We start from the raw sequence: 117,956 nt of genomic DNA on the forward strand, positions 1-117,956 counted from the left end.
CTTTTCTTTCTATGTCCCCATATGCAAGCCTTCCACCCCCATTTCTTCATTAAATCATGGCAGTAGGCTTAGAAGAAAGTAGGCCATTTAGTGTTCTATATTTACATCCAGCATATAAACTTATTTCAGCATGTGTGCAAGTCTGGGTAACAGACTGTATGTGATGAATACTAATCACATGCTTTTCATGGGTTATTTGAAAACTACACATTGAGCCTGACCCTACTACTTACTTAGAGTAGAGATTGATGTGGTACAACTAAGAGGTTATTTTACTTGGCATCAGACTCCAGCACACTAAGTCAGTGGCCCATTCCACTACCTATCCTCTGTGACGCCTTTGTGAAAATTAGAAAAAAGTACATCTTCTGGGCAGATACAGTCCTACACCAGGTTTCAGTGGCTCAGAAAGTAGAGTAAGGTCTGAATTTTAGTTGTCACTTGTTTCCTGGCTTGAGCATCTTTGTGACATGTATAAGATGTGAAACTCTGTGTTCTGGCCTTGCCTGATTATTGGTGTTCCATTGTTAAATTCAGAAGAGAGCCTGTGGACACAGACCCAGAAGCTAGTTCTTATTTCCTTCTCCCCACATCCCTTGATTCTAATGTATCATGTGACTTACTATTCAAACACTAAGCAATCATCCTCCTTCTCAGTGCTTATTATCCTCTCTGAAAGCTCCAAGGACTATTCTTTCCCACTCTGGAATATATAGCTCCATTTGTCAGGAATAAGGGTGGCAAGTATAATATTCTATCCATACTTTCGCCTGCCTCAGGAAAAGAATTTTTAAAGTTTTTTTTTCATAGCACAAACCATTTTGAAACACTAATACTAGGAATAAAGGGAAAGAGAGAGAGGAAACATTGCCTACAACCTTGTCTTCTAGCAGAATATCATTTCCATTTCTCCACATTACCTTGGTGACCATTGTCTCCAAGTTCCTAAATTCCAAACTCTGTCTTGTCATTTTTGTCATTTTTTCATTGTTTTAATGAGAGAAAACATGTCATTTTCTGTATTTTTTACTAAATCGTATTTCCCAAGAACTTTTCATGCTTCATTTATGCATATATTCAAAAAATATTTACATAGTTCCCATAATTTGCCAGGCTCTATTTTAGATGCTGAGGATTCAGTAGTGAAAATGACAAAGACTTTACCCTATGGTCTTAATTCTAGTGACAGATACATACAATGAACAATACATACATAGTAAAATATCAGGTGCTATAAAGAAAAACAAAGTAAGGCAAGGGACTAGAGAATAATGTTGTAGAGAATGACAATTTTAGAGAATACATCTTAAAGTGAGTATATGATTATTTAGTCATTTTCCTATGATCAAATATTTAGATCATTGTTTCCAAGATTGTCCTTCAGTTAATATATATATATTAGCTCCTGGTTGTTAATGTAAAGATATTGTAATCACCATAATTTATTTTTTAGAGGGCAAAATGTTACCAAGAGAGTATTCTGGAAAGGTGGCAAAGTTAGAAGTGCCAAGATTCTGTCTCCCCACCTAGACAACAACTGCAGAGCAGAATCTGCCTCATATATAACTATGTATTTGGAACTCTAGAGTTTATTGATGCCTTGCTTATAACTTCTAGGGGAAGATTTGGAAGATAAATTGTGGTGAATTTCAGTCAATTTCAACTCAGCACAGTAGCAGCTGTCCGTCCTCCACCCCCAGTGGCAGGCTGCTGTGCACAAGTTTCTGGAGCAGCTTGACCACCAGCAGCTTGTACAAGCCAGGGTGAGCAAAAGGAACTCTGTCCTCCAAATATTGGGGATCTGTGCTCTGCTTTTTGCTGCTTCTGATCACAGAGGTACAGACAAAGAGGTGGGCAGCCATTATTGTTGCACCTTCCAGTTGTTGCAAGCCCCTCCCCCTCAAACTAGTGACTTCCAGGGAATTTAAAGTGTTGGTGCCCCTTTTTTGCTGCTCCTTCATTTTTCTCTTTTCCCCCTGACAGAATTGAAGGGAAAATAGACAATTCTATATGGTTGAAGACTTCAATACCCTACTCATGATAATGACTAGGACTACCATTCCAGAAGATGATAAGGAAGGAAATAACAGACAGAAGATAAGTAAGAAAATAAAAGACTTAATACAATAAACCAACTCCATCTAACAAACATATACAGAACACTCTACTCAACAACAACAGCATACATATTCTTCTTAAGTGCATATGGGACATTTTTTAGGGTAGACCATATATTAGGCCACAAATTAAGTCTCAATAGATTTAAAAATATAAATATTATGCAAAGTATCTTCTATGGGATGAAACTAGAAATAAATAACAGAAGGAAAATTGGAAAGTTCACAAAATTGTGTTTATTAAACAACATACTTTTAAACAAACAATAGTTTAAAGAAGAAATCACAAAGGAAATTAGGAAATACTTTGAGATGAATGACAAATGAAAACACAATATACCAAGACTTATGGAACTCAGCAAAAGCAGTGTTAAGGGGGAAATTTATAGCTATAAACACATTAAAAAACAAGAAAGATCTCAAATCAACAAACTAACCTTGCAATTTAAGGAACTAGAAAAAGAAGAACAAACTAAGCCCAAAGCTAACAGAAAAAAGGAAATAATATAGATCACAGATAAATGAAACAGAGAATACAAAAATAATAGAAAAAAAAGTCAATGAAACCAGAAGTTTCATGAAACTAGATCAACAAATTTGCCAAAACTCTCATTAGATGACTAAGGAAAAAGAGAGAAGACTCAAATTACTAAAATCAGAAATGAAAGTGGCAACATAACTACTGATTCTACAGACATAACAAGGATTATGAGAGTTTTATTAGCAAGTGCATATCAACAAATTGAATAATCTAGATGAAATGGACAAATTACTAGAAAAAAAAAAAAACCTACCAAGACTAAATTGTGAAGAAACAGAAAATCTGAATAGACCTATAACTAGTAAGGAGATTGAACTCACAATAAAAAATCTTCCTAGAAAGAAAGCCCTGGGCCTGCCTGATGGCTTCACTAGTGAATTCTACCAAACATTAAAGAACTAATGCCAATCCTTCTCAAAGTTTTACAAAAAATTGAAGAGGAGATAACAATTCCTAACTCATTTTGTAAGGCCAGCATTACCCTGATACCAAAGCCAGAAAAAGACATTACGAGAAAACTATAGACCAATGCCTTATGAACACTGATGCAAAAATCCTCTACAAAATACCAGCAAACCAAAGTCAGCAGCACATAAAAGGATTATGCACCACAATCAAGTGTAATTTATCCCTAGAATGTAAAGATTTTTCAATATGAAAAAGCAATCAATGTAATATGTCACATTAATGGAATGAAGGAAAAAAACCCACATGATCATCTCAACTGATACAGAAAAAGCATTTGACAAAATTCAACAAACTTTCATGATAAAAACATTCTGAAAACTAGGAATAGTAGGAAATGACCTCAACATAATAAAAGCCATGTATGAAAAACCCACAGTGAATATCATATTCCATGGTAAAAGACTGAAAGCTTTTCCTCGGAAAAGGTAAGGATGCCCACTTTTACCACTTCTATTCAACATAGTACTGGAAGATCTAGCCAGAGCAAGTAGGCAGAAAAAAGAAAGACATCGGGAAATTGGAAAGGATGAAGTAGAATTATTTCTATTTGCAGATGATATAATCTTATACATAGAAAACCCTAAAGAACCCACGCACCAAAGAAAACATATTAGAACTAATTAATAAACTCAGCAAAGTAGCAGGAAACAAAGTCAACACAAAAATCAGTTGCATTTTTTATATACATTTGACCCTTGAACAACATGGGTTTGAACTGAATGGGTCCATTTATACATGGATTTTTTTATAGTACAGTACTATCAGTATTTATTTTTTCTTCCTTATGATTTTCTTAATAATATTTTGCTTTCTCTAGCTTACTTTATTGTAAAAATACAGTATAAAATACATGTAACATACAAAAATATGTGTTGACTGTTTATTTTATTGGTAAGCCTTCTGGTCAGTAGGCTATTAGTAGTTAAATTTGGGGGGAGTCAAAGTTATATATGCATTTTCAACCACATGGGTCAGCAGTCCTAACCCCTGTGCTCTTCAGGGGTCACCTGCATTAACAATGAACAATTTGAAAAGGAAATTACAAAAACAATTTTTTTGTAATAGCATCAAAAAGAATAAAATATTTAGGAATTAACCAGGGAGATGAAAGACTAGTACATGAACCTTACAAAACATTGCTAAGAGAAATTAAAGAAGACATAAATAAATGGAAACATATCATGGAATGGAATGGAAGATTTAGTATCGTTAAATGTCCATATTACCCAAAGCAATCTACAGAGTCAATGCAAACCCTATCAAAATGCCAATTACAGTTTTATATAAAAATAGAAAAAAACATTTTAAAATTCATATGGAATCACAAGGGACCCCAAATAGCCGAAAAAATCTTGAAAAAGAAGAACTGGGGAACTCACACTTCCTGATTTCAAAACTTACAAAACAAAAATTAAAACAGTGTGGTACTGGCGTAAAGACAGACATATAGACCAATGGAGTAGAATAGAGATCCCAGAAATAAAGCCTCACATAATATGATCAAACGATTTTTGAAAAGGGTGCCTAGACCATTCAATGGGGAAGGACAGTCTTTTCAAGAAATGATGTTGGGAAAAATGGTATACATAAGCAAAATAATGAATTTGGACCTTTAGCTAACACCATATTAAAAAAAAAACTAACTCAAAATGGATCAGACCTAAATTTAAAAAATTCTTGAAAGAAAACATGTGGTAAAACTTCACAACATTGGACTCAGCAATGATATCTTAGCTATGACACTAATTACAGGTAACAAAAGAAAAAATAAACAAATTGGACTTCATGAAAATTAAAATTTTTTTGTATCAGAAGACACTATCAACAGCATAAAAGGAAACCTACAGAATGGGAGAAAATATTTGCAAATCGTATAGCTGATAAGGGATTAAGAATCAGAATATATAGAGAACTCCTGAAAGTCAACAACAAAAACAAAACAATATGATTGAAAGTAGGCAAAAGACTTGAGTACATTTCTCCAAAGAAAAGGAATGGCCATTAAGCACATGAAAAGATACTCAGCATCACTTATCATTCAGGAAATGCAAATCAAAGCTATGATGAGATATCACCTAACGGTTATTAGGAAGGCTATTATCAGGAAAACAGAAAACGAGTGTTGGCAATGATGAGGAGAAACTGGAACCCTTGTGCACAGCAATAACTGGGGAGTTACTGTTTAATAGGTATAGAGTTTTGATTTTACAAGATGAAAAGAGTTATGGGGATGGATTGTGGTGATGGCTGCAAAACAATGTGAATGTATTTAATACCACTAAAGTGTACACTTAAAAATGGTTACGATGGTAAACTTTATGTTACATGTATTTTAACATAATTCTAAAAAGAATAGAAGAGTTATGGAGATGAATTGTGGTGATGATTGCACAGCATTATTAATGTATTTAATAACCACCGAACTGTATACTTAAAAATGGTTAAGATGGGGGCGCCTGGATGGCTCAGTTGGTTAAGCGACTGCCTTCGGCTCAGGTCATGATCCTGGAGTCCCTGGATCGAGTCCCGCATCGGGCCCCCTGCTCGGCAGGGAGTCTGCTTCTCCCTCTGACCCTCCCCCCTCTCATGTGCTCTCTCTCATTCTCTCTCAAATAAATAAATAAAATCTTTAAAAAAAATGGTTAAGATGGTAAATTTTATGTGTATTTTACCACAATAAAAAAATTGGAAAAAAAAATTACAAAAATCTAGATATGTTCTATTTGCAGTTTTCCTATTTCTGTCCACTATGCCTTCATCTAAGCTCTCCCTTCTGCTTGAGTCCTTGTCTTCAGTCCTCCCCAGCTGCTCCTAGCCATCCTACAAAGCTCAAGTGTCAAGAAGACCTTTTAACCTTCCTGGGTCAAGTTTTCCTTAAACTTTAATGTGCATATAAATCTGAGGATCGTGGTAAAATGTACATTCATTTACTCAGTCTTAGGTAGGGTCTGAGACTTTGCATTTCTAATAAGCTCCTAGGTAAATCAGGTAATGGTGATCTATGGATCACATTTGAGTGGGAAGGCTTTAGACTAGCAATTCTCAAACTTTTTGTTTTAGGACCCCTATATGCTCTTAAAAATTATTGAGGACTCCAATGAGCTTTGGTTTATATAAATTATATCTATCAGTATACATCATGTTAGGAAATAAAACTGAGGGGCGTCTGGGTGGCTCAGTGAGTAAAGCATCTGCCTTTGGCTCAGGTCATGATCCTGGGGTCCTGGAATGGAGCCCAGTGTCAGACTCCCTGCTCAGCTTCTCCTCTCCCTCTGCCCCTCCCCACTGCTCATGCTCTTTCTCTTGCTCTCTTTCTCTCCAATAAATAAAATCTTTAAAACAAAGAAAAGAAAACTGAGAAATATAAAAAAATATTTAATTCATTTAAAAATAACAATATCAAGCCCCTTATATGTTAGCATAAATAACATTTTATTTTTGCAATATCTCTTTATTTTTTCTTAAAGATTTTACCTATTTATTTGAAAGACAGAGAGAGAGCACGAGAGGGGGGAAGGTCAGAGGGAGAAGCTGAGCAGGGTGCCTGATGTGGGACTCGATCCTGGAACTCAATCTGGGACTTGATACCGGGACTCCAGGATCAACACCTGAGCTGAAGGCAGACCCTTAACTGACTGAGCCACCTAGGCACCCCTGCAATATCTCTTTAATATCTGGTTCCACTCTATCATAAATGGGCAAATCCAACAGGTTTAAAGTCTGTAAGGATATAATTGAACTCAATGGCAACATCAATCAACTGGGCATAATGGATAGCTATAGACTACTTTATCCAAGAACACCAGAATATACATTCTTCTCAGGTCACATGAAACATTTACCAAAATAGACCACATTCTGGGCTATAAAACATGCCTTACAAAATTTAAAAGAATAGAAATCATACAATGTCTGCTCTAGACCATAATAGAAGTAAACTAGAAATCAGTAACAGAAAGATAGCTAGAAAATCCCAAAATACTTAGTGATTAAACAACACACTTCTAACTAACACATGGGTCAAAAAAGAAATCTCAAGAGAAATTAAACAATATTTTGAACTAAATGAAAATGAAAAGAGAACTTAACAAAATTTGTAGGATGGAGCAAAAGCAGTGCTTAGAGGGAAATTTATAGCATTGAATGCCTATATTAGAAAAGAAGAGAAGAAAGATCTAAAATCAGTCACCTAAGCTTCCATTTTAGGAAACTAGAAAAAGAAGAGCAAATTAAATTCAAAGTAAATAGAAGAAAAGGGATAATAAAAATTAGAGCAGAAATTTATGAAATTGAAAACAGGAAATCAATAGAGAAAATCAAACCAAAAGCTGGTTCTTTGAAAAGATCAATAAAATCAACAAGCCTCTAGCCAGGCTAACTAAGTTAAAAAGGGAGAGGACACAAATTCCTAACATCAGAAATGAAAGAAAAGCCATCACTACAGGTCCCATGGACATTAACAGAATAGTAAAGTAATACCACAAATGATTCTATGCCCATGAATTTGATGGCATAGGTGAAATTGACCAATTCCTTGAAATACTCAATCTGCCGAAACTCACACTAGAAGAATTAAAAATATGAATAAACCTAATTAAAGAAATTGAATCAACAATTAATAATGTTCCAAAACAGAAAGCATCAGGCCCAGGTAGGTACACTGGTGAAATCTTTCAAACATTTAAGGAAGAAATTATGCCAATTCTCTACAATTTCTTTCAGAACATAGAGCAGAGAGAATACTTCCTAACCCATTTTATGAGGCAAGCATTACCCTAATACCAAAACCAGACAAAGAGATTATAAGAAAATAAAACTACTGACCAATATTTCTCATGAACATAGATGCAAAAAATCCTCAAAAGTTAGCAAAAAAAAAATTAGCAAATAGAATCTAACAATATGAAAAGAATTATATACCAAGTGAGATTTACCCCAGGTATGCAAGGCTGGTTCAACAACTGAAAATCAATTAATGTAATTCAGCACATCAACAGGCTAATGAAGAAAAATCCCATGATCATATCAATAGGCACAGAAAAAGCATTTGACAAAATCCAACACTCATACATGATACTCTCAGTAAACTAGGAATAGAGGGGAATTTCCTCAGATTGATAAAAACTATCTACAAAAAAACCTACAGCTAGCATCATACTAAATGGTGAGAAATTCAAAGCTTTTCACTAAAATAAGGAATAAGGTAAGTACCCTCTCACCACTGCTTTTTAATATCATACTGGAAGTCCTAGATAATGCAATAAAACAAGAGAAGGAATCAAAGATATACAGACTGAGAAGGAAGAAATAAGTCTGACTTTGTTCATAGATGACATGATCATTTATGTAAAAAAATCCAAAAGAATGAACCAGAGAAGTCTTGAAACTAATAAGTCATTATAGCAAGATGGCAGGATACAAGACTAATATGCAAAAGTCAGTTGCTTTCCTGTATATACCAGCAATAAACAGGGGGAATTTGAAAGTCAAATTGAAATACCATTTACATTAGCCACTCCCCAAAATGAAATACTTATGTATAAAGTTAACAAAATATGTAGAAGACCTATTTGAGGAAAACTACAAAATTCTGATGAATGAAATCAAATAAGAACTAAATAAATGGAAAGGAGTGCCTGGGTGGCTCAATCGTTGAGTGTCTGCCTTTGGTTCGGGTCATGATCACAGGGTCCTGGGATAGAGCCCCACACTGGGCTCCCTATTCCGCGGGAAGCCTACTTCTCCCTCTTCCACTCCCCCTGCTTGTGTTCCCTCTCTCACAGTGTCTCTCTGCGTAATAAATAAATAAAATCTTAAAAAAATTTTTTTTAATAAATGGAGAGATAGTCCATGTACATGAATAGGAAGACTCAATATTGTTAAGATGTCAGTTCTTTCCAACTTGATCTATAGATTCAAGGCAATCTCAAACAAAATCCCAGCAAGTTATTTTATGGATATCAACACCCGATTCTCCATTTTTATGGAGAGGCAAAAGATTCAGAATAACCAACAGATTATTGAAGAAGAACAAAGTTGGAGGACTGATGCTACCCTACTTCAAGGCTTACTATAAGGCTATAGTAATCAAGACAGTATGGTGTTGGTAAAAGAATGGACAAATAGATCAGTAGAACAGCATAGAGAGTCCAGATAGTCCCACACAAATACAGTCAATTGATCTTTAACAAAGGAGCAAAGGCAAGTAATACAATGGAGAAAAGATAGTCTTTTCAACAAATGTACTAGAATGGCTATACACCCATGTGCAAAAAAATGAATCTAGATGCAGACCTTACACCCTTCACAAAAATTAACTCAAAATGGATCACATCTAAATGTAAAATGCAAATACATAAAACCCCTAGAAGACAGCATAGAAGAAAATCTACATGACATTAGGTTTTGCAATGACTTTTTAGATATAAAGCATGGCACAATACATGAAAGAAAATAGATAAGCTGAGTTTAATTAAATTTAAAAATTTCTGCTGTATGAAAGGGTCAAAAGGATGAAAAGACAAGCCATAGACTTGAAGGAAATGTTATAAAAGACATATCTGATAAAGGACAGTTCTGCAAGATATATAAAGAACTCTTAAAACTCAACAACAATATAAACAACCCTCTTTAAAAAAAAAAAAGAAACCTCACCAATTAAAATATACAGATGGCAAATAAGCATGTGAAAGGAAAATTTCAGATAAATGGAAATTAAATGAGTTTACCACTATACACCTGTTAGTATGGCCAAAACCCAGAATACTGACACCAAATTCTGGGGAAGATATGGAGAAACAGGAACTCTCATTGATTGCTGGAGGAGATGCAAAATGGCACGGCCACTTTGGAAGACAACTTGGTAGTTTCTTACAAAACTGAACATATTCTTAACATACAATCCAGCAATTGTGCTCTTTGGTATTTGCCAGAATTAGTTGAAAACTTATGTCTACACAAAAACTTGCAGACACACTTCTGCGGGAATGTAAAATGGTACAGCTTCTGTGGAAAACAGTGTTGCAGTTCCTCAGAAAATTAAACAGAATTACCATGTGATCCAGCAGTTCCACTTCTGGGTATATGACTAAAGAATTGAAATCAGGGTCTCAAAGAGACATTTGTATGCCCATGTTCATAGCAGCATGATTCATAATAACTAAAACATAGAAGAAACCTGTGCCCCTCAATGGATGAATGGATAAGCAAAGTGTGGTATACACATACAATGGAATATTATTCAGCCTTAAAGAGGGAGGAAATCCTGTAATATGATACAACATGGATGAACCTTGAGGCCAGTCACCAAAGGACAAATGCTGTGAGATACTTAGTTAAAAATCATAGAGACAGAATGGTGGTTGCTAGTGGCTGGAGAGAGAGGAGAATGGGAGTTATTGTTTAATGGATAGTTTTGGTTTTACAAGATGAATAAAGATCTGGAGATGGATGGTGGTAATGGTTGCACAATATTATGAATGTATTTAATTCCACTGAACTGTACACGTGGAAATGGTTAAGGTGAAGAATGCCTGCCTGGCTTAGTCAGTTAGGCATCTGATCTTGATCTCAGCTCAGGTCTTGATCTCATGGTTGTGGGTTCAAGCCCACGTTGGGCTCCATGCTGGGTGTGGAGCCTACTTTTAAAAAAAATGGTTAAGGTGGTAAATTTTAGGTTAAGTGTTTTTTACCACAATAAAAAAATTGGAAAAGAAAACGCTGTGCGTGGATGTTTATAGCAGTTTTATTCATAATTGCCAAAACTTGGAAGTAAGTAAAATGTTCTTCAGTGTAAACTGTGGGACATTCAGGGAGTGGAATATTATTCAGTGCAAAAAAGAAATGAGTTATCAAGTCATGGACAGACAAGGAAGAACCTTAATGGTATATTACTAAGTGAAAGAAGACAATCTGAAAAGGCTCCATGCTGTATGGTTCCAACTATATGACATTTTGAAAAAGGTAAAACCATGGCGACAGTAAAGAATCAATGACTTTTAGGGGCAAGAGAGGGATGAAGGTGGAGCACAGATTCTTAGGTCAGTGAAACTATTCTGTATATGCTATAATGGTGGATATACATCATTATAAATTTGTCCAAACCCATAGAATGTACAACAGCAAGAGTGAACCCTAACGTAAGCAAGGATTTTGTGTGTTAGTCATTGGTCATTGTAGGCTCATCAGTTGTAACAAATATACCACTCTGGTGCAGGATGTTGAAATGGGGGAGGCTATGCATGTGTAGGGGCAGGCTGTATATAGTAAATCTTTGTACCTTCTGCTCAATATTGATATGAACCTAAAACTTGTCTACCAAATAAATCTATGGACTCTACTCTGAATACAAAAGGACAAGTGTGGATTTATGGGCAAGGAACAGGGTGGGATCAGTGGATAGAAAATTACTAAGAGGAAACATCAGGGCTAAGAGGAATTCTGGCTAAACCTCCTTGATAGGATTTTTGCTGAAGGCTGGCTAAGGTTGTCAGATACAAGGGTGGGGTTAAACTGACTCAGATTTTTGCTAAAACTGGAATAAGTAGCCCTAGGACAGAACTCAAGTTTGCGGCCTTGAGGACTTTAGAGGAGCCTGACTAGAGTTAGGTCAAGGAGAGTCTTTGTCACTGCAGTAGTCCTGATTATTACTATTTTCGATTTTAAATTATGTTTTGTGATTAGGTCACACTCTGGTCTATAGGGCACTCTCCAAGAGCTCCTTTCTAAAGCTGAGTTAGGAAGAAAGATCATTGAACAGCTACTTCCTTACATGTGGATGCCAAAGGCATTTAAGATGTCTTCCCCATTCCCTTGTTTTTACATACTGAGAAATACCAGGACGAAAAAAGTTGTAGTCCTTTTTCATACCTAACAATGGCAACTGGTACATGATTAAAATCCTGGCTTTAGCCCTGAATCCATGTGAATCCATGTTTCTATTCTTGCAAAACGGGAATACCAATATATACCTTTCTGGGCTCTTACATGTCTGGCTCAGGCTAATAAATGTCAGTTATGATTACATATTTAAAATTGTGTTAAAATATTCATATATTACACAGTTATATATAATACAATAATAGATTCCATTTATTTTCTATTGTTACATATGTTCCAACAAAGTGAAATCAAGGACAGCTACATGAAGAAAGTAGTTTTTAAGGAGGGTCTTAAAAGATGGCTGGAATTCAACAGAAGGAAACAGCATGGCAAAAGGTCAAAGGTGGAAAAGCATAGTGAAAATTGAGTGCATAGCAAGTAGTGTGAAAATGGCTGGAGTGTAGGATGCCTGGTTGGAGTTGGAGTCATATGGGACATGAAGATGGGACCAAATGGTGCAAGGCCTTAATGCCATGCTAAATTTCTGAACCACAAGTCTATGAAAGCTCTCTGATTACATTTTTCATGGCAGTAGTGTGGAGAATGGGTTCATGGTATAGAAGCAAAGGCTTTATTAAGAAGCTGTTGTAAGAGTTCAGAGGAGACAAGGAAAATGGCAACGGCGGGGGGCGGGGAGAGCCAAATGCCTGAAATTTTTCTCCCAGGGAATCCAATGATTTTACTTTTCAAGCTGGAGAATTAAGTAATGATTCTTGAGGATGTATGAAAGATTCTGATACAAACATGGCATAAAGGATCCCATATTTAGGTGGGAGATATTAATGGGAAGGAAGGTAAGTCTTGAGGAAGAGAGAATGCAGCATATCCCATATTTAATATGGGAGGAGAAGAGGAACTCATCTGTTTACTTGTATTCCCAGCTGGACTCTGGGCTCCAACAGAGACAAGCCAGATCTGGTAAACCAGTTTCCCTAGTGCCTAGCATAGGGTCTTGTGAGGGGAGAAAAATAATCAGTAAATGGTGAATAAAAGAAAGGGAGTCAAGACCCACTTCTTGTCTTCTGAGAGCATTCTCATCTTTCTTGTTTCCTTCCTTCCCACACATTGCTTCTTGGGCTCTTTGTTCATTCAACCAAGAGATCCTACTCTACCTTAGGCAATGTGTCAGGCCATGCACAGAGGAGGGACAGATGATTCAGCTTGATTAGGTTGTGACAGAGAAAGGCTCAGGGACTAAGAGCACAGAGGTGACTAACCCAGACTAGAGGGTTAGGGGAAACAAAGATGAATGTAGAAAGGATAAGTGGGAATAATGGTTAGCCTAATGAGAGGTAGAAGGTCTGGAGTGAAGGAGAAGTGAGCTAGGGTCAGAAAAACAATATGCGTGGGTGGCCTGGGTTGCTCAGTTCTTCACCGTCTGCCTTGGGCTCAGGTCATGATCCCAGGGTCCTGGGATCCAGCCGCATCTGTCTCCCTGCTCAGTGGGAAGCCTGCTTCTCCCTCTCCCACTCCCCCTGCTTGTGTTCCCTCTCTCGCTGTGTCTCTGTCAAATAAATAAATAAAATCTTTAAAAAAAAAGAAGAACAATATGCCTAAAGGCCTCAGCCAGTGGGAACAGTCTTCTAAGATAACCAAAAGTACTTTATTTAGACAGCCTGGAGTTTAGAATATTTGAGGAGACAATGTTGCTAATGAAGATTGGGGAAGTAGTCAGATTTGTAAAACACTTAAGAATACTTAGTCATAGCAGTCATAACAGTTTTAGGAAGCCATTGAAGGTTTTAAATGGGGGATCAGATTTACATTTTAAAAAAAGATTATTCAACTGTACAAATAGTGGATTGGTTCGTTAGTGAGCTTGGACTTTATTCTGAAAGGATAAAGGGGAAGAAGCCATTTAACATTTTAACCACGGGAGTGACACATTCAGATAAGGGTTTATAAATAGATCACTTGGCAGAAGGCGGTGAGAAGACTGTCAGAACAGTGCGCAGGTAAGAACAGAGACAGCTGCGATGGAGAAGTGGAAGTGGGGAGGCACGGGAGACTGGAGAGAGGTTTCTGAGTCAGGTACCGTGCCAACTGTCAGGGAGAGAAGCAGAAACTGACGCAGCCCCAGGAACAGCTGCGGGAGGCGGAGAAGGGGGCGCGGCCGCGCAGCCCGAGCCGCCCACGGCTCCCGGCGCCGGGGGCGGGACCAGAGCACGCACGGCGGCGTGACGCAGGACCGCAGCTGGCCCCGTTCTGGCCGCCGCCGCCGCCGCCGCCGCCGCCGCCGCTTTGAGGCGGAGTAGGATGAGGCCCGCGGCCGCGGCTCCGGCGTCGGCAGGGGTAGCAGCAGCTGAGGCAGCAGCTGAGGCAGCCGCGACGGCCGCGCCCCCCCCTCCTGACCTGGATTAGGCCCAACAGCTCCGTGGCCGCCGCCGCCCCGCGGGGGGGCGGGGTGGGGAAGTGCTTCGTCTCCCCGCCCCCCCCCCCATTGCCGCCTCGCAAGAGGCAACCGCCGCGACCCCAGCGGAGCCCGCGGCCCAGCCTTGAGCCCCCAAGTCCGGGGGCTGGCATGAGCGGCCCTTCGGCGGCGCCGGGGGGCGGGGGAGCCGCCGCCGCTTGAGCCCCGGCCTGCTGTCCGACCCCACCTCGCTGACCGAGGCTGACCGCGAGCGTGCGAACGACCCCGTCACTGCTTTCTTCCTCCCCCAGATCACACATCCTAGCCCCGGAAGATGGGGAACTGCCTCAAATCCCCCACTTCGGATGACATCTCCCTGCTTCACGAGTCTCAGTCCGACCGGGCTAGTTTTGGCGAGGGGACGGAGCCGGAACAGGAGCCGCCGCCGCCATATCAGGTAGGGGAGGCTGTGTGTTGGGGAGGAGGGGGTGCGAGGAGTAGTGGCAGCTCCTGGCCGAGGTTGAGGGGGCTTCGGGGCTGTCACTGCCCCTGGTCTCGGCAGGGCCTGGCCGCGGGGGCGTCGACCCCCTTAGGGCAGGGACTGAGGGTGATTGCTCCCCACTCCTAGAATAGGGGGGATCCTTCACCTCCGCTCAAGAACGGTGTGGGGATGGTATTCTGTCCTTGAGTTCTGGGATTCTGTCCCCTTGAGTATGTGATTCTATCCCCTTGGCCAGTGACTGGTGGTTCGCTTGTGGAATTTGGGAGTGACATTTTTCTGCCTTTATGTCTAAATCGTGTAGTCTGAGCTGTGAGGTTTGGGGAATGGATTTCCTCATCGCGCCGCCAGCTGGATTATGGGTTCTGGATAGGTGGTTGGCCCCCACCCCATTTACATTGTCATGTATGATCATCCTCTCCCTGTACCCTGTGTTTATGTTAATTGGATCTGGTAGGTGTTCATTTCTTCTACATGAGAAAAGAGCTTCAAGTGGTGATTTTAGTCCAGCGACATCAAGAGTTAACTTGTTTATATATATCTATGTATTAATTTTAATCCCTCCTTCTTTTGCTCCACCCCTGTGACACACCTTTTAAACGCGCTGATTCAATAAAACTTGAGTATCTTGAACTTTGGAAACCTTTAAACCTGACTTAAATACCTTCTGTTACTCGTGGTTCTCCCTTTGTATCAAAGACTTGCTCCTAAACAGTTTCATTGCTTTTTGTACAGCAGTCATCAGTCCTATATATGTTTACACAATTAATAAAAAGCTAAGACCTCTTGAACTCAAAACAGATATGTAGATGTTATAATCCATAATATATATAAAAACCTTTCCTCTACTTTTCAGTTTTCAATGATATTGGCTAAAAACTTTTTTTCCGCAGGGGCTTGGATAGTTAAGTGGCTTAATTTATTCCTGAATGGGGTTTAGTTTTCTAACTGGGCAGTCTCCTTTGTTGTTTCATGTGGTGACATCATTATCTAGTGTTATTCTTTTCTCATTTCTTTGTAAACCAGTGTCTCATCACACCAGAAAAACCTGATCACATATGCTGGTTTTCTGAATAAAACCCTCAGGGTCCTTTCATATATACCAATAAAGTCCAGTCTTACTTGTGGCATATAGAAGCCTCCATGATTTATGTTCTGTATTCCAGGCCTGCCAGATAACACGAGTGTGTTCATATCTCTCTGCCTTTGCTCTAGTTGCTCCCTCTGCTAGGATTCCTTCCCCCAAGGTCGGCCAGGTGAACATCTAATCCTCTTTAAGGACTCAGCTCTCCTGTCACCTCTCCCAAGTCTCTATATTCTCCTCCCTCCCTTTGTGAATCCATCACTCAGTTGTTTGTGTACCACCCCTGCCCCCCACTTCCATAAGCAGCACATATAACACTTGGATGTTATGTATGTTTTCATCATTAAGGCATTTCCCTCTTCCCCCAGTGTAAGCTATTTAAAATTACAACCTGCCCTAACACCCTGGAATTCTCCCGTACCCTGTTCTGTTTTTTCCCCATAGCATTTATCACTTTCTAACACACTGTCTTTACTTATGTTTATTGCTTATTATCTGTCTTCTCCCACGAGGGCTAAGCTCCTTGAGGAAAGGAGTTTTTTTTAATTGTTGAACAGTACCTGGCACACATTAGACACTCAGTTATTGGTTGAATGAATGGATTTCTTTTAAATGAATTAATATATTTGAGGCCAATGCAATTATAATGTCTTGTAAGAACTGTGCATATTCCTAGTGCCTTCTTTCCTTTATTATGGATCATTTTTAAGGAATCCTAAAAATCAGTTTTCAGTAATATAGGAATTGGTTTAAAATAATTATAAAATTTAGGTTTTTTTTTTTAACTCTGTGTATAGTCTATAACAAAATGTTTACTTTATGAGAAAGTACTTGAATCCTTGTCCTTAAAGAAATGGGAGAGAAGAGGTCAGAGCTTTTCTTGAATTATAAGGTAAAAACAAAGAAATTGGGCATACCCTCTACTCTGTCCTTCCTGAATGTTTAAAAAGAATACAAAGGAAATCTGCCCATCAAGGGCAGTCTTAGAAGGATTGTGAGAGGGAAGATAAACCACGAAAGGCTGGAGGATGAGGGTCCATAAGAGGAAAGGCCAACTGGTAGCCCAGTGCTGAAAGAAATATGTGAACAGGTTGAAGTACCTCAGTGGGGTACTGTCACTCTTAAGATCCCCCTCCCCCATTTGTCATGCTAATTCAATAGTAGCACTTTGTTAAAAAGAGCTTAATATTCATTGAACAACAACAAAAGCCACTTTACAGTATTTCTGTGTGCTGTGTATATATTTATATAAATACAAAGATTGGTATCTCAGTTTTGCAGTCATTATATAGTTTGAGATTTACTGATCTCTTCCTCCTGTCCTGTCCTTTGACTGTGATTAATTCATCTGGGATTTTAAAATCAAGAAAATAAGTTAATACTGCAGTGAGTGCAAGTGTAGCTCTGGTTTTAGAGTCAGATGGATCTGAGTTCAAATCCTGTTTGTCACTTACATGAAAAATATGAAGAGAGTTATTAGATGATGTGTTTTGAGGAACTTCTTTCATGAATAACAAAACATTTTGGATATTTCAAATTGTGACTGAATAAAGTTTCAAGATACTTTAAAAAAAACTCATTTTCCTATAGAACTCATTAAAAAGTAATCCTCCTTTAAGTCTAGAATATAATAAAATACTTATTTTTAACTATTTAAAGCTGTAATAATACCTTGTTTCTCTGATAGCAATATGAAAAATTGAAGATTTTTTTAATGTATTACATTTTATCTACCTTTTTGTTGGAAATTACTTAAATTGTATTTTACATATATTCATCTTTATTAAATTATTTAACTTAAAAGTTTCTTTTGTGTGAAATTTTATCCCTCCCCTCTTAAAGTTCTGTCTTTTCATTAAGGTGCAGATCAGGTCCAACCTTTTTAATAAAGCCTCCCTGACCATTTTAATTTTTGTTTGTAATATTTATCTGGAAATCATGTATTGCATGATTAATTAGCTTTTAGTGCTTTAACAGTGATTTTTCCAGATTACAATTTCTTTAAAAATGAGAATGATGTGGGGGCCCTGGGGTGGCTCAGTCACTTGAGCATCCAACTCTTGTTTTCTGCAGAGGTCATGATCTCGGGATCATGAGATCAAGCCCCACTACAGGCTATGTGCTTGGTGGGGAGTCTACTTGAGATTCTCCCCCACTCTTGTGTGTGTACTTTCTCATAAATAAATGAATCTTTTTAAAAAATGCGAATGATGTGTTAAGATTTTAAAAATATCTCAGTTGAGTGTAATGGCATCCTACACATTGTAGATCCTAGTGCCTAACTTAGAACTGTGCCTTCTCCCTTCTGTACTGTTAGCACCATGATTGAGGTCCTCATTACTTCTCCGGGTAACCTAATTGATGTCACCTCTCTTCCCCATTCATTTCATTCCTCAATGCTAGATAAATCTCTCCAGATCAGACCCCTTGCCTCTTAATGCTTAGTGATTCTTCATGACTTATTACTGAAGATCTCTGTATTAGCAGTCAGTCATGATCTGGCTCCTTATATACTTTTCCAGCTTTTTGTTGTCTTTTTTTTTTTTGTAAGATTTTATTTATTTGACAGAGACACAGCGAGAGAGGGAACACAAGCCGGGGAAGTGGGAGAAGGAGAAGCAGGCTTCCTGCAGAGCGGGGAGCCCGGTGTGGAGCTCGATCCCAGGACCCTGGGATCATGACCTGAGCCGAAGGCAGACGCTTAACGACTGAGCCACCCAGGCGCCCAGCTTTTTGTAGTCTTGTATACAATTTGGACTCTAGTCAAATTGAACAGTGTGCTATATTCTATATATGCCTTCTGCTTTCCAGCCTCTGCCTTTGCTCTTCCGTTCCCATTGCCCAGAATTCTCTTCCCTTAATTGTTCCCGGTATAAGTTCAGAGTTTCAAAGGCCAACTTAATATGCCATGAATCCATTTCTGATTTCCCCCAATTTGAATAACATCTTAATATGAACTCCTTTAGCACTTTGTTTACCATTCTTAGGACACTTTACCCTTCCTTGATTTTAATTATTTATAACGATGCCATATCTCCTCTGCTAGACTCCAACTCTGATGATTCAGCTCAGTAGTTTGCTAGAACTATTCTTTTCACATAACAGGCACTCAAATACTTGAATAAATGTGAAAATCAGTTAATTGCATTTTTCTGTAAGAGTGTGAGATTTTATGGTTCTTGTTTCTATATAAATTGTTCCAGAATCCTGTGCTTTGGCCTGTGTACCATAAAGGATTCTGCTATTTTTCTCTCCCACATTATTTTCTGACTATTCATTTTTGTTCTGTTATTTATAAAGTATGTGAGCTTTTTCATTTGAGTTTGGTTTGTGTACTGTAGTTCAGCTTGCCTTTTTTTTTTTAAAGATATTTGCTTATTTGTCACCATTGTTGCAGGGGTTATTTATACCCGAAACCCATTCTGGATGTCCTTTAATTAAGGCTGATTCTTTGCCATTAAGAATGTATGTACCTTTAAGAGTAGGACAGTCTGTCAGTGTTTAATTCTAGGGCTAATTATAGGGTAACTTGAGAAGATGGGGGTAATGAGTTACTTGGTGCATAAGATCTGAGAAGTTGACTTCCTTAAAATATTTTTTAGTTAGTACTTTCTAGAAATCTCCATATTTTATAAAATTTCGATTAAAATCTTAATACTTTAGGTAGAATGAAATTCTTTTAAAGATCTTAATCTTATTTGTCTTCTAAATAGAAAAACTGTCACAGAATGACTAGGTTCTCCCTGACATTTTTCTTCAACTTGTGCCACTTTTTCTCTTTTGTCTTCTGTCTTTACTGTGCCTTAGCCAAGTTAAATTCTATAAATGAGGAGGGGAATGGAAGGAAGATAATTGTAAATACAATTAAAATTACAGGTTATATTTGTCATCTTGCCTGGAGCCATTTCTGAATATAATTATTTTCTATGTATAACCTTCCTTCAAGCAAAGAGTTAGGGATGATGTACTTCTGTCCTGTATTCAAATAGGTTATTAAAAAATAGGCTGTAACAAATTTATAGAAGTTGGTTCCTTACCAGTAACTTTTAATACTGAATATAATAAATATTTATGGTAGTAATATGCTCAGAATTCAGGATTTTTGCAGTTGTGATATAAATGAAGTGGTGGAGATACCAAGGACTTTAAGAGTGGAAATGTGAGTGAAAGATAGAAGGAAAAGCTGGCTAATAGACAGCCAGAGTGTGTGTTTTTAATGGCAAAAGATTGCTGCATGGAATTGAAAAAGTAAAGTGATTAGGGAGAACTAAATATTTTCGGCTCTTGGATAATCTGCCTGACCTTTTGATATTGATATTCAATTTGACTTTATGGTATGTTTTTGAAGTCTTCGAAGAGTTCCTTATTTTAACTGATCAAGAATACTTTTGAGTTCAATTGAATATGAATGCACATATACCTATCTTTTAATTAAATAGCCAACCTGGAGTGTGTTCCCAAAGGCCAGTTGAGTAATTATCTTGTTACTTAATCCAGAGAGCATACAGTAAATTAACTAAGGGATTTGAAAGTATGGGAATGAAAAAAGCAGTCCTCCAGATATATTTGTTAATTTATTGAAAATTTTCTGAATTCTTATGAAACTGAATGTCTTTAAGAAGAGTGAGACTTTTATAACTGACACAACTAGTTAAAATTACATGTAATTTTGTATAACAGTATAATTCTTATTTGTGGTGAAAAAGCAGTTTATCATAAATTGAGTAAGTAAGACTTTAAGGATAGAAACCAGGATGCTCCATAATCAGTTTCTTCTATCAGTCAGCAAGTTTGTTAGGCGCCAAGGGGAAAGGAAAATGAGCCCTTTACCCCTAAAGAGCTACTATTTTAGCTAAGGGAATGAGATTAATGTATATACATGAAGTGTTTATTAGTTTGGTATGAAATGGTATATAATTATTAAATTGCTGTAGACTTTTGAAATTGGAGGATCAATTTGTGACAGGGCAGTGAATCAGATTTACTCTTTAGTTTCTGAAGACTTTAAGTGAAGTCTTACATGAACATCAGTGTAAGGAAGGAATAGAAGCAAAAGAGCTGCCCTGATTAAACTATGAGTGGGGGAGCTTAGAGCCAAAAGAGTAATCAGTAGGTGAACATGAATTAGAGAGTTGTATAATCCTGTACATTAAAGTGTAATAATGTGTGTGTGTGTGTAAATAAACCTTACTGATTATGTACAATGAAGACTATCTTTTACAGTATGACTAGCAGTATCTTAACTATATAGCCCAGTGAACTTTTACATACTATAATCACCATCAAGATATGGCCTATTTCCAACCCCCAGAGTCTCCCCCATACATCCTCCAGCAGTCAGTATCCCTTCCCCAAAGATAACCACTATTCTGACCTTATCACCATATATTTGTTTTGCCTTGTTTTGAACTTAAATAGAATAGTTTGTTCAACATTGTGAAGTTCATTTATGTTGTATTTATGTAGCAGTAGTTTTTCATTGCTATACAGTATTCAATTGTATAAATACATTTTTACATATTTTTTTCCAATCCATTCTACTATTGATGTATATTTGGGTTCTGTTAGCTTTTGGCCGTATAAATCTGCTGTGACCTTTTTATGTACATAATATACATACTAATTTTGGGTACATAGTTTTTCCTGTAACATTTTATTACAGAAATTTTCAAAAATAGAAATTGACAGAATTGTTTGAACACCCATATTCCTACGAATTAGATTCTATACATTTTGCTGTATTTGTTTTGACACCTTATCAGTCCATCTTATTTGTTGATGCATTCAAAATTGATAAACAGTTTTACAAAGTTGTTCCATCAACTTATACTCCTATCAGCAGTGTATGAGAATTCTATTTGCTCTACATCCATACAACACTTGGTGTTACAAGTCTATTTTATTTTAGACATTTTGGTAAGTGTGTAGAAGTCTTTCATTGTGGTTTTAACTTGCATTTCCCCCATGAGGAATGTATACCAATGTGCATACTACTATGTGGTCTTTTGTGATTGGCCTCTTTCACTTAGCATAATGTTTTCAGGATTCATCTGTGGTATAGCATGTATTAGGACTTCATTCCTTTTTCTTGTGAAATATTCCATTGTATGAATCTACCACATTTTGTTTAGCCATTGTTCAGTTAATGAACTTTTGGGTTTCTGCTTTTTGGCTGTTAGAATGCTGCTATGAACATTTGTGTACAAGTTTTTATATGGATGTATTTTCATTTCTCTTTGTTATACACCTACCAGTGGAATTGCCATGTCATGTAATTCCATGTTTAACCTTTTGAGGAACTACCAAACCATTTCCAAAGCACTTTCACCATTTTACACTCCCACCAGCAGTGCATAAGAGTTGCAATTTCTGCACATTGTTGCCAAAACTTATTGTCTTATTATAGCCATCTTAGTGACTATAACGTGGTATCTCATTATGGTTTTGATTGCATTTCCCTAAAGACTAATAATGTTGAGCATCTTTTCATGTGCTTGTTGGCCATTTGTATATCTTCTTTGGAGAGGTATCTATTCAAATCCTTTACCTATTTTTAATTGGGTTGTCTTCATTATTGAGTTGCAAGAGTTCTTCATATAATCTAGTCCCTTGTAAGATACGACTTGCAAAAGTTTTCGCCCCTTTTGTGGGTTTTTTCCACTGTTTCACGGGTATTATTTGAAGCACAAAAGTTATGAAGTCCAATTTTTTTCTTTTGTCATTTGAGTTTTTGATGTTGTGTCTAAAAGTTTTCCCTGACCCACAGTCACAAAGATTTACTCTTGTGTTTTATTTCTGGTTCTCACATTTTAGGTACACATCCATTTTGAGTTAATTTTTATGTAAGGAAGGCCCAAATTTATTCTTTGGCAAGTGACTATGCTATTGTTACAGAATCATTTGTTGAAAAGAGTATTTTTCCTCCATTGTCTTGGCATTCCTGCCCCAAATCAATCATCCATAAGTGCAAGGATTTATTTCTGGACTCTTCAGTTATGTTCCATTGATTTTTTTTTTTTAAAGGTTTTATTCATTTTATTTGTCAGAGACCGCGAGAGAGGGTACACAAGCAGGGGGAGTGGGAGAGGGAGAAGCAGGCTCCCCGCCGAGCAAGGAGCCCAATGCGGGGCTCTATCCCAGGACCCTGGGATCATGACCTGAGCAGAAGGCAGATGCTTAATGACTGAGCCACCCAGGCACCCCTGTTCCATTGATTTTTATGTCTCTCCTTAATGCTAGTACTACACTAATTCTGTAATAAGTTTTGAAATCAGAAGTGTGAATTTTCCAACTTTGTTCTTACTCAACATTGTTTGGCTATTCATAGTCCCTTTTAATTCCACATGAATTTTAGGATCAGCTGTCAATTTCTGTAAATAAGCCAGCTGGGATTTTGATGTGACCACTTGAACCTTTTTTGTTTAAATGAACCTACATTGAAACATCATTATCATCCAAAGTCCATAGTTTTTATTAGGGTTCACTCTTTGTGTACACTCCGAGTTTGAATAAAGGTATAATGAGATAGATCCACCATTAAGAGCATTCAGAATAGTTTCCCTGGCCTAAAAATCCTCTGTGCTTTACCTGTTCATCCCTCACTCCTCCTAACCCCTGGCAACTACTGATCCTTTTACTGTCACCATAGGTTTGCCTTTTCCAGAATGTCATATGGTTGGGATCCTACAGCATGGGGCCTTTACAGATTGTCTTCTTTCATTTAGTAATATGCAATTAAGGTTCCTCCATGTCTACCCATGGTGTGATAGCTCATTTCTTTTTGGCACTGAATAGTAATCTATTGTCTTGATATACCGCAGTTTATCCTTTCACCTACTAAAGGACATCTTGGTTGCTTCCAAATTTGGGCACTTATGAATAAAGCTGCCCTAAACATCCATGTGTAGGTTTTTGGGTGGACATAAGTTTTCACCTCCTTTAGGTAAATACCATGGAACACTGGATCGTATGTTGTAAGAGTTTGTTTAGTTTTGTAGGAAACTGCCAAACTGTCTTATAGTGGCTGTGCCACATTATATTCCCACCAGCGATAAGATTTCCTGTTGCTCCACATTTGATATAGTCAGTGTTTTGGGTGTTCCCATTTTAATAGGTGTACAGTGGTATGTTTCATTGGTTTTAATTTGTAGTTTGCAGTGCTTCTCAGTGTCAACCCCCTCACCCTTAGTGGGACAGGATGGCAAGAGGGAGATGAGGTTGCATATTTCCCTTCCTCCATGTGGTAGGCTAAAGCCAGTTGGATTTGAGTATTTCCATTTGTTCAGATAGGTTAGGCTCTGATAAAACCTCTGCAGTTTGACTCTGGCAAAGGTTTCTCCTGAGTGCAGGCCTCCTTTTCCCTACCCCTGTTAAAAGCATGAGGGGATTTTTCTCTTGATATTTACTATGAGGACCTGGTAGAGTTCTTGAAGATAGAGGTGGGGGCACTGCCCTAGAGTCTTAACTCAGACTTGTCCAAGCTGAACCTCCAGCAGTCTTATCGGTTACAGTTCAGGTTTTCCTACCCCAACACTGGTTCTGCTCATGGGTTTCTGCTTTGGTAAGTTTTTATTTTCTGTATCCACTTGTCTGTTTCTCCCAATTTTTGGGTCAGCAGTTTCCCCTGTGACATCACTTCTGTGACAGATAAAAAGAGTTGTTCATTTTTGTTCAATTTTTTTTTTCGTTGTTAGTGGAGTGGCAGTTTCTAAGCTCCTTACATGCCAGACCAGAAACTAGAAATTCTTAATTTTCATAATAATTCTATGGAAGTGAATATTATTCCATCTTCTAGATGAAGAAACAGCCTTAACAGCAGAGCCAGGCAGCTGTGAGATTTGAGTTTTAGACAGTAGAGGTAATTTGTACAGCATGGCAAAGGAATGGTGGAAGAATGAAACTGTAATAACACCAGATTTGGCTCAAAGGCAAATCTTGGGAACATGGAGTCCATTTCTAGTAAAGTTAATCTGTCGGAAGAATGGGATATTGGAATGAAGTGGCTTTAACAGTGATAATTGAAGTAATGAGATTCCTTTATAATGAAGTGAGTCTTCTAAAAATATTTCGTAAATCATATAAAGGTAGGTTTCATATAGCACAACAGTGTTCTGCTAAATTGACAAAAATACCTCTGTGCTTAATATCTATTTTGTCATTAGAGGATAAGCAGCCCTGCCAACTCAGTGCAATATTGAAGGTAGCAAAGTGTGTTTGGTATCTACATGTCTTTTCTATCAACTGGTAATTCCCCTTCCTGTCTAACCTTTCTCAACCAAATCAATATAAGAAATGGCATATTCATCATCATTTGGTATTAAGGCACTAGCTCCTGTCTATTAATTGAGGCTAATTGCAGTAAAGTGTGGATGTGTTTTATTTAGTGTTATTTCCACTAGTCATTTGTATTCTGGTTTTTATTGTGGTGTTTTTTAAATGTGGAAGTAATAGAAGTAGATTTGGAGCAAAGTGGGCTCTGAAGCTGTGGGAACTAAATAGTCCATTCAGGGTAATGGAGGAGCAAGGGGGTCCAGAAAACAGGTCTCTAAAATAAAGTAAAAAAAAGAGATGGAGTAGTAAAATCACACAGGGACTGTAATGGATCCAATGTAGAAAGTATAATTGCAGTTAGATTTAAGTAATACTGACCAGTTCAAACAGGGATTTATTTTGGATAAGTTTGGGGTAGAAAACTTTCTAAAATACATTATACATTTTTAGCATTTTTGTCAACATTTTTTTGTTCCAGTATACTTACCAAAGGTAGTAACAGTCTCTTACTGAGAGTAACTTTCAACTGGGTCCTTTTTCATCAAACTTCACAACCCTCCCTTTGGATTGTCACTCCTTCCCCATAAATCACTGAAATATTGACTTCTTCCCCATAAATCACTGAAATATTGACTTCTGAGCAGACTTTCATCTCATTTTATTGATTCAGAATTATTAGATTAGTTTATTATACTCTGGAAATAATAGAGGGGTATCTCCAGAGTCTTGAATTATGTAGGACTATTTGTTATTGGGTGAAGCCTATTCTAATTTTAATTCTTGCACCTGCTTTTTATCATTTTCCCCCCTCATTTTCTTTTCCCACTGTCAGATGGTTCTTCATCTGCTGTTAATGCATCTGCCCTTGCTGTGCCTCTCGTTCTGCGTATTGGAAAGCCAGATAATCAAGCTTGTCATATTTCCTAGCAGCTGCCGGTAGAAAGATCCCAAATGCAGTTCCTCTGACTAAAGCAGCATTTTTATTTGTGAATAAAGTATTTTGGAATTTGTATACATGGTACCTTTTTTTAAAAAAAATTATTAAAATTTCCTTGGCTCAAATTTGCTTAAGTCAGTTAATTTTAGCATGAATTCCACATGCATATGAGAGTAGAAAAACTGAAAAAAAGAAACCTTAAAGATTGAGGTAAGCTTATCAGTGTTTCATTTTTCACATATGCCTCTCCCTCTCCTTCCCAACTGTCTTTCATTCATTATCTGGAATTTTCTCTCCCTGGATTGTATTTCTCAAAATGCTTTTTATTTATCCCTTAAAACATGCTTTAATTAGCTATGACTTTTTATAAGCTCTAAATTCTTAAGCTCAGTGTAATCTTTGATGAATACCCTTTGGTCCCACAGATCCCTATAAGGTCATGGATAGAACTAACTGCATTTTAAGATAACTGATTTCCTTGGTAATCTTACGTATGTATTCAAAAACACCATCTGAGAAGTAGTCCATAACTTTCACCAGATTGCCAAAGGTTTCTGTGCCACAAAGATGGTTAAGAATCCCTGAGAGGCAGTCTCTAGTTGCAGGTCATGAGCTCATATCACTGCTGCCAGAAACCACAAAGCCTTTGGGGTTTGAGCCACAGAGTTCTGATAGGTGTGTGGTACAGGAATTCGGTTAAATTTTCTTGTTGCAACACTATTAGGTAAATTGTCAGACCTCATTTATGAAATGATGCCATTTTAAAATGGCTGAAATTCTGAAATCTATTAAATTAACTTGAAGTATAATTTCTTAAGTCATAGATGAGAAATTTTAATATCACGAGGAAAATGGCAGCATTATAATTTCAAAAAATTGCTAAGAATATAGGCTTTCAAACATTTCTTGGTGCCTCAATAAAAAGTACATTTTATACCATGTTTCTGTTTATAAAACCAGAAACAAATGTCATAAAACAGTGTTGCTCTTGCATGTATTCTGTATATTTTATTTCATTTTCTAAAAAGTCTTTTGATCTTTAAAACTGATTTTATAACTCACAGTAGATTATGTCTGTTTAGAAAACATTCCAAGATGTAAAGCCAAAAAGATAATATTGTGAAATACATTAAAATATTTTGTATGTCCAGCATCTCAAACAAGATCGCTTAGGAATTCAAACATGGTCTGTAAAGCAGCATTTTAGAGAAGTGGGTACACGTTTGCACCCTGGGTGTGGTCATTAAGCTGACTGGTTCCGGGTCCTTTACATTTATTATCTGAAGGATTTTGGACTTTATCCTAAAGCAGTGGAAAGCTAGCCACTAAAGGATTTTAAATGGACTTATGGGTGAGATGATTATGTAAATTAGACTTGCATTTGAAAGATCTCTGAGAGCAAATAGGAAGGGGATAGTAGACAAGGGAAGACTAGTTAGGAAGCCCCTGTATTAGCTGATATTGTTGGGTAGGGTGTTGGCAATAGAGATGAAGAGTTATGAATGAATAGTGTTGATATTGAAGAAAGGCAATTTAGTAGTGGATTATATGAAAAGAATGTATCCGGGATATTAGGATATAAAAAGAGCAAGAACAGGATGTATTGGGAGAAGACTGGTTGGGATATAGAAATAGGGCAATAATGGAATGTGGAATTGAAGGTGGATGAGTTTGTTTTAGTGAGAAGGAATTGATCATATTTATAAGCTGATGGGAAGGATCTAGTGAAAAAAGGTTGAATAGGGAAAGCAGCAAAAACCCACGGTGTAAGTTTTCTGAGAAGATGGAAGCAGATAGAATCCACATAAAGATAGAAGAATTGGCCTACATAAAAGAAAACAATTATGATTTTATGATTAAAATATATGATTATAGGGCGCCTGGGTGACTCAGTCGTTAAGCATCTGCATTCAGCTCAGGTCATGATCCCAGGGTCCTGGGATAGAGCCCCGCATAGGGCTCCCTGCTCTGCGGGAAGCCTGCTTCTCCCTCTCCTCCCCCTGCTTGTGTTCCCTCTCTCGCTGTGTCTCTCTCTGTCAAATAAATAAAATCTTTAAAAATATATATATATATGATTATAACTAAAATTATGTTTAAATAATTAAGTCCATTCATGTAGTCAAATTCTGTTAGAGTACAGATGAAAACATCTTATTTCTGTTTTGTAGCCACTCAGTTCCATATCCCATAGGCAACTATTGTTTTTTGTGGATCCAAGAGATTTTATACACATGCAAGCAAATACAGAAAGGGGTCCTTCCTGACCCCTTTACACAAAAAGCCCACTACACACACAATTCTGCACCTTGCTTTTTTTCATCTGTCAGTATATGAAAAGTTTTATTCTTCCCTAGGGCTGAATTAATTTTATGTAATATATTTAACCAATTCCCTATTTGGTGGACATTTAGGTTGTTCTTTTACTTTTGATAGCACCTCTATTTTAATAAGATGGAAAGATTAACTGGAGATAGGTACACACGTGGACAGGGGTGTAAGTTTGACTCTGGGACATCTAAGGGGCCTGAATTGATTTGAGTGCAGAATGAGGTGCTCTGTTTTGGGACCAGCAAATAGAAATGGAATATTTAGGGTTAAAGAGCTGATGTGTGGAGATTTGTATTTGGTCAAATGAGCAGGAATTCATTTAGGGAAATCTGATCCGGTCATGGAGGTGAAGAGTCACTGGACTAGAGTTGGAGACAACAGCCAGGAAAATTCCTGAAACTACATGTTTTGTCAGTTGAAAAGTCACTTTCAGAAGTTACCTTTTAATAGAGAATTAGGACTACTTTTGATAGCTTCAAATGGGACCTCTCCATTCAACGTTAAATGGATCTAGCCCATCTAGAGGGCAAGAACTGTTTTGGGTTTAGAAACTGTAAGACATGACTGCATAATTTGCAAAGCATTTCAGTTTTCTGTTTTTCAGTTCTAGACTTGTAATTTTAATCTAAAATAGAAACCTTGATTAAGCCTAAGTTATTTGTTTGCAAAGTGACTGAAGACACCTTCAAAGTGGTAATTTTTTCAGCAACTTCAGGGTATCTGTGATGTCACTCACACTGGATACCAAGTATAAGATAAAAACATGAAACAGGAGACACCTGGGTGGCTCAGTTGGTTGGGCGTCTGCCTTTGGCTCAGGTCATGATCTCAGCATCCTGGGATAGAGTCCTGCATTGGGCTCCCTGCTCAGGGAGGAGCCTGCTTTGCCCTCTGCCTGCCGCTCCCCCTGCTTGTGAACTCTCTCTCTCTCTCTCACAAATAAATAAGAGGAGGGTTGAAGTGGGGGAGGGAACTTGGTTAGTTGTTTGAGAGGGCTTCCTGAGTGTTCAGTTCTCAAATCAAGACTTCCCTTAACCCCATTATTTGAATTTTTCCCTCATATTCCTTCAGATGGTTTTTTCTCTTTCTATGGCAACCATCTTAAGTCCGTGTGTTTCTTAATCTTTTCTTTAACTCTTGAGAAACTGTAAGCTACAAATCCTCTGTAGAAAGATGCACAGAATTTTGCATGCACTTTCAAGGAATGTATTTGCTCCCTTAAGCCCTGGACCTCAGATGAACAACCTCTGGTCTGTTATGTCTAACTTCTTTTCTCCCTTCTTTCATTGCCGCCTTCAATATATCTTGTCTACCACTGTCAAAATATAGCCTATAGGTTTTACATCTTGCTCAATTCCTCAGTGTCCGCAATTTAATATAAAGGCCAAATATTTAAGAACATTTGTCCTCTACTTTTGGAGATTTGAATGGATGCGACAAGATCACACAGCTCTTTTCTAACACCAGACTGAACCAAATTTTCCTGACTTATGACACACAGCATATGTATGTACCTATCTCTCAGTTAATCTTTTGTTAAAATAGAGGTGCTATCAAAAGTACAAGTCATTGGGGCGCCTGGGTGGCTCAGTCAGTTAAGCGGCTGCCTTCGGCTCAGGTCATGATCCCAGGGTCCTGGGATCAAGCCCTGCATCAGGCTCCCTGCTCGGTGGGAAGCCTGCTTCTCCCTCTCCCACTCCCCCTGCTTGTGTTCCCTCTCTCACGTGTCTCTCTGTCAAATAAATAAATAAAATCTTTTAAAAAAAAGGTACAAGTCATTGGATATCATTACATAATTCTAAATCAAGAGTGGTTTGTGAACTTTAAAAATATTTTGAAGTTTGTTAACAATCCTTCTTGTTTTGTAGTTTTATACTTTAAGTGTAAAAAAACAAAGTTAATTTCCACTGATTCGTATATCTTTGCATCCCAAGATGCATTGTTGAAACCAACTGTTGTTTAGGTAATATTCATCTTACATGCAGGGAACTCTCAAATATATATATTTGACTCATTCACTATATCTTTTTTTTTTTTTTTTAAGATTTTATTTATTTATTTGAGAGAGAGAGAATGAGAGACAGAGAGCACGAGAGGGAAGAGGGCAGAGGGAGAAGCAGACCCCCTGCTGAGCAGGGAGCCCGATGTGGGACTCAATCCCGGGACTCCAGGATCATGACCTGAGCCGAAGGCAGTCGCTTAACCAACTGAGCCACCCAGGCGCCCCTGATTCACTATATCTTAATATAATGGAGTTAATACATGCTACAACACAGATGAACCTTGAATACATTATGCTAAGTGAAAGAAGCCAGACACAAAAAGGTCATATATTCTGTGATTCCATTTATAAGATATATACAGAATAGTCAAGTCCATAGAAGCAGATGGTGGCCCTATGGTTGGAGAAGGGGGAATGGGTAGTACTACCTAATGGGTACAGAGTTTTATTTGGAGTGATTACAGTATTTTTGAAGTAGTGAGAGGTAGTGGATGCACAAGTGTTAATGTACTAAAGGTCACAGAATTGTTCTTTTTTTTTTTTTTTTTTAAGATTTTATTTATTTATTTGACAGAGACACAGTGAGAGAGGGAACACAAGCAGGGGGAGTGGGACAGGGAAGCAGGCTTCCCACGGAGCAGGGAGCCCGATGCGGGGCTTGATCCCAGGACCCTGGGATCATGACCTGAGCCGAAGGCAGACGCTTAACAACTGAGCCACCCAGGCGCCCCGAATTGTTCTCTTTAAATTGATTTTATGTTACGTGAATTCACCTCCATTTTTAAAAAGTGGAATTAGACTCCACTGTGTACAAGTCATATTCTTAGCAGAATTAAATATACATTGCGAGCTGTCTCTTTTTTTTAGCTTAAAAATTGGATTTTTATAATTTTTTTTAAAAATTTATTTAAATAATCCCTACACCCAGTGCGGGGCTTGAACTCATGACTCTGAGATCGAGTTGCATGCTCCCCTGACTGAACCAGCCAGGCGCCATTGTATTTTTTTTTATTATTTATTTAAATTTAAATTCAGTTAATTAACATATAATGTATTACTGGTTTCAGAGGTACAGGTCCGTGATTCATCAGTCTTATACACAATTCACAGCACTCACCATAGCACATTCCCTCCCTAATGTCCATCACCCAGCCACCCCATCCCTCCCACCCCCCTCCACTCCAGCAACCCTCAGTTTGTTTCCTGAGATTAAGAGTTTCTTATGGTTTGTCTCCCTCTCTGGTTTCGTCTTGTTTCATTTTTCCCTCCCTTCCCCTATGATCCTCTGTCTTGTTTCTCAAATTCCTCATATCAGTGAGATCATGTAATTGTCTTTCTCTGACTTATTTCGCTGAGCATAGTACCGTCTAGATCTATCCACGTCATTGCAAATGGCAAGATTTCATTTTTTGATGGCTGCATAATCCATTGTACATATATACCACATCTTTATCCATTCATCAGTCGATGGACATCTGGGCTCTTTCCATAGTTTGGCTATTGTGGATGTTGCTGCTATAAACATTGGGGTGCACGTGCCCCTTCGGATAACTACATTTGTATCTTTGGGGTAAATACCTAGTAGTGCAATTGCTGGGTCGTAGGGTAGTTCTATTTTCAACTTTTTGAGGAACCTCCATACTGTTTTCCAGAGTGGCTGCACCAGCTTGCATTCCCACCAACAATGTAAGGGGGTTCCCCTTTCTCTGCATTGCCAACATCTGGTTTCCTGACTTGTTAATTTTAGCCATTCTGACTGGTGTGAGGTGGTATCTCATTGTGGTTTCGATTTGTATTTCCCTGATGCCGAGCGATGTTGAGCATTTTTTCATGTGTCTGTTGGCCATTTGGATGTCTTTGGAGAAATGTCTGTTCATATCTTCTACCCATTTCTCGATGGGATTATTTGTTCTTTGGGTGTTGAGTTTGATAAATTCTTCATAGATGTTGGATGCTAGCCCTTTATCTGATAAGTCATTTGCAAATATCTTCTCCCATACTGTCCATTGTCTTTTGGTTTTATCGACTGTTTCCTTTACTGTGCAAAAGCTTTTTATCTTGATGAAGTCCCAATAGTTCATTTTTGCCTTTGTTTCCCTTGCGTTTTGAGAGAGTGTCATGAAAGAAGTTGCTATGGCTGATGTCAAAGAGGTTACTTCCTCTGTTCTCCTCTAGGATTTTGATGGATTACTGTCTCACATGTAGGTCTTTCATCCATTCTGAGTCTATTTTTTTGTGTGGTGGTAAGGAAATGGTCGTTTTATTCTTCTGCATGTGGCTGTCCAATTTTCCCAACAATAAATACACATTGAAATGTTAACTATGGTTGCATTAGAGTACTGAAAATATGAGTTAATTTTTATTTCTATGTAATCATGTGTTGAAGAGACTGTCTTTTTTCCATTGGACATTCTTTCTTGCTTTGTCGAAGATCAGTTGACCATAGGGTTGAGGATCCATTTCTGGGTTCTCTTCTGTTCCCTTGATCTATGTCTGGTTTTGTGCCAGTACCATACTGTCTTGATGATTACAGCTTTGTAATAGAGCTTCAAGTCTGGAATTGTGATGCCACCAGCTTTGGTTTTCGTTTTCAAAATTCTTCTGGCTATTCAGGGTCTTTTCTGGTTCCATACAAATTTTAGGATTACTTGTTCCAGCTCTGAGAAAAAGTTGATGGTATTTTGATAGGGATTGCATTAAATGTGTAGATTGCTCTAGGTAGCATAGACATCGTCACAATATTTGTTCTTCCAATCCATGAGCATGGAACGTTTTTTCATTTCTTTGTGTCTTCCTCAATTTCATGAGTGTTCTGTGGTTTTCTGAGTACAGATCCTTTGCCTCTTTGGTTAGGTTTATTCCTAGGTATGTTATGGTTTTGGGTGCAGTTGTAAATGGGATCGACTCCTTAATTTCTTCTGTTTCATTGTTAGTGTATAGAAATGCAACTGATTTCTGTGCATAGATTTATATCCTGCCAGGCGCCCCTATAAATTAGACTTTGTAGCAGTAACTTTTAAAATTAGCTATTAGTGATACCAACTTTATAAAAGTTTTCTTTTTATAATTGCAAATTAAACATGATAACACAGAAATAAAAATTAACTCATTTTCAGTACTCTGTTGCAACCATGGTTAACATTTCAATGTGTATGATTCTCTCAAACGCAGATTTTTTAATGTATGCATAACACTAATATTTTTGCATCCTTTTACTTTTCAATATCACTTTATAAGCATTTTCTCATGTTGCCGCAGTCTTTAGAGCTCTAGTTTTTAAAAGCCATTAAATATTAAGTTTATATTCACCTGTATATTTGGGTTCTTGATTTTACAAGGTGAATTTCTTGATTCCTGGTGGTGGTAAAGGTAGAGGAGATGGTTGGATGTGTTTCTCATGTAGAAATTATGGGAAAAGTAGTGTGCTGTCAGTTTAAGTTTGAAAATAACGTGTAGGGGCGCCTGGGTAGCTCGGTTGTTAAGCGTCTGCCTTCGGTTCAGGTCATGATCCCGGGGTCCTGGGATCGAGGCCTGCATCAGGCTCCCTGCTCCGCAGGAAGCCTGCTTCTCCCTCTCCCACTCCCCCTGCTTGTGTTCCCTCTCTCTCTGTGTCTCTCTCTGTCAAAAAAAAAAAAATCTTTAATAAAAAAAAAGAAAATACTTGTAAATACCTGGCCATCTCTTTTTACATCACTGGATAACCTTGCTAGAACAATTTCACATTTGGTTTCTAAGATTAGTAATCTCTAGTAATCCTAACCTGTTTTATATTTCTACTCTTGAGGTCAGGTTAGGAATCTTTTTTTGGGGGGGCGGGGTGCATTACCAAGAGGACTTAAGCACTCTGTATTCCATGTTCTGCTAATTTCCATTTCTCTTACTAGTTAAAACAGTTTCCTGATGACCTGATTGTGGAATTGAACTTGAAAAATCCAAAGATTAAACCTGATTTTCCACTTTCAGACTTTTAGGTGCTGACACTTGGTATTTCATATAGTCTCAACATTGAGATCCAGGGCATTCTCTGTATCTGTTTCTAAAGAGGATCATTATAAGACAGCTATAATTTTTCTTGTTTCCTTTGTTAGGATATATTACATGAAACACATATGAACAATTAGAAGGCAAGTGTTAGGGATATGGTATTGAATAATGCATTAGAAAGTAGGAACTACCTATGTAGAAGCTGCAGCAACTGATAGGACTAGAGGATGTAGAAAATCTGGTCAGACTAATTTTAGGCATCCTTAAGACACCCTGGTTCCTTCAGATAAGCAGTCTTGTAAGATTCTTACTCCTTTCACCTGCACCCCAAAATATTTCACTAGGCTTCTAGGAAAAATCTCACATTAAAATGTAGGCCTTTTCAACTTTGAACACATGGTCTTGGGACACCTGCATGTCCACACAGAATGTAGTTGGACCCCTTTCTCACACCGTATACAAATATTGACTCAATTGTTCATGTACCTAAATGTAAGCTAAATCTGCACAGCTTTTAGAAAATATTGGAGTAAGTCTTCATGACCTTGGTTTAAGTAAAGCCTTCTTGGATGTACCAAGAAGCAACGGTGACCCAAAAACATATAAGATGAACATCAGCAGAATTTAAAACTTGTGCTTTAGAGGATACCATCAGGAAAATGAAAAGACAACCCATAAAATGCAAGAAAATATTTGCAAATCATTTATCTGATAAGGGACTGTGTCCAGGATCTATAAAGAACTCCAAAGACAAAACCCAGTTTCAAAAAGGGCAAGGGATCTGAATAGACATTTCTCCTAAGAAGAAATACAAATGGCCAGTCAGCACATGAAAAGATGCTTAATATCATTTGCTATCAGGGAAATACAAATGAAAACTACTAGGGCAGCTATAATAATTAAAAAACAAGATTTGGTAATGATGTGGGAAAATTGGAACTCATACATACACTGCTGGTGGGAATGTAAAATGGTACAAGTACTTTTTTGTTGTTGTTGTTTTTAACTTTTTTAATTTGAATTCCAGTATAAGTACAAGTACTTTGGAAAAGAATTTGGCAGTTCCTCAAAAGATTGAACATAGTTGTCATGTGACCCACAGTACTCCTAGGTGTATACCCAAGAAACATGAAAATACATCCACACAAAGTTGTACACAAATGCTCATAGCAGCGTATTCATAATAGCTAAAAAGTGGAAACAACCAAGATGCCGATAAATGGCTAAACACATACAGCTGGTGGTGTGTAAATGTGTGTAAAAAGGAATGAAGTTCTGATACATGGTACAACATGGGTAAATTTTGAAAACATGCTAAGTTTTAGGCCTCCAAAGACCAAATTAGTATGATTTCATTTATATGAAACGCCCAGAGTAGTCAAATCAGTAGAAACAGAAAGCAGGTTAGTGGTTGCATAGGGCTGGGGAATTTGGGAAAATGATGAATGACAGCTGATAGATAGCGTTCCGTTTGAGGATGATGAAAATGTTCTGAAATTGTGATGGTCACATAACTCTGAACATACTAAAACCAGTGAATTGTATACTTTAAATGAGTTAATTCTGTTGTGTGAATTATAGTTCAGTGAGTGTTATATTAAATGTAGGTCTTTATAAAAGTGGTACTGTATTTCCTTAATGCTGAGATGTACTTTTAAAAACTTCTGTTTTTTGGGGAGCCTGGCTGGTTTAATTAGAGGAGCATGTGGCTCTTGATCTTGGGATTGTAGTTTAAGCCCCATGTTGGGTGTAGAGATTACTTAAATAAACTTAAAAAAAAATTTTAAACTTTTCAATGCTTTTTGAAATCAGAATGTGTATTTTAATGTGTATATTTAATGGACTGGTCTTCCTTATAGCCTCAGAAACTTTGAATCCAAGAAATAGACACTTTAAAGAATTCTGCAACATTCTTACAACTGAAGTTTAGCAATCTTTGGAGGAAATTAATTTTTATTGGTGATGTTACCCCTGGTCCTTCAAAAAATAACCTTAAAAAAAAGAAGGGTGAGGGTATCTGTTAGAGAACTTAGTGCAGTAAATGCAATACCAGACTTCCTGAGCTCCAAAGCCAACTTTGGCTGCTACAGACTTACTCTTTTTGGAATTAATACCATTTTTTTTAAGCTCTCATTTATTAACTCCTTCAAGGCTATACATATTCTGCCTCTGGTTGGTTTTGCAAAGAATTCTTGGGCATATTACTCTTACCTTTCAACTAGGAGTCTTATATTTGCATCTGCCATTTAAGAAAGAAGGAGAGTTATGGAAAAGGTGTATTATTCATTGAACTGATAAGATTCAAAGATAGAATGCTTAAATGAGAAATTCTAGTATTTTTTGTAGCACAGCAGTTGTACAACAATAACTCATGCACTAAGTCAGAGGAATAGCTCTTGGCCCACAACTATGCTGGAGATGTGCCCCACTGGTAAAAAAATTCTTTGTCAGTACTTGGGTGCCATTTCCCCTCTGGAAACCAGTTTGCTTGAGAAAAAAAAAGGTAGCCCTAATTTAGGAAAGAAAATGGTGGTGGTGCTTATGAGACTTATTTTAGACAAAATTGACTTAGAGGAAAGATGCTGTATTTTAATGATACACATGGATTAGAAGCAGAAAGCTGTCAAGGAACCAAAGCAGCCACTCTCCCATTTCTTTTACTCAGGGGTTTCAGTGTTTTTTATTTGTGGGCTCTAGTAATGTCTGCTTCACTCAGCATTTTTTTTTTTTTAATTTTTATTTATTTGAGGGAGAGCGCGCAATCACAAGGGACAGAGGGACAAGCAGACTCCCCGCTGAGCTGGGAGCCTGACGTGGGACTTGATCCCAGGACCCTGGGATCATGACCTGAGCCGAAGGCAGATGCTTAACTACTGAACCACCCAGGTTCCCCTCACTCAACATTTCTAACCTATCTTTAATACCATATGTCTCCTCATAACCCCAGTTTTTACATGCCTCTTATTTGCTGCTCGATGACCTTTCAGGTCAGTTGATTTGAGTTTTCCAATTCTAAGAGAAGAAGGAATCTGATTGGTTCACCCTCTTTTCACCAACCAGGAGGTGTAAGTCATCAAATGTTGGCTAGCCTATGGGGCCTTTGGAATGTATGCCTGTCCCAGAAGTTGCCAGGTCATGGGCAATTGAGAGATAGTATGGAGCTGTGGGTGAGATAGCTATCTTCACTTGTTTACTATCTCTGGATTCCCCTACTATACGGGATTTAGGTTTCAGGACAGACCTTACCTGGTTACTAAATCTCCTTCACCTAAAACAGCATCTGAAATGTGGGTGGTTGGGTGTTCAAGAAATACTTTAATTCATGCTTGGGCTCAAAATGTGGCCTTGATTTCAGTTGTCTTGAGCTTTAGATGAATGAATGAGCTTATCTAATGACTTGCTAATACAGAGTACCTGTGGTGATAATGCCTTACCAGCCCTCCTCCAATTAGGATATTGTAAATAACCCTGTGTAGTAAGTCCTCAGTGAATATTTATGTAGTGAAAAGAAGTCAAACTTTTCATTTAAAAAAAAAAAAAACAAATATGGGGCACCTAGGTGGCTCAGTCAGTTGAATGTCCGATTCTTGATTTCAGCTCAGGTCATGATCCTCAGGGTTGTGGGATTGAGCCCTGCTTCAGGCTCCTGCTCAGCAGGGAGTCTGCTTGAGATTTTCTCGCTCTCTCAAATAAGGGGCGCCTGGGTGGCTCAGTGGGTTAAGCGTCTGACTTCAGCTCAGGTCATGATCTCAGGTCCTGGCATCAAGCCTCGAGTGGGGCTCTGTGCTTAGCGGGGAGTCTGCTTCTCCCTCTCCTTTCCCCTCTCAAAATCGTTTTTTAAAAAGTAAATCTTTAAAAAAATAAGCAAATGCCAAACCACCTCCATGTAATCAGTGTTTTTCTTCCATGCAGATCACTGTAGTTTGTATACTTTCTTAACAAAAATGACATACCATTTGTCAGTATCATAGATGGAATGCCATCTCTTATCCCCTCTATATGTATAATTGTTACCTCTTATGATTTAGGAATTGCATTAATGCTAATCTTTGAGGACTTTGTTTGTTTGGCTGGTTGGTTGTTTAGTTTGGAGTTTTTTTGGGTCATGATTCACTGAATATCAGAGTTAGAATATGCATTGAGACTGTCCATTCCAAATCTTCCATTTTATGGCCTTAAATTTCAGTCTGGCAAATTCAGAGAAAACATTCCCAGTAGGAGACTGCAGCTGGGGAGGGGGTGGTGCCAGCAGCAGCTTGTGAGGCTGTAAGGAGAAAATCAGAAGAGCTGACTCTTACTTCCTACTGGAGGAAAGGATACAGCTTTTGGTGACAAGCTGCATTCTTTAGCAGTGACTTTATTTTTCCTTTACCACAAACCAGACTTGTACTATTTCCAGCCTCAGCACATTATTTAGGCACTTACCCACTGCATTGTTTTAGTTTCTGAAAATTGTATCATATTCCCTAAATTGGGTCCAACTTTTAATGCACTGCCTTTCAAATAGACATGTTTACACTTTGATATGTTTCTGTCTTTCTTGGCTTGTATACTCCCTAAGATTAGGGCCCATTATATTTTTCACAGCATTCATCATTTTATAGATGCTTCGTAACAAACAACATATATTAAATAATTAAACATTATATATTAACAAACAACTGCTTCAGAGAGTTTTCTCATCAGAAGATCAGACGTTGCTTTTTTGTGACTGACCCTGTCTTCTCTTTGCTCTGCCTCAGTGTATTTTGTAATCCTTTGTTCCTTTTCTGTTCTCCTCCCTCCTGTGATGCTGCATTTCTTACCCTAACACACTTTAATTTTAATTCTTTTTCTTTTTTGCAAATGCTTTTTTTTTTGGCTTTTTTTTTTTTTTGCATGAAGATGTGGAGAATTAAAGCATTAAGGAGAAAGATAATGTTTAAATTGATATTTGCTTCTTTTATGAAATCCCCCTTTCACAAAATTTAAATTCACAGGGCAAGTATATGTGTCTCCTATCAACATTGAGGAAATGGTAGTTAAGATAATACATTAAAGTCGATGATGGAGATAAGTGGAAGGAGGGCAAGTCAGAGGAATCAGGAAGGATGGTGGTGCCGTTTTAGGAAGGCCTAAATATTGAGTCCCTGTGTTAGTAGGTACTTCACTTATATTTCCTTAGTTATTCCTTACAACACTCTTAAGATAGGTATTCTATTTTTCTGAAGTGGAACTTTAGGCCTGGAGGTACTGAGTAACTTGCCTAGGGTTGCATACCTGGTAAGTGCCAGAGCTGAGATTACATGAGATGTCTGTGTTCTTTCTACTGTACTTCTCTATCATTAACCTATAGTAGGCATATAAATTCTGAGTTTGAGAAAGACTGTGGAAGTAAAGAGATAGTTTGGTTTTGAATGTATTGAAGTTCCTATGAGATAGGTAGGTAGAAATTTAAGAGGCAAGCAAACTAGGTATTTTCACTTGGAATGTTGGTTATAGTTTACATTGAGTTTTCTTTTTGGTTTTATTTAATCCAAATCATTAGCAGTTTTTTCATAGCATGTTTACAAAATCCTGGTATGAATATATGACATGGATTACAGGAACATGAGTGCTTTGATATAAATCATTCAGTTATCCAGTAATGTTTATCAAATCCCTGTGAGGTACCAGATACTGTGTTTAGTAAATAGTATACATTGGTAAGCAAAATAGACACAGTCCCTGCCCTTATCAGACTTATAGTCCAGTGATGAGGAAATATAATCAAATAATCATGCAGATAATAACACCTTTTTAGCATAAGCACAAAATACCTCATGAATTATATCATAGAGGTGAGGGCAGCCAAGTGAATCACCCTTGAAGGTGCTAGCATTTATGTTAATTAGCAGTTTAGTGATTTAGATTTTCATAAACTGATTCATAGTATTTTTGTAAGCGTCCTTGTACATTGGAAATGAATAATTGGTAAACATTTTCAATAGGTATTCAAAATCTTATTTAGAGTTCACATTTGGGGGAGTGGTGAAAGTAGGTACTATTATCAGTCATTCTTTATAGAATATACCTAGCAAGACAAAAACAACTGTATAATCCCAATATTATGGCATGTACACTAACTTTATTAAGTATTTAACAATTGGCTAGGGGTTCCAGGAAATGTAAAGAAACACGAATGAAAAAAAACCTAGAGTAAATTAATGGGTGATTGTTTTTAGCTGTTAGTAGGTAAGATTTTTAATTGACCTTTTATTCATCTGCTTTATTCAGGCAAAATGAATTCTTATTGTGGATCTCAGTCTGCTGGGGAAGACAAACATGCAAATTATAACTAAATGTAAAATTACAACTATGACAAATGCTGTGAAGAAAAGTTACTTGGTGTATAAAAGCCTGTTATAGAGGAGAATGGTTAGTTAGGAAAGGTTTCTGAGATGGTAGAAGTTGAATTGAGCTCTGAAGGAAGAAAAGGCATTATTTAAGCAGAGTAGTGATTGGAGGAAAGTGTTTCACGTAGAGTACAGCAGGTACTGTGACTTCCTATAGGAGAGATCATGGCTCTAAAAAAGGAGCTGAAGGAAAACCAGTGGGGCTAGAAAGCAGTGAGTTTTTAGATCAGGAAGGAGGGCAGGTAGGTAACCAGACAATTCAGGGCTTTGGAAGTCTTATTAAGGACTTTGGCCTCCATCCTAAGAGCAGTGGGAAGCTATTGAATGAAGGGGTTTTAAGTATGTGTGAGGAGGGCATAGAATATAGAGTTGAGCCTGTTTTGAAAGGACTGCTCTAACTTCTGGATAGAGAACAAATTGAGATTTTGCTGGCTAATATTATACACTAGGGACGAAATGGGAACTTAAGAGTATTGGCAATAAATACGAAAATAAACAGATTCTGTCAGTTTTTCAGTAGAAAATTAACTCACTGGAACTTGGTGATATATTACATATGGAAGAGTAAGAGGGAGGGAAGTGCCAAGGATGTCTCTGTCTTACAGAACTCGAAAGATGGTCCTGTCATTCACTGAGATAGGGACGCCTAAAAGAGGACCAGATTTTGGAGGAGGTTCGTTCATTTTTGGACATGTTGAGTTAGAGGCACTTTAAGGACATCTGAGTTGGAACTGTCAAGTAGAGCCTGGAATTTAAAAAGGAGATTTAGACTGGAATATAAATTTTTGAATCATTTATATCGAAGTGGTAATTTTCGTTGTCAGCATGGACATAGTTATTAGGTGAAGGGTATAGGACAGGAGAAGAGGCCAGGACAAAATCTGTTGCATTAGTGATTCCAAATGCAATCACATTCTGAGAAACTGGGGATTAGGACTTCAACATAGGAATTTTAGGGGACACCATTCAGCCCAAAACAACATCTCTGTCTTAAAAGTATAGAAAAAGTATGCTAAGTCATGTTCAAAATAATAGTTCCTTCAGGGATCTTTTAAATTTTACTTTGAGAAAAGGAATAAATCACAAGTACTGTGTAACCACCATTGTCAAAACATACCTTTTTCACAAAGGAGAATTTTTTCCACTAAGAATTTCTAATGAACATGACCAAATAAACTGAAAGCAAAGAAGTCAGTGTGGGAACTATCCATCACTCTGAACGTCATCTAGATTGTTCTTCGATTTCATAGGAGGAGTCACAGCACTTAGCATATAGTTGTAATCACAGCTCTGATTTATTATGGCAAAAGAATACAAATCAAAATCAGCAAAGGAAAAAGGAGCACGAGTCCATAGGAAACAGACCCAAGCTTCCAAGAATCTTCTCATAGTGGAGTCACACAGGATACACTTAATTTCCCCAGCATTGAATTGTACCAGTATGTGTGAAGGGTTGTCTACTAGGGGAACCCAAAATACTGAGTAGGCACCCACTACCTAGGACATACCAAAATTACGGACTCCCAGGAGGGAAGCAGGTGTTCAGCATAAATCATATTGTTTACACAGTGTTTAGGTACAGTGAGCCATCAAGTAGGAAATGGTGAGAACTGTCCCAGAATCCAAATCTTTTAAAAATTGCTGTTTTTTATCCATGTCTTATCATCCATTCAATGTCTTCTAGCTGGCATTAGAAGTAAGATTCCATTTTGCCACAAACACCATTGGATCTCTAGTCTGTAAACAATAACTCACACAAGAAGCCATTTTAACAAGTATGATGGAAATTCAAATTAGGTGTATGTGTTAAACCGAATGGTGAGGCCATATCCATCTTTAAAATATTAGCAGTTCTTAGTCATTTCCTTCCCTCTATGGCTTTCAGAAAAGTTGTATGTAAATTGAAATTAGAATGTTGAGTCATTTTAAATACCTTGATGGTGCTTAGAGGGTTCCTTTGGTTTAACAAATACCAAAGAAAATACATCCATAATATGTGTAATTAAAAGATAAGGTTTTTATTTTTAATATGTATTAATGTTTCTTAAAGTAGGGCTTTCCTTTTCTGTTCTTTCTTCTCTGTACACATGAGCTGGAAGACCAAAGAAATGTAGCCTCTTATAGTACATGCTTAGAGATTATTACCTTTAAAACAATTTAAAACAATTCTTTGTTTGTAGTAGGTATGTTCAAGGATTTTGGAGACCCTTATTACCAATAGTCTTGTACCCGTTTTTCCAGTGTGACTTCATATGTGTGTCATCCTATGCCATGCTAGTCAGCTGGACTGGGACTGAGAATCAGGAGGGTAGCCTAGCCTGGAAGTGGTAATCCAAGGGTTGAAAAACACTGACCTGGCAGAGGTCATAACAGAGGTCAAAGAAATCATATTCAGGGACAAGCCAGAGATCCAGGGACAATAGCTGTTAGCTTAAAGTCTGCAAACCAGAGTCACTGATGATGGGGAGAAAACAAATGGTTAGAATAACTTGGAAATGTTGACATATTTATAAAGCTCTTTATTATCTTATGATTGCATCATCACCCTCTAAAGTGGTGCTTTTTTTTAATTAATTTATTTTTTTTTTTAATTTGAGAGAGAGAATGAAGAGAAAGAGAGCATGGGGGTGGGGGTGAGAGGGAGAAGCAGACTCCCCGCTGAGCAGCGAGCCTGATGCGGGACTCGATCCTGGGACTCCAGGATCATGACCTGAGCCGAAGGCAGTTGCTTAACCAACTGAGCCACCCAGGAGCCCCTAAAGTGGTGCTTTTATCTTTATTCAGCGATATTAAGAGACTGCTAAAGATATTAACAGTGACCATAGTAAGTAACAGCCTCCAGTCTTATAATTTTTTAGATTAAAAATCCCATGTTCTTGGATAGCAGTGTTTTAAAAACTGTGTTCCATTGATTTCTGTGATTCTGCAAACATGCCCCTGGTAGGGGGGTGGAATGGGGATCCTCATCCCTCCTAGGTCACATTCCATTCCAGCCCCATTCCACTATTGTAGCTCAGTTTTAAATATTGTAATTATAAATGAGATAGTTCTGATGCTCAAAAAACCCATTGGATTAGTAGGCCATGTTACCTTTTTACACCAGGTAAAGAAAGTGATACCAGAGAACAGAAATCCCCAAGTGAGCATAAGGAAAAACTGTCCTCTAGTAGTAGCAGAATTTGACCTCTCAACCTTAGTAAGAACTACCTGATATAACCTTCCTCAGGAGTTTCAATCAGAGGACAGACAGGAAGTTATGATAAGACTTTGGAGTTTATTTTTCTATCAGTTATAGAATCTATTTTACAGGGGCAATTTAGGATGGATTTGATATTCTTTGAAATTCTTAAATTGTAGAAGTTACGGAAATTATAAAACCTTTATCACAGATGATAAACCCTTATAGAACCATTTATGAAATATGCCTTATTTTGTGGTTTTCTTAAAATGTCATTTCAGTGTACTATTCTTCAAAGTAATGTAAATGGACACAAGCCAGATCATTTAACTTGCAGAGTCTCCTTGCTATCTGGCAACCAGGAATGCTATAGTAGAAATTACTGATTTAAAAAAAGGAGACCGGGGCGCCTGGGTGGCTCAGTCGTTAAGCGTCTGCCTTCAGCTCAGGTCATGATCCCAGGATCCTGGGATCGAGCCCCGCATCGGGCTCCCTGCTCCATGGGAAGCCTGCTTCTCCCTTTCCCACTCCTCCTGCTTGTGTTCCTTCTCTCGCTGTGTCTCTCTCTGTCAAATAAAATTTAAAAAAAATAAAATAAAAATAAAAATAAATTAAAAAAGGAGACCAAGGGGCGCCTGGGTGGCTGGGTCATTAAGTGTCTGCCTTGGACTCAGGTCATGATCCCAGGGTCCTGGGATCGAGCCCTGCATTGGGCTCCCTGCTCAGCAGGAAGCCTGCTTCTCACTCTCCCTCTCCCTCTTCCTCTCCTGCTCTCCCTGCTTGTGTTCCCTCTCTCGCTGTCTCTCTCTGTCAAATAAATAAAATCTTTAATAAATAAATAAAAGGGAGACCAAAATTCTGATTGTAATATTGTCAGTAATTACATGACTGTAGGCAGGTTTAGGCCTATAAAATGAGAGAGTTGGTCTTGGATGAATTCTAAGATTCAGTTTTGAAAACTTTCACATACCTCTGCATAGTCCAATCCATTTCTTTTTCAAAACTAAATTTTGTTTCAGTTTCAGCTTTGAGGTATAATTGACATGTAAAATTATAAATCAAATCCATTTCTTAAATATTGGGATGTTCCATAGTCATATAATAGTAGAGCTGCAATAATAGCTAACATTTAATGAACTTTAAGATTTATTTGAGAGAGTATGATGAGGTGTGGGGGAGCAGAGGGAGAGGGACAAGCAGACTTCCACGACTCTGAACCAAAATCAAGAGTCGGACACTTAACTGACTGAGCCACCCAGGCGCCCCTTAATGAGCTTTTTTCATGTGTACTTGTACCAGGGACAACACTTGCACTTCCCATTTTATTCTTACAGTCGTCCTAGTACGTTACACATGAAGAAACTGAGTCTCAGAGAGGTTAAAAAACATGGTGAGGGGGGTCTTTTTTAATATTTTATTTATTTAGAGTAGGTTCAACATGGAGCTCGAACTCACCACCCCAAGATCAAGAGCCATATGCTCTACCAACTGAGCCAGCCAGGTGCCATTTGTACAGGGTCTTAAAGCTAGTAAGTTGCAGAGTTTTTTGACTCAACCATGAAACTTCTACATTGAAAGTTTGCCTATAGTTAAAACCTTAAAGAGGTATTTAAACCAAAGATGGCAACAGTCATATATAATCATGAATGACTAAGGGGTAATATAACTTTTATATGCACTGTAAAGCCTGCTCAACAGTTATTTTTCTAGTGCATAAACTAGGGTTTTAATATACATGTTGCATGTAACAGATTCTGAATTTGAGCTACAAACTGAAAATTTTTGTATGTACAAAGCTCCTTTAAAAGGAAATATGCATTTAAAAAATGTTTATAAAGCAAAAATTGCCTGTGCTCATAGTGCTATAGATACACAGGGCTGAAAGAAGGCTTCCAAGCTGTACTAGAGAAATACAGTCAGTTTGGTACTTAACTTTTCTGGAAAAGCTAGAATTGACAGTCTTTTTTTCATTTGACTGCGCAGGTTAACTGAAGTTTCACTGTATTCTGTATAATATTCCTATTTCTCGTATAGGTAGACAACACCTACGTAGTTAAGCTGAGGCTAGAGACTGTCAGTATTGGGTGGTAGGGAGGAGGATTGGGGAAGGCTTCATTTCATGTCAACAACCTGCTGGACAAGGTATAATTTGGACCGGGGACTGCAGGGAAAGGTAGGAGGAATAGCAAGAGCAAAGGCAGTAAGATGGAAAAGCATGGAACTTAGAGGAAATAGCTAGTTTGCCTGCAACAATAGATAATAGCTCTTTGAATGCAATGTTAATAGTTGTAATACGTATACTCATTTAACTTCTTGCCACTTCAAGGTTGACTCTTCCTCATTTAAGCCTTATAGCAACCCTATAAGGTAGAATCTAATCCAGATGGGTTAAATAGCTTAAACAAGGTTACTCTGTTAAGTGGTAGAGAAGTGACCTGAGCCAAGGTTATCTGGATCCAAGAGCCACGGTGTCATCTTTCTATGTAATGTGCACTAAATGAATATTTATTTAGATACAACATAGAGTTATGATAAGCATTCACATGATGAGGTAGAAGTATGAAAGTACTTAAGTAACCATTAATGATTTGATGTTGGAAATTCAGAAGACATGAGACTTTTAACTACTGGCATTTTATTTGTACCAGAGGATATACTCTTATTTGATAAAGGATTTACTGGGTTTTGAGATTTTTAATTAAACATTTGTTCTAAATCTCAGAAAAGGGGGCGCCTGGGTGGCTCCGTCGGTTAAACGTCTGCCTTCAGCTCAGTGATCCCAGGGCCCTGGGATCGAGCCCCGCATCGGGCTCCCTGCTCAGCGGGAAGCCTGCTTCTCCCTCTCCCACTCCCCCTGCTTGTGTTCCTGCTCTCGCTGTCTCTCTCTCTGTCAAATAAATAAAGAAAATCTTAAAAAAAAAGTCTCAGAAAAGGAATATTTAAAGTACTTTCTTGAGGGTATTTATTTATTGTGTTTAAATTCAGTTAATTAACATAGTGTATTAGTTTCAGAAGTAGAGATCAGTGATTCATCAGTCTTACATAATACCAAGTGCTCATTACATCACATGCCCTCCTTAACGTCCATCACCTAGTTACCCCACCCACTTTCCCCCCTCCCCACCAGCAACATGGTGTTTGTTTCCTATGATTAAGAATCTCTTATGGTTTGGGGGCGCCTGGGTGGCTCAGTTGTTAGGTGTCTGCCTTCGGCTCGGGTCATGATCCCAGGGTCCTGGGATCGAGCCCCGCATCGGGCTCCCTGCTCCGCGGGAAGCCTGCTTCTCCCTCTCCCACTCCCCCTGCTTGTGCTCTCTCTCTCGCTGTGTCTCTCTCTGTCAAATAAATAAATAAAATCTTTAAAAAAAAAAAAAAAAATCTCTTATGGTTTGTCTCCCTCTCTGATTTTGTCTGTTTTTTCCCCTCCCTTCCCCTATGATCCTGTTTTGTTTTTTTTTTAATTTCAGAATTTTTTAATTTATTATTTTCAGTTAGCCAACATAATAGTACCTCATTAGTTTTTGATGTAGTGTTCAGCAATTCATTAGTTGCATATAACACCCAGTGCTCATCACTCTGTTTTCTTAAATTCCACATATGAGTGAGATCATATAATTGTCTTTGTCTTATTTCACTTAGCATAATACCCTCTAGTTTCATCCATGTTGCAAATGGCAAGATTTCGGTTTTTTGATGGCTGAGCAGTATTCCATTGTGTATATATAGGAATCTTTAAAGTCTAATGTTCTGCCTTTAATAAACTCTACTGTCAGAAAAGGAGTGTCTACAAATAAGGCTATTTTAAAGGGACATAGTGGCATGTTAGGAGACATTGTGGAAAAGTCTCATTTTCCTCGAATTAAATATTCAGTATCTGAGCCTAATTTATATGTATCTGAGACTTTCTCCTAAAGCTTCTCTTTGGAAAAGATACTTACCCTTGAGCCCTTATAAAGTTTCTCATTATGGGTGCTCTCAATTTTCGACTACAAAAGCCATTAGTTCAAAGCAGCTTCAGTTGATGTTCTGGATGATTATGGAGGTTATTTACATCCCCTAAAAACTTATGTTTTCCATTTGGGAGAAAGGGTGGCCTCCTCTGGCTCAGTTGTCATATCCAAATATGTATCCAAAAGCTTAAAAGGAATTTTACAAAAAGTTTATTGCAATAATACCCAGCCTTTCTTAAATAAATTTTAAGGTTGTCTGTATGGGGAAAAAAGTTTACAAATAAGAGTCTATAGTGATCAGTTTTAATGTAAATAATGGTATACTGAGACTATAAAGCTCCATTGAATACAGAATACAGCCTACAGAGAATATTGAATACAGTCCATTTTATTAATTATTATGTATTGTTCCTGATATATAAATAGATGAATTACTGTATTTGTATATCAGGAACAATATATTCATGTGGAAATACTTCAAACAACATTCCTTGTGCGTTTTTCAGTGAAGATTGTGTTTTTATCTTTTTTTTTTTTAAGATTTTTATTTATTTGAGAGAGAGAGCAAGCATGAGTTGGGGGGGGCAGAGGGAAAGGGGGAAGCAGTCTCCCCGCTGAGCAGGGACCCTATGCAGGGCTTGATCCCAGGATCCTGGGATCATGACCTGAGCTGAAGGCAGACGCTTAACCCACTGAGCCACCCAGACGCCCCTGTTTTTATATTTTAAAACTTGGTCAGGTATGCTAAAGTTAAGGCAGAGTAAAACAATCTCATACTACTGCACACTAGTCCAGCCTACCTCTCCAAGGTCACCTCTCACCCACTAAGCAAAAAAAAAAAGAAGAGACAAGGAAAACATTACCCCCAGAAAGCAGATGTTTAAAAAATAATCATTTTCTCTTTTTTAAAATTTAGGAACAAGTTCCAGTTCCGGTCTATCATCCAACACCTAGCCAGACTCGCCTAGCAACTCAGCTGACTGAAGAGGAACAAATTAGGATAGCTCAAAGAATAGGCCTTATACAACATCTGCCTAAAGGAGTTTATGACCCTGGAAGGGATGGATCAGAAAAAAAGATCCGGGAGTAAGTTTTAATAAATGTATACATGTTTCAAAGGTCTATCTCCAGAGATTTGCTTTTGAAAAATATTCTCCTGCATTTTAGAAGTTGGATATTTAATATAATCAGTTCATGCAACAGAACATATCTGAGATACAGCAGTTAAGAATTTTCATTGAAAAAAAAAAGTTAAGAAATCATGTGAATTCTGACCATTTTATATGTTGTCTGTGTCCATTTGGATGACAGTTGATGTCAGTTAAAAATATTCACCTGCATGAGTGTGCTGGTGGCCCTGTCAGCTAGGAAAGCAATTTGGCAATAGACCTTCTCAGGTCTATATCCTTTGAGACAGAGATCTATCCTAAAATGTGTATCTCACTCCAACTCCTGACACTTTATACACAAAGATATTCACCTTGGTTTTATTTAGAGGAGAACTATAGTTAAGTAGATTGTGGCATAGGAATACTCTGGTAGATTATGCAGCCATTAAAATTGAGTTTTAGTGATAATGAGGAAAATCTTATACCTATTTTTAATTTGAGGAATAATTTTATTAAGACTGAGTTGAGTATCAAATTTTACTTCTGGGAAGTTTTTGTCCTAAGAGCTCATTGTCTGAGAATCCCTAATGAGGACATTCTCCTTTTAGGTTGAGAATGGTCTTGCCAACAAAGACATAATCTAATTTACTATGTTGATGCTTGGCTATTTGAGCCATAGCACCATTTAGTGCTAGTACTTAAGATAATAACTTGTCCTGAATACTAACTTCTGAAATACTACAGCATTGGGTTGCTTCTTAAACCTGTAGAATTCAGTGAACTTGAAACTAGGGTTAATAAAGAGATCTTTAGCTACAGCAGCCCAGTAAGTAAACTGAAATTAGTGGTGGTTTTTACATAACATTTTCTCTTTTTTAAGAGAAATATATATAGTTATTATATTACTATAAACATATATAGTTATTACATATAGTTATTAAAATGAAAACTATTTTACTCCTGGGCTTACACTAAAAACTGAGTTCACATAGAGTTAATCTGATGGCTTCCTACCTGAAGCATCACATTCTTCGGGTGTCTTCTATAATAGGTAGATGTTTTGTATGCACAGTTCTAGGAATGGACTTGATCCCCATGTGGTCCATTTCTCTTTGTTCTGTTGATAGCTCTCAAACTCACGCAAATTTCCAGGGGATCGAAATAAGAGATTGTCGGTGGATTAATGCTCATTAGGAAAAAAATCAGTTTGCATGCTTTGGTGGTAGGATGACAGGCAAGCCATTTTCATGTTTAGATTAACATAGTCTTTGGAATGGGATTTTAAAGAGTATTCTAGATATATCACTTCTCTAAAACTGCTTTCTGATTTCTCTCCCTCACCCCCAACAGGTGTGTTATCTGTATGATGGACTTTGTTTATGGGGACCCGATTCGATTTCTGCCGTGCATGCACATCTATCACCTGGACTGTATAGATGACTGGTTGATGAGATCCTTCACGTGCCCCTCTTGCATGGAGCCAGTTGATGCAGCACTGCTTTCGTCCTACGAGACTAATTGAGCCAGGGTCTCTGGTCTGACTACAAGTGAACCATCATTTTTGGTGGTTTTGATCTTTTGTCACTGAGCCCAAAGAGCCAGGGATTAGGAATTAAGATCATGCACAAAAGTTTCCTAAAAATTCCTGAATGGCTGCAGATGTTGGGGAAAAAATACGTGATATTTTAGAAACTTAGGGGGAAAAGTAGGATGGTATTTTTATGTAAAGCCTTGACCCAGTGTTTAAAAATATAATTGTATTTAGATCTTGTTATGCTCCAGTACATAGGAATTGTGTAAAGTGTTACAGCAGCTGTATATGTTTAAATTGTGTGTGTTGAAGATTAGGAAAAAGATAGTGGTTGTTTTTCCTAAATGAAATAACTCTTTTACCCCCCACCCAAATTCTTTTCTGAAGTTGCTGGCATTTGGGTCAAGGTTTTATTAAAAGCTACATTTTATAACACTGGCACAAAAAAAGTAGTTTTAAGCTTGTTTGCACAGTTCTTTTTTTCCATTGGAAATGGAATTCATTGCCTTAGGTCTTTTTAAATACTGTATTATCGTTGGGGCTGGCTCTATGCTTGAAAACCAGTTTATTTATAACCTGTTATAAGTGCTATATCTGTTTGCAGTTAGGAAATGCAGAATTCAAAGTGATCTCCTAGCTTGTAAGCAAACTGAGATGCACTATCCCTTTTCTATAAAAACTGAGTTAATGTCAAAAAACAACTCTAGTAAAGTGGGGTTTACTATTACCCTTTCCCATGTGTTTTATCTAATTATTTTGGTTGTTAATATGGTAATAATTAAAAGTCAAGGTAAATTTTAAATACTAAGATTTCTGATTTATTGAGCTTGAATTATGCCACCATGCTTATGTAAAATGAAAGTGGCACCATGGTGAAACTGAGAAAAGTTGCTCAGTTGTAATAGCTTTGATTTATTCTTGTGACCTCCTTCCCTTATTGTCTTGAACCATAGCAAAAGGATACTGCATCTCTTATTATTGTAGTGCTGAGGTTATTGAAGTTATATAAAACACATCTCAGTCTCTGTTTCTTGGAAAGTCCTGCTGGCTGACAAGTCTAAGCAGGGAGAATTAAGATAAATGTATTTCATGTTTTGCACACAAATGCAGAATTTGTATAACCACATGACTTCATAGTTGTGATCTCAAAGAGGGAATTTCTCCTTTATCTTTTTCAGTGTAAGAGCACTCTGAATCTCTAAGCTTCTGAAGTGTTAGAGGTAGAGATGGTCTAGTAAAGATGTAGTTTGTAATGTTTTATCCATTTAGCATGTGTTTATTTTTCCTTATGTACTCAAAGGTGACTTATTTGTTCAACTCAATGATATTACAGCTAAGAATCCTTCATTAGCAAAAGAGAAACAATCTCAATCTAACATCAGAAATGTTTCTTATTTTATATTGAGTTGAATATTTGACTCTAACACTTTTCTACATACAAAACACAAGTATCTTGAGGGTTCTTCATAATTGCATTGTAGAGGAATTCAGTATGTCATAAATACTTCTAAAGATTTGACATTAGACTGTGGTATCCATATGTTGGTTAATTTTCTTATGAGCCCCATGATGGAAAGACTTAAATATGAATTTGAGAAAAATTGAAAATTAGATTATCAGGTTCTGTTAAATTGTTACATGTATCTTGCTTAAGTTTTCATTCATTAATTTATATCCACCCAATTACATAAAGCAAATTTGGAGGAAAACCTGAAGTTGTGCAATATTTTCAGTGATATTACTTTTTTTTATCCTTGTGTTTTCTACTTAATACATGATGTCTGTGTCATCAAGTATTATAGTCAGACTTTCCTTTTTTCTAGATTGTTAAAATAGGTAAGTGAACTTTTTTTAAAAAAATCATCTAATGTTGCTGTTAGTCTTTTTGCAAGGCTATTTCACAGAAGTTTGGTAGTAATATTGAAGGAACTAGTATTGAGCTGAAAAAAATTTTTAAGGTACTTTGTATTCTTTAATTTTGATTTCCATACACCATGTTAAGAACTATCAATTTTGGCTTTTACTACTTTAAATAAAGTTATAATACAGTTGTAAAGGGCTACAGTTAGAGTTGATTACATAAGAATATTCCCCAAATTACCTAATTCTTTAAAGTGGTATATAAATTTAATCTCTAGGTCTATAAACTTTTTGGGAAGGTTTTTTTCTGGTGTGGTATTTAATACCATCTAATCATAAATTTAGAAGCTTGATAGCTTCAAATTTTCTGAAGCCAAATAATAGGTGCAACTTTTAGATTTGGGCAAGATGTGTTCAAAGGTGGCTGTAGGATTTGAAATACTTGAAAAGCCTGACCAGGAAAAAGTAAAAGAATCTTTTAAGTGTAAACCCAACAAGTTGAAATACTTCTCACAAAAACCCTTTCAATTCTGAGTTTTTGGGGTTTTTTTTTTTTTTAAGATTTTTTAGTTATTTGACAGAGAGAGACACAGCGAGAGAGGGAACACAAGCAGGGGGAGTGGGAGAGAGAGAAGCAGGCTTCCCACCGAGCAGGGAGTCCGATGTGGGGCTCGATCCCAGGACCCTGAGATCATGACCTGAGCCAAAGGCAGGCGCTTAACGACTGAGCCACCCAGGCGCCCCCTCTGAGTGTTCTTTATAGGGAATTTCTTAAACCAGGAGAAGATTGCCCCTACTGTTAGTGTCCCCTGCGTAATATAAGCCAATATGATTTTATAGAATACAGTGAGCATTGTGTTAAAACATTCTTTGCATACAAAGCTTCGTCATAAGTAAAGATGCATTTTTAAAAAAGCAGACCTGCGTGTGTACTTCTGAGACTGAAATGGTAAACAGTAATGAAGGTAAGTTTCTTTGGCATGATTCAGAAATGTAGGCAGTTCGGTGGTTACCTCTGCTTAAAGGCATTGCCTAGCAGTTTCTCAGAGCCAACTGACGTTACACTTGCAGCCACTGTAGTAACCTCAAGTAATTTTGTAAGCCTTTAATTTTGAAACTGTGGACATAAAAGTTGGATTGGTTAGTAGTATCTCCTCAAGTACTTTTAAATTTACTCACTGAAAGTAAAGATCAGCTACTCTTTTCCTGGATGGGAGAAAGTCAGAGAAGATAGTTTATAATCCCTCCTTCTGTACCCTCTATGCAGCTCCTCTGCGCTAATCTTACACTCAACGACACTTCCCTAAGACACAGGCCATTCTGGATGTCTCCATCATGGGAAGTATGGGCATAAGAGCCATCAGTGTCCTGAGCTGTCTCTTCCTATGTTATATTAACCCTTTGGGGACTTAGTTGAATTCCTTCTAATTTCTTCCCTCTAAGTCTCAGTTCCTAAATATTTGGCCATTGAGGTCTCGTTTCCGTCAATTTCATGCCTCTTCTATTCATGAAGGCTGTGTTCCTGCTCCCTTCAGAAATGAATCCATAAGTATAGGCTAGTCTGCCCGTTTAAAGATTGGATCTACCCATTCATCTCTTTAAATACATTTTTTTCCTTAAAGGTGTACACAAAACCTAGGTGCTTATTAATAAATGCTTGTTAAAGTATAGAGTAAAAATGTCCAACTATTAAATTTTCATTGTTGCATTGAATGTAATTACTGATTGACCTACTATTAAATGAGATTTTCCTGAGAGCCATTAAAAATGGTCTCTGAAAAAATTTTTTTCTCAGTTCTGTAGGTGAAAACATGTATTTGCCTATGGTTAGTCAGTGGTTTAATGCTCACAATTCAGATTTATGGCTTTCATGTGTGGTAATTCAGGTGAAACAAGGATTTAATGGAGTAACTGTAAATGTTTGATTGTATAATATAAATATCTTAAAATAGTACTTTTTCTAAGTGGTTTGAAAGATATAGTAAGTTAATTTTATGTATTTAGGGAAAGTTAACTGGGCTGTTTATTAGCTCAGCACATTAAGTATTTTTACTAGAGAAAAAGAACCTCTTTTTTTAAGCTCCTGGGAGTTACATTACAACACATTAAGGTTTATATTAAAATGACATACAGATGTTAATAAATGGGCGAGGCACATGTATTTGGCAATATTAACTTAATACATACTTTGTAATTTGTTTTCTGAGAGCCTGTGGGTCTCAAAAAACATCCCACAAAAATGATTAGCCCACTTAATTCTACCCAGTCCTTTTATAAATTATATAGTGGTAGTTTAAAAAATAACAGCACGACTGGGTGCTCATTGATTATTCAGAGGTTGATTTTCCAGATACGAATATCCAGACTTTGCTTTTCCATTTTACCTTTTGCTATTTCCTTGCTTTTTAGCATGGAAACAAAATCCACAAGTCCCTTTACAACCCATTTCCTGATCCATAAAATTTTTGTTAGGGGCTTCAGCAAAACTGTACAAAAGGGATTTGGATTTATCTGCATGTTTTAATTGTCCACATTGTTCTTGTTTGCTTTATCACTCTGAGCAATAGGCATTAGCTCAGGACAACGGCTGGATCCATCTGATAAATGTTGCTGACAGACTAAAACCATTTACTGTTTTCATAAAGTTTTCAAGGCAACTTTAGGAGAGATAACTGTCCTTTACATTTTTTTTAAGTTTCTGTCCACTGGAAGATTTAGTCATCTTTGGATGCCTCCACAGAAAGTTTGTTTTTGTCTGCGTATGAATGAAGCAGCATTATCAATAAGGTATAGACTTTAAGCATCTAAAACTAATAGTGATCAAAGGAGGAGCAACACCTGTATGGTTCGGATCCCTTCTATAACATCAGTGCTTGTAAGCTCCAAATTTCTTGTCCCTGAGAAAAAGAAGTTGAAAAAGGTAACTGAGGGTTTGCCTCAAGAGTCTGGTCCTAGTGGTGAATGCTGAATGCTTATAAGATTTGGTTGGCTTTGCAAAAGTAATGAGCCCAGCTTTTCTCGGGGAGGCCTCATAAGAGTTCACCCTGTCATTTAGGATCTAAAAGCAAGTCTTAAACATTGTGTGAATTGGGAAGCCTGGATTATGCTATCAAAAAGACATTGAGATTCGCCTCCAGCACCCTCTATTCTAGAGGTGTGGAAATAGGCTACATTTTGCCAATTCCAGAACCATGCCACACAGACAGAAATGCTCCATGTGTTCCAAGCCAAGGATTTTTGGTGTTTGAGCTATTAGCCAGTAACTTTTCCATCCTTAATAGTGAGTGGCCCAGAGGTCAATATAAGTCAGATCCAACTTTAACCTGATAATTTTACGGTTTGACCAGCAGTTTAGCAAAGGATGGGCTTTAGAATTCAGCTGCCTGGCTTTAAATCTTTCTGCTGCATAATAGCTGTGTGATCTTAGGCAAGTTATTTAACCTGTGTCTCAGTTTTCTCATCTGTAATAGTCCCTACTTCATAGGATGGTTATGAGAATTACATACATGTAAAATGCTTAGACTAGCAAGAGGTAAATAGTGAGCACTTAACATTAGCTATTTTTCCACCCAAAGCATATGGTATGTGGTGTTCTGAACGATTTGCTAATGATGTGTCGAAAAAATCCAATCCAGTTATTTGTGAGGTGTTAGCTGTGATGTGTCTGATTAAACTTGAATGTCAGCTTTTAGAAGTCCAAAGGAACGTTTAGTAATTGTCTTCCCAAAAGAAGGGCTCTGTTATATTTTGTCACTTAACAGTTGGTTTTATATAGTAGAAACAATTCATACATTCCTCATTTAGAAATGGATTTTTCAAGCCCCGAAATGAGGTTCCTTGTTTATGGACTTAACCTGTTGGGCAGTGATGGACTTTGCACTAGATTTCAAAAGAGCTAATGCTAACCAAAGCAAAAAGGCATTTTCCAGCCTTGGAAAACTGCATCTGAGGTGTGTATGAGAAGTTCCCATTTTGCTTGGTTTTCAGAATCTAAGCACCTCTCGTTTATTAGTGAATTCGTATGATGGTGCTAGAGACATAAGGAAACAGTTGTTGAAAGGCTCACAGTTAGGCTTTAAATTTGAAGCAAAGAAAAAGTCCTCATCATCTTAGAAGAAAAATTTGGGAGTAACTCCAGAGAAAAGTCTCCCTGGATTTGTTTTTCTTCATGATTCTAGCACTCAGCAGGCTGAGGCTTTCTGAAAACCACCTGGTGTCGTTCTTCAGTTGCTGGAACTCTTTCACCTGGGCCTCAGCCAAGTCTTGTGTTGGCATTGGCCTCTTAGGGTCCTGCTTTAGCTGTCAGCTTATGACTTTTTGCTGTCAATGACGAAAGCTGTCTTGGAAATACTCCCATTCTGACTTGAGAGATAAGGAGTAGGGAATCCTGCCAACACATGGGAGAGCTGATAGGGACCAGCACACTGCTGGCAGCCACCCTGTGAGTCCAAGGGCCTGTGACCAGTGAGAGGCAGAGGTAGACTTTCCATTGCTGAGGGCCTGTTTAGATCATGGTACACAGTTGCTACTTCCTAATGGTGGAGTTCCTCTGTGTAACAGGATTTAGACTTTCCCCAAATGAAGATTATTTGCTTTCCAAGTGTGCTGGGCTACTATAGAGGCCTTTGATTGAGAAAGCCTATCATTTCTGGTTGAGTGGATATAAGGCTTTGGCAAAAGGTAGGGAGGTATGTATCTCTTGTCTCACTTTGGATATGAAAATCCAAAAATATACTTGACCAGAGTTAGAACCATTGACAGCAGGAAAGAGCCTTAATCTAGTGCAAATTACTAATTTTTTGAGGGTCCATGGCTTTCCCAAGGTCACTCTGAAAATTAGTAACAAAGCAGGGACTAGATTTCAGGTCTCCTTACTTCTAGGCCAGAATTGTCCACCTGATAGTTCCCTCTCCAGGGCATAAGAGCTGGAAACCTCTGCACTATTAGAGAATTAACAACCAGAAATGGCTGAAAGAAGATAGAACAAGAAGCCCAGGAGAGAATTTTCACCTTCAAAGCTTCCACACAAGGATATGGTGTTAGACACCTGACATTTTCACCCAACTTCACAAACATGTTTTTAATATGACTATCTCATAAGCTGCAGGTGGGATAAAGGAGACAAAACCCCACTGATTTCTCTTACCAGCCAGGCTGTAGCCATGGCAGCAGAGGTAAGGTGACATTGGTTAATTAATGAAGCCCAACAGGAAATCAGTAATAACATTGACAAGGAAACCATCCTAGCATAAATTTTTAAAAATAAAAGTGCCTAAAATGAATGTTTAAAGAAAAGTTTTTTGTTAACTGCAGTTTTGCAAGTTGTGCTTGGTAGCCTATGACCAGTGCCCTGTTTTTTTTATACAGCAGTAGGTATTAGTGTTCCAATATGTGAAGGAACCACAAAAGGCCACCCTCATTCAGCAGCCTGGTTCTAGTCATTCCTCTCACCCTGCCCTGCCCAACAACCTAGAAACAGGCTGGTCTCCGAGAATCCAGGCTTTGGAGAGCAAGCTTGCAGAGGGCTTGCTCTCAGTGGAGAGCATTCTTGTGTCTAGTTCTAACAAAATGAGAAATTTTTTTTTTCATAGCATTTCTGCTCTGACAGTACTAAGTGCAAAAGAGGATCCTGACTGAGGGTTTTCTGCTGTTTTCCTAATGAGAATTTGCTTTACTTAAAACCTATGACTTCATTATTAGTCACAGAAGGCTGGTTGACTATGTTAATAATCTACCCAGCTCCTGGCAAATGTTCAGAAGTGTTTGCTAAAAATCCAGCAATGCTGGAAGATTGGAGAAACTGTCTGTGGTTCTTCCCTTACAGAAATTGCATTCATGTATTTGAGGAGTCACATTTCACTCGTGAATATTTTTACCGTGTACATGATTTTTTTCCACCAGGGAAATGGTTTAAGTTGAAGTATGCTGTCATTAGCTTATGAATGGTAAAGCTTGGTGTCTAGTCACTGAACTTGAGTTCTCGCTGTAACAGTCCCAGAGTTTGCAAATTCAGATGCTTTTCAGGGACAGAAGGTTAATATAAGCGTGGAGAGCAGCCTCTACTCTGCTCCAACTTGATTGTTGCCTTGTTGTCTTACAGGGATGAGCCCAATGTTGCCAGATTGGATTCTCTTTTTTAAATAAGAGGCCAGAAACCAGATTTGTGAAATATCCCCATTTTTAAATGTTATTTTAAAAACATTTAAGGCATTGTGTTGTCTAAATAAAACATACCTGGGCCATATGGCTTCTGGTCCAGACTTTTCTGCCTTGCCCAAGAATTCAGGCAACACATATTTTACTGAAATAGATGTTGCATGATCTTTTAAATGTATAAGTTTTATTAAATATCTCTCTTAACTGAAAAATCTAAAACATACACAACGGGCCAGGAATAACCATTCTAAGACAAATGCTGTCAGTAAATGAATGTACCTCGTAGTGAAGTACAGAAGATTTTTGTTTTGTAAATTATTCCCAGCTGTTTGTTTGGCATACAGTGAGGATGCAGATTGGTGTCTGAGAACCTCCCCCGACCAACTTCTTGGCTTTAGCACAGAAAGGGCCACACAGCTCCCCTTCTGTCAGGCCTCAGCAACTCCCATTCCTTACTGGTAAAGATTTTTTTTTCCCTACAGATGGATTCACATGTCTTTTTAGTGAAATAATTTTCATTTCATTTTTTAAATTGGAAAGTTACTAAGGGAGTGAAAATGAAGTGTAAGAAGTAAGGTAGTGGGTGTCAGTGTGCAACATCTATGCCCAACCTTCAGAAGCCTTAATGGTCCTTCTGGCCCTGGAAGCTGAGACATTGCTGAATTTTGAAAAGCATCATATATAGATTTACCTCCAGATTAGTATGGGTTAAAACAAAGATTTACAGGTAGTGGGTTTTTTTGTTTTTTGTTTTTTTAAAGCCAACTGTGATCCCATTAATATTTCTAAGGAAAATGTAAACTGGTCATACATTCTCTTAAACATCACAGTGAAAAACAAGTACCCGTATGTGTGACAGGGCAGGCAGAGGACTCCACCTGCTCCGTCCTTGGTAAAGGCCCTTGGCCACACTGGTGAAAATGCCGGCTTCCCTTCTGCATGAATACCTATGTCATGCTATCCCACTGGAGCACCGGTGGACCCCAAAGGCAGGGCAGGGGAGGGGATCTTTTTGAAATGTTTCCAGGAGCTCTGTCCAGCTGTTTCTGTCTTCCAGCCTGGAGTGCTGCAGAAAACTACAAGGACACTGGTGAGACCATGGATCTGTTGCCATTCTCTAGGGAAGACTTGGCTTGGAGTATGGCTGCCTGGATTCTAAAATGTGTCCTTGACTCCATGGAGTAATTCTTGTAGTTTTGCCTGGAAAAGACCAGAGAATCAGGCATATGAGGCTGCTCTAAGAAGTGCTTTTCCTTCAGTCTGAACTGTAGGGGACTAGCAGGCCAAGGAAGATTTTCAGACACTTAAATCCCTGTCTCTGTCCAAAGAGTTGGGCCTTGTCCAATAGAGAAAAACCGAAAGGATGTGTAACCCCTCACCCTGTTATTGTACCCTCTGGAACCACTCTTACTCCTGTTGAGTAACTTGAGGGAATGAACTTAAGAAGTAAATCCATGGGGCTAGAAGGCAGGAGACCTGCTAGAAGGCAGGAGACCTGGGTCTTCCTACCAGCCCAGCAGTTGGCTTGTGGTGTGACCCTGGATAATTCACTCCCTGCTTCTAGGATTCCAATCCTCACTGGCAAACTGAAGAAGCCTCCCTATACCAGGTGAAAATTGGGTTCCCAGGGACACAGGCCCAGACTCTGGCCTGCCGTAATGCCCTTACCAGCACCCTTCCTCCCTGCTCTCTGTGCTCTGCTGCCCCAGCCCGAGTGAAGCTCCTGAGCTCCGGGGGAACAAAGGACAGACCGACGCTAACCACGCCTTACTTGGCAGTTTCCAAGAGTTTGACAGCCTCTTCATTTCTGCCTTGCTCCATAAACAGTAGGGCCAGCTCCAGCAGGGCATTTGGTATCAAGTAGTGATCATATTTAATCTTCTTTTCACTGTGGGACAGAGGAGGACATGGCTTACAGGCTCTGCCCTTGAGATATCCTTCAGAGTCTTCCTGAGCCTTCCCCGAGTGGATCTAATCCATGCCTTCACGTGGGGTTTCCTGATAATGAATCCTAGTTGGAGAAGGTTCCCACCACATAGCCGTAGAAAGGCTTATGATCCACAGGAAAGCCTTCCAGTCCTCTGCACCTAGGGCCTCAGTTCCCTGATAACTTATGGCTCATGCCATGTCCTTATCCCATGCCCACTGACCCCAACCCCCTTTGTCCAAGTTAAATGGTTTACTAAATTAGGAAGTCTGCTGTCTCCAGGCTGGCCCTTCTGACCCACTCTCCATGCTGCGTCAGGTACTCTTTTAAAACCCAAACCTGCCCTGCTCAGTATCCTTCCTGATCTTTTCTGTCTGCAGGATAAAGAGTAGCCTTGTAAGCAAAACATCCAGGCCCTTCTCAGTCTAGTACCCCTTATTTCATCTATAACCCTTTCCCTCTGTAACTTCACCCAAGCAGGGAAGGACCTAATCACTGTCACCCCAACCTTGGGTGTTTATCCTGTGTCCAGGCATTTGCACATGCTGTACCTACTCCCACTTAAAACTCCTGCTTTCCTTTCTCTGCCTGATAAACTTCCCAGTTAAAATGGCATCCCTGGAAAGCCTTTCTTGGTATCTTGCATTATGTTTAGGTCCCTCCTCAGGGCACCTACTGTCCTCCCTGCTTTCCTCTTAACACAGCCTTGATCATACCAGACTTGAGTTGCCTACAGCTGTCTATCTGTAACATTTGTGCTCCTCAAGGGCAGACTTGAATTACAAACTCTAGGAGGCACCATTCACCTAAAACTTCAGTGTGGATGGACTCCTGTAGGTGGGCAATCTGGTGGCCCCGGGGAATGAGGTCTAATGATCTGTGCCCAGCAAGGATCCTGGCATAGAACAGACACTAGTACAAGTGTAGTGAATTGGGGGTAGGCTAGAGTCAAGCATTGGAGTGCATGTGAGGAAGGAGAGACCCTGCATATTCTACCCAGGAGACATGGGCCCCAGCAGTAGGCCACCTGGAGTGGGAGCAGCCACAGAGGCACTTACTTGAAAGAGATGCTCCTGAAATTCTCCTCAGCTTCCTGGACACGGCCTAGGTATTTCAGACAGAGGCCTTTCAGCAACTTCACCAAACACTCATCATCCACTGAGTACTCATTCTCTAAGAATAGGGGAGTGAGGGAAGAAGACAGGCTTGTTTATTTCTGCAACAGTTACTCATGGATCCCCTACTCTGCTGGGCCCTGGGGACAGAGAGGTAACTCACACATGGTCACTGTACTCAGGAAGCTCGCATCTGGGAAGGAAAGACAGATACTGAGACAGTGACAATGTAGTGAGATCAGGATTGACTGAAGGAAGCCCAGGGGCTGTGGGAGCCCAGAGGAGGCCTTGACCCTACCTGGGGGACAATGGACAGCTTGGAGAAGCTGCCATTGAAGCTCAGTCTTAGAAAGGGAAAGGACCACACTAACCAGGGTAGAGAAGAAAGGAAGGACATTTTTACTAGAGGGAAACTTTAACTATAAAGACCTGTGATCTGACTCAGCCTGGCTTTCAAGGGCCGGGGTTAGTCACCTGGGCCCTTTTTCAGCATCTCTTCAGCCTTGGTGATAATCCCAAGTATCCCGTCTGTGAGTTCCGGCTGCTTCCCAATCACAGCATAGCCATTCCAAATGTACATCATTTCCTGAGAGCAGGGGAGCAAGTCAGTCCAAAGGTTTCCTCCCCAGTGGGGTGTTAGTTTCCCCAGCTGTAAATGGGCAGCTCAGATCAAGAGGATCACTAAAGGCCCTTCTAGCTCTAATCTTTTATGACAGATCTCAGCCCAGCCTATGAAGGGCTCGAAGGGCCATGGCAGGGAGCCTCATCACTGATATTGGGATCTCACCTTACACCAATGCAGATTTAAGATCGACCCATATCCTCACTGTTCTGCTCATAGCTGCACATAGTTTTGTTTTTTTTTTTTAAAGATTTTATTTATTCATTTATTTGAGAGAGAGAGAGAGAGCACATGAGAAGGGGGAGGGTCAGAGGGAGAAGCAGACTCCCCGTGGAGCAGGGAGCCCGATGTGGGACTCGATCCCGGGACTCCAGGATTATGACCTGAGCCGAAGGCAGTTGCTTAACCAACTGAGCCACCCAGGTGCCCTGCACATAGTTTTTAACTACTCTTCTGCTTGTGGCTTCCCTGGGTGGTTATCATGCTCTCTCCCAACCTCTCTGTGTCCAAACTCTTCCCCTATACTTTGAGGACCAGGCTATGACCCACATTCTCCAGGAAGTCCTCTTCCCTGCTCATCTGGCAGGACCTCCCATATTGGAGGAACTGTATTTACTTAAGCACTTTAGGATTTCCAATAGCTCTTAAGACTGTCAACCCTGTCTCTCTCCTCCCAAGGCAGTGGGCTTGAGTTAACATCATGAAAACTATGCAAGACATCCGGATGCCTTTCTTTCCTCCACTGCCAGGAATCTCAGAATTCTAAATTAAATGTTCATTTATAGTAATTCCATTAGCATTTCCTAAACTATGAAACCAGGTAATAGATGTGAAAGTGATTTGTATACAAAAAGTTCTAAAAAGATGTTATTGTTTTGGTTCTTGTTATTATGTTCTAGGGAGGGAATTTAAGTTTAGAACCAGTATTCCTCAAATGGTGTATATGGTCCCAAATTAGCAAATGTTCCTTTAAAGAAAGAGGTCTGTGGCCAAATAAGTTAGGGGAAAAAAAATCATCTTCAAGCTTATTCTTGGAGACTTACCATACATATTATATAAAGGCTCCAAAAGGTCCACAGTGTATAAACTTTGTTTAGGCCAGTCTTTCCCAAATATATTTAATCACAGAAACTATTTGCAGATTATAGTTTGAGAAATTCTCCTAAATTTCTGGTATAGTCACTTCTTGCCCTTTCCATCACCCCCCATATGATAATAGTTTTATTGTACAATTTAAACTATGAACAGCTTCAAAATGTGTTTAAAAATAATCTAGGATACATAATAAGCTCTATATTGATACTCAGTTTTTGATTCATAAAATATTTAACAGTTTATCAGCTAATTCTCATTACTGCTCTATGAAATGGGCAAGATGTATATCATTCCTAATCTTATATTAAGGGAAGGGGAACCCTATCCAAGGGCACATTGTTAGTGAATAGTGGAGTTGGGACCAGAAAAAAAAAAGCAGTGCCCTTTCCACTTTTTTGGCTACCTTAGTATTTGAACAACAAAGACTCTTAACGAGCTGGGAACTTCTCTGATGCCTGCTCAAATCATGCATGGAATTAGCATCATAACAGCAGTTCAGAATCTGGGCTCTAGAACCATTCTAGGTTTAAATTCTAACTCTTCAACTCACTAGCTGTGTGACCTGGACAAGTTATTTTATCTTTCTACTTATATCTTACCTATTTATTAGATATTTTCTCTACTTATCTATTAGGCCTTATCCCCATCTGTAAAATGGGGATACCACCAGCATCTGATACTCAGGGTTGTTGTGAGGATCAAATGAGGCAATGGGTGTAAAGAACATAGTCAATGCCCTATAACATGGTCCTAGGCCTCAGAAAAACTTGGTCCAGTGAGGGGGACAGGGTAAACAGTTATAATCATGTGACAAGACTGAAACAGATGGGTGGGAACACAAACAGCTGAGTGATGTCCTTGCCTGAGCACAGGGGTGTGGGCCTGCTCTCTCACCTTAAGGTGCCTGGAGCCTGCTCACCTGTCTCCCTGCCCCCACCAGACCAGTACTTTCTCAGGCAGGGGCTGGCTCTGGCCTATTTGTGTGCTTCCCTCACAGACCCAGGTAAATTGTGAAATCCTTTTCAGGGCCCTGAGGCATGAAGGTCTTTCTCCCCCATCCACTTCCCCCTGGCCGTAGCAGTATCTCTGGCTTTCAGGTAATCCCCACAATCCAAACAAGTACAGGGACAGTCTAGACCCTCCTACCCACCAGAGCAGGGATTGGCAACGAGATCGGTTTGGGGGAGAGGTAGCGTCTGGACTTCCGGATAGCAAACTTCTCTGTAGGTAGAGATTTCCCCGCAATCTTGAGCTTCAGGCCAGGCACTGCTCTGTGAAAGAGATGAGGGGAAGAAAAAAGCTAGAGAGGACTGAGATCTCCAGCCTGCCCAGCCTCTGCTTGGCTCCTCTCTGGGCCTCAGTTTCCCCAGTTTATATGAGGGACTGTGTCGGACTCAACAGCCTGTGGCTGTGGCCTTGTATCACAGGCCCTGCCTCCAAACCCGACCACTTCCTGAGGCTAGGTGAGAGGCCTCCTCCACACCAGCGGGCAGAGGTGAGAATGTCAGCAAACACCCCAGGCCTGCTTTGCTAGTTGTCTTGCTTCCACTTTCAGGCCCAGAAGGCCCAGCAGAAGTCTGACCCCAGTTCCACGATTAACACCCAGAGAAAAGGAAGGACCTGCCCACAACTGCATGGCTCAAACCTTTAATTAATTTGCCACGCGAGTTGTGGCCTCCTTAGCTGTTTCCAAAGGCAGAGTAACATGCCTCCACATCTGGGGCCTCACCCACCCAGCTCCATTCCCACCCTCCGATTTCTGCCACAGTCACTGGGTGTGGCTGTAACCCTCAGGCCTGAGCCATCCAGCTGGATCTAGTTGTGAGGTTCCCTGCCAAACACCTCCCCTGCTTATTCAGTGTGGAACCTCTCTGGGCCCCCGTTTTCTCATCTCTGAATTGGAGATAGTGCTATGAAGGGGAGCAGAATTTGTCATCCTGAAATACGCCTCTTTGGCATAAGGATTGTTAGGCTGGTTAAGGAACAGCAGATACAGGAAAAGCTCTGAAAACCTAGTAGCAGCTGCCCTTTTGTAAGAGACAATTACACTTATAAGTGAGATCTCCCAATAATAAGGGCTTTTCTCCTCTGTACCTGGAAGAGGATGACAAGCCCTAGAAACTCTTAAAGGAGAAAGCAGAGCCTTAAATCTGCAGGACCACCTTACCTCCTTTACTGTGCTTTGCCTGAAAACCTCTCAGAACTGGCTCTTCACCCCCCAACATGTTCTGTTATCTTTAGCTGGGGATGATATTTAAGGTGATGGCTTGGGCCATTTCAGTGACTCAGTTTTCCTGGGTCTCGCCCATGTATACAGGAGGTATACATGTTATTAAACTCTGGCCTATTTTTCTCCTGTTAATCTTTTATTATTAGGGGTGGGGGGAGTATCTCAGCCAGTCTCTAGCCAAGAACCTAGAAATGTAGAGGGAAAATGATCCTTCCTCCCCCACAGATACTTACTGTCCCAGGCTTTCTGGAAGAGCTATGAGATGGCGAAGTGGAGGCACTTGGTAAATGATAAAACACCCTACAACTATGACAGCAGTTAGTGGGAAGATCAGGTTACCACCACTCCCAGGTCTGCAAGCTGGGGTCAGCCCTCACCCAGGACTGGAAGAAGGCCCGAGGCTCCATCCGCAGCCTGCTGAGGCTTGAGCCCTGCTCTAGACCCTTCGCACAAGGCAATCAGCAGCACAGATAAGAATAAAAACAGCCGCTATTCAGTGGCTCCAGGCCCTACACCAGGCTCTTCAATATAGTCTCTATTTGATTCACAAAACAACCCTGCAAGGCAGAAGTGGTTATTCCCATTTTATAGCTGCTGAAATTGTTCACAGTGACACAGCTAAGAAACGGCAGAGGCTGGATTTGATCCTGTTTGATTCCCACATTTTGGTTCTCTACTGTGCTTCTCTGAGTAGAGCGAGCTAACTCAGCAGAAGGGACCTCAGATCTCTGAACCTCAGTGTCCACACATCTATCCCACTGACCAGAAGAAAGAGGCTCAGTGGAAAGGATGTTGACAAAACCCCTTTCTTGAGGCCGGGGCGGGGGGGCCCTCTGAACAGATTCAAAGGGCTGGAACAAGCAGCAGTAGGAAGTGGTGGTGATGAGGCACATGGGGCCATCCTGGGGGAGGGTCAGGGAGCTCAGAGCCAGGGGAGATGAGAAGCCTGCCACCTCCCTCCCCGGTGCCCACAGCTCAGGGTGGCTGTGGGCAGATGTGGCTGAGGCCCCGGACCCACCTGAACAACTCCACTTCATCATCCCCAAACGGCTTGTAATCCTCTTTTCCAAACATGCTGAGGTAGGCGGCCTTCATGTATATGTAGGTGGCCTGGGCAAGGCAGAGCAAGAGTCAGATGTAAGCAGCCCGCCCTCTACACACCTCATTCAGACCTCACAAGGCCAGCCCGGTAGCCAAGCCCCAGGGGAGAAAGTGAGGGTGAGGAAGCTGAAGCACCTTGAGGACGAGCTGGGAGCTAAGTCCTGGAGAGGCCCACATCAAAGCTGCTTCCCTCTCTCCTCTGATGCAGCGGAGGGAAGGACTCGGGCAACGAGTGGGTGTGCGGGGCAGTGCTGAGGCGAGGATGGACACACTAAGGGCAGTAAGGGCTTCTGGGAAGCAATTCCTTCAGACTGGACTCTTGAGAGCCAATGGGATGATTCACAGAGACCTGAGAAAGGACCTTCCAGACGAGGGGAACAGCCTGAGCAAAGCCAGGGAGGGGCCGAGATGTGTGGTAAGAAGGCGACAAATAGGTAGCGCCAAGTATGGAATGCCTAAAAACAGAGGTGGGAGGCCAGAAGAGTGAGTCAGGGTCCCTGCGTAGAACTACCTTCCTGTGTGCCAGGCACTGTACACACTTCACCTCACTTGATCCCAAAGACAATGCCAGAAAGGAATCTGTACCTTGCCTCTGCTTCCTGGCTGGGACTGCAGAGCTTCTGGGGGCAGAGCTGGAAGTGACCCCAGGTTTGTGTGCTTCCAGGGCCTTGCCCACTGGATCCACAGCCAGCCCTGACAGGGAAGGTGCAGCTGTGCAGAGACCCCCAATCCCCACCCCAGGGTACATCCCTGAAAGCTGCTCCCCTTCCCCAGGAGTCCAGCCCTCCAGAAACCTGGCTATGTCCTGCCCCCCAGTGGCCGAGCCTTGAACCTCAGCTCCTGCCACCAGGGGCTGTGGAGGAAGAACTGGCAGTGGCTCATAAAGAAGTACAGGGGGGTGGAGAAGGAAAAGGAGCAGGACATCGTGGAGTCGAGTCTCAGGAGAAGGCAGAAAGCAGCCTCCACCTGGGGGCCCCTTTCAGGCTGAAGCTCAGGGATACTCCTAGTTCCACTCTGCCCTCCATACTTCCATCTACCCTTCACAAAATGAGGAAAAGCTGGTCTTTGCAGGGGTGGTGGGAAGATCTCTCCCCCTCTGAAACCTGTTGCTCATCCCATCTTTAACCTCCTGGTGTCATCCTTACCTTCTCCCTCTCTGCCTGGCACTGAGTCAGCAAGTCCTCATGATCTGACCTCCTCTATAGCTCTTGAATCCCACTGGCCTCGCCCGCACTCACTGCACCAGCCTCCATCCCACATCCCCGCTCCAGGCCACTTGGGATGTCTTTCTACTGCCCTTGTCCATATGGTTTCCTAACCCATCTCCTTGCTCCCATCCCTGTCCCTGCAGGCCATTTCCACACCACCACCAGTCTGTTCTTTATTTAATGATTTTATTTAACAGAGAGAAAGAGCATGAGTGGGGGAGGGGCAGAGGGAGAAGGACAAGCAGACTCCATGCTGAGAGTGGAGTCTGACATGGGACTTTATCCCATGACCCTGAGATCATGACCTGAGCCAAAATCAGAGTCGGATGTTTAACCAACTGAGCCACCCAGGCGACCCCACTCTGATCTTTTTAAGTCAGGTCATGTCAGTTCCTCTTTGAAATCTTGGTAGCCCAGAATGCTTAGGATAAAATCCAGACTCCCTGTAATGGACTGTAAGCCCCTACCCTGTTTCCTCCCCCAGTTTCCTCTCCAACTTCATGTTGTTTCCCCCTCACTCACTCTAGCCACACTAGCTTCTGGGCTGTTCCCAGAACACCTGAGATGCACTCACCTTCCCCACCCCTGCATCTTCAGTGTCCTTTGCCTGGAACGCTCTTCATTAAGAAATCCATATGGCTTGCTCCCACACTTCATTCTGGTGTCTTCTCAGACAGGCCTTGCCTGATTTTTCTTTACTGCATATACCAGCCTGATGACATACTGTACACCTATTTGTGTGTTTCTTATCCCTCTTCTCACTAGAATATGAGCCTTGAGATGGAGGGGTCTTTGTTTACTGTTGGATGTCCTCAGGACCTGGCCCTTGGGGTGCCCAACAACTGCAGGAGGGATTTCTTAGGGCACAGATCTAAGCCACAAACATCAAGGGCTCCCCCACTCTCAGATTAAAGCCCAAACAGCCACTCAAGGCCCTTTGTGACCTGATTTTCTGATTCCTCTTCTGCCATTTCTCCCCCATCAGTCCTGAAACTCCCAGGCCTTCACCTGTGCCATCCCTCTGCCTGGGATGCCGTTGTCCCTCCTTACCAGGCCCATCCGCTGGCCTCCTCTAAGAGCCTTCTGCCACCCCTCCCCCAACCCAAACAACTTACCCTCATTGAGTCACCAGAAGTTAGGATGGATGCAGTGACCTAGAGTTCTGAGACCCACAGGCACCCAAGTTATCAAGGGATGCTATGGGGCCACTCTGATGGAAAACAGCCACCTCCCTGGGTGGGAGTCCTGTCTCCCCAGGCTTATCTGATTGCCCAATGATTCCACACATTTATTTTGCTGGATTACTCTACCAGGCTCTGTGTAGACAGTCCTTGTCCTCAAGAAGCTTACAGCTAGTGACTTAGGGGGAAAGTCCCTCCACAGTACCCCTGCACTCCCACCCACAAAGCCCTTCACCTGGTGACACAGAACCTCTTGGCAGCACCCTAGCTCCTGAGCCTCGGTCCTTGCTGCTCTCCTCACTTGGAGTACCCTTCCACTTCCTCCACTCTGCCACCCTAAATTCTCCTCTTCTGTCCTCCTGGCTGGCCTGCCCAGGGCTGCCTCTGAGCTCCCCTTAGATTCCCTCACTACGGCACTCAGCATACCACTGTCTCCACTATGCGTGTGGCCATCTCAGGCTGCATGCACTGGGGGAAATGCGAAGGCCCCACACGGATGACTTGGCACAGTCCAGTCAAAGAGGGATGCCGAGCAGAGGGGCTGAGTAGTGGCCATACGCTAAGTTCCTAGAGCTGGAAGTTGGTGGATTCGGGTGGCCAAGTGCCACAGATTAGGAATGAACAAGGCCCCAGAATTCGAGGTACTACAACCCCCACTTTCACAGGAAGCACTTCTGAGGAAAGCATTGCGGGTAGGGGGTGGGGGGGCTGGCCACCTCAAAGCCACACAGTGAGCTGGCGATGGAGCTGACTCACAGCCAGACTTCCTGACACCTGGGAGGCCTGGTCCCGCCTCAGCTCCTCCCAGCAGCTGCGAGGGCACCCCGGGCCTCTTCTTCCCTGTGTATGTGAGCCCAGCTGCCTGCCTCCCTCCACAGGAAGGCTTCTAGGTCACTTTAGTTCAACAAGGTTCCCTGAGGTGGTGTTCCCACTGGGGGTGGGAGGGGATGAGGAATGAATCTCAGGCCCAAAGGCGCTAGGTCTGAGGGAACATCTTCAACAGCATGGTGGTCTCAGGGCAAGAAGGGCCTCCTCGGTGGGACTTAAGGAACAAGGGAAAAGCAAAGGCCTTGATGTCACACAGAACTGTCTTCAAATCCAGTGTCTGTCACCGGCACGTGTGGGCCAGGAAAGTCACATACCCTCTCTTGGCTTCCATGTCCCTGTGTGCCCAATGGAGGTAACTTCTACCTCATCGGGTGTATGTGGAAGAAACAGCAAGTGCTGGGCACCCAGTAAGCTCAGTGAAAGCCTGCCCCCTCCTCCAGCCCCTCCTGCCCCAGACCCAAAGAATTCCCTTTCAGCTTTGTCCCTGGACAGGGGTACTGAAAAGGTGGGGGAGGGATGAGAAATCAGGATTTAAGGTCATTGAGACCCATGTTCTCTATATTTGCCAATACCAAATTGGATGCTCTCTGATGATCTCCATGATTCTAAGAGTCTTAGTTGCGCATTCTGTGCTATCATTACTGTGATGATAATGGCTAACACTTACTTTACCACTTACCATAATGTTACAAGTTTTCACCTATTGTGGGCATCTGCTGTGCTTTATTTTGCCTTCATAGGATCTCTTTAATGCCTCTTCCCACCAACCAACACTTTTTCTGGGGACATCCCCTCATTTTTTCTGGAGAACCACCCCTCTCCTACTCTTGATCCACGAGGAGTCTTCCCACCCCTGTTCCCAAGCACTGACATGTGACCTATGCCAGACCAGTGAGCCTCGATTGTGGGACTATGGTTGAAACCAAAGGGAAGATGTGAGTTAGGGGCAGGCGGTCCGTGGCCACCCTGCCTGACACATGGAGAAAACCCGCCTGCACAGCAAAGATGTCATAGAGCAGAGCACAGCCACAGATGGAAAAATGTCAACCCAGATAACATAATTTGAATTCCTGGATCCAGCCCTACCTGAAATCAGTTGTGCCTAGAATTTTCAGTTCTGTGAACTAAAGAGCCTTTGGTGTTTTCAACCTGCATAGTCCATATACAGTGGCCATTAACCCCATGTGACTTTTTAAATTTAAATTTGCATTAAATAAAATTGAAAGCAGCCAGGTTCCCAGTCACACCAGCACACTGTAGGTTCTCAACGTGCCCTGTACCTGGGGGCTACCTCCACCATAACAGAATGTTCTATCGGACAGCACTCACCTAGACAGCTGAGCCATGCTTCCGTCCCTTGTGACTAAAAATCTTGACTGACACTGTAGTTCTAAACTTTATCTGCTCCTCACGGTCTTTAGTTCCTACCAACCCTGAGTCCTCTTAGAACTTATGGTTCGGTTTAAGTTCCAGCTGAGACATCTGTTTTCAGTTAAGGGTTTGGCCCTGGGTCTGGGGGTTTGTGGCCAGGCTGGCTTGGCCTGGCCCCCCAGCGGCCCCAGCACCTGGTGTCAGCCCACCTTGGACCAGGAGTTCTCCTTGCTGAGCAGGTCGGCATAGAAGTAGGCCATCTTCCACTGGCCCTTGTACGTGAAGCACCACATCAGCTCCCAGTAGCACATGTGGTGGAACTGCTTCCAGTGCTGCTGGGCCTCACAGCACTCCTCGAACCGCTGGATGGCCTGCGGGCAGCTGCTGGTCAGCGTTGTGGCCCCACCGCCCTGCCCCGCTCCACGGCAGGCCCAGCCTCCCCCAGCGCTCGGTGGCCCAGCCCTGTGCCAGGCTCGGGGGCGGGGGAGGGGCAGCAGCGCTGGGGGGATGGGATGGGAGTTCCGGGCTCCAGGCCTGGGTCTACCCACTAAGTCTTACTGATAGGACAACCCTGGGCCCAGTTACTGCCCCTTCCTGGGACTCTAGTCTTTGGGCACAAAATGAAAGGATGGGAAAGAGCTCTAATGGAAGGACAGGAGGCAGTGGAAAGTATTAATATGAAAGCAATAAAATGTCTGTGCCTCAGAACAAACTCAGGAAGCTTCCAGTAGCTCCCATGAAAGGACCTGGACTCGGGGCATCTGTCTTGCCGCTTGAGGAACCACAGCCAGGGCCAGCTGGAGACCCCAGAACTCTACATTGTGCAGTCCCTCCTGGGGATTCTGCCAGACCCGGGTCCCTCCCCTCTCGAGCCCCTTCGATGGCTCCCTCCCATCTACGGAGCTCAGACTCCTTAGCCAGGTCATCAAGGTGCCCACCTCACACCCTGACACCGCTGCTCCATTCACAGTGCCTGTCACCAGGCCCTGAATAAGCAGGGCCTCCACCCCTCTGTCTCACCGAAGGGCCCCCCTGTGCGGGAATGCGGCAGTCCTGCATCTCCCTGTCAGATCTTACTCACCGCGAATGCCACCTCCTCCCTCATCTCCCCAGACTGTCCTGTTCTGAACTGCTTCCCCCCCCCCCCCCCCCCCCCCCTTTTTTTCCCCCCTCGCCCCCCCCCCCCCCCCCCCCCGCCCTCTTGTTGTTTCTCTCTTGGAGCCCTCCTCCCAGTCTCTGCCCGCTGGTCTGGGAGACCACAAGGGTCACCAGCCCTGGCTCAGACCCCCGTTACTCACTGTGTCAACATTGCCCTTAATGGCTTCAATCCGCCCCGCGAAGAACAGGAAGATGGCACCCTGCAGCGACACGCACATGGGTCTGTGTGGGTGCGCAGGGCACACATGGGCCGGGGGGGAGGTTTCGGGGCGGGTTTGGCGGGGGAGGGGGGGAGACTCACCTTAGGATATCGCTTCAGGTAGGGCTTCAAGAGCTTCTCTGCTTCCTCGATGTTGACGTTCCCGGTACCTGAAGGAGGCGAGGGGACAGCACATATCACCACCACTGGCTCTTGGAATCCCCCCAGCAATCGACCAGGGACTTCTCGGGGCCTCCTCTTCCCTCTCTGGGAAATGGGTATAATAATTCTCCTACCTCCAGGGTGATGTGAGGATTAAATAAGACGGTGCGAGTATTGCCCCGGCACACAAGGCTCAATACCCAAGAGCCATGCCCACCAGGGTGGTACCCAGAACCCCAAGGGCCTGCCTACAGTGTCCTCACACCCTCTACAAGGTGGGCATGACCATCCCCATTTCCCAGAGGACAAAACGGAGGCTGGAACCTGGGCACACTGTGAGGAAGTGAGTGGTCGGCAGGCCAGGCCCCAAGACAGCTGATGGTGCTCTGCTAATTCTGGTCCCAGCGCCCCACCCCCAGTCCCGGGGGCCTCCCCCGGCAGGGTCCGCAGCTCCTTGTCCTTAGAGCCAGCCCAGCCCCAGGCACCCCGGCTGTCGCTGTCGCCCAGGGGGCGCTCCTACCGAGCACGAAGGTGAGGAAGGTGTGGTAGCAGAGCAGCAGCATGACACAGAGCACAGCGCGGAAGCTGTGCCCTGAGGCGCCCTCCTCCAGCTGCAGCAGCCCGTAGTCCTGGCGGAGAGAGACCCACAGGCTGAGGCCAGACCCAGGGTGCGGTGGGGGCTGGGGGGCCCACCGGACAGCTGGGAGGGCCGTGCTGCTGGGGCAGGGGCACAAGAGTGCTGGACTCCGCGTCTGGAAGCCCGCCGGCCAGGTCAGCCGCCCGCAACCCCCGCACCCGGGCTGGGCCACCCTGAGCCAGGCTGCCCCTCTCGCTGCCTCAGCCACCTTCCTGGGGTGCCAAGGCCAGGGCGGAGGCTTGGGTCCAGGTGTCCCCTACTTCCTCAACAGCCCCTTCCCCATTCCTGCCTTTATTCACCTGCTGGCCCCCATGGTGAGCACTGAGGCCCGGAGCAGCCCCGGGTCTGGTCGGAGAGGAAGAGAGGCCAGACTCCACTTGAGGCAGATAATCCTAACCAGAGGCTCAGAGCACAGCACGAGGACTGCAGTCTGGGAAGGCTTCCTGAAGGAGAAGGCTCTAGAGCCTGGCTGGGGAGGAGGAGAGGCCAGACTCCACTTGTATCCCTGCCTGCAGTTTCTGCCCCCATCTGTCCTCCAGGGTAATCTGACCTACCTCACCCCTGCCTCAAACCCTCCATAGCTTCCTTGCCTTCAGGGTAAAGATGAAGCCAAAGCCAGTGTCTGAGGTCTCTCCCACTTTGGTCTCGTCACCCTCTCCTCCTAGCCAGGCAGGCCACACCGTCCCACCTCTTGGCCTTTCTCATGCTCTTCCCTCCTGTCATCATCCCGAAATCCTTCTCAGGACTCAAGGGCCTTCTTAAAACAAAACTAAAAGAGACCTTTGGAGCCTCTAGCTGGTGTTTCCCAGGACCAGGGCCATGGACCATGGACAGGTCTCCAGACAGACATGAGGCTCAGAGTCCCAAGTGAGGGTCTTCCCTTTCCAGTTCTCTATGTGTCCTGATGGTATGCAGGAGAAAGCCTCAGTCCCGTGCTGGTGTGTGTTCAACACCTCTTCCCACAGGAAAACGGCGTCAGTAGATCCTACAGCCTGCTCTCACAAGATTGCTTATGGTTATGATTATGTTCTTATCATGCCAAATAACATGGGTTTTCTATGTAGTAGTGTTTCCTTTAGATAAACTTAAGTAAAAAATATGAGCCATTTTTGGGAAAAATAATACATAAATAATAATATTGAGGTCTACAGTCGTGGCAAAAATCAGGAAAGGCAAGAGGAAGTTCAAGTTTGAGAAACATTGATCAGTCTAAAACAAAAAAGCCCCTTGTTTTACCCAAAAAGACCCAGAGGAGGAGGAGGAGATGAATGAGGCTGGACTGACCCAGGACTCCTGACTCCCAGGCCACGGTTCCTTCTACAATGAGGGGCCTCCTCCACCAGGGAGCTCTCCCTGATTTGCTACCTAGTACTCAGACTCCTGCCTTTAGCAAAGTCTCTGGGTGCTTGCGTCCTCTGGTTTCTGCCCTCAAGGCCTGATGCATGGTAGTGCTTCTCTTCGGCATCTCTCAGACAAGAAAATGATCTCAAGGGAAAGAACTAGCTCAAAGTCTTCCAAAGGGAGGAGGACTAGGTTCCTGACACCTGTAAGGCTCAGAGAACATGACTCCAGGCCACTGCACGAAGTTGCCCTTCACACCCATCCTTACCCTACAGCCTCTTCACCCTGTGTGGGGCTGGGCAGGGATCACTGGCCACATTTCACTGGAGAGGAGACAGAGGCTCAGAGAGGCCTGGGCTTTGTCCAGGGCCACAACTGAGGGGGGCTGTACCAGGACCAACACACAGGGCCTGCGGCCCCTCAGCCCCACCCTGTCCAGCTGAGCCAGTCAGGAGTCCCAGAAGACAGGCGGTTACCTTGTTTCCTGAAAATCCCACAAACTCCAACAGCCGCAGGATCCTGTTAGGAAGCATGGACAGCGTCTGCAGGAACAGAGGCAGGTGGGCATGTGGAGGGGTGGGAGCTGTCCGTCCAACTCCCCAAACTCCAGAGTCCCATGGTAATCCTGGGGGAGCACCTATCTCCAGAATGCCCACAAGGAGGGCCAAGGTTTCCCAGAAAGCCAACTTCCCCGGATGGAGAAGCACCTCAGTGTGACAACTAGGAGCAAACTGTGTCTAAATCCTAATCTCACCACACCCACTGGGTCACCCTGGGCAAGCTACATAGCCTTTCTGTGCCTCAGTTTCCTCATCTGGGAATAATAATAGCCCCTTCCTCCTAGGGGTACCATAAAGATGGATCAAACTAAGGTTTGTAAAGCACATGAAAGCTGGTGTTTCACACTGAATCCCTGCTCTGCACCAGGGGCTCTGTCATTGCATTTGATCCTCAGAACAGTCCTGCCAAGAAAGATCACTGTCCCTTTTGATAGATAGAAAAAGAGAGGCAGAGATAAGTGACAGGACATGCCTAGGGTCCCACAGCTCATCAGAGGGGGGCCAGTTCTCAAACCCAGGACAGCCTGGCTATAACCTGCTAAAGCATCTGATGAACTCTGCAGTTTGAACTTCTCAGCACTTGGGCCACTTTATATACAAGGAAACTGGAACCCAGTTTCCCACTTCACATACAAGGAAACTGGAACCCAGAGTGGGGCAGGGACCCCGGCCCCAAGGCCTGCTCTTGGAACAGGCTTTGCCAAGAGGGGAGAGAGCCACACGCTGCCTCATATGCACTTCCGGACAGGTCTCTGGACACCCGGGGCCAGGAGTCTAAACTGTTGATGAGCATCTCCTCCTCCCAAGAATAAGCTTCAGAGCCTCCCTGCCTCGCTTAGCTCACACTGTTCCTTCTGCCTTGAGTGCCCTTCCCGCCTACAGATCCTTCAAGATCCAGCTCAGATATTCCCTACTCCATGGAACCTTCCCCAACCTCCCCCAGGAAGGGGTCTTGGCTTTCTGTTCCTGTGGGTTGCCCACTGCTTCCAGGCCTTTCTCCTGCTACTGGTCAATATTTAACCACCAGCTCTCCAGGATAGAAAAGGCCCTGATTTATTGTGTTTGTCTTTTTCTGGTCCTATAAATACCGCCGCCATGTGCATTTCAAGCTTTCAACTTGACTTGGGAAGAAATGCACAGACGGACTTCTGAAGCCAGCGCCAGCACCCACTCCCACCCCACCCCAGCTCTGAGTGGCCGAGGCTGGCAACAGGTCTGCTTTCTTGCTGGGTCCCCGGGCCAGCATGGGACCCAGCACCACAGGCCAGCAGAGAGCAGGTGTAGGGGCACTCCCACTCACCAGGTTGAAGGCTCCCACACCAAGCTTCACACCTCCTTCAAAGTGTCTGTGGTTCTCTCCCTTGCAGTAATGTGAGGACTGCACAAGGCTGTCCAGCTCCCTGTGGAGAGAGGCACAGTCTTGTTTCAGCCACATAGTGGGGGCGAGGTCCCATTCCAAAGCTGGGGACTAAGCTTGCCCCCGACTCCCAGCTGTTTTCAGAACTCCCTGGTGGTAGACTGATAACAGTTCTGGCAATCCAGAGAGCTGATACTCGAGGAATTTCTAACCCCATCTCCATAATAACATACTCCTTGCCCCTGAATGTCAGCCTTATCAGCCCTAGCACACCTGCCTCGTCCAACGTCTAGGTATTTGCACATGCTCTGCATTCTCTCTAGAACAGTTTCTTAACTTTGGCACTACTGACATTTTAGGCTGGATAAAGTCTTCGTTCAGGTGGAGGTGGGGGGCTGTCTGTACTATCATAGGATGTTTAGCAGCATCCCTGGCCTCCACCCACTAGATGCCAGGAGCAACCTCCCCCAAGGCTGTCACAACCAGCATGTCTCCAAATATTGCCAAATGCCCCAGTGAAGAGCCACTAGGCTAACTCCAACACCCCATCCTTCAAGAAGTCTACCTGGGGCCTCTTGGTTGAAATCCAGCCCTCTCTTTCCTGGTCATCAGTCACACAGAGTCCATATCCCAGCCTGCCTGGGGTAGGACAGAGGCTTTAAAGATGTGCCCGCCTCCTTCCAGGGCCATGAGCATCTTGAGGGCTTTCAGTCAGCAAACACGGACTGAGGTCTCTTTGTGCCAGGCAATGGAGGGCATCTGGAAGCAAAGCCACCAAGCTGCTGTCCTCACAACTCTCCCACTCTAGGAGACGGAACCCCATCAAGTCACTGTGAGGGTGAGGAGCTCCTCAAAGGAGAAGACTCCTGGGGCCTGACCTAGTCTGGGGTTCAGGGAAGGTCTCCCTGAGAAGCTGACACTTGAGCTGAAACCCTAGGGATGGGGAGGGTTAGCCTGGCACAGAAAGAGTGTTCCTAGCAAAGAGACAGCATGCCCAAAAGCCCTGAAGTAGAATGAGCTTGGCATGTTTGAAGAAGTGAGGGAAGGCCCAAATGTCTGAGGCAGAATGAGGTGGACGATATTGCTCAGAGGGCAGGAGGAGCTCCCAGGAATGACTCAGCAATGACCTGGGACTTTATTCTAAGAGCAAGAGGGGTGTCAGGAGTTGGTAAGGGGGTGACTTAACAAGGTCTGTGCTTTGGAAACATCACTCTGGGAGCTGGTGAAGAGACTGGTGGGGGCAGAGCACGACTCCAGCACAGACCCACCAGGTAATGCAACGCCCATGTACTACATGCTGTCTTATATTCCAGCAGTACCTTGAAATCAGACTCACAATATCTCTGTAGGGAAACAGTCACTTTAGATGGGGAAAATAAGATGATACATAGTCTCAAGTCAATTCAAGTCAACTTTTAATGGAAAATGAGTTTTAATGCCAAACTTGAGGGAAGAAACTGGGCTTTCCAAGTTTTTTTGATTTTAGAATTGTAGATAAGAATTGTAGTGCCATGTTAAGTAGAAGTGTTCGGATTGAGGCTTATTTCTTTTATCCATTAAACAAGGCCTATGGCTGGCCCAGTGCTAAGATGGTATGGAAATGATCTGGCCCTCAGGAGCATGTGAGTGTGTACTGGAGGGGTCCAAAGAAGGCTTCATGCGGAAAGTGGCATTTGGACTGGGCCTTAACAGATGTGTAGGGGTCCTGTTGCTGTTCTTAAAATGACAGTCCCTGTGCCTTCCTCCAAGCCCCTACCACAACACACCGTCCACAATCTGTCTGATTTTCCCCTGCTCGGGGTCAGGCATAGACTTAGGGGAACCAAATGAACAGATATACCTAGAAAACCAGGGGAATAATATTCTGGAAAACTGAGGTCCTGGGGGTGCAGGAATCTTGACTGAGGTCACATGGCATTCTAGGCTTCCTGCCACCAGCAAGTTGCTCTCTACCTCCCACAAAGCAGCCTGAGAGGCACAGGGTCATAGACGCTGTGGACCCAGGCGCCCCCAGACCAGCCCCACTCACTTGTAGGTCTGGTAGCTGTTTCGAACTTTGATGCCGCCCTTGATGAAGCTCACCATGTTCTCATCCTGCAGGAGGGAGAGATGCTAAGAGCCAGGCCTGGGTGGGGAGCCACAGGCTTGAGAGGCATCGTACAAGGCTCCGGGCCCAGCCTGCCCCACCTTGGGCCCAGCTCTCTAAGGAGTCCTGGGAGGATGGGGTCAGGGGTTGGCCAAACCAGGCCTCCCTAAGCCCTGGAACTTGAGATGAGGATTTCCTTGCCAAACAAGACCTCCAAAATGCCCAGGGCTCAACCACAGCCTCACAGTTACATATTCTAAGTGCCTGGCAAGGGGCCTGGAGGAGGCACTCCCAGTGGGTAACAGGCCTCCTCCAGGAGGAGGAACTGTGGGTAAGCGAGAGGGATGCTCATTGTTTTTTTTTTTAATTTTTCTGTTTTTTTTTTTTTTTTTTTTTTACAACAAGCAGCTATTTATCACATTTGTAATTTAAAGCACCAATACCTACAGCCCATCTGTAGTTCCATTCCTGGGGGGTATGCCCAAGAGAAATGATGAACATGGGCTGCAGAAGTCACCTTCAAGAATGTTCACAGCACCAGTGTTGATAGCAGCCAGGAACCAGAAACAACCCAAATGCCCTTCAGCAGGAGAATGGATAAACAGACTGCTATATTCGTAGAAGGGAATATTATACAACCACATAAGGTCGAGTAAAGAAAGCAAGTCCCACACAGCTTGAGGGCTTAAGAACCTTGAAGCCAACTAAAACATAACAATATGCTGCTCAGACATAAATAGGAAGCTGAGAAAACTATTTTTAAAAAATAAGGTGGGGGATGATAAATAAAACTCTAGGCAGTGGTTTCCCCATGAAGGGAGGCAGGGAACAGGGTGGGGAGGAGCCCAGAGGCCTCGCGGACTTGCGAGCTGTGTTCTGTTCTCTGGTTGGGTGGGGGAACTCATGGGTGTTTATTATGTGTAATAGAATACACAAATAAAAGGCCACTCACAATGCAATTATTAACAGTGATCCTAATGACGAATTAGGATTAATCTAATTCTAATTACCTGAGCTACAAAAAGAACAATAGCTAACAAAAAAAAAATAGTACCCTAATAATATAATTCATATGTGCCTCTCTACCCCAATACCCACATTCACATGATTACATGTCACAACCCAGGCTTTCTGGTGAAAGCATGAGGTGGTGGCGCTCATAACCACCACTGTGTGGTGGGGAGCACAGGCTCCAGGCTGGCCAGACCTGCATTCAAATCCCAGCTCTGCCAGGTGCTAATCAGATGACCCTGTGGAAGTGGCTCCTCCCCTCTAGTCCTCCCCTCTGCAGGCCTGTGAGGTGACGATTTAATAATATATGCACACTTATGTAAAAATGACCATGCAGGGCGCCTGGGTGGCTTAGTCGTTAAGCGTCTGCCTTCGGCTCAGGTCATGATCCCAGCGTCCTGGGATCGAGCCCCGCATCGGGCTCCCTGCTCGGCGGGAAGCCTGCTTCTCCCTCTCCCACTCCCCCTGCTTGTGTTCCCTCTCTCGCTGTCTCTCTCTGTTGAAAAATAAAATCTTTAAAAAAACGAAAAAAATGGGGCGCCTGGGTGGCTCAGTTGGTTAGGCGACTGCCTTCGGCTCAGGTCATGATCCTGGAGTCCCGGGATCGAGTCCCGCATCGGACTCCCTGCTCAGCAGGGGGTCTGCTTCTCCCTCTGCCCTCTTCCCTCTCGTGCTCTCTGTCTCTCATTCTCTCTCTCTCAAATAAATAAATAAAAAAAAATCTTTAAAAAAAAAAAAAAAAAAAAACCGAAAAAAAAACGACCATGCATTCGGTGTAAGGTAGGTAAAACTACATAGCTGTAATGTGCACACAAAGCCTGGTACGTCGCAGAATCAAGTTGGATCCATTCAAACTTGCGTGTTGAATGGATCAAGTGTAAAGCAGGCTCTGTGCCAGTGCCCATCACCCCACACGGCGGCAGCGCACCCTCGCAGTGGGTGGGACACGTGTGCTCAGTGTGGGGGGTAAAGCCCATCACCGCAGCCAGTGAGCCTGGCCAGGGCTGCTAGTGCTGGGGTCACCGAGCCTCAGTCCTCCGGAACCGCAAGGAGGCCGGCTGGGGCTGCTATAGCTACTTCCGGCTTCGAGATGGTGACGGATGGGAAACCCCCAGGCCCTCTGTACAAGGAGAGGGCTCCTACCTGCAGGAAGGTCAGAGCTGCTCTCTGTAGCAGGCACTCCGCATAGCAGACCTCAGCATGGATTTCCTCTGCAAGGAGAGAACCAAAGCCCTGAGGCCTCCTGGGACTTTGGGCAGGCAGCAGGGGCCAAATCCTCCACGCCCTACTTCCCAGAAGGCAGAGGGAGCCTGAGTCAGCACCCTCCCCCTCCCCCACCATGGGGGGGAGGGGTCCGGCTCCTTCACAGCTTTCACCATTGTCCAAAATTAGCTCACATTCCCCCCACCTGCCTTCCACCTGGTGCCCCCCAGCCCATCACCCCAAGTGGCAGTGCAGGGCCCTGGGCTTCCTTCTCTTGTTCTCCGAGCACCCCTGTAGGTGCTGTGCGCCAAGCCCCCGCAGTGCCAGGCAGGGAGAAGGTGCTGGGTTGAATGGATAAACAAAGAAGATCCTGATCCAGGGAAGCCCACAGGTTGTAGGAGTAAGGGAAGGAAAACTAACACAGTCCAGGGGGTCTGGGGAGACTTCCAGAAGAAAGGACATTCGGGTCGGGCCATCTGACTTGAAAAGGAATGGAAGGAAGAGGCAGGAAGAGCTTTCAAGGCAGAGGCCTGGGAGAACCAAAAACTCCGATGTCTGGGGACAGCCAAGCACAGAAGGCCGAAACAGGGTGAGGAAGGGAGAGACTTAGGGGACAGGTAAAGATGAGGGGCAGCGGTCTGGTTGCAAAGGGCTTGAATGCTGGTGGAGGGCTGCACATTTGGCCTGTGGGCATCGGGGAGCTCTGGAAGGCATGAAGGAGGGAGGGGCACTGTCATATTCATTATTTTGTGCTGGAAACTTCAAGGGCTCTTGAGGGTGGGGAAGGCCATTTGCTCCTGCATGGAAGAGCCCCCCGCCCCCCACGGCTGGCCGCTGCTACCGCCAGGCCGGCCATAGGCGTTCACGGCACACAGGTGGCCTAGACTATCCCTCACACTGCTTTCAGCTGTCTCATCCCAGTGGGCCAGCCTCCAAAACCACATTCCCCTCTGGGGCACAGGAGATCACTGAGATCATCAGGCCAGTAAACCTAACTGCACACACAGTTCGAAGCCCACCCCGGCCTGAGGAGCAAAGCACATGGACCTCGTGACAGCGTTTTCTTTCCCCAGCTTCTGGGTCCTCAGCAGGTAATGCCATCAGGTAAGTGAGCACCCCCTGACCCCCACAACTCACCTGAGAGCAACTTGTCCAAAGGCCCCAGGTCTGACCCATCTGTGTCCCAGCACCTAGGCCGGGGCCCGGCCCCTTCGGTGAAACTGGGAGGTTAAGTGCCCCTCCCCACCCCTCCCTGGGCCAGGAACTGGGTGGCCTGGGGTCAGCGGGGGTGAGAGGACATTCAGATGCCACACCTTCTGTGAACTGGTCCATCGTGGGGCGGTGAACCAGGTTGCTAAAGGAATCTGTTACAGAGGACTTCTTCCGGTGCCTGAAGAGGAAAGAGGGGCCTCAAGTCATTCAGTGAGGGTGAGCAGGGGCCCGGGTGGGCTCAGACGCATCTGCTACCCTTCCCATGGGACTCCACACACGCTCAACTGAGTCCAGGCTTTCTCACGCCCCTGCTTCTGCTATTACCCCTACTTGGAGCCCCTCCCCTCCCTCCTCAGCCCCAGCCAGTTCCTCGTCACCCTCTAGGACCCAGCTCCAGCATCGCCTCCTCCAGGAAACCTTTCCTACTCCTCTGGCAAGACCGCCACAGCCCCTGGAACTTCCCTGCATCAGGCTGGGAGGTCACTGGCTGCACCTTCTCCCAGGCCAGCCAGCTCCGGTGTCAGAGGGGCCAGGTCTGATGCTTCCCTGGGTAGCCAGTGCCCAGCACGGCGGCCGGCCTAGGGCCAGCATGCGCGTGTGCCCAGTGAAAGACAATACTACCTGTGCACCAACACTGAGGATCCGTCCATTCATTCATTCAGTCAAGCAGTTTATGTGTACTGAACGCCAATTATGCACCAGGTCCTGTGACCAGTGACTTCATTCAGTCCCCACAAAAGCCCTATCTTAATACCTATTTTCCATACGAACAAAGTTGAGTCCAGAGAGGGACTTGCCCAAGATCAAAGAGTTATTACGTCACAGAGCCAGAATTCATCTCCATGAAATTAGGCCTGGCCCCTGGCAGTTGCTTAGAGACTGGCTCAGACAACAAGGCTCCTGAAGCAGAGTTGACAGGGACAGCTCTTAGCACTTGGGGACACATCTTCTTAGCCAAAAGGAGCATCATTAATAGTGGCATTTTAGGCATAGGGATAGGAGAAGGTAACAGAAGGATGGCCCTCACAACCCCTCATCCCTGCCCGCCCCCTGGCCCTGACCTCTGACACAGCGCCTGTGCCTCCTTCATCATGTTGCCAGCCAGAAGGATGTCCTGAGGGTCAAAAGTCATCATGGCCTGCATCTCCAGGATGGTGGCATACGTCAGCGAGTGATACATGCTCTCCTTGGTTCTGCCAGAGAGAAGGAACATGACAGCACCAACTCCTAGAACTCCAGAGGTAGCTGGCATGTGTTGATCACCATAACCTCCCTGACCCCCCGTGGTGGGGAAAGGGGGAAACAGGGAGGGGAAGAGACTCTCCCAAGGTCTGACTCTTCCATTGCTGCTCAAAAGGCCTCAGACCCCAGCTCCTCTCCTTCTGGGGAGTCAAATGTTTGTAAAGGAAACCAAAGGCTGGTCCACCCCTCACCGGCCCTGGAGCTGTCAGGATACCTCCCAGGTCTTTGCTAGAAATGCTTAATCTGAGGGCAGTGGCTTGTGGAAAGGAGGCCACAGCCTGAAGTGGGGACAGAACTCAGGCTACCGAGTCCCTGAAACACAGGTTGAAATCTTGGCTTTGCCAGTGACCAGCTGTGTAATCCTGGTGAATCTTAAACCTCTCTGAGCCTCAAGTTTCTCCTCTGTAAAATGGATACAATAATCCTTCTCACCCAGGACTCCGGGTGGCTTAAATAGCACACGCAGGCCAGGGCCACATCGCTGATGCTCAATAAATGTGAGTCCTTCTGTGTCTGCCAGGGTCAAGGGTCACTGCCCTGGACAGAAACTCTCTCCTTCAGGAGATGGTTCCCTGGCAGTACCCAGACCCACCCCCGCCCCCCAGATAATCCCTTCCCACTCCAGGCCTCTCCAGTTCACAAGCAACGCCCCCTACACCAGTGAGGCAGGAGACTCAGCCCCACCCACCCAGTCTAGTGCTGGGCCCAGGAGAGACAGACAGCCCCACCTGGGCCCCTGGCAGGCAAAGTGGAATTTCTAGTTTGAGGCCCAAGGCCAGAACACGCACCTGCGGCTGGGAATCCTGGCTCCTCCCCAGCCCACCCCTGCAGCCCCTCAGGTGCGCTCTGGACTGAGACTCGTGGAACAGGCATACATGGGAGATATTACAGGTTTGGTTCCCGACCATTGCAATAAAGTCAAGATTGCAATGAAGCAAGTGAAATCAATTTTTGGTTTCCCTGTGCACACAGAAGCTTAATTAAGTCTGCAATAGCATTATGTCCAGGGTGTGTAAAGCACTGTCTAAAAAAATACATACCTTAATTAAAAAATACTTTATTGCTACAAAACGCTAACCAGCATCTGACATTTCAGTGAGCTGTAATATTTTTGCTGGTGAAGGATCTTGCCTTCTGACTGATGAGGGTGGTGGTTGCAGAAGGATGGGTAAGCTGTGGCAATTTCTTAACGTAAGACAACAGTGAAGTTTGCTGCACTGATGGACTCTTGCTTTCACAAACAATTTCTCTGTAGCACTCGATGCTGTTTGACAGCATTTTACCCACAGCAGAACTTCTTTCAAAATTGGAGTCAGGGGCGCCTGGGTGGCTCAGTTGGTTAAGCGACTGCCTTCGGCTCAGGTCATGATCCTGGAGTCCCTGGATCGAGTCCCGCATCGGGCTCCCTGCTCGGCAGGGAGCCTGCTTCTCCCTCTGACCCTCCTCCCTCTCATGCTCTCTGTATCTCATTCTCTCTGTCTCAAATAAATAAATAAAATCTTTAAAAAAAAAAAAAAAAAAAAAATTGGAGTCAGTCCTCTCAGACCCTGCTGCTGCTTTATCAGCTAAGTTTATGTGATATTGCAAGTCCTTTGTTGTCATTTCAACCACCTTCATGGCATCTTCACCGGGAGTGGATTCCATCTCAAGAAACCACCTTATTTGGGGCGCTGGGTGGCTCAGTTGGTTAAGCATCTGCCTTCAGCTCAGGTCATGATCCCAGGGTCCTGGGATTGAGTCCCGCATCAGGCTCCCTGCTCAGCAGGAAGCCTGCTTCTCCCTCTCCCTCTGCTGTTCCCCCTGCTCATGCTCTCTCTCTCACGCTCTCTTGTATGCTCTCTCTCTCAAATCAATAAACAAAATCTTTAAAAAAAGAAAAGGAATCACCTTCTTTGTTCATCCGTAAGAAGCAACTCCTTACCCACTCAAGTTTTATCCTGAGAGGGCGGCCACGCAGTGCCCCCTGCAGGCTCCACTTCTAGATCTCTTGCTTCTGCCACCCCAGCTGCAGTCACTTCCTCCCCTGAAGTCTGGAACCCCTCCAAGTCATCCATGATGGTTGGAATCAATTTCTCCCAAACTCCTGCTCATGTTGATACCTCTTCCCTTCCCATGAATCACAAAGTTCTTACTGGCATCTAGCATGGTGAATTCTTTCTAGAGTTTTTCAATTTACTTCACCCAGATCCATCAGAGGAATCACTCCCTATGGCAGCTATAGCCTTATCAAATAGATTACTTAAATGATACAACTTGAAAGTCGAAATGACTCGTTGAACCATGGATGTTCAGAACGGATGTTGTGTTAGCGGTCATGAAAACAACATTCATCTCATTGCCCATTCAGCTCCATCAGAGCTCTTGGGTGACCAGGTGCATTGTCAGTGAACAGTAGTATTGTAAAGGAATCTTTTTTTCTGAGTAGTGGGTCTCAACACTCGGCTTAAAATATTCAGTAAACCATCTTGTAAATAGACATGCTTTGTTGTTCAACTTAAAGAGTATAGGAAGATAGAGTTAGCGTAATTCTTTTTTTTTTTTTTTAAAGATTTTATTTATTTATTTGACAGAGAGAGACACAGCGAGAGAGGGAACACAAGCAGGGGAAGTGGGAGAGGGAGAAGCAGGCTTCCCGCTGAGCAGGGAACCCTGATGCGGGGCTTGATCCCAGGACCCTGGGATCATGACCTGAGCTGAAGGCAGACGCTTAACGACTGAGCCACCCAGGTACCCCAGAGTTAGTATAATTTTTAAGAGCCCCAGAATTTTCAGGATGCTAAAGGAGCATGAGCTTCAACTTGTAAGTCACAGCTGCATTAGCCCCTCACATGAGAGTCAGCCTGTCCTTTGAGGCTTTGAAGCCCAGGCACTGACTTCTCTCTAGCTATGGAAGTCCTAGATGGCATCTTCTTTCAATAGAAGGCTGTTCCGTCTACACTGAAAATTTGTTGTTTAGTGTAGCCACCGTCATGAGTGATCTGAGCCAGAGCTTCCGGATCACCTGCTGCAGCATCTAAACCCAGATGGCTGCTTCACCTTGGTACTTCCACGTTATGGAGGCGGCTTCTTTCCCTAAACCTCATGAACCCACCTCTGCTGCTTCCAACTTTCCTTCTGCAGCCTCCTCACCTCTCTCAGCCTTCACAGAGTAGAGGAGAGCGAGGACCTTGCTCTGGGTCAGGCTTTGGCTGAAGAGGATGTGGTGGCTGGTTTGCTCTTCTATCCAGACCACTCACACTTTCTCCACCTCAGCAGTAAGGCTGGCTGACTTTCTTATCATTCGTGTGTTCACTGGAGTAGCACTTTCAATTTCCTCCAAGAACTCCTCCTTTGCTTTCACAACTTGGTTGTTTGGTGCAAGAGGCCTAGCTTTCAGTCCGTCTTGGCTTTTGACATGCTTTCCTCACTAAGCTTAGTCATTTCCAGCTTTTAATTTAAAGGGAGAGACGTGCAACTCTTCCTCTCACCTGAACGCTCAGGGGCCACGGCAGGCCCTGAAATTAACTGGTCTAATTTCAATATTGTTGTGTCTCAGGGAATAGGGAGTCCCAAGGAGAAGGCAAGAGAGGGGGGAATGGCTGGTCACTGGACCAGTCAGAACACAAACAACATTTTTGATTAAGTTCATTGTCTTACATAGTGGTGGCCCAAAACAATTACAATAGTAACATCAAAGATCACTGATCACAGATCACCATAGCAAATATAGTAATAATGGGAAAGTCTGAAATATTGCAAGGATTACCAGATGTAACACAGAGACACAAAGTGAGTAAATGCTTTTGGAAAAATGGCGCGGACAGACTTGCTTGAGGCAGGCTTGCCACAAACCTTCGATTTGTAACAAATGCAGTAACTGTGAGGCAGATACAGGGGTAGGACAACTCCCCAAACCTCAGGCACCCCAAGTTAGTTTACAATCCACAAGTTCTTGTTTGCTTATAGAATCCTGACCCCTGAGAGTAAGAGCCCCCTCACCTCTGAGCGAAACCCAGCTCTGGGACATGATGCTCACTGGGGTCCTACCTTCTAGGCCCCGACCAGCTGTCAAGTTGGGGAGGGCACTGGAAGAGCCGTCAGAAGAGCAGGGTGTTGGGACCTGGGACTCCTCGAGCCATGTGGAGGTCAGCTAAGCCTAGTGGCCTCCACCCCTTCCCTCCTCTACCAGCAAGCAGCAAAATAAAATAAACTAGAAGCTACTCATAGAAGCGACAAACACAGAAAACAGATGCCCAGGCTGGGGCATGAGGCTTGGAGCTTGATGAGCCCATTATCCCTGAGGACCTTGCACAATGAGGAACAGTGAATGAAACTGGACCCCAACATCTTTTGAAACTTCGATGGCTATAAATGAAGAGGGGAGGCCATTTTTAGCAAGAATTATTTCCCCTAGACCAGTGCTTCTTAATAAAGATGGGGAGATATTTTTCCTGTCTCCCCCTGGCTCCCTAGCATCTGGCAATTTCTTGAAACATTTTTTGGTTGTCAAAATGGGGATGTGGGGGCACCTGGGTGGCTCAGTTGGTTAAGCAACTGCCTTCGGCTCAGGTCATGATCCTGGGGTCCCTGGATCGCGTCCCGCATCAGGCTCCCTGCTCAGCAGGGAGTCTGCTTCTCCCTCTGACCCTCCCCCCTCTCATGTGCTCTCTCTCTCATTCTCTCTCTCAAATAAATAAATAAAATCTTTAAAAAAAAAAAAATGGGGATGTGGGTTGGGAGTGTGCTAACAACATCTACTGTTTGGAGAGAACGCTCTTAAACTGAAAAAGAAAGGAAAGATTCTTTTCTGGAATGGGGCAGGGGCTAAGGGGCAGCTTCACTGCCTTAAGTATGACATTAAAAGGTAGCCTCATGGAAAGGCTGGTCTCTCTGTAGTGTCTCCTCCGTTCAGGGCAAGGATTTCCTCTCCGGGGCCTGAGTTGTCAGGCCTGAGTTGTAGGACTTGTGGTAGAGTGCCCTCTTGAGGTGAGGGAGGGTGAGGCAGCCCCTCCACACAAGGGGGCTGTGGGGAGAGGGTGTGGAAGGTGTGGGGGGAGGTGGTAGGGAGGAGCCTGCTTAGGGACAGGTAATGACCAGAAGGAAAGTGGAGCTGGGGAGTCTTTCAAAAATACTGGGAGGGAGGGGCGCCTGGGTGGCTCAGTCAGTTAAGCGTCTCCCTTCGGCTCAGGTCATGATCCCAGGGTCCTGGGATCCAGCCCCACATCGGCTCCTTGCTCAGTAGGGAGCCTGCTTCTCCCTCCCTGTCTGCCACTCCCCCTTCTTGTGCTCTCTCTCTCTCTGACAAATAAATAAATAAATAAAATCTTAAAAAAGAATACTGGGAAGGGAACCTAGATGTTCAGGGATGCAGCAAGATGGAGCTTGGCCAACCTCAGATGGTGGCTACACTCTTGCTGCAGACCTGCCCCTGCCCCATCTCAAGCCCAGATCCCCTCAAAGGGTGGGGATAAGGTGTGGGGACTGCTGGGCCATCCAAAAGCCAATCCCACCAATTACAAGGACAAGAACTAGCTCTTAAATATGACCAGACAACCAGGGGCCATCAGGCATTTGAGAAAAGCCTGCACCAGAAGATTCCCCCATTACACAGAAAAAGGGAATCTGGAGAAAGCCAAGATCATACAGGAAAAAAATTAAAATATTTGGGAGACAATATTCTGTGATAGTAACAACAAATATTTACTAGACTGCTTACTATATGCCAGGCCCTATCCTAAGGACTCTCATATTTCAAAAATATACACAAAGAACAGAGTACATCTATAAACCAAGGATAAAATGTTTTAGGGAAAAAAAGAACATTCAGAGAACAATGAGTACAAGGAAATTAATCATATGATCACAGAAAAAAAGAAAATAGAAGGATCTCTTCTAACTCAATAGAAGGATTTAATGATAAGGTTGAGGAAATCTCCCCCAAATAAGAGGAAAAAAAAGAGAAAGAAATGCAAAATTAGAGGGAAAACAGGAGGCTTAGAAGAGGACAGATCCAGGAGGTCCAGTGTTTGACTTAAAGAAAGCCTGAAAAAGGGAGACAGAACATGGAGTGGTCATGCTAGAGAAGGTCCCAGAACTGAAAGGCTCCAAATAAAAGACCTATGTTTCAGCACATCATTGTGAAATTTCAGATTTGCAAGAATAAAAGAGAAGATTCTAAACATTTCTGGGGAAGAAATAATGATCACATGCAAAGTTTGAAGAAATTAGGGTTCCCGTGGTTACAGTAGATGCTAGAAAACAGGGATGCAATGCCTTCAAAATTCTGAGGGGGGAGAAATTATATTCATGCAACTCCTTCCTAGGAAGTTTCTGGAGGACACAGTGTGGTAAAATGAGGGAGGATCCCAGAGAAAAAGCCAGGTCAAGGAAACAGGAGAGAAGCAAAGGGATTTCTAGGAGATAGCTGGGAGGTGGCCAATAGACACATCTGTCTTCCAGGGTTCAGGTTTCCAGGGAAAAGGCTAGAAAGAGTTCAGGATAACTGTATATAGCAAATTAGGCAAATGAAAAGACAAGACAATTATTAACTCCAGAAAGGAAATGTAATCTTACAATGTATAACTTGTCTCTGCAATGAGCATTAGTTACCAAAATTATAATAATGTAAACATTATTGATTTAGCCAGATACTGTGATATAATGATGAGAGGAGGATGAGGGAAGGGAGGTAGGGCAGGCTAAATTCATCAGTTGCATTTCTATACAAAACAGAAGAAAGAGAAATTAAGGAGTCGATCCCATTTACAATTGCACCCAAAACCATAACATACCTAGGAATAAATCTAACCAAAGAGGCAAAGGATCTGTACTCAGAAAACTAGAAAATTACTCATGAAAGAAAGTGAGGAAGACACAAAGAAATGGAAAAACGTTCCATGCTCATGGATTGGAAGAACAAATATTGTGAAGATGTCTATGCTACCTAGAGCAATCTACACATTCAATGCAATCCCTATCAAAATACCATCCACTTTTTTCAAAGAAATGGAACAAATAATCCTAAAATCTGTATGGAACCAGAAAAGACCCCGAATAGCCCAAGGAATGTTGAAAAAGAAAAGCAAAGCTGGCGGCATCACAATTCCGGACTTCCAGCTCTATCACAAAGCTGTCATCATCAAGACAGCATGGTACTGGCACAAAAACAGACACATAGATCAATGGAACAGAATAGAGAGCCCAGAAATGGACCCTCAACTCTATGGTCAACTCATCTTCGACAAAGCAGGAAAGAATGTCCAATGGAAAAAAGACAGTGTCTTCAACAAATGGTGTTGGGAAAATTGGACAGCCACATGCAGAAGGATGAAACTGGACCATTTCCTTACACAACACACAAAAATAGACTGAAAATGGATGAAAGACCTACATGTGAGACAGGAATCCATCAAAATCCTTGAGGAGAACACAGGCAGCAACCTCTTCAACCTCAGCCACAGCAACTTCATCCTAGAAACATCGCCAAGGCAAGGAAAGCAAGGGCAAAAATGAACTATTGGGACTTCATCAAGATAAAAAGCTTCTGTAGCAAAGGAAACAGTCAACAAAACCAAAAGACAACTGACAGAATGGGAGAAGATATTTGCAAATGACATATCAGATAAAGGGCTGGTATCTAAAATCTATAAAGAACTTATCAAACTCAACACCCAAAGAACAAATAACCCAATCAAGAAATGGGCACAAGATATGAACAGACATTTCTCCAAAGAAGACATCCAAATGGCCTAAAAGACACATGAAAAAGTGCTCAACATCACTCGGCATCAGGGAAATCCAAATCAAAACCTGAGACACCACCTCGCACCAGTTAGAATGGCTACAATTAATAAGTCAGGAAACAACAGATGTTGGTGAGGATGCGGAGAAAGGGGAACCCTCCTACACTGTTGGTGGGAATGCAAGCTGGTGCAGCCACTCTGGAAAACAGTATGGAGGTTCCTCAAAAAGTTGAAAATAGAGCTACCCTACAACCCAGCAACTGCACTCCTGGGTATTTACCCCAAAGATACAAATGTAGGGATCCGAAGGGGCACATGCACCCCAATGTTTATAGCAGCAATGTCCACAATAGCCAAACTATGGAAAGGGCCAGATGTCCATCAACAGATGAATGGATAAAGAAGATGTGGTATAAATATATAATGGAATATTATACAGCATCAAAAAGATGAAATCTTGCAAATGGATCTAGAGGGTACTATGCTAAGCGCAATAAGTCAATCAGAGGAAGACAAGTATCATATGATCTCACTGATAAAAGAATTTGAGAAACAAGACAGAGGATCATAGGGGAAGGGAGGGAAAAATGAAACAAGACGAAACCAGAGAGGGAGACAAACCATAAGAGACTCTTAATCTCAGGAAACGAACTGAGGGTTGCTGGAGTGGAGGGGGGTGGGAGGGATGGGGTGGCTGCGTGATGGACATTAGGGAGGGTATGTGCTATGGTGAGCGCTGTGAATTGTGCAAGACTGATAAATCACAGACCTGTACCCCTGAAACAAATAATATATTATTTGTTAATTAAAAAAAAGAAATGACCAACTTTAAAAAAATGAACTATTATATTACAAAAAAAGTAAGAAAGCTAAATTCTTGTTTACCAATAGATGTTTAAAAGTAAAAGGTAAAAAAACATAATTTTATGATGTATGAATTCTAGCTCAATTTGTCTTTAAAAAGTTGATAAAAGGGGACACTTGGGTTGCTCAGTGGGTTAAGCATATGCCTTCGGCTCAGGTCATGATCCCAGGGTCCTAGGATTGAGACCACATCCCGTTCCTTGCTCAGCGGGAAGCCTGCTTCTCCCTCTGCCTGCTGCTCCCCCTGCTTGTGCTCAAGCATGCGCACGCTCACTCTCTCTCTGACAAATAAATAAAATCTTTTTAAAAAACTGAAAAAAGTGATAAAGGAAGAGTAGTATAAGCACATTATTTAGCAAGAAGGCAGTAAACACTGGAAGAAATGGCTAAATGATTAACCGACATTATTACCCTAAAGGGCTTGAGTAACGGCAACTCAAATCTTTAGTGCTCTGGGGAAAAACGAGGAAAAGCAGCTGTGTTAGAGCTGACCGGGGAGAAACCCCGAGTGGATTCAGTGGTAACAAGAAATCAAAGTGGAAGAGGCCATGAGAACCTAAAAGGAAGGAAGTCACAATGACCTTGGGGAGGGCCTGGCTGTTCAGGGCTGTAGAATGGGGAGCCTGAGCCCCTACTTTTATGGGACTCAGAGGGTCATGGTGACCCAGAAGGCTGAAGGCAGTCAGTTACACGGGGTTCCTCTTACATAAGACTTCTAGTTCTCCGTGACCAGACAACTCCCCCCATCCCTCCACTACACGTGGACTCCCGAGTGTACCCAGGTGTGTGCACGCACACATGCGCGTGGCACACACGCACACACGTGCACACACACACACATACACCCCAGGGCCCCCACCCCCAACCTAGGCTTAAGCCTCACCTGGGCTTGAGGTAGCTGAGTGCTTCTGAGAACTGGTTGGTGAGGAAGAGGTCCAGGGCGATCATGCACTGGTCCAGGGCCTCATGGAGGCTGCTCACAGAAGTCCTGCTGGGAGAGACACTCAAGTGACCAGGAGACCTCAACCCCACTCCAAGCTGGAACTGAGCCCCACAGAGCCCATGAGACCTCCCTGTGGGCCTTGGGTGCCTGTCACAAGCTCTTCCAGGCTGCCCGCTCTGTACTGGGACACAAAGACAACTTGGACCCACCTCTAAGTGTTCCTAAAGGTGGGAGGAGAGCAGAATGGGGGTGTCATCTGAGATCTGGTGGAGGGGATTGGGGAGGAGCAGAGGATGGAGGGCAAGGAAGCCTCAGGAACAAATTTATCTTACCCCTCACAAGGGTAAAGGGAGTCTTTATGGCCCTTCTGACCCATCGGGCTTTTCTGCCCCCTGCCCCCAGGGGGGCACAGCCCACCCACTGAATCCCACTTCAGTCCTTTTCTCTCCTCCTTCTCCAGGACTTCTCCTGCCCTCCTCGGGCCTGCACTCTAGAACCCCAGAAGCTCTGTCACAATGGGCTATAGTGTGCAGCAGACTGTAAGGCCTTTCCAGGGCCCTTTATCCTCAAGGGTCACCTTCCCAACAGCATTTCAGTGGACCAGACCATCTTCTAGTCCTTATACTTCTCTATGGCTTTCATCACCCTCACACACACACACTTTTATTTTTATTTATTATTTATTTTTACTTATTTTGTGCTTATTGTCTGTCTCCCTCCACTAAAAATAAGCTTCCCAAGGGCAAGAATCCTTGTTTTGTTCACTGCTGTATCCCCGGCATCTAGTATCTGGCACAAAGTGGGCTTTTGATAAGTATCTGTTAAATGAATGAAAAAAAAAAAATGATTGAACGAGAAGACCAAATCCTTGACCCTTCTGGGTCTCAGCTTCCCCATCTGAAAAATAAGAGATTAAACTAGGAGATCCCAAAAGTCCTATCTTGAGGATGGTCTTGAGGACATCTCTTCTCAAGGAGTCTCTTTTGAGAGAAGATTTCAAAAGGGGCCTTGATGACTTCACTAAAAGGAGATCCTTCCCCAAAAGTTAGTTGAGAGAGAGTCCCTTTCTACCAGATAAAAGTCTACACATGCCTTAGAGTCCAGCTTGAATATCTCCTCCGTGATGCAGCAGCGGATCGTCCCGGCAAATCAAAATATGTATCTTGTTCAAAACTGAACTCTTGTTCATTCTCCCAAAGCTGTTCTCCCCTAGTCTTTGCCATCTTAATAAATGACACTCCTCTACCCAGTTTCTCAAGCCAGAAATCTGAGAGTCAGCCCTAATACATCCCTCTCCTTGAGCTCTGTCAGTTCTGGCTCCCGACCATCTCTCAACCCAGCCCCTTCTGAGCCCAGTGAGCTCCAGGGCACCGCCATCACCCCCACCTGGGTCTGATGGAAGACTGCCCCTTCTGCTCTCGCCCCTCCTACCCCTTCTCTGTTGGACTGTTTTGCTCAATATTTCAAGTCTCTTAATGCTCTTCTTGCCATCTCTTTGATTCCGTGAGATTCTCAGTAATTTCTTCAGATCTTCCATTTCACTAATTCTCTTGAGGTGTGTCTGATCTGCTACTTTTCCTGAGTTTTTAATTTCAATGATTCTCTTTCACATTTCCAGAAATTCCACTTGTTTCCTTTTCAAATCTGCTTGGTCATTTGGGGCAGTGTTTTGTTCCCCGCTTATTGCTTCAAGTCCATCTTTGATTTCTTTACATGTTTATTAAAATATTTATATTCTAGATCTTAATTCTAGCATCTTAGACTCTCAGGGAAACAAATTCTGTTGTTTCTTGATTTGGGTGTCTACTGCTCACAATGACTTGTTTCCTTGTGTTTTGTAATTTTACCATGAGCTCCTATTTATTTGGCTGATCCCAAAGGGATCTTAGGAGAAAAATCTATTCCTCCAGAGAGGATTTTCACTTACTTTGGCCAGATTCCCTGGGGTGCTCCCATCCGATGATACTTAAGTTACTTTTTTGGGTTAGTATCTCCAGGACCACAAAGGGAGTATGTCTTCAAACACAAAATTTGTGTGAGGGCAGATTCGTATTTATAAATTTCTCCACCAGACCTGTCGTCCCACATTTTGTGAGAAGGTGGCTATTTCTTTCTGGTCTATTTGCTGAGGGGGTAGCCCTCTGAAGGTTCCAGATGCATGTGGTGGTGGTAGGAGGGCTAGGTTTCAACTCCTCACACTGTCACTGGGTCGGCCCAACTCCTTACTTATCATCCCTTGAGTGGTCATTAAAACTCAAGGTTCTGGATTTCTGGAATTTGTCAACACCCTCATGTTGCTGAGCCTTCATCTCATTTATCAGCCCGATTTCAGCATCCTTTATATTCTTGGCTTGAGAGGATTTCTGTTACTTCTGTGGGAGCTCAGGAATGTATTTTAAAGGATGGCTGAAGTAACCCATGTAGCCTCTAGGGAGTTTTTATAAGGGAGAATGACGGAAGCATTATTCCCTCTAACCCATCCTTCTCACAATAGCCAAAGTTATCTGTTTAAAACCCAAATCTGACCATGTCACTTCTGAACTTGAAATCCTTCACTGGCTTCCTATTACTCTTAGGATAAAGACCAACTTTCTTTCTATGGCAGAAAAGGCCCCACCAGAAGCAGCCCCTGTCCCTTTCTTCATGAGATAGGCACAGTGTCTTCCTTTGTGCCCAGGGCTTAGCCTAGTGACTGGTGTTCAGTCTGCCCATTCTGTTGGATGAACGGGTGAAGAGGCAGTGAGCACCTACCACCCTGAGCGTTTAACTGGGCTTCTCTCCTTGAGCCCTCACAAAGCCTGTGAAGTAGGATTATTATCCCCACTACAGATGAGGCACAGAGGAGAGGTGACCAGGCCACGATCACATGCCCAAGCATGGGTTCTAACCAAGTTTCTGCCTAAGCCAGTGCCCACCCACCAGCTCAGCTCCAATAAGTCAAGTCCATTGTCCTGGCTTATGACCATCTCTAAACAACTCCAGAGCCAAGAGCCTACCTCCCATTTCTGCATACACCCTACTGCCACCACCACCTCTGCCTCCCATCAAGAAAGACGTTCTGCCTGTTCGCTCTACGTGGAGAGAAAGACAGGTGGACCCATAGCACAGAGGGGCATTCCCTCCCTTGACAGCCCCAGTACCTCTTCTGCTTAACTGCAGTAAGGTGGGTCTGACGTGACCTCTGCAGACCAGGAGCTGCTTTGGGGTGGCCCTGGGGCTGATTTCCTCCTTCCTTTGCTCCCACAAATACCCACTCATCTCCGGTTCTGGCCCAGACCCGGCCCTGCTCTTGAAGAGTTCACAGTCTACAGAAGTGACAGATGCAGGCAGAGGCAATGACAGCCAGAACCATCAAGGCTGCAATCACGGGGATCACTGATGGCCCAGAAGTGGAGACAGGGCACTCGACAAAGCTTTCTGGAAAAGATGGCACTGATCTCAGGACAAGATGGGAAAAGAAGTCCAAGAAGGGGAAAAAAGGCAAGCAAGGAGCTAGAGTCATGATACCATAGTGATAAAGAGGCACGAGCCATACAGGTGAGGTGGCAAGACAGGCTCTGGAAGGCCTGCTAAGTGGTGTGAGGTGGGGATGTCCTGGCTGGCTAGGGAGCTCAGGAAGGCTGGGGACACTGGTCCCATTTGACTTAATGATGGCATTAATAACCACCCCTTCACCACCATGAGATTCTCACTTCAGGTTCTAAACTGATGACTGCCTTGTTTCAATTCTCCCACCAGCCCAGAGGCAGGCGCGCTTATCTGCATTTGACAGATAAGGAGACAAAGACAATGAAGATAAGGAACCTAGGTAGAAGACAGAAATGCTTTCCAAAAAAAGCAAGCTTGCCAAACCTTTCTCCTCCCCTGGCTGTGACTGAGGTCCCCACTTCTCTGCAGGCTGTCCTGTGTCTTCAAGGCCTTTCTGCTCCAAGCCACCTTGCCAGCCCAGGTTAATACATTACTGAGCTCCTGAGGGGTTGATGGTGGCCTTTCCACTGTGCCTTGGAGAACCTGAGACACTGGGGTGCCGCTGAGCTGGATGGAGCATGGAGCAGGGCTGGTGATCAACGCCAGGAGCTTTGGCATCGTAGGGGAGGGAGGCTTGAGGCTGGAGTGAGAAGGGAGCTGTCAGGCGGCCTGGAGTCACCCCACTCTCCCCTTCCCTCCCCCTTCCCAGCTTTCGTCTGTCTGGAAGCTGCTACCCTGACACCTGATGCACAGGATGGATGGAGCAGGGGGACCTCTCCATCCCCACTGGGGCAGCAGACGCAGTGCAAGGAAGTCACTCAGGAAGCAGACTGGAGCCAGAGGTGGCTTTTCCTCCCTGCTTCACCATTCAGGAGGAAATCTGTCCGGGGTGGGGGGCTGGGAGGGGATCTGTCCACGGGGACCCATCCCAAAGTGACCTCTCTCAATTGCACATGATTGTGACTCTCCTTCCGAGAATCCCCCTTAGCTGTGAATGAAGTGAGTATGATGTGGCATGGAGTGATGTGACAGGGCATCATGCAGTGTGGCCTTCAAGAGTTCTGAAAGTGGAAAACCCTGGTCGCAAACTGCAGCTCAGCAATTACTCATTAGAGAAACTTAGGAAGTTTCTTTAACCTCTATGAGCCTCAGTGTCCTCATCAAGAAAACGAGAATGGCAGTTCCTACTTCCTAGGGTTGTTGAGAAGAATGACTGAGACAATGTAAGCACAGTAAAAGTACTCAAGAAATGTTAGCCATTGTTACTTTTTTTCTACGAGAATGTGTTTCCCGTTTGTACGAATATGTGTTTCCATTATGTCTGAAGAAACACCGCTTTTATAAGAAAACTAAATAACTTTAAAACATGGAGTGTACATATCCTATGACCCAGCAATTCCACTCCTGTGGGGCAACCGAAAAGAAAACTCACATATGCACAAAGGACGACCTTTGAGAGTATTTACTGTTTGAATAGCAAGACTCTGGGAACCACCTCAATGTCCATCAAGAAGGCCGATAAATAAATGCGGGACCCTACATTGGGTGGTATATCATACATCAGGGAAAGTGGGGACCAGAGCTGCAAGGATCAAGAAGGCTACATCTCAGAAATCTGAAGCTCAGTGAGAAAAAGCAAGCTGCAGAATGATTCATGCTGGATGACTCCATTTATATAAAAATTTTGAAGTCAGAACAAGCTTCATTTTCTTAGACTTATACATACTCAGCGAAAGAATAAAAACAGAATGACAAAACCAATGATATTGTAATAGTGTTGTAGGATGACGGATGGCAGCTACACTTGTGGTGAGCACAGGGTAATACAGAGAAGTTGAATCACTATGTTTGCACACCTGAAACTAATGTAACATTGTGTGTCAGCTATACTCAAATAGAAAAAATTAAAAAGATAAAAATGCAAATGCCAAAATCAAAATTCAGGACGGCAATTATCTCTGGAGAGGGCAGAGGAGAGGGTCCACAGAGGCTTCAAAAGTCTCTGCTATAATTTATTTCTTAACAAGAAGAATATGAAATAAGTGGGCATAATGTTGACATCTGAAAAAGCTGGTGGCAAGGGCATGGAGTTTATTTTATTATTTGCTATATTTTTCTGAAGGCTTAAAATATTTCATAATTTTTAAAGTGGTGGAGATTTAAAGTTTGGTTTGTTTACCACTGACCCTCATATACTGGGCTGGGCCCCGAGCAGGCCTTGGGAGTGTTTGTTGAGTGACTGAGTACATACTGTGAAGGTGGAACTGCTTTGCCTCTGTTCTGCTCAGACCCCACCGGGATGGCACTGACCAGAGACAGGGGCAGATGGACCTGTGTGGCCTCAAAGAAGAGAGGGACCTGGAGGGCATGCAGTGGGGGGCAGGTATGGTTCGGTATGAGGAAGATCCGCCAGTGCTGGAAGACTGAGCTTGCTGCCCTAAAGGCCCATGGAGGGGCCAGGGGGGCCTGCAGTTGGAGAGTGGACTCAGGCAGGGATATGAGTGTGGAAGGAAGAGGGATGGATGTGGCTTCTAGCCTGGGAGTTCAGTATTCTTTGATAGGTGCCCTGTTCCATGCCTGCCTTCTCTCCTGGCAGCTTCTTTTCTGGGCACACTAGGGTGGTGCTTTGTCAGGGCTGGGCACAGGGACCTAACCAGGCTCCAGATGTACAGACTTCAGCTCAGAGCAGGAAGGGAGCAGCCAGGCCTGGCCTCCCTGTATTTTCCAAAGGAGAGACCAGAAGTCCAGGGAGGATAAAGGATGTGGCCCAAATCATACAACAAACATGGTGAGGGAAAAACTCACCAGGCCACCGTCCCGGGGGCCATAGTGTCCCTCAGTGACCCAACTTCTAAGCCCTCATCCGGGATGCACACACAGGCGTTGTGGAGGCCTCCAGCTGGGCCTGGCACCAGCCCCTGTCACCTCCTGTTCACATGTTAGCCCTGAGGCCCTTGGCAAATATTGTCCCTGGTGGTGAGGCTCCAGGTAGGGCGGGCACACCTCCCAGCTCACCTGAGCCAGATCTCCACCCAGCAACTGCCCAGCTGGGCCCTCAGGAGCCGCCCCCTACTCACCTGCGCCCAGGAAAGGGCCAGCGGCTCCTGGTCTCCCAGCTGCTAGCAGCGATCACTGCTACAGGGGCAGTGCAGGGATTCTACTGGGTTCCTCAGTGGGGTGGGGAAGAGCAGGAGAGCCATACTGGAAGTGACAACACCCACCTTTACTACCCCAGTTCCTGCTGCGCCGGATGGGCACAGCTGATTCATATCTTAGCTTTTAACTCCTTCAGATATCCCGAAGATGAGGCAGTATGGCACGGGGGTGGGGGCTCTAGCATCAGAGAGAGCTGGGTTCAAATCCCAGGCCCACCGCTCACCTCCTGGGTAACGGAAGGCAAGCCACTTAAGAGCTATGCCTCAGTTTCCTCAACAGTAACGGATGTGAAAACAACAGAGCTCACCACAGGTGTAAACGCCACAAGGGGAGGAAGGCGGCTCTGACGTGGCCATTACTACAGCTCCGTGAGAAAGTTGGGACCCAGAGGGGAGTGCCCGCCGCAGGATCCCCGGAGCCTCTACTCCCCTGGCGCGAGCGTCCGCAGCCCCCTCCCCGCTCCTCGGCGGCGGCGGCGGTTCCCGGAGGCCGGGCGAAGCGCCAGGCCGGGGGGTGGGGTGGGGGGCTGGGAGCCGCAGTGCGGGCCGGAGGCGCGGGGAAGGCCGGGCCCCGCGCCCGTTCCCCTCCCCACGGGGCCGCCCCCGTCGCGCACTTACCCCGCGGGCAGGGAGTCCGCGGCGTCCGCCGAGCTCATCGCGGAGGGGGGCGGGCAGGGTGCCCCCGCCGGACGCCAGCCGCGGCCCAGGTGCTGCCGCCGGAACCCCGAGCCGGGCGCTGTGCGGCCGAGCCGCAGACGCCGCGGCCGGGGAGGGGCGCGCCGGGGGCGGGGAAGGCAGCGGGGCCGGGCCGGGCCTCGGTCCGCTTGCCCGCGCAGTGGGGCCGCGGCCGCCGCCCGTCTGCGGCCGACTGGAGGCTGGGGCTGGGCGGGGGGCGGCCGCGGGATGCGCCCCCACCCTCAGCTCTCACAGGTGAGAGGCCCGGGCGCCCAAGGCCCGCCGGGCCCATGCCGAGTGCCCCCGCTGCGCAGCCCCCAGGGGCCGGAGCTCGCTCCTTCCTCACACAGCCCCACCTATTTGTGGCCAGAAAGTTCTCTTAAACCTGAGGTCCACCTCCCTGTCACTCTCCCCTCCCCCCCCAGCTCCCGCCTCGCAGCGGCCCCCACCTGAGCCCTTCGTCATCCTACTGCATTGGTGGGGGGGGCATTCATGCTGAGAAAGACACAGCCTCCAGAGTCAGGCTTGGGTTTTAATATTCCCTTTTGCCCCCTGCCTGACTGCGTGCAGCACACAAGGCGGCAGAAAATAACGCAGTTTAGCACTCACTGTGCTCACACAGTTCACACTCGCCTTCTCAAATCATCCCACTAGCTGCCATTTTACAGACAGAGACGAGGCACAGAGTTTGTGACTTGCTCAAGTTAACTCACCTAATAAATGGCAAGTTGTGATTGGAACTGGCCCTCCTGACTCCAGGGTGGACACTCTTGTCTCTCTTTCCCCCTTGGTCCTCTCCCCTCTGAGTCCCCAACCCCTATATGAAGTCACCCATAACACTCCTCAAATGCTCACTGTGTGCACACCCTAAGGTATCTGTCTAGGACCAGGGTTGAAGCCCACCTGGCCTTCCGGCACAATGAGCCACTGGTCCAGGAAGCGTTAACCAGCCACCACTTCCAGGCCCCAGATGCTCTTAACCATGACTCATCAGAGCACGTGGCTGCCATTAGAACTCTCCCTTTACAAAGGCAGGGGACAGGAGGAGGAGGGACTCCAGCGCCCCTGGAGCAACCCTTAGCTCCAGGATGTCAGAATAGGAAGCAGGAGGAGCCTGTAGAGGCAGGCCTGGTAGGAAGAAGGCTGCTGACTAGGTCCCAGGAAAGCCAGGTAGATTGGGCCTGGTGGCAGAGGGGAGAGGTTTAGAAGATCACTGTTTAAATCTCACAGGTGCGGGGCGCCTGGGTGGCTCAGTTGGTTAAGCGACTGCCTTCGGCTCAGGTCATGATCCTGGAGTCCCGGGATCGAGTCCCGCATCGGGCTCCCTGCTTGGCAGGGAGTCTGCTTCTCCCTCTGACCCTCCTCCTTCTCATGCTCTCTCTCAAATAAATAAATAAAATCTTTAAAAAAATAAAAAAAATAAATCTCACAGGTGGTCTGGAAAGGTGGCGAGTTCTTATCATGCCCATATGTGAACAGAGGCTAGATGTTCACTTGCAAGGATCATCCTATGTCTGGCATTCTCAGACATGGGCACAGAAAAGGTAATTAACTACAAGGAGCAGGCTATGATGACATACACCATCATTTGGAGGAATCCAGATCAGGAGTGCAACATAGACTGGAGGGGTGGGGGGAGAGCTTCCTGGAGAAGGTGGGCACAGAGTTGAGCCTTGAAGTTTATAATGTTTATACACAATAAAGTCGTGGAGAGGGTGTACCAGATGGGAGAACAGCATGGGTGAAAGCAGAATGGGGGTGGGCAGAGGCACACCCATGTCAGCTGGTGTTTGTGAGGCTGGTGAGAAGACCAGCCATGTGTATGAAGAGGAGCCTCAGTAATGAGGCTGGGGCACCCTATCGCATGCCATGCCCATCTCTGGGCATTTGTACATGCTCGTACCTCCACCTGGGACACACCTTCCTCCCTTGTCACTTATTATTCATTTAATCAGGGTTTGATCCAGAAGCTTACAACTGGAAGCCTTCTTTTTCTTTTTTTTTCTTTTTTTTCTTTTTTAAAGATTTTTATTTATTTATTTGAGAGAGAGAGAATGAGAGAGAGCACATGAGAGGGGGGAGGGTCAGAGGGAGAAGCAGACTCCCCGCCGAGCAGGGAGCCCGATGTGGGACTCGATTCAGGGACTCCAGGATCATGACCTGAGCCGAAGGCAGTCCCTCAACCAACTGAGCCACCCAGGCGCCCCGGAAGCCTTCTTTTTCAAAAAAAGAATACAAATTTACCAATATAAAACTGCCAGAGTCCTCCCAGAGCCCCAGTAAGGGCCAGGTGAGTGAACGGTTTTGAAGCTTCACGCTACGTTAGTTACAGGTAAATCTTTATTGCATTTGACCAACATTTATTAAGAGCCTGACATATGCCCAAACTCCTCCTCGCCCTGCAGGTTTCAGTTCAGACAGCACATCTTCCAGAAAGCCCTCCCTCCCTGGCTGGGTAAGGGGCTTCCTGGGTACACACTGCCCTAACCCCCTATGACCTAACCTCATCACCGGGGGGGGGGGGGACACCACACCATCTGTGTGTGATGGTGGTGGAGTGAGGTGTGTATGTGATTGTCTCTGCCATTAGACTGGGAGCTTTTGGAGGGTCCGGTCTGGTCAGACATCTCTGTTTCTGATGAATCACAGAATACCAACATTTGGCCTAGCACTTTACCATTTCCCTCTGAGGTAATTATAATAATGACTGATGTTCACCGAAGGCTTATTATATGCAACACATGTTAAGTGTAGAACACGGGCTATCTCATTTAATGCTCGCTTTTAACCACCTCTCTTGGGGGTTTCTCTTTTTAACCACCTCCTCATCAGTAAAACGGAAATACTGCCTGCTTCAAAGGATGGTTGTGAGGATTAAGAATTCCTGTATCTAAAATGCCCAGCAGGGGCACCTGGGTGGCTCAGTCGGTTAAGCGGCTGCCTTCAGCTCAGGTCATGATCCCGGGGTCCTGGGATAGAGCCCCACGTCGGGCTCCCTGCTCAGCCGAGAGCCTGCTTCTCCCTCTCCCTCTGCCTGCCTCTCTGCCTACTTGTGCTCTCTATCTCTCTGTCAAATAAATAAATAAAATCTTTAAAAATAAATAAATAAAATGCCCAGCATAGTACCTGGCAGGTGACACAGTGCTGTGCGGTGCTCTGGTGGTGGTGGCCGTGAGGCAGATGCTATTATTCTCCCCTTTTGTAGATGGAAACTGAAGCTAAGCAAGATAAGCAGCCAAGCTGCCTTTGGAGCTGGAACTCTCCCCACATAACAGTGGCAAAGATGCTGGAGCCACCCACTGATGAGTCAGGGCAGCAGAGTGGTCCACCCTTCAGAAGGGCTCCACCCGGGCAGCTCCCAGCCCCCAGGAGCTCTGGCTCAGCCCCAACCCTGGGGAGCCTGGGAGTCACCATTATTTCTGCCTCCCAACCCAGGTCACCTGCCCATTTCCACCTTAAGGCGATAGCCAAGCTCTGGGGACCAGGAGAGTACATTGAGTCCCAGGTTCCTTCCTCCCCTGCTGGGGGAGTTTCCTGGTGCTTTGTGCCTGAAGTTGCCAGGCCTGCTTCCTCTTGCATGTTCTCCCAAATCGCTGGGCTCACCACACCTGATGGCAAGAACAAATCGCTGGGCTCACCACACCTGATGGCAAGAACAAATCGCTGGGCTCACCACACCTGATGGCCCTGAGAACCTCCATAGACTACTTTTACCTTTACCATCTATCAGCTTAAGAAGGCCCTCAATAAATATCTGTTTAGTGGAAGCTCAGGATGCTCCAAAAAGCTCCATAGTGGCTTTATCTCCCATCCCACAGTGGCTTGGGCCAAGTGTGACTTGGACTCAGGTCTTAACTCCTTATCCTATAGGAAAAGTGTGTGGAAAGGTGGGTGGGCTACAGAAATGGGGGTGTGAGCATGTGAAAAGTGAGGCCATTGTTGTAGAAACAGCTTAAGTTGTGAAGTCTGCTGTGCGTCTACCTCTCTGGCCCTGCCTTCCCATCTGTAAATCTGGGATAACAGTGCCAGCCTCGCAGGGATGCTGTGAGGCTTTACTGAGCATTACTCAGGTGATGCCTCGGCCCCTTCCCCCTTCTCCCTCTTCCCTCTTCTCAGTCCCTTTCTCCAGGCCTTTCCCTGGCGTGAAGCAACCCGGGACTAGCTCTCTCTACCAGCCCAGAACTAGCCAGTTGGACTCCAGAGACCTCCCACCAACCCAGCTGGGCTGGTGACTATACAGCAGGTTTTCTTAAAGTGAGTGAGCCCCACCCAGCAGATTGCAGGCTTGGGCAGGTTAATAATTCACAATCAACAGACCCATCAACAAAGGGCCCTTGAACAGGGCTGTGACAGTCACAGTTCTGAAATATCCCTTGGCAGGGGCTCTTAGGGAAGACCTAGGCCTACTTGTTGGGCCAGCCTCCTCCCTCCTCATGAACTCTGACCCTCACTAGCTGTGTAACCTTGGGCAAGTTACTGCCCCACTCTGGCTGTTAGGTTCCTCTTTTCCCCATATAGAGGGGAGAGAAAGGTGGGCCAGGAGCTCAAGGTCCTTCCTTGCTCTGATGTTCTTGGTTCTGGGATCTGAGCTCTTGTACCAAAGTCTGGTCTCCCAGAGCTGCTGAAAGTGGATCTAAGGAAGGAGCCCCAGTCAAGGCACAAGGGACCAGGAACAGTTTTGATTGGAAAAAAAGAGGCAGAGCTCCAATGAGGTGTTTCAGGCATTGAGTGGCATCCTGTCAGGGGTTAGAACTTGGGCTGCAGAGCCAGGAAGATCTGGCTGGACTCCTGGCCCCACCACAACCTAGCTGTGCAGCCCCAAGCAAATCACTCTATGAGCTTGAGGCAGGGCAGGGAGTGGTTCAGAGAGCAGGTTAGCACCCCAGCTCTGACACCCTGGATCAGTGACTTCAACTCTGAGATGGGGATGATGACGGCACCAACCTCATTAGGCTGTTGCAAGGATTAAATGAGGTAACATACATGAAGCACTTGGAACAGGGCCTTACCATTAATCTTTGAGCTTTAGTTTCTTCACCTATAAAGCAGGGATAACAGGATTCTTGTGAACATTAAATGAGCAAATGGACCCAAAAGAGCTTTGGAACCGTGCAAGGCTGTCCAGAGAAGAGGGAAGTCTTCTTCCTGGCCAGGGCCACAAGGACATCCACTGGACGGACACCTGCCACGTATCTTTATGGCAAATGTGCTACCTCCCACACTGCCATGGGGAGTAGAAAGCAGCACCATCTTTCAGAAGGGGAACTGGAATTTTGGACTGGAAACCTTAGAAAGGTGACCCAATACACCTAGGCAACAAATATGTCTGAAGAAATAGTCACAAACATAAAGATTGCTGGTACAAAGATGTTCATCACAGTGTTTTCTATAATAAGGACACAGCTAGTAATAACCTAAATGTCCATCAATAAAGAATTATTTCAGTGAATTATAGTGAATTTATAGGGTCAAATATTCTGCAGATATTTAAATTTTATAGAGAATTTCTTTGCCCAGATTACTACATTGTTTCCCAAGTAGTTTCTCTGCTCCCACCGCTGTCCCCTTATTGTCTTCTCCACACAGAACCACACCCATTTGATCTGATCATGTCACTCGTCTGTTCAAAACCCCACACTAGCTCCCCATGTTGTTCAGTGCAAAAGCTAAAGTCTCCACATGGCCTCGAGGCCCTGAATGACCTGTACCCCCATCTCTCTCTCTGACATCATCTCCCTTTACTCTCTCTCTCTCATATTCAGCCACTCTGGCCTCCTTGCTTTTTTCCGAATATGTCAGGCACACTCCCACCTCAGGGCCTTTGCACTTGCTATTCTTTCTGCCTGGAATGCTCTTCCTGCAGATATTCACATGATTACTCCTCCACCAAAGGGCTTCAGATCTCAGCTCAAATGTCACCTTCTCCGTGAGGCCTTCCCTAACCATTCTATTTAAAATGGAACCTTTGCCTTCATCCTCCCTATTCCTTCATCCTGCAGTATTTTTTCCATAGCACTTGCTATCTTACCTCCTGAATATTTTGTTTATTCATTTATTTTCTGTCTACCTATTAAATTCTACACTCCACAGGGGTGGGATTTTTTTTTTCAGTTTTGTTCTCTAATATATTTGCAGTGCCCGGAACAGTGCCTGGCACGCAGTAAGCACTCAGTAATTGTTGCATGACTGAGTTTTCTGGAAGGTGGGAAAATATTTAAAAAGCAGAATACAAAGGTAGTACTAAAAAGAAAACCCCAATGTGCATGCATTTGAGAAAGCACAAGGAGGCTCCATCTCCTCATCTATTAGAATTGGAGACAAGAAGACCTCCCCCATCAGAGCTGAGGTTGGTGGAAGGTGGTGAGGCATGTCAAATCAGGGCTCAGCCAAGGGTGGATCTCGCTGTTATCAGATCACTGAGGCAACAGGGTGGCAGGCAGTAGGGCCGTTGTAAAGGCCGAGGCCTAGTTTAGAGGGTCCAGCGGAGAGAAACCTGGGCTGGAAGGAGCAGTGGCAAGTGAAGGAGAAGGGGGACGATTTGCGTGCAGCGCTGTGCACTGAGCCTGTGGAGAGGTCATCCCTCTTTGACTGGCTTGTCCTGCGCTCAGGGACAGCGCTTGGGTGTGCCCTTCAGTTACACAGGTGTGGAGGAAGTACCCACCCACCCATTTTCTTGGAAGGCCAGCAGAGTTACCTTCAATCTGAGACGTAGATGCTCTCTCTGGGGGAGGGTGTTTCTTACCTAGGGATGAATTCTTGCAGGGGGAGGGTCTTGCCATGGCAGACTCTGGAAGGGAGGGAGAGGGACACCTGAGGCTGTGGGAGGGAACAAGCAGGGACAAACATCCTTCCATGGGGAAAAAGGGACTCACAAGGTATGGAGCATCTGGCTCAGGGTTACCTGGATAGGGCACCTGATGTCCCACTCACTGGCATAAGTCCTAATATAATTGCCCTCCTGGGGTACATGGGACAAATCCAGCCACTGGGTAGGAAGGATTTTACCTAAATACAATAGATTTCTGAACTGCCGTTTTCATCTGAAGTGGGAAGGAAGGAAGATGTGGGAAGACATCCACGGGGCCCTCCAGATGTGGAAGTTTTGCAGTTAGGCTCCTTCCAGGATGGCTGAGGGGCTTGGCAAGGGGCCGTAGAATCCTAAAAATCTTCTGTTACTCATTCCTTGCTTCCTAAGACGTTTTAAAAAGTTACAGATTGGTTTTAGGTCAAGGTAGAGAGGAATTAGGAGAAGGGTCTGTCCCACCCTTGGTCTGGGGTGATAAAGTGACGAGCTTCAGGGACCTTTGCCCTGTAAACCCCGCCCCCCCCAGGTGGTGGTAGTCAGGCTGAGAATGGGGCTGGGGCCAGCAGTCACAATTGCAAGAGAGTCCCACAAGGGACTAGTTCCCAGCTCCCAGGGTGGCAACAACTGAAGACCCTCAGAGGAGGGTCCAAGCAAATCATATTTTGGGTACTTCATGAAGCTATGACTTTATGTTAGGGCCCTCCTTATTGGCCACAGTTAATTACAATATCGTGCCCCACCCCCACAACTTGTTCTTAGGGGTACTGCTTCTCCTTCCCTCCTCCCCAGCCCCACTGGCAGAATGGTAGGTGCCTCTTATTTGACTCTACCTCTTGGGGTACAGTGACTGGTTGAAGGGAGGGTCAACTGGAATATTTCCCTGAGCTTTTTCAAACAAGACTGGTGGAGGAGCCCCTTCCTCTTCTGGCCTGGGGGAGTAATGACAATTATCAGTAACACTCCTGGGTCACACTGACTATGTGTTAGGCACTGTTTTCAGTGCTTTACATAAACGAATTCATATAATCCTCACAACAACCCTGTGAGGCAAGTCCTAACATTAACCGCGTTTTACAGATGAGGAGAGTGAAGTATGGAGAAGTTAAATAACCTGTCCAAAGTCATACTACCAGAAAGTCCCAGAGTCAGGACCCCAAATCCGCCTGTGTGGCTCAGGGTACTACTGTCCCAGGACTTGAGCTTGGAAGCTGCTAGCAGCCATGCCTGCACGGAATGGAGAAGAAGTAGGTGAGCATTAGGAGAGAATGGAGCTGTCCGCAGAGAGAAGCTGAACTGAGCAGCAGAAATATTCAGGGGAAGGACAAGCAACTCAAATCACAGATTTGGAGATAAATCAGGAACTGGCATGCTGGCAGAGCTAACACTGCAACCTACATAATCTATTTCCAACTGACCTCAAGACAGGACCAAAAATGTCCCAAGTCAGAATCCCTCTGTAACTGATAACAAGGGACAAAGGTGACCTGTGGGTTTCCCATGGCATCCTCCCAAGAGATGGAGGGTTTGAAGGCTGCAGTGTGCCTCCCACACCCGAGCCCTCTCATACCCCAAGCAGCTGTTCTGGACAGCAGAAGGTAGATCAGAACCCTGGGATTAGAAACCTCAATATCGTAGAGCACGGCAATTTTAAATCCTGAAGTCTCATGATTCACAAATGCCTTAATTCACAGAATCTGAAACTCAAAGAGGTGAACACTCAGCCCTGGCCTCCAGTCCGGATCCTGTCCCAAGGAAGGAACCCCAAAGCCACTCCAGGATTCCAGTCACCAAATTTGAAACTGCCTACCTGGAGGCATCTGAGAGCTCCTGAAACTGGGGCAGTTGACCGCAGCCCCAGGACCCTGGCCTCTTTGGCTGGGCCCCTCCATTCTCAGAGAGGCCCCTCCCCCCACAGCAGCTCTGCCGCTTACTCTCCCAAAAGCCATCTGCCCATCTACATTTCCCCCTTTGCTCCTAGTGCTGCCTCCTACAGGAGCAGCCATGGGGTGGGGTGTGGGGGGGTAAGGGGGTTGGGGGTGGGGGGGTGGGGGGGTTGGGGGTGGGGGGGTGAGGGGGTTGGGGGTGGGGGGGTGGCTACTGGTTTGGCTAGGAAGGGGCCCTGTTTGTAGCATGAGTAGGTGGCAGTCCCCTTTGTAAGATGTGTGGGCATCATTTCTTTCTCCCAACACTTCCTGGCTATACCCATCTTGGTGCCCGGAATCCCACCCTTGACTCCCAAACCTTTCAGAATCCCCTCTGTTCAATGGGAATACCTTAGTTACCTCATACCACTGCCAAGAAGGAAGTGAACTCACACCAAATATGCCCCAGTGGCTGTCTGTGAGGTCCTTTCCAATGTGACTTCACTAGGTCTTCCTACCACTCAGTGAGTAGCTATTATTTTATAGCTGAGTAAACTTAAGTTCACACAGACCAAGTAATTGAATCAAGGCCATAGAGCCAGTAAGTAAGTGGCAGACCAGGGGCTGGGCAAGCTCTTTACCCTTTGGCCATGCTATGGGAGACCAGGCAGTGTGGTGGGTGAGGGGTAAGGGTGAAGTCACAGGTCCTGAGCTGGGAGAATGGAGACCTGGGTTTGTGCCTCAGATATGAGACTTTGTGGGGACACCTGGGAGTATTCTCTGGGTTTTTGTGTCCAGCAAGTTCCACCTGAAGTATAAAGGCACATGTGTTCAGGCCCTCCCATATACTCCCTCATCCAGGCCCATAGAGGATACAGGGGCCTCTACTTGGCTAGAGTCTTCTTTCTCCCTCTCCTCTTCACTGTCTCTCACCTCCCTTCCATCATTAGTGATTTTGAGTCTCACCTCTCAGCCTGTCTATTCACCACTTAGCAGTTCTTCCTCCTTAGCCTCCCCCTCCACCCCCCACCCCCCCCACCCCCCCACCCCCACTACCCTGGCTTTCTCTTAATCCACACCCCAACATCCATCCTGGATCATCACGCCAGCCTCCCCTCTGGTCTCCCTACCTCCCTCCACACTGTGACATCAGCAACATACACACATTTGAAACTCAGAAGGTGCCTGGTGCCTACAGGACAGAGCATAACCAGGTTCTCGTAGGCAGGGCAGGCCTCAGGCAAGAAATTCATCTGGACATAAGCCTTCTTTTCTACCCCAGCCAGGGTATCTCACCTTCCTCAGAAATTGTCCCTTCATGTCCTCATCAAAGCCAAAGCACTCTCTAAGCCCTTGTCCCTTCTACATGTGTAGTGGGGAGACAGAAAAAGGTGACCCCGATTCAGTGTTGAAATGGTCCATCCCCCAGCAAAATCCTTTCTTCCTGGGGTACCAGGGTCATCTTTAAATATGTAAATCCTCTCCCTGACGCCCTCTAGTGGCTTCCCGACACACAGTGAAATCCAAACTCCTTGCTCTGTTCCGGGCAGCCTGCCTCCTGGATCCCATCAGACACTGATTCACCTCAAGGATCTCCTTTCTGCTCCTCAGACACAAATCACCCTTTGACATGAGCTACTCTCACTTCTGGGAATGGTCTATTTTTATTGTCTATCACATGGCCCTCTTTTAAGCTTCACACAGCATTGTTTGTTTGCCTATTTGTGTAGTCTGTCTTTTCCACTCGAACATGGTCTCCTGTGAGCAGGGAGTTGTGTCTCTGAAGTAAGGCCATATCCACAGCACCTAGTACAGTGCCTGGAGCACAGTATGTGCTCAACAATGTTTGTTAAAAGACTGAATGAGAACCATGAGAAGGAAGCAAAGATGCCGAAAGCCCCTGAGTCTGACTCAAGGGTGGGGTCAGAAAGGCTCTCGAAAAGAGGTCACCTGAAGTTGAGTCTTACCGATGTGAATGTCAGGAGTGGAGGATGGCACTCCAGACAGAGGCAACCCTGAGCAGCCTGGCACAGTTGTGAGAGCACTATAAAGCGGTCGGTGTTGCTGGACCAGAGTGAGCACTGGGAAGCTATGGGAAACGGGCCTAGGTGGGTCACAACCTCTCTCCTCAAGAGCCGTGAACTTTAACCTCTAGGTGATAGAGACCCATGGAAGTTTTATTTATTTTTTTAAAGATTTTATTTATTTGACAGAGAGAGACACAGTGAGAGAGGGAACACAAGCAGGGGGAGTGGGAGAAGCAGACTCCCTGCTCGGCAGGGAGTCTGCTTCTCCCTCTGACCCTCCTCCCTCTCCTGCTGTCTGTCTCTCATTCTCTGTCTCTCAAATAAATAAATAAAATGTTAAAAAAAAAAAAAAAAGAAAACTGACATAGTCTGGCTTGTGCTTTAGAAAAGATTAGTCTGAAGGATGCATGGAAAGGAGAAGACTGGAGGAACTGGGAAAGTTAGGGGCTACTGCAATAGTCCAAAGGGGAATGAAGAGCTTTGAGAGACACCAAAGAGAAAATCAGCAGGACTTGGAGACTGGGGTGGAGATAAGGGAGGGAGGTGAAAGGCATGACTCCCAGATTCTGGGCTTGAGCAACAGGGTGGATGACTATGCCATTCACTGAGATGGGAACACAGGGAGAGGAACAGGTTTAGGGGTGAAGATGTGAAGTGTGATTTGGGGCTTGCAGAGCTTGAGGTGCTCACAGGGAAGTCAGATGGAAGCGGTGGGAGGGCAATTGGATTGCTCTTCTTCAGGGAGAATGGAGGGTGAACTTTAAGTATGTGAAGGAAAGGAACTGGGTATCTAAGCTCAGAAGAGAGGTCAGGACTGCCCCCTCTCCTCTTTCTCAAGGGAACACATCTGGAGACACCAACTCATCCAGGAGGTGGGGACAGCTGGGGAGGAGACAACACAAAGGAGACAATGACATCCCTGATGGGTTGACCTTGGAGGAGCTGTGGGGCACATAATTCCTCCCTGGACCAGCACTGACACCCAAGATTTCCCCCCACAGTGCTGCCCCCAGATGTGGACAACCCAGGGCTGGGGGGCGGATGGTGTGCCTGCTCTCACCTGTCCCGGCACAAAGGGTGCCCATGGCTCCACTCATGCAGCGCTCTGGAGGAGCAGGGGCGTGACAAGCACCCCTGAGGGCTGACTCGGCTGCCCAAACCTGACTCCCAGCCCGCCCGAGGGCCAGCTCACCTGGGTACCCTCGCAGGTAGCGCGCAGATGACGGCACTGGAAGCGGGGCTCGGGGGCGACCGGGGAGCGGGGGTCCGCAACCCTCGTCCCCAGGCCCAGCCCCGCCGGGGGCCGCAACACGCGAGCAGCGGGCACGTGGGGGTGTGAGACGCACTGGGCTGCACCTCCCCCCGCCGGCCCTCCGGCCGTTAGCCCGCGCACTGCGGTCTCCAGCTGTACCCCCACAGCTGTCCCTCCCGTCGGCTGCCGGCAGCCGCCCCTCCCTCCCACGCGCGCCTCCCGCCGAGTCCCCGTCCCCGCCCAGTACCTGCGGTCGCTCTTCCCGGAGGCCGCCCCCTTCCAGGCGGTCAGAAACGCCATGGACGCGGGCCGGACTTGGACGGGGGCGCGGGCGGCCCCTCGTGGCGGCGTGGGCTGTAGCCGCGGCTCCAGCCGCAGCTCCTGGACCCGGCGGGCGGGCGGGGCGGGGCGGGGCGGGGCGGGCCCGGCGGCTCCTCCCCGCCGCGGCCGAGCACCTCCCTGCCTGCCAGGGACGTCGGTGTCCCCGGAGCGGACCTGGGGTCCCAGGGCAAGCCCATTTCCGTCCAGAGCCGTCGAGACCCATCACTAGTCACGAGGAGAAGCTGAGGCCCAGGACGCTCAGGGATTTGTCCGAAGACCACACGGAAGGCCAGTGGCAGCACCAGGACCTGCCCCGAGCCTCTCCAGTCCCAGTCTGGTCCAGTGAGCCGAGGGGCGATGGTGTCAGCAACGCCTTTCTCTTCTGCTTAAGTACACAACCCTGCCTTGCCAGGGCCGCACATGGATGGAGTCTGGGGCTTGGGCCTGCAGGAGCGGCTGGGGGGCAGGTAGGGGAGCAGGGAGGTAGGAAGGAGCTGTCTGGCCTGGGAGTAGAGGCTGCTGACAGGCAAGGCACTGGGACAGGAGGCTTCCATAGGAGCTCAACTAAGGACTAGGAGCAGGGAGCGCCTTGAGGAGGATCACTCCAGGTCCAGTGTGAAGGATGGATTCAGGGGTCCCTGGAGACTTTCCTCAGTGAGAGGATGGGGGTTGAGGGGACCATTTCTGTCTCCTTTTGGGCTGGGTCTGTATTGTAGGCACGTGTGCAACACAAATCGTGTGTCAACTAATGGTGACTGATTCTGACAAGTCTGAGCCATACTCTAATGTGCCAAGCCCTAAGCCAGGTGTTTGAAACAAATTCTCATTTAATTTCATCCTATTAAGTATTTACTCCCATTTTACAGTTGATGAAACTGGGGCTCCGAGGGGAAAAGTGAATTCTCTTGAGACTAAGCTGTGGAGCTAGGTCTTTACACCCAAGTCTGCCCCATCTGGCACTTTCCCCTAATCCCGCCTGAGGTCTCAGGTGGGCTGGGGATGGAGTGGGAGGCCTGGGCAAAGCAGGGTGCAGAAGCCTCAGGGATTATCTGGGCAGTTTCTCTCATCTCCTTGGTAGGCAGCAGAGAAAATATGACCTTTCCCCCTTTCTCTCAGAACTCATGTCATGGTCTTGGCAGATCAACCAGGGCCCAAAAATGCTGCCTATCTGACCACAATGCTAGAGCCTCCAGATCTGGAAATTCCAGTTACGTGCACCTAGGGGCCCAAATCCCTCAGCCCGCAGAGCCTTATCCAGCTTGGCAGCATTGGCATTACGGATAGCCAACTTCTTCCTGGGCTCACAGGCATGAATATCACAGAGCCTCAGAAGCCTGGCCTCCTATAGGCCCAGAGTCCAGTCAAATCCCATTTGGAATTAAAGTCCCACCCAGCCTCTGAGCCCACAGCTAATACTTCCTCCTCCAAGAAGCCCTCCTATATCTCCCCAGTGGAGGAATCTCTCCTTTTCGGAGATTACATTTCTGCCTTCTTCACAGCGTTTAGCACTACATACTTTTTAATCCTTAGTTATCAATGACCAGTCTCATCTTCAGATTTCTATCTGAAAATACAGAGAATGTCTCACATCTGTGTCTTCCATGGAGCCTGGCACCACTGCTACACTAGTAGGTGCTCAGAGCAGAGTACACAAAGAAGGAACTCATATTTATTAAGTTTCCACTTTGTGGCAGGCACTTTACATACTTACCTTTACAGACACTCTAACTGGGACAACAACTCTTGTGAGAATATTTGAGTCTGAAGTTAAGAAATGTTCCTAAGATAAAGTCAGGAGCTGGGATTCAATCCCGGGTTTCTTTTTTTTTTTTTTTAAGATTTTATTTATTTATTTGAGAGAGAGAGAATGAGAGACAGACAGCAGGAGAGGGAGGAGGGTCAGAGGGAGAAGCAGACTCCCTGCCGAGCAGGGAGCCCGATGCGGGACTCGATCCCGGGACTCCAGGATCATGACCTGAGCCGAAGGCAGTCGCTTAACCAACTGAGCTACCCAGGCGCCCTCAGTCCCAGGTTTCTTAAACTTCAAGGTTTGTTTCCTGTTCTTCCTGTTCACTTTTTCCTTCATCATCTTCATCGTCATCACCATTGTTTGTCTAGAGCTATGTTAGGCATTATTCTAAACTTTTCATATATACCAGCTCATTTCATCCTCAGAACAATCTTATTAGGTATTTCCTTTTACAATTCCAATTTTTATAGTTGAGAAAATGAGGCAGAGGATTAAGTAATTTACTCAAGCTCACAAAGGCCAATTAAGTGGCAGAGTGAAGACTTAACCCAAGCAGTCACCCTCGAGTCTGTATCTTAACCCCAGCCCGTCTGCCTGCCAGCCCGTCTTAGAATGCACATGGCATTTACGAATCATTTTCCCAAAGCTTATCTTATTTTGAATCTCATAACAACCCCAAGGTAGAGCGGGTTTTATTCTTTCCCTTGCTCTGAAGCCAGACTCCTGAGTTAGAATCTGGGCTTCACCACCTGATAGCTGTATGTGACTTCAGGCAAGTTACTTAACCTCTCTCTGCTTCAATGTTCTCATCTGAAACCGGAATTATGTAAAATGCGGAAAAGAAAAGCACCCACCACAAGGGTTGTTGCGAGGGCTAGATGAGTGAATTCAAACAAAACACAATAGTGCTGCACATGTGTGTGTCATGTGCACCTCCTATGTGAGTTTTATTCAGAATCAGTGAGGAATGAAGTGTTCTGTATCAAACTTTTAAGATGACTGACGTATGTATATTCTCTTTAACCATGGTTACACACTTTCCTAAAATGTAGTATTACCTTTTCTGTCTTCTCAAACACAGACACGACAGCCCTGACTTAGTGAATATCTGCCATGTCACAGGAATGAAGACTTTATATCCATCATCTTTAATCTTCACAACAACCCTATGAAGTAACCGTTATCTGAGAGGTTAAGAGACGTACCCACAGTCACAGAGCAGATGGGAAGGCCAGAATTTAGATGCCTGTTCATAATACTCTGAGATCTGGGTTCTTTCTACAAGGCTAGGAACCTTCTCAGGAAGCTGAGATGAATCAGCGTTTTCTTTGAGAACATCAGTTCTTGCTTAGAGCCCAGGTTTACTGTGTTTGATCTCTGTTGCCACTTAGGCCCAAAGGGCTGCCTTTAAGACCAGACATACAAGAGGTAGGCTGGTAGTGGAAGGTCTCAGAGCTGAGGCACCTGGGCTGGAACCTGGCTTGGTCTCTACTAGGTGGGGGTTGGGTGGGGGGGGGGGGGTCTTTGCTAAGTCATTTCCATCTCTCTATAAACTTTTCTTTCTGTTAAAAGTGTTGTGAGGATTAAATAGGGGAATGTATATTAAAAGCCTTGGTGCCAGGCTCAGGGAAGCTCCTCAGTAAGTATTAGCTACTTTTCCTCATCCCTTTTCCTTTCCACAGAACAACTCAGTCTTCTCAAGTTGGGACTCCAGAGGAAGCAGAAGCTGAAACTAAGCCCTTAGGTCTTGGGCAGCTGAACACATTCTATATATACTTATTGGGGTGGGGAAGAAAAATAGGTGGGGTCTTTCTGCAAAGACACACCTTCCCCTCCATAAAATAATCTTTTATATTACTAACCTGGATACATAACATTAGGATCTACCTACATTTCTTATTTGAAAAGAGATGTTGAAAAAATCAGTGGCTTTCAGGGGCGCTTGGGTGGCTCAGTTGGTTAAGCGACTGCCTTCGGCTCAGGTCATGATCCTGGAGTCCCGGGATCGAGTCCCGCATCGGGCTCCCTGCTCGGCAGGGAGTCTGCCGCCCTCTCATGTGGTCTCTTCCTCCCTCTCATGTGCTCTCTCTCTCTCTCACTCTCTCAAATAAATGAATAAATAAAATCTTTAAAAAAAAAAAAAAAAGAAAAAATCAGTGGCTTTCAAACATTTTCTCTCGTGACCCAGTACATACATATTCAATAACAAATTGTATTTCGTCATTTTTTAAACGCGGACTTTTAACATGCTGAAAAATTTACAAATGGAGTATAAGAAGTATATGATTTGAGAGGAAAGTGGGCAGGAATATAGATAAACTTAGACTAGGTATGAATTGGCAATTACTGAAGGTGATTACTGGGACATGGGAGTTCATTCTACTATACTACTGTATTTACATTTTTTCCATGCTGCTTGATTCACTAAACTGATTTCCCAACCCAACTAATGTACTACCTGTTTTCGAAAAACATCAAGTTAGAGAGTATAAAATTAAGCACATCTCAAAAGGATTCCATTACTCCATAATCAGATCGGAGGTACCTTTATTTCCTTCAATTAGCATTTTCTTAAGATTTAAGGGGGGGAAAAACAACTTACACGTTTAAGCCATTACTGATTAAGTACCAATCAGAAATTAAGGTTATGAAGGAAAAGCCTTTTAAGGGTTTAGAATTTTAACCTGAGTGTGATGGGAATCAGTGTCATGTTGTATTGTAGGAGTGTTAGGGGCAGATTTTGATTCTAGATGAATCTGTGACATGGAGGATGGTTTGGAAGCAGACAGAAAAACAGAGACCCATGGCAAGGAGATTAGGAGGCTTTGGCAAAGTCTACAAGAGAGATGATGAAGACCTGAACTGGGGCGGTGGCACTGGAGAAGAAGAGGATAGATTTGAGAGATATTTAAAAGGCAGATTGTTAGGACATGTTGATGGTTTGGAGGAGGATGGGTCAGGGAGAAGGCCTGGTATATATACACTCAATAAACAGTATGGTCAATGAAAGGGTGGAATCAAAGCCGGGGGGCTGAGATACTTCACTAAGAACTCAAATTGGGCAAGTCAGCCTCAGGAAGAGTTAAACTATAAAGTCCACAATGGATGAAAGCAAAGATATGTAAAGTCACCCCAAAGAGACACTAGCTATCGCTACCCAACCAGCCAAACCAGACTGTAACCTGATTAAACATAGCAATCGAAAAACATGTTCATCAGAGGGCCAGGCAGCCCTGGCTGCGGAGAGAGAGGAGTTTCAGAGGCAGGCGGCATCCAGACACCACTGGCAAGGGAGGAGTCTTGTTCAGCCAGTTGTGGGTGCTCTAAACCCTGTGACAACTTTTGCTGGAAACTGATGTTCTGGTCTCTACATCAGTCCCGTCAGTAATGGAAGCTCTGTCTCTGTTTTACTGATGAAAGTCAGGTTTCTGAACTTGAAGGGCAGACCTGGGCCAGGTTGAATCCACTAAGTAATAAATGCTACTCACATGAGGCCTCCTAAGAGACTGTCTGTCAGCCTTTCCCAGGGTGGCCTTGTGAGACCTATGCTTATAAAAAATTCTGAGCCACCATCCATGTTTTTTACTAATGCTAGAAGTACAATACTGTGTCCTGGGGGCACCTCTTCTGGGAAGCCTTCCCCAATTCC

The 117,956-nt window shown here is 44.1% G+C and overlaps 2 protein-coding genes across 12 annotated transcripts; one reads left to right on the forward strand and one right to left on the reverse strand.

The window, feature by feature from the left end:
• Window positions 1–14,188: 14,188 nt before the first annotated feature.
• RNF11 (ring finger protein 11) lies at window positions 14,189–51,429 on the forward strand. The gene is made up of 3 exons (XM_021684285.1): window positions 14,189–14,813; window positions 48,879–49,048; window positions 50,422–51,429. Exons 1-3 carry the CDS (start codon window positions 14,691–14,693, stop codon window positions 50,591–50,593), a joined length of 465 nt encoding a protein of 154 aa, XP_021539960.1. The 5' UTR covers window positions 14,189–14,690; the 3' UTR covers window positions 50,594–51,429.
• Window positions 51,430–58,658: 7,229 nt separating this feature from the next.
• On the reverse strand, window positions 58,659–107,074 carry TTC39A (tetratricopeptide repeat domain 39A). Of its 11 annotated transcripts, none has more exons than XM_021684294.1 (18): window positions 107,033–107,074; window positions 92,933–93,037; window positions 83,284–83,415; window positions 82,324–82,400; window positions 80,951–81,018; window positions 78,740–78,804; window positions 76,654–76,753; window positions 75,270–75,335; window positions 73,336–73,444; window positions 72,756–72,823; window positions 72,595–72,654; window positions 71,506–71,667; window positions 66,626–66,717; window positions 64,528–64,648; window positions 62,135–62,246; window positions 61,604–61,718; window positions 60,390–60,506; window positions 58,659–59,818 (listed from the first exon to the last, which is right to left on the reverse strand). In XM_021684294.1, exons 2-18 carry the CDS (start codon window positions 92,995–92,997, stop codon window positions 59,695–59,697), a joined length of 1,653 nt encoding a protein of 550 aa, XP_021539969.1. In that variant the 5' UTR covers window positions 92,998–93,037; window positions 107,033–107,074; the 3' UTR covers window positions 58,659–59,694. The 11 variants fall into 11 exon arrangements, with proteins under 11 accessions (XP_021539969.1, XP_021539968.1, XP_021539964.1 ...); XM_021684293.1 differs by lacking the exon at window positions 107,033–107,074 and adding an exon at window positions 103,417–103,463; XM_021684289.1 differs by lacking the exon at window positions 107,033–107,074 and adding an exon at window positions 103,417–103,447 and having other exon boundaries at window positions 92,933–93,040.
• Window positions 107,075–117,956: the final 10,882 nt, after the last annotated feature.

This window comes from Neomonachus schauinslandi, chromosome 4, assembly GCF_002201575.2.
Source record: "Neomonachus schauinslandi chromosome 4, ASM220157v2, whole genome shotgun sequence".
In the NCBI taxonomy this organism is placed as follows: Eukaryota; Metazoa; Chordata; class Mammalia; order Carnivora; family Phocidae; genus Neomonachus; species Neomonachus schauinslandi.

Bases quoted from the DNA above. Each gene is read 5' to 3' on its own strand.
- RNF11 (XM_021684285.1), top strand. From the start codon at position 14,691: ATGGGGAACTGCCTCAAATCCCCCACTTCGGATGACATCTCCCTGCTT. The intron at 14,814-48,878 runs GTAGGGGAGGCT...TTTAAAATTTAG, and splicing joins AGCCGCCGCCGCCATATCAG to GAACAAGTTCCAGTTCCGGT. The intron at 49,049-50,421 runs GTAAGTTTTAAT...CACCCCCAACAG, and splicing joins TCAGAAAAAAAGATCCGGGA to GTGTGTTATCTGTATGATGG.
- TTC39A (XM_044914507.1), bottom strand. From the start codon at position 93,368: ATGGGTCAGAAGGGCCATAAAGACTCCCTTTACCCTTGTGAGGG. The intron at 76,754-78,739 runs GTGAGTGGGGCT...CTCTCTCCACAG, and splicing joins AACAGCTACCAGACCTACAA to GGAGCTGGACAGCCTTGTGC. The intron at 72,824-73,335 runs GTAGGAGCGCCC...CGCCTCCTTCAG, and splicing joins CTTCCTCACCTTCGTGCTCG to GTACCGGGAACGTCAACATC.